The sequence below is a fragment of the Canis lupus genome, chromosome 11, assembly GCF_048164855.1.
Source record: "Canis lupus baileyi chromosome 11, mCanLup2.hap1, whole genome shotgun sequence".
Taxonomy (NCBI): domain Eukaryota; kingdom Metazoa; phylum Chordata; class Mammalia; order Carnivora; family Canidae; genus Canis; species Canis lupus.
Window position 1 is genome coordinate 9,480,438 of NC_132848.1, and position 105,372 is coordinate 9,585,809.

General features: G+C 42.6%; 1 protein-coding gene across 9 annotated transcripts; it reads left to right on the forward strand.

The window, feature by feature from the left end:
- Positions 1–13,135: 13,135 nt before the first annotated feature.
- On the forward strand, positions 13,136–97,446 carry TBC1D30 (TBC1 domain family member 30). 9 transcript variants are annotated; one of them, XM_072843132.1, is made up of 14 exons: positions 13,136–13,292; positions 18,718–18,882; positions 60,778–60,839; positions 61,343–61,408; positions 62,993–63,118; positions 66,398–66,583; positions 71,565–71,733; positions 73,982–74,150; positions 78,381–78,486; positions 85,385–85,497; positions 87,179–87,318; positions 90,115–90,321; positions 90,512–90,571; positions 93,798–97,446. In XM_072843132.1, exons 5-14 carry the CDS (start codon positions 63,053–63,055, stop codon positions 94,580–94,582), a joined length of 2,001 nt encoding a protein of 666 aa, XP_072699233.1. In that variant the 5' UTR covers positions 13,136–13,292; positions 18,718–18,882; positions 60,778–60,839; positions 61,343–61,408; positions 62,993–63,052; the 3' UTR covers positions 94,583–97,446. The 9 variants fall into 9 exon arrangements, with proteins under 9 accessions (XP_072699233.1, XP_072699226.1, XP_072699224.1 ...); XM_072843125.1 differs by lacking the exon at positions 13,136–13,292 and having other exon boundaries at positions 18,390–18,882; positions 93,870–97,446; XM_072843123.1 differs by lacking the exon at positions 13,136–13,292 and having other exon boundaries at positions 18,391–18,882.
- Positions 97,447–105,372: the final 7,926 nt, after the last annotated feature.

A 105,372-nucleotide genomic window follows, 5' to 3' on the forward strand; every position in this document is an offset into this window, starting at 1 on the left:
ATCTTTTTTTTTTTTTTTTTTTTTTTAAGATTTTATTCATTCATTTATGAGAGGGAGAGGGAGAAGCAGGCTCCATGCAGGGAACCCAATGTGGGACTTGATCCCGGGTCCTCAGGATCAGGCCCTGGGCTGAAGGCGGCACTTGAACCACTGAGCCACCCGGGCATCCCCAACATTAAGTAATCTTTAGGGGAAAAACCTTCATGAACGAGGGCTCCAAATATATCTGTGGTAGCTCTAGAACAGAGCTATCGACCCCCTGCTCGCCTCTCCCTCTATGGAAACAGAACGATTCCTGGCGAGGGGAAGGGTCAAGCCTTCTTCCCAACTCAGAGCAACCACCTGTACCTCCTGGCTCCTTACAAAGTGTATTTTCTCTAAACTAGACCATCTGCCATGAAAGGTGTTTTAAGATTCAGGAAAGCACTATACTATGAGGAGGTAAGAATGACTGTGGAAGTACTTTGAAATGTTGTATATACAACTACAAGGCTTATGCAAAAGGAAGTGTTGCTCCCCCCCTCCCCCCCCCCCCCGAAAAAAAGAAATAGGTTCACAGAAGGCAAGAGAATCTTTGCAAAATGAAGTAAAGGTCCACTGCCAGAAGATGCATCCTAGGAATCTGGTTAGAGTAATTCGCAGATGGCCATGGTGCTGGGTTACAGCCTCAGGTGAAGCTCATGTTGCAACTTGGTGGAATAACTCCAAGAAAATCGAGATGTCCAGGAAGACTCCCGGAGCACGGGCACACACATGAACCTGTTGTGGTGCCCCAGACTGTAAGATTGTATCACCATTCTTAGTTCAAGTATGTGATGGAGAGAGGGTGTAATTAAGTGCCAGCTTTATTCCAGATGCTAGACTAACGCTGAAGAGACACCGTTCCTTTTTTCATGGAATTTGCAGTCTGATTGCGAGAGAGATGTACCATCTGATAATCACAGAAGTGTAGGATTACAAAGAGGAAGACCTGCTATGAAGGAAAAGTAAAGAGAGCAGTGAAGGTTTAAGGAGGGGAAGGGGCTGGCCAGATTTAAAGATTCACTGAGGAAGCGAACTTCCAGTGACCATGGAAGGTTTAAATAAGAGGTAATTCGTTAATGGGATAGTGGGGAGATAGAATGTCTCCTAGGCACAGAGTACAGCGTGTGTAAAGGGCTTGTAGGGCATTCAAAGAACAAAAAGATGCCAGTGGAGTTGGAGCAGAGGGAGAGAGGGAGGGGGAAATATAGACAGGGCCCAGATCCTATGTTGAGGATTTTGGTCTTCATCCTAAGGCTAATGGGAAATCACTGGAAGAGTAGGGGAGAAATAAAATGAATTTTTATAAGGTCCTTTATGCTGTGGCGTGGTATACAGATTTGTAGAGGACTAGGATGAGTAAAGGTACATTAGGTGGAGAGGGATGATAATAAGAGAACAAATCCAGATTTTTTAAAAAGATTTTTATTTATTTATTCATGAGAGACACAGAAATACAGAGAGAGTCAGAGATCCAGGCAGAGGGAGAAGCAGGCTCCAAGGAGGGAGCCTGATGTGGGACTTGATCCTGGGTCTCCAGGATCATGCCCGGGCTGAAGGCGGCGCTAAACCGCTGCACCACCAGGGCTGCCCCAAATCCAGATTTTGTGGGTCATGAAGCTTATATATATACAATTTGACAAGGGTGGTGGCTCCTGAAGAAAAAGAGTAATAATTATAAATACAAAATTAAGTGTAAAATGAATAGACTAAGAAGAAATAACCATAGTATAGTATAAATAACCATGGCACTGTACACCATGCCAAAGTTGAAAAATATTATAAATTACAAATGTGAAATTTTAAAATGTAATGTCTTTATTAGTGAACTGCCAGATACACCTGTCCATGCTTCCACCCCCCCCCCACCACATTTTATGGCTATGTGTACTTCAATCGCCTCTTCATGTGACAGTGGCTTTGTAATATGCTCTGTAGGGAGAATAGGAAGATAATTTAGCCTTTTCTGTAGCATAGTTGATCAGTATTCATTTTTTATTATTGATAGTTCATAATTTTTTTTCATCCTCAGTTCATTATTGGTTATACACACACCCATACTTATTGTAATCGTGTATTATGGGTTTATGTCCTCTTCGTTGGTGTCAGTTTGAATTTAAATCAGACACTTTAGTATTTTTTAATGAGTTTATATGATTTACCTTCTTTGCAGATTATCAAACAATTCAAGAGCCTATTTATTCCTTTCTTTTTTTTTTAAAGAAAAAGATCTTTTTATTTATTCATGAGAGACAGAGAGAGGCAGAGATACAGGCAGAGGGAGAAGCAGGCTCCGTGCAGGGAGCACGATGCAGGACTTAATCCCAGGACTCCTGGATCAACAACCTGAGCCACCCAGGTGCCCCTGTTTATCACCTTCATTGGCAATTCATCTCTTCCTTTTAAACAATTACTGTTTTTGTTAAGATGTGAAAAAAAATTATTATTTACTTTTCAATGTTTGGATAATATCTTTTGATTTTTCTCACTCATCTTTATCACTTTGATTTCCCATTTATGAATTTTTTACCTCAATTTTTTCCCATGCCTTAAGCAAAAATGGATTAAACCCAGCTATTAGTTGAAAAATTCCTATGAAATTTCCATTACGGGTACAACACTATTTTTTACTGTGACCTTTAAAGTAAAAATATCGGGATCCCTGGGTGGCACAGCGGTTTGGTGCCTGCCTTTGGCCCAGGGCGCGATCCTGGAGACCCGGGATCGAATCCCACATCAGGCTCCCGGTGCATGGAGCCTGCTTCTCCCTCTGCCTATGTCTCTGCCTCTCTCTCTCTCTGTGTGTGTGTGTGTGTGACTATCATAAATAAATAAAAAATTAAAGTAAAAATATCTTTCACTTAAATATTTAATAATCTTAAGACCTTCATCTCTGACCGTGGTGGAGTATTAGGGCCAGACTAACCTTATTGCTATAAACAACCAGAAAACAGGACAAAATATGTTTCACACAAAAGACAACAGTCAGTGCAGGACTATGATCCATGTGTAAAAAGGCACTAATTGTTGCCACTTTGGCCAGTAGACACATTCTTAACCCAGGAGCCAGAAAGAGGGTCCTATGTGGGGACAGGGAATTAAGGGGACAGAGATTAAGTTCGGGGGAGGCTGAGGTACCTGGAAGTTGTGAGGCAGGTTCCAAAGAGAAGGAAAAGCCCCATAAATCTGCACAGATACCCTTTTGAGATTTTGTTGGACACTGAGATGAGCATAGAGGGTGTAAGCATCATACATACGGTAAGGAATGAATAACCAAAGAGATGTAAGAATTCTCAGAGGAGATATATGAAATCTAACTAGCCAGGAGAGAGTCTTCCTTGATCAGCAGGGGTACTCAGTAGAGAACCCAAAAAGGTCAGACCTTAGTAGTAGGGCTAAATTACCCTGACTGAAAAGTATCATCTACCTACAATGACAAAGTTTATTCATTTTTTTAAAGATTATTATTATTTTAGAGGGAGGTGGAGGGGCAGAGGGACAAAGAATCTGAAGGAGACCCCTCCACTGAGCACAGAGCCCGATGGAGGTCTTGATCTCTGCCCCGGAGATTATGATCTGAGCTAAAATCAAGAGTCAGACACTTAACCAACTGAGGCACCCAGGCGCCCCTGCAAGGACAAAATTTAAATACAAGTCTCAGAATGTCAAGCTCATCTGCAAGAAACTTGCCTGTGAGAACAAGGACCCACTCTCTTCAAAGAAAAACTACAGCATCTAGCTGCTCAACAGTATGAAATTCACAGGAATACCCAGGATATCAAATAGGAAATGTGACCCATCACCAGGGAAAACTCAGGCAATAATAAATGACACAGATGAAGGAATGAACAGGTTATAGTGGGGTTTTTGTTTGTTTGTTTTGTTTTGTTTTCAGATTTATTTATTTATTTACTTGAGAGAGAGAGAGCTCACAAGCAAGGGCAACAGCAGAGGGATAAGCAGGCTCCCTGCCAAGCCAGGAGCCCAGGATGGGGCTTGATCCCAGGACCCTGGGATCACAACCTGCGCAGAAGGGAGACACTCAACCAACTGAGCCACCCAGGCACCCCAACAGGTCAGGGATTTTTAAAACCCCTCTTAGAGATGTCATAGTCTAAACAGGTTTAGACGATCTGGGCACCTGCTGAATTCCTTATCCATCCATTGCATTGGTGACATGCTCATCAGGCAGGATGAACACAGGCAGCTAACATACTGCAACCTTTATATGATACATGCTCTGGAGAATGGGAGGTAGGCCTATGAACATTCGGGGACTTGGCACTTCAGTAAAGGATGGTACGGGCCCAGGAGTTTTACCAGGTCATTGCCTCCAAAGTAAAAACAAATTGTTGCACCTTGCTTTTCTTATTACAAGAAGGAAGCACAGTGTTTATTTGACATTTTTGTGTTCTGTGTGCAACTCATTTGCCCTGGGAATACAGCCGCAGCCTGTGTACTGAGCATGAAAGGCTGCCAGCTTTGAGTGGGGTCTGGAGCAGGAAAGCACACTAGAGCAGACAGGGCTAGCTCCGGGATCTGTGGGGTCTAGTGTAAAATAAAAATGTGGGGGGAAAAGTATCACTAAAGATACTAAAGTATAAATCCTGTTAAAAAATATTTTAATTAAAAAATAAAAAATAAATTAATTAAAACATTGTATTACTGACTAAATGCAATGGAGATGATAGTGATACGTAGGTAACAGTCTATCTTACAAATTGCAACTAGTATTTTTGGTGTTATATATCTAATTAGCATTGATACTTTATTAATGTGGTATTTTGATTGCTAATACATATATATTTTTGACTCGCTTTCCTGCAAATTCATTTCTTAGACCATCAAGATGTATACTTTTAGCAACTTCATTTTCATTTGATATAATGCATACTAATTATAACTTTTTTTGATGGTTTGTCCCCAGGTGTTTATTCACAGGGTAAAGATGGAGAAGAGGAAAGTCTGAAATGAGCCCAATTACTCTCCCATCCTGAGTCCTCTAAGAGGAGTCAGGTGACTGGCAGCTGCAGGTCCTCTGGGTCAGAGGCCTCTGCCACCCAGTCAGCCAGGAGCTCACCCTCTGCTGAGTGCTGGCAAGCAGCTGGCTCTCCCTCCCCCAGGCTAGGGCACAGACTCTCTATCACAGAGTGACTGCCCTACACTTGTGCTCTGTCAACAATGGGATACCCGGTTTCTGATCTTGGTAATGACCACCAGCAACACTCACAACATTTGAGGGGCCTGGGATTTAATCTGACTTGTGGAGCGCACTAACATGCAGAGGTCAGTGCTCCTCTGAGATAACAGGGAAACCAAACCTTCCCAAGAATGGCAATGTGAGATGCCTCCAGGCTTCCAGCAGCCCCAACAGGATCCTATGCTTAAAGTCACAGTTACCTTTACCTCAAGCTTGTAAGATGGTTGCTAACTTTTGAGCTACTTTGGTTATTTAAAAAACAGCCTACACCCACATGCGGTGTCCATGAAGCCACTCAGACTTCCTATGGGAGGGGAGAGGGGGCTCCAGGCCTTCAATGACACCTGATCCCCACAGTGGAGGATCCAAATTTGTTAATTTTTAAGGGGGATCTTTCTTTTTTTATTTTTTACTTTTTTTATTTTTAAAGTTTTTTTTTTTTTTGGTCTTATTAATTCATGAGAGAAAGAGAGAGAGGCAGAGACACAGGCAGAGGGAGAAGCAGGCTCCATGCAGGGAGCCCAATGCAGGACTTGATTCCAGGTCTCCAGGATCACACCCTGGGCTGAAGGCGGCACTAAACCGCTGAGCCACCCAGGGATCCCCAAGGAAGATCTTTCTTCTGGAAAGATCCTATTACTGGAACTAGTAAGTACTTTATGGGATGTATAACAAAAGGATCAATTTTTGATAGATTATTTCCAAATAGAAATGTTAGCACGTGGTGGAACTGATGATTCTTGTGGAATAACTTTTCCGAAAACATGTAAATCTTGGGGTGCCCGAGTGGCTCAGTCTTGATCCTTAGCTCAAGCCTTGATCTCAAGATCATGAGTTCAAGCCCCGCACTGGGCTCCATGCTGGGTGTGGAACCTACTTAAAAATAAAAATAAAAATAAAAATAAAATAAATACATGTAAATCTTCCTATAGATCAGTTTTACTTAGATATCAATTTATTTTTATTTATTTATTTTTTTTAATTTTTGAGAGAGAGAGAGGCAGAGACATAGGCAGAGGGAGAAGCAGGCTCCATGCACCGGGAGCCCGATGCGGGACTCGATCCCGGGTCTCCAGGATGGCGCCCTGGGCCAAAGGCAGGCGCTAAACCGCTGCGCCACCCAGGGATCCCCTTAATTTAATTTTAAATGTAAATCTTAAGTTACTGTAATTTTGCAATTGCAGAGTTGTCACTAGTATTATATTGTGATGTTTCTTTTGACATTTCCTGTAACTTGCACAAGAAATCTCAAGTGGCTTCACGCTTTAATTTATAGTAATTCAAAGTGCCTGTCCATTCTATCACTGCATCTTCAGTTACAAGGAAAATTAATTTTAAATTGTTTTCATCATTAATAATTGGTTGTCTGAAAAAAAAATTGGTTGTCTGGAGTTTCACATGAAAATGGGGGTTATTTTCTATTTATAGGCTTGTGGATATTTGATTTGCCATGTTGCATAAGTTTTCTAAACTCTTTGGAGTATTCTAAATTCTAATAACTCAGAGAATTCTCTGATTTGGTTTATTTCAATGTTCTCATGTGTGCTTTTATTTTGTATTAATTTACTGATGAAGTGTATTGCCTTGAAAGCCAGCACTTCTGATCCTAGCCCTCAAAGACTTGTACAAATATCACAAAGTTGGGATTTGGGGAGCAGATGGGGCCCCCCACAACAGGTCCCTGCACTGGCCTTGTGTAGAGCCCCTTTCCCTTCTGATTCCTGTTGCCACTACTGCTGCTTCTCCAGTGTTCTTTCTGCAATAGCCCAGTCTGGGCTCTGGTCTTTTTCTGACTTCCTTGGGGCCCTGAGACTCCGTGGACTATCCTGAGGCTTGAGCATGTGACAGTTGCTTGGGGCACAGCTGCTGCATTCTGTACTCCTTGTCCTGGTTTATCTCTTCTGCTCGTGCACATGTCCCATTGGACTTTATTGTCAAAACACAAGTTCAAAGATAAAATTGTTAATAATTTCAAGATGGTGACCACAAAAGCATAAGCCGAGAGTGGGGACCTTCTGAGAGTGAGGCTTTGTACAACTACAGGGTTTACATCCTGAAGTCTGTCCTGGTGGCAGGTCCAGCCTATGACACAAGTAACCCTTTTGCCTGGGCCATACACTCTGGCAGACCTATGATATTCAGGTGTCAGTGATGAGAAAAAAATGCAATGTGGAACAAGTCCCAGTAGCAAAGTTAACAATGAGGACCCCTGGGATTTTGGAGTAATGTTATCTACAGCAGGAATTATATATATTCCTGAATATGAGCCCTGATAGAGATGGAACTCGTGATCATGAGACACCAAATGACCGTGCTTCCTGTATTGTCCATCATGAGTGGGGTCCCCTTGGACCTACCAAGTCAAAGTTGGTCAGAATCAACAGTAATTTTACGTGAGATGAACTGTTACATCTGGAACCAAGCATGAGCGAGATCAGAGGGCATGAACAAGTGCATGCATAGGTAGCACAGACTCCCCTATCACTCATCATGGTTACCGGAGTACCCCCTCCCAGTTCACACCTGGGGTATAACCAGCCAAAGGAGGAGGAGAAAGGCCGAGCTTGGTTTACGGACAGAACAGCTTGGTTTATTGGTGGAAGGTGGAAATGGATGGTGGATCGCATTACAGCCCCACTCAGGGCTGGCCTTGAACGACAGTGGTAAGAGAACCATCCTAATGGACAAGGCTTTGGTTGATGTACCTGACCATCCAGTTGTGAGGTAAGGGAAGTGGTCTGAGGTTAGCATAAAAATGCATTCATTGGTAGTGGTGAATGGCCTTGGCTGGCCCTCATGAGCATAGAAGGAAAACAACTAGAAGACTGGAGATAGGGAGGTCTGAGGTAGAGGCGAAAGGATGGACGTACAAGAATAGGCACAAAGCGTGAAGATCATTGTGTGACTTCTTTATGCTCACCAGAAAGCATTCACCATGGAAGGGGCACTAAACAACAGGTTAGACAAATTAGCTTAGTTTAGGTTAGCCACCCTTTGCCAGCGGCTACCAAAATGCTGGCACGGTAGGCACCTCACAAAGAATGTCACGTGAGTACAGGTGGGCTAGCAGAAGTCTGGCTCCCAGCGGATAGGCATTGAGCAATCACAGTTTTTTTCACTATTGCAAAGAAAAGGTTATATTCTGTTACTTGGAAATCTAGTGTAACAACAATTAATTAAGCAGTAGTCAGGTTAGATGTCCAAAATTCCTCTAAGCACTCAAATTTTATGACTTAAATATCATTTATCATTAATAGCCTTTATTTATGGACTGCCTACTATGTTATTGCTATGTATTTCCTAAGGTCTAAGGCTTGATGGTTTTTGAAAGTACTAACATCCCTTTTTTTGCCCAGCATCCCAACTTTCTGCATTGAAAAGTCAATCGGAGAAGGACAAACATTAATGTTCTCATTCATTTGGGGAATATAAATAATAGTGAAAGGGAATAGAAGGGAAGGGAGAAGAAATGTGTGGGAAATATCAGAAAGGGAGACAGAACATACAGACTCCTAACTCTGGGAAACGAACTAGGGGTGGTGGAAGGGGAGGAGGGCGGGGGGTGGGAGTGATTGGGTGACGGGCACTGAGGGGGGCACTTAACGGGATGAGCACTGGGTGTTATTCTGTATGTTGGCAAATTGGACATCAATAAAAATAAATTTATTATAAAAAAAGAGTCGTCTTCATGTATAGTTATTAAGATGAGAATAGAGATTTTATTGTTGTCCAAGCATATAAATAAATTGTAATCAGCAAAAATAAAGAGCAAGCATGAGCTTCTATGAGCAGAAACTGAAACCCAGCAATGACCTTTTGAATTTCTCTTATGCTTAAGAATGAGTAATCCCTGAAGGATTAGAATGAAAGATTGAATGCTAGATTTTAGAAATCAGCCATTCCAAGCATAATCAAAGCTTTCATCAGAGCAGTTCAGTGTTTGTGTGTCTGAACATGCTGAAAAAAACTATCAGATGATCAAAAATGTTGAGAGTCTTGTTAAGGTAGGTTTTTTTGTTGTTGTTGTTTTTACAAGCCTTAATTCATTTTATTTTTTGTTATGTAATTTTAAATGATGGGTATCTGAAGGTTATTGACAAGACCTTGATACCTGTTTGGAAATAATTTAAATGTTAAGAGCCTGTAGCTTGTGCACTAAATTCACATAAATTGCATTCTGTAGATTTTAGTGAATTGTACTCAACTTAGAGATGATGCGCCTTGGCTCCTTATAATGCAGCACTAGAACTTGTATCTGGTATGAAATAATTAGTATGATTATTTAAACATTAAAACTAAGGTTCCAAATAAGTTAAAATACTGATTATTATCAGTAGCATAATTAACCATGGTAAATTTAATTTTAGCTATTACCTTTAGTCACTCTCAGATTGAAATCATATTCTGTGAGACCAATAGTTCTCTCTTATATCCAACTAATGGTTCAGAGCTTCAGGGAACTTGCTTGGGGCCTTCCAGTCACCAAGCAGCAGTAATGTAAAGTCCAAAAATGGGCTGCTCTTTGCTAACACCACTTCTAAGATTCTTTTAATGAGACTCTCTTTTCTTAGGAAAGCAGAGAGTTGGTTGTTCTTTTGTCTAGTTTTAGGGGCATACACCAGTGAACAAAACCGACAAAAATTCCTGCCTTACCGAGCCTACATTTCACTGACAGAAGGCATAATAAATCGGGAGATGGTGTAGTATATTGGAAAGTGGAGTGTATTATGGAAAAAAGAGAACAAGGAAGGGGAATTAGGGAGGATAGGGAACCACAGTTTAAAGTGGGGTGGTTTGGACGGCCCCGGTGGCTCAGCGGTTTAGTGCCGCCTTCAGCCCAAGGCATGATCTTGAAGACCCTGGATGAGTCCAGCATCGGGCTCCCTGCAGGGAGCCTGCTTCTCCCTCTCCTTGTGTCTCTGCCTCTCTCTGTGTGTCTCTTATGAATAAGTAAAATCTTTGAAAAAAGAAAAAAAAATAGGGTGGTTAGACCAACTGAGAAGATGACATTTAAGTGGAGACTTGACCCTGGTGACTAAGAATCATGTGCATATCTGGGAGATGATCATTCCAACAAATGCAAGGATCTTGAATCTGCTTTCCTTGTTATCTTTTACTTTGTCAATTTTGTCTTGTGTGATTTGGTACTGGTAGGAAATGAAAGATAATTTTGAAGTTCTGATTAATTTAAAAATGTTGACTGTCAATGACAGATTGTGTTTACTGGTCTTTTTCACCATCCCCTTCAGCTTACTTTTGAATTTCTTTGTCCATAGGTCCTGATAGAGGTACCCAACATGAGGTGCTGAAGATTAGTAATCACATCTCTTACTGGATGGAGATAAAGGGCCATGAAGTCAAACAAGAAAAGAGATCCAATTTCACTTTTTCCCTTTATGAAAGTGCTGTTTGCTGCAAAGTTTGGCATATGAAAGAAGGCTCCTGAGACTCTATTCAATGTTGGGAACAATGGTTAAAAAAAAAAAAAAAAATTTTTTTCTATTTTGTACATTTTAAAATTAAATGGATATAGTAGGAGTTAATACAGTTTACAAAACCATAAAATAGTATTTCTAGTATAATTTCAAATTCTGGATACCTAAGGAAAAAGTTATTAACATTTTGCTTTTCTTAAAATTAACTCCAGTTTCAAGAAGGGTCCTATTGTTCTCACTCTGTTTACAAGTATTGTGGTGGTGATGCCAAAAGACCTCAGGTTTCTACCTGTCGGGTCAGGCTCCATTATGAAAGTGCCTTGAAAAGTAAAAAGTGTGCTGAACACACACAAAGCACTACCATTGTTCACTAGGTGCATTGTGGTTCCTTTTAGAAATATGGCAAATATTTAATGGCACTAGGAGATAGACAAATACATATTCACCCATAATGGAATATGTAGTCATCCATAATGAAAGCCAGACACTTTAAGAAAAATTCACTTTATTCTTTGTAATGGGCAGTTATTTAGCCTCTCTGTGCCTCAGGTATCTCATCTGAAAAGTGAGGATAAAATAGCGCTTACCTTTGCTACTATGTGTAGTAAAGAATGTTAGACTTATCCAGGTGATCATTTGGAAATAAATATCAAAGTGTTACGTTGCACACCCAAAACAATGATATGTCAATTATACCTCAATAAAAAAAATACTATTTACCTGCTTTATAGGGTAGAAGTGAGAATTAAGTGGGATAATTTGTACAGGGGGATGAAGAACAGTATCTGGTGTACAAAAAGCACTAAAAAATGGAAAATTGTTATTTAATTCACAAAATATGCAGTGGAGGGGCCTCTCAGAGTTCTTCCCTTGAGACCTCCTGTAGGATACATCTCAGGATAGCACGGGAACCTTTGATTTTACTGCCAGAATCAGGCATGTCAGCTTATTGGTTTGGCCATTTCAAGGACATTTACTAAAACCCTCATCTCTGTTAGGTCTTGTGCCTGGGAATTAGGTGATCTTAATCTAGCACTTTATTTTTCACTGAAGGATAAAAGTTCACAGCTTTATTAAGGCTCAAGTATATGCCGGGCCGCCTGGGGCTCAGCGGTTGAGCCTCTGCCAGGGCTGAGGCTGTGAACCCGGAGTCCTGGGATCCGGGATCCAGTCTGCATGGGGCTCCCCGCAGGGAGCCCGCTTCTCCCTCTGCCTCTGCCTCTGCCTCTCTCTCTCCCTGTCTCATGAATAAATAAACAAAATCTTAAAAAAAAAAGTCTCAAGTGTATATATGCCAAGTCTTCGGAAAGGTTATGGTCAGAGGCTAAGAGCACCTTAAAAGGAGCCCAGATCGGGTGGGGGGTGGGGTGGGGAGGAGGTGGGGGGTGGGGAAGTGAGGTGCGGAGGAAGTGGGGGTGGGGAAGTGGGGTTGGGGGTGGGAAGGGGGGATGGGGAGGTGGGGGGTGGGAAGGGGGATGGGGAGGTGGGGAGGTGAGGTGGGAGGGTGGAGGGGTGGGGAGGGGGAGAGGGGGAGTGAGGTGGGGGTGGGGAGGAGGTGGGGCAGTGAGGTGGGGATGGGAGGGGGAAGTGAGGTGAGGGGTGGGAGGAGGGAGGGGGAGATGGGGGTTGGGGAGGTGGGGGGTGGGAAGGGGGGATGGGGAGTGGGGAGGGGAGGGGGGAGAGGGGGAGGGGGAGTGAGGTGGGTGTGGGGAGGTGAGGAGTGGGGGTGGGGAGGTGAGGTGGGGGAGGTGGAGAGGTGAGGTGTGGTGTGGGGGTGGAGAAGTGGGGAGGTGGGGGGGTGGGGGGTGAGGTGGGGTGAGGTGGGAGGTTGGGGTGTGGGGTGGGGGGGGGCTCCAGGCGGCGGCCTCCTGCGCCTCCTGCGGGGCGTCGAGGGCTCCCCGCGGGCGTGGCGGGGGCTGAGCGGGCGCTAGAGTCGCCCGGGGCGTTGGGAAGGCGGCGCGGCCCGGGCGCCCTCCCCCCGGGGCCTCGTCGGGCCGCGCTCTGGCCACGTCCTCCGCCGCGACGCGCTGGCCCGGCGCTGCCGCAGGTGCCGCAGGTGCCGCAGGTGCCCCGGCGCCCCGGTAGGCGGGGGCGTGGCCGTCGGCGGCGCTGCGGGCGCCGCAGGGTGCCGGGGGGGGGCCGGGGAGGCCGCGCCTGCTCCCGGAACTGGGCGGGAGGAGCGGCGGGCGCGGGGCCGCGGGGCCGGGCGGGCATGGAGCGGGTTCCCGCGCGCGGGGCCGGGCGGGGGCGCGGGGAGCCCGGGGCGGGCGGGCAGGGCGCGGCGCAGCGGCCTGGGGGCTCGCGGGGCGCCCGGGGCGCCCGGGGCGCGGGCTTGGGGGCGGGGGCGGGGGCGGCGGAGGAGCGGGGCGCGGAGCCGGGGCCGGGCGGGCTGGCGTCCCTGGTGAGCGGGCTGCTCACCGAGCTGTACCGCTGCGCCGACGACGAGGAGGCGGCGGGCGGGGGCCGCGGGCCGGGGGGGCGCCCGCCGCGCCGCGACAGCCTCGACAGCTCCACCGAGGCTTCGGGCTCCGACGTGTTCCTGGGCGGCCGCGGCGGCGCCGGCGACTCCCGGGTGCTGCAGGAGCTGCAGGAGCGGCCGAGCCAGCGGCACCAGCTGCAGTACCTGCGGCGGAAAGGTGAGCCCCGGGGAGGGGGAGGGGGCTCACCCTGGGCCGCTCACCTGGGCACGCCTGCCGGACCCCGTCGCCCACCTGGGCACACCTGCGGGGGCCGCGGCTCACCCGGGCACACCTGTGGGGGCCGTCGCTCACCTGGGCACCCCTGCCGGGGCCGCCGCTCACCCGGGCACACCTGCGGAGGCCGCCGCTCGCCTGGCCACACCTACAGAAGCCGCCGCTCACCCGGGCATACCTGCCGGGGCCGCCACTCACCCGGGCACACCTACTGGACCCCGCCGCTCACTCGGGCACACCTGCGGGGGCCGCCGCTCACCCGGGCACACCTGTGGGGGCCGTCGCTCACCTGGGCACACCTACAGAAGCCACCTCTCACCCGGGCACACCTGCCGGGGCCGCCGCTCACCCGGGCACACCTACTGGACCCCGCCGCTCACCCGGGCACACCTACGGGGGCCGCCGCTCACCCGGGCACACTGCGGGGGCCACCGCTCACCTGGGCACACCTGCCGGGGGCCGCCAAGCGCTCAGATCTCAGGTTTGGGGCTGAGTCTCCTTTGACCTGCTGCGAGTGCCCACAGTGTCACCGATTGGTGACCACACCTCGTCCTCACTGTACCCCCACCTGCCTGCCCTCCAGAGCGCTGAAGGGGAACCGCAGTTGGCGGCGGCGGCGGCTCCGCACCCCTTACCCCGCCAGGTGTTTGTGGAGGCCCAAAGGGAGACGCAGCCCACCTTCTGATTTCACCTGCACAGCTGTAGGACAGCTTTGGAGTTTCTGATTCGGTTACCCAAGTCGCCTAGAGGGCGCCGGGAGAAGAGAGGCGACTCCTGCGCCTGATTCCCCCCCACCCCCTTCTTCCCCTAATCCGCCCTCGCGGGCCAGGGCGCTAGGATAGTGCTGCACCAGCGGGGCGGAATAATTCGATAATGCAGTTTCTAAGCAGAGCGCATGAATTCCATTTCTGCCAGCCTGTCTGGTTTCAGAAAGCTCACGAGGTGGATTTTTTTTTTAACCCCCTCGGTGGAGGATTAGCGGAGGGCCCTACTGTGTGCGACTACTGCTACCTGCAGTTGCAAGGGTCCATCCGAAAATGGCCTTGTTTTGGGCGGGGAGAGGCTAATGTGGTGTTTTTTTTTGTTATCAGACTCTGATGCTCACGTTCTAATGAATTTTTTTTCCCCTCCCTCAACCGGTCATAATAGTTTGCTTTTCAGGCACTAACACAGTAATTGCAGTTGTCTTTTTTTATAGGTGTATCAAGACTTCAATTTACCAAATGAAGTGGGATGTGGAAACAGACGCTAAGTCACCATAACATTTCTTGAATTATTGTCCTCCTGCTAAATTACCAGGAGAGGGAGGAAGGAGAGAACACTGTCCTATCACTGTCCTATGGCCTCCCATCTCCTCATTGTAATCAGTCTAGCTGGTGTCAGCGGGGAGGAAAACACACACATCAGAAAAGGAATAAATCTGTCTGCCTTCCCAAATCTGTGTAAACAGCTTTCAACTTCCTCTTTTGGCTTCCTAGCAAAAAAAAAAAAAAAAAAAAAAAAAGTCCCCCCCCCCCCCCCAGATGATTGTTACAAATGACTTCCACCTTCCTCCCCCTGCCTGGGACTTTGACTGGAATAGTGCCATTTCATTTAATACAGTTATTTGGCTGTTCTCGGGGTGCCTGTTTATGCCAGGAGTTACATAGGGCAATAATTCTTTCAGAATCCAACAAAGTCAATTTTGAAGAATTATGATTTGGCTTTCTGTTTTTACAAAGCTGTTCACTTTTCATTACTGAGCACATTTTGGGGATTGGTAATTTCCTTTTGGAGGAGGAAATTTGGCAAGCTACAGCGTAAAGAAGAGGTAACAGTACAGCTTTACAAGAGGATTTCAAGCCAGTAACCACTCTATTAATTCCTAAGACCTGTAAGAGTCTATTCTTTCCAGGTCTGCCTTGTTGCATGGCTACTGCCTGCTAACCTTTCTTTCCTTTAAATCAACCCTGTTAGGATGAACGGAAGTGCCATATGCTAGTACTCTTACAGACAGACACCCCTCGCTTTTTTTTTTTTTTTTTTTAATGAACATCATTAGAATACTAAGAATAAAGAAGCTGGTAGAAGCACCTGGAAACAGCTGTCTGCATAAATAATTTTATGGTTTATTAAATTACTTGACTTTTTTTCAGGGTCAAAAACGTCCCTCCTAACATAATGCTTAGTAAGAATCTCATATACTGCAGATAACTCGTGTGTTAATTCACTCTTCTCTCTATTCGGAATTTTGCCGTAGCACCTATTTAGATGTTTAGCATGGATAGGTCCTTCATTTACAGGAGGCATCAAAAATGGTTTCTCAGGAAATCTTGGCTCTCTTCTCAGTGTTTTCCTAAAGGAAGTGGACTTTGAGGTCAGAAGGCAGGAGTTGGTATCCTGCCAGTGTTCATTACTAGCTCTGGGACCTTGGGCAAGCTTTTTTTTATTTTTTTAAGACTTTATTTATTCATGAGAGAGAGAGAGAGACAGAGAGAGGCAGAGACAGAGACACAGACAGAGGGAGAAGCAGACTCCCTGCAGGGAGCCCGATGCGGGACTCAAACCCAGGACCCAGGGATCATGACCTGAGCCGAAGGCAGATGCTCAACTGCTGAGCCCCCCAGGTGTCCCTCAGGCAAGCTTTTTAACCTTTCTGTGTCTCATTTTCCTCGCTTATGGATGCAGATAGTAATAACACCTAACCTGAGAGAGGACTGTGGAGATAATTACTTAAGTTAATGTGTATAAAATGCTCAACAAACATTAGATACTATTTTTGTTATTATCATATATGCCAGAATGCCTCAGAGGGGAGGTTGTCCACTGCTTGTCAGTTGATGATCTCACTTCTGCTCATTTATTTAACCTCATTTAACAGGAAGAGTGGCTGATTCAGTGGGGCACATAAAAATAAAGGAAACCTTACTTCTGTCTTTGAGATGCTTATATACCAGTAGATATTGCTGTAGAAGACATTTTTAAACTCAGCTATGATGATTTTTCCCATATTGGACAATACATATAATTCAGAGAATCACAGAGCTGTAGGTACCTTAAGGGTCACTAAAAAGGACTGTTTGTTGGAAGAAATCTGTAATGTAAATGCAAGATGATGATATTCCTGCCCTTTTTTCTTTCTGAAAGGAAAAATTTTGAACATTCAAAGAAAGAACAGAGGTTCTATGGAAGGAATCTAGGAAAGAAGAGCCCTCTGATCTCCTCTTATAGCTTGTTTCCATACTTAATTGTCCTTAGGGCACAAACATGATCATTTAACCTAAATGCGCTCTTGCTCCCCATTATATATCACCATGTTTTAACTCAAGGTAAGTGGAATAACTGGTCTCTGTTCTCTTCTACATTACTATTATCCCTTATTCTTATTTTAGTGCTACTTATATTGATTTTTTTTTAAATTTTTATTTATTTATGATAGAGAGAGAGAGAGAGAGAGGGGCAGAGACACAGGCAGAGAGAGAAGCAGGCTCCATGCACCGGGAGCCTGATGTGGGATTCGATCCTGGGTCTCCAGGATCCCGCCCTGGGCCAAAGGCAGGCGCCAAACCACTGCGCCACCCAGGGATCCCTTATATTGATGTTAATACAGACCATTCACATTTGTTTCTCAGCATAAACTCATAGGCTAAGCAGAATTTGAGACTCAGAACATTGCCTTGCCTAAGATCACAAAGGTAGTTGGTTGATCCAAAGTGAGTTTTTTTTTTTTTTTAAGATTTTATTTACTTATTTGAGAGAGAGAACATGAGAGAGTGAGCTTGAGCAGAGGGGGAGGGGCAGAGGGAGAAGCAGACTCCCCACTACAAGGCTCCATTCCAGGACCCTGGAGTCATTACCTAAGTCTAAGGCAGATGCTTAACTGACTGAGCCACCCAGGTGTCCAAAGGGAATTCTTCTCGAGGTCAAATGCATTTTCCATGATGTGGTCAAATATGACTCTGTCAAAGGACCCTCCTTTCATTTCTGTTATGCAGAGCCCCAAAGTTCATTTTCTTTGACTCTCTGGAACTTTTTAAAAATTTTTTTTACTTTTGAACACTTCTTTTGTTCTCTTATGGATCCTTGCTAATTTCTCCAAATCTGTTTAAAAATGAATGGATCCAAATCCTACACAAGATCTCTAATGAGGGCCTAGTCAATGCTAAATTGAGTGGAAGCTTCTTCCCTGACTGGCAGGTCACACTCTAGTGACTAATGGTAATATCATGTGACAAATGGGTTCCTGGGTGGCTCAGTCGGTTAAGCCTCTGCATTTGGCTCAGGTCATGTTCCCAGAGTCCTGGGATAGAGCCTCCCAGTTCTGTGAGGAGCCTGCTTCTCCTTCTCCTCCTGCCCCTACCCCCACTTGGGCCCTCTGTCTCTGTCTCTCTCTTTCAAATAAATAAATAAAATCTTAAAATCAGAAAACACAAACCAAGTGTGACAAACAGAACTCCCAGATTGTAATGATTACTTATATAGAGATTGTCCATACTTTTGATTCCTGAATCTTTTTTTGTTTGTAGAAAAACAGCTGTTAGAAATATTAATTTTATGATTGTAGAATTATCCTTCACTTATCTGTTTAAAGGAATGTATTTTCTATCATATCTGAAAATTTGCTGAGTTTCTAAAATGACTACTGTACCTAATAGTCAAGCTATTGGAAGACTATATATTTAAAACAAAATCAATATTGGTATATTCATCTACATCAGAAAATGTGGTTATATTATTTACTTTTAACTGATCATTTACAAAGGTGAGTGCTTTTGAAAACATTTGCCATCAGCTGTTAGGTTTGTCATTGATGGGACAGACTCAAAAGGATTCTTTTCTTGTAAGCTTGCCATCTGAGCACGTTAATCATACAAAATACAAATGCCAGGGATCCCTGGGTGGTGCAGTGGTTTGGCGCCTGCCTTTGGCCCAGGGCACGATCCTGGAGACCCGGGATCGAATCCCACGTCGGGCTCCCGGTGCATGGAGCCTGCTTCTCCCTCTGCCTATATCTCTGCCTCTCTCTCTCTCTCTCTCTCTCTCTCTCTCTGTGACTATCATAAATTAAAAAAAAATACAAATGCCAATTTTCATGCAACCAAAGGTAAATTTGTAACCAGAGCTAAATATTACAAGAGTCTTTGCTTACATGTTGCAAGTGGCCTCACGGATAAAATTTATCTTACAGTATTTGTTTCACAGGCAGGAAATAGATGAGTGACTTATTTGAACAAAATATCTTGGCTGAATTCGTATAGGTACTCCTGAGTGAGAACCCAGAATTACCTGGTTTAAATGGGTGTTCTAGATGTGTATCCCATGATTAGTATTATATTGGTATTTGTATTCCTCTCTGGGTATTTATTTTCTTATTTTTCTTTGCTGATAGACACTAATGAACTGAAGATAATCCTTCAAGAGCTAAAGCACAGAATTGGCATTCAGTCGGCAAAGCTACTTCGGCAGCTGAAGCAAAAAGACAGGCTGCTGCACAAAGTACAGAGAAACTGCGATATTGTGACTGCGTGCTTGCAGGCTGTGTCACAGAAGAGAAGTAAGTACTGGGCTTCGGGGCAGCCCTTTTGCTGCATGTGTCTGAAATGTTAGTGGAGCTGAGCCAGTAGTCAGACTTGAATATATTGCAAAGTTTTAAATAGAAGCTTATAGCGTGGGAACTAAGAACCAGGAACAACCCAGTTTCCTTTTTTTTTTTTTTTGGTTACAATGTATGGTACATGTCTGATGTTACAAAATTTGTTTTTTTCATCCTGGATTTGAAGTGGTACTGCATTTTGACAGTGGTTATTTTTACCTGATGCTAAAGAATGACTAAAATCTTTATTTTTAGAATTGCATCAAATAGGCACAACCTGAAAGGCAACTATCTTTGTCCTCTTATTTGGTGTCACTCTAATAAGTGGATTAAAAATTGACTTAAAAGGACACTTTTGTAACAGGATCGTTCAACTTGCTTTGAAATCTAAGAGGGACAAAATGTTTTAACAAACTAAATCCATCTCATGGGTCATCCATTCACAGCTAAGGGCTGTGTGGTTTGTTACTTGAGTTGAAAATGTTAAATCACTGACCCATGTTAAATTCTAGATATAAAGACTTGTGACTTAATTTTTAAGTTCTCCATGTGATAGTTTTATGTTTTATTCTGCTAACATTTCCTTATTTTTGTTTTGTATTCTTTATTAACATGCAGCATGGCAAAACAGTATGTTCAGGTATGGCAAATAGAGGCACCAATGATGTTTCAATAAAATGCCTGTAAGAACTTTTTAGGTGCATGTGAAAGTTGCCTTACTTTGTTTCTTTACGCTGTCACATTTTATATATAAAGTGATATCTTTTGCAGTTTTTAAAAAAATTCCAAATTAAGATGTTTGTTTTTATAAAATACAATGTTCAGGGCTTGGTTAGTTTCAGATAATAAAATCAATGGCTTACATTGATTCTTATGTTTATTTTCAAAAGTAAATACCACATTTTCTTCCTCCTGTTTTATTATATCTTTGCTTACAATCCTCAAATTATTATTCTTGCTGTTTACTAAAGAAGATTTCAACCTAATATATATATTAAGCAGAATGTTGCTTAATTAAAAAAAAAAAAAAAAAGAATGTTGCTTAATTATCATAATGATACAATAGTCCATACAGAAAGCTGGGGTGTCCTTAAAGAGACTGGTTTTGAATAGGGTTTTCCCCAGAGCCAGGTACTTGTCTGAAATAGCTAGAAAAGGGGAATACAGACATAGGTATACATACACATAGATGTACATTTATGTATGTTTAGCTATCTACAATAAGTTGGCATGTGTTATATTTGATATTTTTCCATGGATTCTGATTGATTTACAAGTAAAAATGCTGTTATTTTCCCATTTTTATTTTGAAATACCGTGATTTTTCTCTTTTCAACTGTGTTTTCAACTACCCATTATTATTGTTTGTACCAGAAGTGAAAAGCACAAAGCGGTAAATGCATGGAGTTTGGATGTGTGGGAAAGTAGAGGGGGGAGGAATCAGTGTAAGGAGACAGAGCAGAATGTCTGGCTGGCACAGGGTCATGGGTTGGTAATTAATTAACAGGGGCTGATAATTATTTAAAGTTTGGATTTATTTGACTGAGAAAAGGACTGGCATTTGTGTCTTTTAAGAAAAACATGTTCACAAGCACCTAATTCAATTTGTGAATTTGTGAATGCAGCTTTCCTATATATTTTAGAGTTTGTCTCTTTAAGTCTAGACAGTTTTGTATTTCAGAGTATGGGGTTAATGCCTCTTAACCTTGGGAATTCAATTATCACTTTGGTAATAAGGCTCAACTAAATGGAACAGAAAGTATTTTGTTGAATTAAGAAAGGATAGTGGATCAAAATTATCATTCTTATGATATTATATTATGATGTAGACATTGTTCGAAATTTGACTAAATTGTTATTTCTCCAGGGGTTAGATGTTTTGTGACTAAATGTCTTATTCCCATAATTGCACATTTTGCCTCTTTCCTGAAAGTCAACTAATAGATACATTTGATTAGAATTCTAAGGAATTTAGATTTCACTATTTTACATTCAATAACTAAGCTTTCATTTTAGTGGTGATTGGCAGTGATGCATTTAAATACAACATGCATGTTGAGTTCTTTGTATTTAACATACAAAAGTTCAGATAACCCCTATTTTCCCCTCTATATATGGATCCAGTGCTGACAATTCTTTTCCTAAGTGATATTCCCCCTTCTATAACATGTTATAATAGAAAACAATTTTAATCTTTGATTAAAATAGGTCATTTCCTGTTGATAAACCAAAGGGGATATAATGATTTCATAAATAAGTATGGATTATGAACCAAAATGACTAGATCATTTTTATTTTGAACACATATGATGTAACTGCCTGGATTTTATGGTTTCCTACACTAAGTCTTACATAGAATCCTTTTATATTTATTTATTTATTTATTTATTTATTTATTTATTTATTTAAAAAAGATTTTATTTATTTATTCATGAGAGACACAGAGAGGCAGAGACACAGGCAGAGGGAGAAGCGGGCTCCCTGCAGGAACCCCAGGACCATGCCCTGGAGCTGAAGGCAGACTCAACCACTGAGCCACCCAAGGTGTCTTTACAATCTTTTTTATTTTAAAACAGAGTTGGGAATAAGAAGAACAGGATCACTATTTGCCTTGTAGAAGAGTATATTTTTCTCCCTATATTTAACTGTGTATCAGACGGTAACCATGGTACAACCAATTTAGTATATGTGCTGCCGAAGCAAGCACGGTACAACCAATTTAGTATTAATAATAAAATTAACGATAGAATGGTAGCAGCTGTCACTATTCATTAGGAACATGGAGGTGAAAAAAAAAAAAAAAAGGGAACATGGAGGTGTGCAGGAAAATCCACCTCAAGGCTTCAAGACAATGAGAAGAATAAGATGAATATTTGGCCAGGAGTTTGATTCTGATGTTAAGATTTTTAAGTGGTTTGTTTATCTTATGATTTAACTGAAAACACTGAAGGCAGAGGGAGGCTCTCTTAATTATCAGCATTTCCTAATTTTATAATTTTCTGCATCAATGTAGTAAATATTTAAGTTATGCTGGTTGAGTTTGTGAAATGATATTATAAATCAAGTGGTAAAATCGAGCTGTCATTGAGAAAATATGGTAAGAAAAAAGGGTGGGAAAAATGTAAACATTCATAGAAATATTGTCTTTATTTTAGCCTTGTCAATGAGTACAGGAATTTTAAATAGCTTATAGTCTCATTTGACTGATGTGTGTACTCTGGCATCTTGATAATAATGTGATTAAAGCTTGCTATCTATTATAAATGCCTGGCAGACACGGGTACTTGTCAAATAGTGAGTGGTCCTTGTTCTTTTCCTACGGTTGTCTTCTCTAAAATAGTAACTTGTTCTCTGTGGCAGGAGAAGGAATCAGTGTGGCTCTGAGTTTGGTGGCACTGACATTCAACATATTCCACTAGGAAATAGTTCTCTGTGTTTTTTAAACAAATTATAAAAGTAAATGCAACAAAAACAAAGTAAATGCACTCAACCAGCCATTCCACTCCTAGAAAACTGAAGATGTATGTCCCCACAAAAACTTGTACATGAATGCTCATAGTGGCATTATTCAAAATAGCCCCAAAATGGAAACAACTCACATGTCTATCAATGGATGAATGGATTAACAGAAGTGGCATATCCATATAGTGGAATAACATTCAGTCATGAACAGGAATGCAGTACTGATTCATGTTAAAACATGGATGATTCTTGAAAACATTATACTAAGTGAAAGAAGCAAGACGCAGAAGTCCACGTGTTGTGTGCTTCTATTTGAGATGTCCAGAAGAGGTAAATCCATAGAAATAGAAAGTTGATTAGTGGTTGTCAGGGGCTCAGGTAGAGAGAATGTGGAGTGACTACTAATACTATAGGTTTTTTTCATTGGGGTGATGAAAATGTTCTGTAATTAGGTAGTGGTGATGGTTACACAATTTTGTGGGCATACTAGATATTGCTAAATGTACAATTTAAAAGGGTGAATTTTATGGTGTGTGAATTGTATCTCAATAAAAGGTGTTAAAAATATAATACACTGCTTATGGAAACTTTCGAAAATGCAAAGTTATAAAAAGAGGAAAAATCATTTTCGAAAGACAATCTTTTTATAATTCTGAATATTTATTCAAGTGTGTTTTTAAATTCATTATTTATTTATTATTTATTTTTTCATGAGAGACACAGAGAGGCAGAGACATAGGCAGAGGGAGAAGCAAGGCTCCCGGTGGGGAGCCTGATGTAGGACTTGATCCCGGGACCCCAGGATCACACCCTGAGCCACAGACAGACGCTCAATTACCAAGCCACCCAGGTGCCCCTAAGTGTGTTTTTTAAAAAAGATTTATTTATTTTATTTTGAGAGAGAGAGAGAGAAGGAGCATGAATGGGAGGGAGGAGAGGGAGACAAGTAGACTTCCTGCTGAGCAGGGAGCCTGATATAGGACTTGATCCCAGGATCCTGAGATCATGACCTGAGCTAAAATCAAAAGTTGGGCACTTTCACTGACTGAGCTACCCAGGTGCCCCACAAGTCATTTTTTACACAAAGTTTTTCCAAAATCAATGTACTATATAACATTTCTGTATCTTGTCTTTTTCATGTAACCTCATATGCCATTGCCGTAAGTTATCTGTAAACATAAGTTCGAAGGATTGATGCACTGCTTTTCAGTCTACCATTTTGTTTTGTTACAACATTGTAATAGTTAAAAATCTTTCAGTCATGAGTACAGAAACACAAAATGATTTAAGTGAAAAGGGAAATTGATTGGCTTACATAATTAGGACGCCAGGGATGTGGCTTCAGGTGCAACTAAATCAGATACCACTGCTCAAATAGCATCTTTAAGGCTATGATTTCATCTCTTATCTGTGCTTTCCTCTGCACTAACACCAAAATGGGCAATATAGCAGCTCCAATTAAGCAATCTTACCTGAAAGAACAGATCTCTTTCTCCATAGTTCCAGAAAGTTCTGTAATTCAGCTGGGTCACCTGCTCACTAAGAATAAGTATTTATGTGTGTAAGGAGGTGGTAAAGTGATAAGTACTGTAGGAAATAAAACAAACTGGTACTGGTGCTGCCAGTCTTTTAAATTTTAACTATTCTAGTGAGTGTTTATTTGCTGTGGATTTTTGTTTTCATCTTTCTGATTACTAATGCGGTTCAGCACCTCTTCATATGTTTATTAGCTATTTATCTCTGAAGAAAAGGATTGTCTACTTTTTCTTATAGCTCTGCAGGAGTTTCTAAAGTGTCCTATATGTGAGGTTTAGTCGGATACGTGCATTGCAAATACCTTCTTCCACCTTTTTGGCTGGCATTTTCACTCTCTTAAGAGTGTCATTTAATGAATGAGAGGTCTTGGGTTTTTTTTTTTTTTTAATTGTTGTTGAGGTAGAAATGATATATGGCATGATACTTGTTACAGGTATACAACATAGTGGTTCAATATTTGCGTATATGGTGAAATGATGACCACAGTTAAGTCTAGTTGAGATCCATCACCGTACAGTTACAGAATTTTTTTTCTTGTGATGAGAACTTTTATAATCTATTTTCTTAGCAACTTCAACCATCAACACAGTATTGTTAACTATAGTCACCTCATGACTAAAGGTTCTTAGTTTTTCATTTTTATTTATTTTTTAGAGGGAGAGAGAGAGCGAGCGAGAGCACACACACATTGGGGAGGGGCAGAGGGAGAGGGAGAGAGACAATCTCAAGCAGAATCCATGCCCAGTGTGAAGTCCAACACCTGGCTCGATCTCATGACCCTGAGATCATGACCTGAGCTGAAAACAAGAGTCGGCACATAATTGACTGAGCCACCCAGGTGCCCCAAGAGTTCTTAGTTTCTAAAAAGTACAATTTATTAGTCTTTTAGCGTTTTGAGGGGCTGGCTTCATGGGCATGTGACCTGTGTAGTCACACAGGGCCCTATGGTCAATAGGGACCCACACCTGGTTTAATGCTTTGCTATTGCAGAGCAAGGGGTTCCACAAATTATGTAGCCAGTCCTGCCTTTATGGCTGGTGCCTTTTCAATTTGCTTAAGAAATCTTTTTTTAATATCAAACTCATGAAGATACTCTCCTGTATTATTTTCTAGAAGCTTTATTATTTTGTTTTTTTGTTTTTTGTTTTTTTTTTTTATATTATTTTGTTTTGATCTCTATATCTAGATCCACCTAGAATGGATTCATTTTGCTTGTGCGATATGAAATAGGAGTCAAATTTCATTTTTGTCCATATGGATGTCTGATTGACTCAGCCCTGTTTATTGAAGAGACCATCCCTTTAATCACTGTTCTGAGGTGATATTTTTGCATAAAATTAGGTGTCTGTATGTGTGTGGATCTGTTTTGGGGCTCTTGAGGGAAGGGAAACAAAAGCAAAAACTGTTTTGTTGTTTTATTTGTCTATTCTTGAACCAATAGAACACAGAGAAAGGCAGAGACACAGGCAGTGTCTCTGTTGTATTGGTTCAAGAATAGACAAATAAAACAACAAAACAGTTCATTTTGCTTCAACAGTGAGAAATTATTGCATTTTATAATAACTCTTACTATGTGATAGTGTAGGTTCTTACACCTCATTCTTCAAGATTATTTTGGTTCTTCTTGGCTCTTTGAGGAGAATGACATCTTTAAAATGTTGGGTCTTTCAATCCATAAAAATAGTATTTTAAAAATTATTTATTTATTTATTTATTTATTTATTTATTTATTTTTTTTTTTTTAAAGATTTTATTTATTTATTCATTATAGTCACAGAGAGAGAGAGAGGCAGAGACACAGGCAGAGGGAGAAGCAGGCTCCATGCACTGGGAGCCCGACGTGGGATTCGATCCCGGGTCTCCAGGATCGCGCCCTGGGCCAAAGGCAGGCGCCAAACCGCTGCGCCACCCAGGGATCCCTTAAAAATTATTTAAATAATATTTTACAGTTTTTTAAAACTTTAAAGTCAAGTTAGTTAACATAGAGTATAGTATTGGTTTCAGGAGTAGAACTTAGTGATTGATCACTTAGGTATAACACCTAGTGCTCATCCCACCAAGTGCCCTCCTTAATGCCATCACCCATTTAGCCCATCCCCTCCCCGCCTCCCTTCCAGCAACTCTCATTGTTCTTTATAGTTAAGAGTCTCTTGGTTTGCCGCCCTCTCTTTTTATCTTATTTTTCCTTCTCTTCTCCTATGTTCGTCTGTTTTGTTTCTTAAATATATGAATGAAATCATATATTTATCTCTCTCTGACTGACTTATTTTGCTTAACATTATAGCTTCTAGTTCCAGACGTGTTGTTGCAAATGACAGGATTTCATTCTTCTTGCTGTCCAAGTAATATTTCATTATCCATATCTATATATCTCACATCCTCTTTATCCATTCATCAGTTGGTGGAAGTTTGAGTTCTTTCCATAATTTGGCTATTGTTGATAGTGCGTCTGTAAACATATAAACATTGGGGTGCATGTGCCCCCTGTGAGTCAGTACCTTTGTATCCTTTGGATAAGTACCTAGTAGTGCAATTGCTGGGTCATAGGGTAGCTCTATTTTTAACTTCTTGAGGAACCTCCACATTGTTTTCCAGAGTGACTGCACCAGTTTGCATTCCTACTAACAATGCAAGAGGGTTCGTTCCCCTTTCTCCACATCTTCACCAATATCTACTGTTTCCTGAGTTGTTGATTTTAGCCATTCTGACAGGTGTGAGGTGGTATCTCATTGTGGTTTTGATTTGTGTTTCCCTGATCATGAGTGATGTGGAACATTTTTTCATGTGTCTGTTAGCCATTTGTACGTCTTCTTTGGAGAAATGTCTGTTCATGTCTTCTGCCCATTTCTTAACTGGATTATTTATTTTTGGGGTGTTGATTTTGATGAGTTCTTTATGGATTCTAGATACTGGCCCTTTATTCGATATGTCATTTGCAAATATCTTCTCCCATTCTGTCACTGGCCTTTTATTTTTTTATATTTTTAATAGATTTTATTTATTTATTCACGAGAGACACACAGAGAAAGGCAGAGACACAGGCAAAGGGAGAAGCAGGCTCCCTGTGGGAAGCCCAGTATGGGACTTAATCCCAGGACCCCAGGATCATTACCTGAGCCAAAGTCAGATGCTCAACCACTGAACCACCCAGATGCCTCTCAGTGACCTTTTAGTTTTGTCCATTGTCTTCTTTGCTGTGCAGAAGCTTTTTATCTTGATGAAGTCCCAATAGTTCATTTTTGCTTTTGTTTCCCTTCCCTCGAGAGACATGTCCAGTAAGAAGTTGCTGTGCTTGAGGTCAAAGAGGTTGCTGCCTGTGTTCTCCTCTAGGATTTTGATGGCTTCCTCTCTCATATTTAGGTCTTTTATCCATCTTGAATTTATTTTTGTGTATGATGTAAGAAAGTAGTCCAGTTTCATCTTCTGCATGTGGCTGTCCAGTTTTCCCAACACCATTTGTTGAAGAGACTTGTCTCTTTTCCATTGGATATTTTTTCCTGCTTTGTTGAAGATGAGTTGACCATAGACAGGTGGGTTAATTTCTGGGTTTTCTAGATCTGTGTGTCTTTTTTTGTGCCAGTACCATACTGAAGTATGGTAAAAAAAGAAGTTCCAGAGTATGGTCACTTTTTCTGTACTTTGGAAGAGGTTATATGAAACTGGAATTATTTCTTTCATGTTTGATATTATTTGCTGGTAAAATATTTGGGTCTGAAGCCTTCTTTGTAGGGAGATTTTATTTTAATTAATTAGGGATCCCTGGGTGGCGTAGCGGTGGCCCAGGGCGCGATCCTGGAGACCCGGGATCGAATCCCACGTCGGGCTCCCGGTGCATGGAGCCTGCTTCTCCCTCTGCCTATGTCTCTGCCTCTCTCTCTCTCTCTCTCTGTGTGACTATCATAAATAAATAAATAAAAATTAAAAAAATATTTTAATTAGTTAATTAAAGATTTTATTTACTTATTCATGAGAGACACAGAGAGAGAGGCAGAGACACAGGCAGAGGGAGAAGCAGGCTCTCTGTGGGGAGCCCGATGAGGGACTCCATCCCAGGACCACAGGATCATGACCTGAGCCAGAGGGAGATGTTCAACCACCGAGCCACCCAGCTGCCCCTGTAGGGAGATTTTATTTATTTTTTATTTTTTTTATTTTTAATTTTTAAATTTTTTTTAAATTTTTAAAAATTTATTTATGATAGTCACACAGAGAGAGAGAGAGGTAGAGACACAGGCAGAGGGAGAGGCAGAGACACAGGCAGAGGGAGAAGCAGGCTCCATGCACCGGGAGCCCGACGTGGGATTCGATCCCGGGTCTCCAGGATCGCGCCCTGGGCCAAAGGCAGGCGCTAAACCGCTGCGCCACCCAGGGATCCCGGGAGATTTTAACTTACAGATTCAACCTAAAAAAATACTTATAAACTTATTTACATTTTCTATTTCTTCTTGCATCAGCTTTGGTACATTATATAGAATTTGCCCATTTCACATAACTTATCCCATTTATAGGCAGAGAATTTTAAAGACTATTTTTAGAGTTCCTTCGGTGTTTCAAGATATTAAAACAATTTCACTGATGTAAACAGGAGTTTACTTAAAATATATTTTATATAGAATGTAACATCATATATGTATTAGAAATATATTAAAAAAATAAAGTTCTATGTAAGTGGATACCTACCTAACCAAGACTTAGTAATAATTACTAGCACATTAGAAGCCCGAGTGCTCCTCCCTGTGAAATTTCCTTTCTTCCCCACATTTGTGTTGATCATTTCCTTACTTTATAGTTTTTCTATCCTCTGCATTCTTTCCTCAACAATGTAAAGTTTTCAGAAACTGAGTAGCAAGCTCAAGCCTAGTTGTACAGGGAAAGGGTAATTAATGTTGCCTCTGTTAGATAAAAGCTCCCCAAAGATAAACCAGTCTCTGGGTCACAGTCTGGTGTTAGGTTCCCCTGAGAATGCACAGGACCCCCTTCTGGGGGATCTAGGGGGCTAGGCTATAAATAAGTCCTGTGGTATCTCTTGCTGAGTGATCCGCAAAGTTGGGGGAGTGGCCTGCTTTTTATTTTTGACGATGGCCTTGCTCTTGCTCTCAGAAGTAGGTCAAAGCAGAACACTTTTGTGAGCATGGAGGGAAGGGAGGAGAGAGTGAGCACTTTGTCAACACATTGTGAGATAAACAACTGCTCTCCTAGGCATTCTGTCCTCGAGTTAGAAAGATTGCCCAGTAGCAGGAAGGATCTTGTGTTGACCTCCATCAACACAACTGTCACTTGAGCCACAGTGCTATGGTCTGGACTAGCGGTGCTCGGTCTGTTAGCTTGGGATTTCCCTTCTGTCTCTTTGGCCCTCTCCAGTGTTGGATCTTTTGTTCTCTTGTCCCATGTTTTCTTCTTTCCTGATTATTCTTTCTATAGCTGTGCCCATATGCCCTTGAGCAAGAGTGCTTGTGAGGTAGAATTTTGGAAATTGTGCAGGAATGCAAATGTCTTTATTAGATCTTCACTTTGACAATTTGTACCTGCTCTGTTGACTTCTCGCTTCCATTTTTGCTCTGGAGAAGTCTGAAGCCTTTCTGATTCCTCATCCTTTGTCCTGGATTTTTTTCTTCTTTTTTTCCTTTCCTTTTTGAAAGCTTGTGGGATCTTCTCTTGGTTCTTGGTGTTCTGAAATCATCATGTTCATGATTATGTTGCTTGGTGTGGGTCTGTTTTCACCCACTGTGCTGGGCCTAGATAGACTCGGTCAGGCAACTTACATCCTTCACTTCTGGAAAATTTATGTGAATATTTCTTTGGTGCTTTTCCTCTCTCCTTTTCTTTTTTTCCTCTTTCTGGAATTCTATTTTTTGGCTGTTGGAACTTCTGGACTAGTTTTGTAATATTTTTTGTTTTTTTTATTTTCCATCTCTCTATTTTTGGTGTTTTTTTTCTTTTGTTTTTTTCTTAAAGATTTATTATTTTGAGAGGGGGGAGAGAGAGAGAGAGAGTGCACACATGCACTAGTGCAAGGGTCAGAGGGAGAGGGAGCGAAAATCCTTTTTTTTTTTAAGATTTTATTTTTTATTTATTCATGATAGACATAGAAAGAGACAGAGAGAGAGAGAGAAAGAGAGAGAGAGAGAGAGGCAGAGACACAGGCAGAGGGAGAAGCAGGCTTCATGCCGGGAGCCCGACGCAGGACTTGATCCCGGGACTCCAGGATGGCGCCCTGGGCCAAAGGCAGGCGCCAAACTGCTGAGCCGCCCAGGGATCCCCGGGAGCAAAAATCTTAAGCAGACTCCGAACTCAGTGTGAAGCCCGATGCGGGGGGGCTCCATTTCACGACCCTGAGATCATGACCTGAGCCAAACCAAGAGTTGGACACTTAACCAACTGCACCACTCAAGCACTCCTTGTTTTTGTGTTGGTTTTTCACTTTACTGTCTTGGAGACTATCTCAACTTTATTTTTCAGTCCTGTTACTGAGACCTCTTTTTGGGGGGTCATTACTTGAATGCTCATTTTCTGTATCCTACTCTTGTTTCACAGATTCATATATTTTCTCATTGTTTCAAAGATATTAATGAGGGACACCTGGGTTGCTCAGTGGTTGAGTGCCTGCCTTTGGCTCAGGGTGTGATCCTGGGGTCCAGGATCGAGTCCCACATCAGGCTCCCCAGAGGGAGCCTGCTTCTCCCTCTGCCTCTCTCTGTGTGTCTCTCATGAATAAATAAAATCTTAAAAAACCCCAAAGATATTAATGATAGACACTAAGACAAATAGAAAACAAGGAATAAAGAACCTTTCAAAACTGTTATTATGGTTATTTATTATACTTTAAAGGCCAAATAGAAATTGTAAATAATAGATATCAAAACTTGAAATAAAAAAAACTATTATTGGGGTAGCCCAGGTGGCTCAGTGGTTTAGCACCTGCCTTCCACCCAGGGCATGATCTTGGAGACCCGGGATCGAGTCCCACATCAGGCTCCCTGCAGGGAGCCTGCTTCTCCCTCTGCCTGTGTCTCTGCCACCCCCCCTCTCTGTTCTCTTTCATGAATAAATAAATAAAATCTTAAAAAATACCTGTTATTATATTTAGAGTCTTTTCTCAGATTTGTGGCAGTCCTTGGCTGTCTGCTCATAATTAAGTGTGGGAGTCTAAAGTAGTGGACTTGAACTCTGAGGTGTTGAGTAAGGCTTACTGATTTTGAGCTTCATTGAGGAGTCACCTGGATGGCCCCCAGGTGCATATGTTCAGGTCTTTCTTTTGGGGCTGCTCAGATTCCTCAGGGAAGAGCTCCTGTTTGGACAGGGAAGGTCTGTGGGGTAAGAGCTGGGGTCCCTGCATTCAGCAGTCAGCCTGTAGGTGGTCACTGAATCCCTCTGTTTTAGGTAAGGCACTCACCCTCAGCTGGCTCTCCAGTGATTCCCTGTTTGAACCCTCTTCAGAAATGAAACCTTCAAACCTTTGTAGGGATGAGAGAGGAGTAATTGCCCAACCTCCTGAAGTAGAGGAGAGGATCTAGGGATGCAATTGTTTCTCAACAGCTTCCTCCACACTCTCCTTATTAAGCTTCCTCAGGAGCTGGCCGCCTATCCTTGAGTGTTTTGTGGAATATGTGGTGTCATAAAGCTTTGTCCTGTCAACTGGGATTTGGCTTCATAGGCTCTGCTAAGTCAATTTCTACTTGTCCTATGTCTTTTCAGCTTCAAAATTCTGTTGTTGTCTCTGTTCTTTTTTTCCCTGTTATGATAGAAATCCCTATACTGTATTTTTAATGTGGTTTTGGTGGGGATCAAAATTATGTGCGATTTTTTCCGGTCTTTCTTCTTTTTTTTTTTTTTTTTTTTTTTTTTTTTCGGTCTTTCTTCTTAACCCAGATGTGCACATTCTTTTTTTTTTTTTTTTTAAAGACTTTATTTATTCATTATTGAGACAGGCAGAGACACAGGCAGAGGGAGAAGCAGGCCCCATGCGGACACGATCCCCGATCCCAGGTCTCCAGGATCACGCCCTGGGCTGAAGGCAGCACTAAATGGCTGAGCCACCCGGGCTGCCCTGCACATTTTTTTGATGAGCTCATTTGTTTTGATAGCTGAAAAGAAATTATTGTGTTTTTTCCCCTAGTTTTACTGAGACATTGAAGGAAGTTAGCATTTAAATTAAGGTAGATTTAAAAAAATAAAATAAATTAAGGTCAATTTGCCTTACATTTGGAACTTTGTGGTGGAATTGTGAATTTTAGCACAATGTTGTTAATATTGATAACAGATTTAGATATGTTTTGATATATAATTAGCAGCTTGATCTGCCTTGAAGTAACTTAGTAAGAATTTGACAAGATGAAAGAAACAGGATTATAACTGCTTATAGTATTTTTAGCACAGCCTCTCATTTTCTTTAAACTCTTTAATGTCTTGCAGCTAAGGATTATTTTTTCTGTTTTGTCCTAATTTGCTTATTCTTACACATACTGCAAGTTTGTATAATATTTGGAACAGTAATAGCTTTTGAACCTCTGACTTTCAAGAGATTCTGGTGGCTTTGAAAAAACAGTAGATGTTTCTTCTGAGCTTTTACAAAGAGAACGGGCTTTTAAAAAAAAAGAAATCTGAATCTCAGAATCATTTAGAGCCAGAAAAGAACTTAAACTTTAATTCTGCCTACTCCCAACCTTATGGTTGAGTTAGATGAGGTGTTGGGGAGTTGAGAGTTTTGCTAAAACTCACTCAGCTGGTTGGTGACTCAGGGCTTCCCCAGTTGGTGTTTTTGTTATCGGTTAGGACAAAAGAAAGATATATATACAGCCAGCAGGGGGTGTTCTTCTCTTTTAAACTTCCTTTCTTTCTCTTTCTTTTTTTTTTTTTTTTAAGGTTTTATTTATTTATTCATGAGAGACACAGGCAGAGGGAAAAACAGGCTTCCTGCCAGGAGCCCAATGCAGGACTCCATCCCAGGGATCACTATCTGAGCCAAAGGCGGATGCTCAACCACTGAGCCACCCAGGCTCCCTCTTTTAAACTTTCTTGAGAGCACCGTTAAATTTGTGTTCTCTGTACAGCAGACCTCCCTTATCCACAAGCAGTAGATGCCTGAAACTGTGGATAGTACTGAACCCTCTGTATACTATATTTTTTATACTATATTTTTTCCTATACATTCATGCTAGGATAAAGTTTAATTTATGAATTAGGCACAGTAAGAGATTAACAACAATAGTAATAAAATTGAACAGTTATAACAATATACTATAATAAAAGTTATGTGAGTGTGGTCTATCTCTTTCTCTCCCAATATATCTGATTGTGTTGTACTCACCCTTCCTGTGAAAAGAGATGATACGATGTCTGTAGGATGAAATGAAGTCGGGATATGATGTGTCAGGAACATTATTTGCTTCTGGACCACGGCTGACAGTGGATGATGGAAAGTGAGACCACAGATAAGGGGGAACTTCTGTGTGGTGGGGGCTTGAATCCAAGTTCTGCCTCTGACTAGATGTGCAATCTCATGCGAGTTTCTTAACCCCCCTGTGCTTCAGTTTTCTCATCAGGAAATAGGGGATGGTGATAATACCTACTTTAGAGGGTCATTATGAGAATTAAGTGAGTTAAAGTATGTAAGATTGTTAGAATAGTGTTGACTATATTATTTACTATTATTTCCATGACTGTGGGAAGGTTTAGAGGCCACCTTTTCCATCAGCGTTTGGATACTTGCCTTTTTTAAGGCAACTGTGAAGGTTGCTAAGGATCCTTATATTTTAAAAGAAACTGATGGGGGTGCACCTGGGTGGCTCAGTCGATTAAGGGCTGCCTTCAGCTCAGGTCATGCCCCTGGGCTCAGGGAGTGATCCTGGGGTTGAGCTTGCTTCTCCCTCTCTCTCTTCCCCTCCCTCACTCATGCCCCCCCCTCAAATAAATAAACAAACAAAGTTTGAAAAAATCCCAATGGGATGGGGTTATTGGAGGAGGAGATATCAAATAGTCATCATTAAAGTTTTGTAAACTTTAAAGCTTTTTGGGAGAGGAGCGCTTTCTCGTTTCCAATAAGATGCAAGAAGATGGCTCCTCTTTTATGTGTTTCAGCTGGTAAGAGAATATATAAACATGTTTTTCGGACACATGTCCTATCTGATTTTAAAGTATTATGCTTGTTTTTTGATTAACTTAATTGGGAATATTTAACCTATTAGTAGGCAACTGCCTGTCTGCAATAGGAGCAAAGATGAGAACCACCAACATCCTCCTTGAAACATCTCAAAGAACTCAGATTAGAAAAATGAGAGACATGTGCCCAGTGGACTCACAGGAGGGCTGGGGAGACATTTCAGGCTGAGATGATGGTGCAGGGGCTGTGAGAGCATCAAGTATTTGGGATGTACTTTTCATACTCTAGTGTTACTGGATTAAAACTGGAGGCTGGAGTTTACATTGTGTCCTGTAGCAACACTGCAGAGGCCAAGAGTGATGTGATTGGATTTTTGTGTCAAGGGTCACTTTGGCATGAGCAAGGAGGACAGGCTTGGAGAGGGTGAGTGGACATGAGGAGTGTGGGGGAGACCGGCGCACTAGAGCAGTAGCACTGGTGGGCCCCGGGAAGGAGCGCGCTGGGAATGGGGAAGAGGCGGTGAGATATTTAGGACTGGGAGGATGGTATGGGAACAGGAGGAATCTGGGGACTTTGGGTTTGGGCAAGGGGTGGGAGGCATTGGTATGGGCTTACAGCTGAGATGCCAGAGGGGCACCATGTGGGGCCGCTGGGGAGGAGTGTGGCATGGCCAGAGCGCAGGACCCGGGATGCAGAAGAGCCCACAGAGGAGAGTGGTGTGGACAGCCCTGTTGGAGGACAGAGTTTCAAGGACATGCAGTTCTAGCTTCTACAGAACAGTTCTCAAGAACTATTATCAAGCACATGTGGCTGTACATATAATTAATACAAAGAAATCAAATAGGAAGGTGATTGGAAAGGGCATTGGATTTTGCCTTTTTAAAATGTCAGAGAGGTGTTTCTATTTCAGTTGAATGGTGGAGACAGAAGCCACATTACACTTGGGAGTATACCAAGGTATGTAACAAGGGTGTTACACTCTTTTTTCTTTTTTTTTAAAGATTATTTATTCATGAGAGACACACAGAGAGAGGCAGAGACATAGGCAGAGGGAGAAGCAGGCTCCCTGTGTGGATCCTGATGCGGGACTCGATCCCAGGACCCCAGGATCATGACCTGAGCCAAAAACAGACACTCAACCAGAGCCACCCAGGTGCCCCTGGTGTTATAATTCTTTCCAAAGTGATGTAATGAGATAGGTTGCGAACTAGACTTGTCCTGACTTCCTTGTATAGAGCCTTTTCCGTGCCCTCATTGGTTATTATTGATTAACCTTTTCCTCCTCTTAACCCCACTATTCCTTATCCTTCGTTCTATTAAACACCAATAACATAGACATATATCTGTATCTATATTTTATGGTGGTAATTTGTTTCTTTATACATTTATTTATTTCCTTTCCCCTATCATTAGACATAGGTCTCCTGGGGGAGAGGCTATTTCATTCACCTTTTTATCCTCAGCATCTGTTCAATGCTTGGCATTACGGCGGAGTTGACTGAAGGTCTGTTGGAAGGCTGGATGGATAGCTAGGGGGGTGTGGATACATTGAAATATTGGATCAGAGTTACTGTACACATGTGAGGCAGGTGACTTGGTGATGGAAGAGAGACAGAGGAGGCTCGGAGATTGTGGACAACAGCGCACATTTGGAGTTGTCACTTTGATAAATGGGAAAGGCACTGATTAGGAAGGAGCAGTATCAGGATGGCCGAGATTGGAACTTTTTAGCTAGTCAATGTGCAGAAATCTTGTGAAATTACGACACATTAGAATTTTGGAGCTACAGAGGACCTCAGAATTAATCAGTGTCACTGTTATTGAACACAGGACATTAGAGTATGTGAACTGTCTTCCTAGCTAGATTGAAAGCTATTTGAGAGTTTGGCTGTTTGGCAAGTACATGTATATTAATTGATGATGTTAATGCAGTCTTAGCTCTGTGTGAGGAAGGAGTAGAGAAAAATTAGGTTCTATCAATCTAGTTAGATAGAAGGTCTGAAAAAGTGTTTGAAAACTCATGTATCAGATGGCAGGACAATAGCAAATACAGATAATTCAGCTATATTGTCTTTATCTCCTTAACAGCATTATAAAAGTTTACTTACCCAATTCTAAATATGCATCTGACTCTATCCCCCTTCTCCGGATGTCAGAGTTTTTCCCTCATCTGCTTTTTGGTGTTTTGGGTATGATTTTAACTTTTGGTGGATTATATAACTTTTTTTAAAAAGATTTTATTCATTTATGCATGAGAGATACAGAGAGAGAGAGGGAGAAGCAGGCACCATGCAGGGGGCCTGATGCAGGACTCGATCCGGGGTCTCCAGGGTCAGGACTTGGACTGAAGACAGACACCAAACTGCTGAGCTACCCAGGCCTCCCGGATTATATAACATTAAATAGTAATGCAACATCATTTTTTTTTTCCTGGTAAGGGCATGAATAGGTGGGTGTTAGCAACAGACTCTGTAGAAATATATATGTATATAAACATACATATATTTTTAAAATTTTATTTATTTTATTTGTATGTGTGAGAGAGAGCAAGAGTAGGAGCGGGAAGAGGGGCAGAGGGAGAAAGAGAGGCAGATTGCCAGTTGAACAGAGAGCCCATAGTTGCAGGGCTCGATCCTAGGACCCTGGCATCATGATCTGAGTTGAAGACAGACACGGAGCTGAAGAAGCCACCCAGGTGCCCCAGAAATATATTTTGATATCTATGTTGGGAAAGAATAGCTTCTAATGAATTAATGAATTAATGAATGCACATCATAGCCCATGCCTAGCCTTTAGACCAGATTTTTTTTTTTAAGATTTTAGTTATTTATTTTATTTGAGAGAGAAAGAGTGCAAGCAGGGGGAGGGGCAGAGGGAGAGGGAGGGGCTCTCAAGAAGACTCCTCGCTGAGTGTCTCTACCCTGAGATCGTGACCTGAGCCCAAACCAAGAGTCGGCCGACTGAGCCACCCAGGCACCTCTAGACAGAGCTGTTTTTTGGTCTCATTTAGCATTACCTTCTCAACACCATTTGCAAAAAGGGGTTCCACTAAGGCAACATCAGAGTTTGCTATTTGGCCTGTGATCCCTCCCATAAGGTTTCTGATATGTATGAAACTTGTAGATGAGCGCTTTGGTTTTTGTGTGTCTGGATCCTCCAGCAGCACAAGTCTCATTGGCAGATCTCGCTGCCACCATGCAGGCTGGCCAGTAGAGGGGAGGCTTGCTCCTTTCCCTGACCTGGGGCTGGGCCCACTCCTCTCCCCACCCTTCCTGCACGTCTTTCTCATATCCAGCAGTTTTCTGATTTGTCAGTTCACACAGTTTCCAGAATTAGCATGTGATATAATTAAAAACGATTGGAAAAAAGACACAAAAGTCAATTCTTTGTTTTCTCCATACATTGTGACTCTTTGGGGGGCAGATCCCTTTCGGCCTGTGTTGGTGGCCTTTGTTGAATTTTTTTCTGCCCTAATTCTCCCAAGATCAGCCACAGAAAGTTTAAGGTACTCAATCTTTGACCCTTACGGGTTTTCAGGTGTTAGATAATGACTTTTAATAGAACATTAAAGAGGCTCTCATGTCTGATTCCCTCACCAAGGGCCTCAATGCTTTGGCAGTCCTACAAAAAAGACCTGGACTTTTATGGACCTAACAGTCTGTATACATCCATATTCTTTTTTTTTTTTTTTTTTTTTTTTTTTTGCTGTTCTTGGAAAGATGTGATAATAATAATCATCCCTTTTAGAGGAGGAGCTCACTTTGAGAACTCTATTGGGCTATGTGTTCAGGAGTCCTGGATCCTGTTTTTGATATTTCTGTGTTTTTTTTTTCGTAGATTATCCAGTTTGCCTTTGTTTACCTGTTTGTAAGCACAGTGTTCTTCCAGGGGCCTTACTGGTGACTCTTCCTCAAGGTGTCTCCTTGAGAAAATATGTTTCTGGTTTCAAAGTTTTACTTGCTGTATTTGGGAGTGGGGGGCATTCACCCTACACCAGAAAACATCACATTTCTTGAGAGTAATGACCTTTTCTCTCTGCCATCCCACCCTGGCCATTTTTTTTTAATCTAGTTGCAATTCTATCTATAAGTTCTATCTATAAGTGAATGTTGAAGGATGAGTAGAAGGCATCTCTCTAGTACAGTCATTGCTAACAATCAACCCCACCTGTGTGTGTGTGGGGGGAGTAGGGCTGTTGATTGTGGACCAATCAACTTCAGTATCCAGCTGTATCTACACCTTCTCTGTAGGTGGCTGGGTGGCTCTCTTAAACCTTCCTATTAAGTACATGCTCCCTGCACTTGAATTTCGGTCTGTGTTTTACTTGAAACCACAACCAGAGTGTGTGTCACTGCTGTGAATATAGTTAGGGAATGTGAGTCTCAGAGTAATTAAATGACCTGAGTTTTTCCCAGGAAGTCAACTCAATTCTCCCCTCGATTCATAGACTGATGAAATTTGAGATCCTTGGGGATCATTTAATCCAATGTACTTATTTTACAAATGATGAAATTGAAGGCTCAGAGGGGGCTAAACAAGATGCTTACAACCATCTTACACCTATTAGGAAGGCTCCTATAACAACAACAACAATAGAAAATAACAAGCATTGGGGCAGCTTGGGTGGCTTAGCGGCTTAGCGCCGCCTTCGGCCCGGGGTAGCATCCTAGAGACCTGGGATCGAGTCTTACGTCAGGCTCCCTGCAGGGAGCCTGCTTCTGTCTCTGCCTGTGTCTCTGCCTCTCTCTCTCTCTCTCTCATGAATAAATAAAATCTTAAAAAAAAAAAACAAGTATTGGCAAGAATGTGGAAAAAATCGAAACCCTTGCACACCTTTGGTGAGAAAGTAAAATGGTGTTGCTGCTGTGGAAAACAGTATGACAGCTCCTTAAAAAATTAAAAATAGAATTATCATATGATCCAGCTATTTCACTTCTGGGTATATACCCCAAAGAATTGAAAGCTGGGTCATTTATACACCCATGTTCATAGCAACATTATTCATAATAGCCAAAAGGTGGAAGCAACTCATGTGGCCATTAATGGAAGAACAGATAAACAAAATGTGCCATATACATACCACATTATGAAACATAATTCAGCCTTTCTGACACAGGTCACAACATGGGTGAACCTTGAGGACGTTATGCTAAATGAAATAATGCAATCACAAAAAGGCAAATCCTATATGATTCCACTGCCATGAGGTACCTAGAATAATCAGAATTATAGAGACATAAGTAGAATGGTGGTTGCCAGGGACTGGGAATAGGGAGATATTATTTAATGGGTATAGAGTTTTAGTTTGGGAAGATAAAAAGAGTTCTGGAGATGGTTGTACAACAGTGTGAGAACTGTAGACTTAAAATGGTTAATATGGTAAATCTGGTATGTATTTTTTTAATGTATTTATTTATTAATGAGAGACACAGAGAGAGGCAGAGACATAGGCAGAGGGAGAAGCAGGCTCCATGCAGGGAGCCCGATGTGGGACTCGATCCCGGGACCCCAGGACCACGACCTGAGCTGAAGACAGACGCTCAACCACCAAGCCATCCAGGTGTCCCTGTTATGTATGTTTTAATGCACAAACACACACACAAAGATGCTTGTGGGCCCATGGGTAGTTGGTGCTGTATCTCCTCTCCCCTCCTATTGTGTGCTTGTCCTAATATGCCATCCATGGCATTTTATTCCCTGCAAAATTACTAATGGATCAGAAGCTAAAGCATCCTTTCTTCAATTGGTTTATCACCATCCAGAAAAATAATGTTCATCGTTGGTGTGTGGATGCTGTTTGGCTCTCTCCCTTCCTCTTCTTCAAATCACTTCCCATTCTGAGCTCCAGGCAGGACAAGTTACAAGGCAGTGCTTAAAACTCACCGTAGTCTCTCCAGCCACAACTCCCTCTCATGCCTGCTACTCTTTTCTCTATTTGGCAACTTCTGTTTTTAGGGTCCAGCGGACCCATCAGCTCTCCTGCAGAGTACTTTTGACTACATAGTCTGAATTAGGTGCTCACTCTTTTCAGGGTCATCCTGGCCACATGGAATTACCACACGTTATTTCTTGGTCTGTGTCTCACATTGGACTTGATGTTTCCAGTATCTAGCGCACTGCTTATATATGGTAGATGCTGGAAAATGTTTGCCAAAGATGACCTGTATCTTGGAAGATGCTGCTGTAAGGGACACATATTCAAAACTGCCTGACACCAAGTGCTGATCTGCAACTCTCTGGTTTTTTTTTTTAAAGGGCATCTCTCATTTTTTTTACTGTGGTAAAATACACATAACGTAAGCTTTACCATCTTAATTGCTTTTAAGGGTTTAGGTCAGTGGTATTAAGTTACCTTTATATTGTACAACCATCACCACCATCTGTCTCCAGATCTCTTTTCATCTTGCAAAACCATGACCACTAAGCAACAACTTCCCATTTCTCCCTCTCCCCAGCCCATGTCAACCAGCATTCAGTATTTGTCTTTTTGTGAACTGGCTTATTTCACTTAATATAATGTTGTCAAGGTTCATCCATGTCGTAGCATTTGTCAGAATTTCCTTCCTTTTATTTCTTTCTTTTTAAATTTTATTTATTTGTGATAGTCACAGAGACAGAGAGAGAGAGGCAGAGACATAGGCAGAGGGAGAAGCAGGCTCCATGTAGGGTGCCTGACGTTGGATTTGATCTCGGGTCTCCAGGATCACGCCCTGAGCCAAAGGCAGGCGCTAAACCGCTGTGCCACCCAGGGATCCCTTTCCTTCCTTTTAAAGGCTGAATAATGTTCCACTGCATGTATATGCCACATTTTGTTTATTCATTCATCTGTCGATGGACACTTGGCTTGTTCTTGCCCCGGGGCTATTGTGAATAATGGTGCTCCAAAGTAGCTCTGACTTGATAAACACAGCAAGTCTGTTCTTGTGCTATTCATACAGCACTACATCAAAAGTACACCTTTCATACCTTGAATTCTCTTTTAATCTTTTTAAAAAAGATTTTATTTATTTACTTATTTTAGAGAGAGAGAGAGAGAGAGAGAGCAAGCACGCCTGAGTGAGTACAGGGGGTAAAGGGTAGGGGAAAAGAAGAGGGAATCCCAAGCGGACTTTGTGCTGAGCGTGGAGCCAACTGGGCTTGATCTCAGGATCCCGAGACCACAACCTGAGCTGAAATCAAGTTTGATGCTTGATGCTGAGCCACCCAGATGCCCCCTACCCTGAATTCTTTATAGCCTTCATCCCAAACCATCTTTCTCCATCCATCTCCTTTCTGTTCCATTCCAGCCTCCCTAGCTTTGATCTTATGACTTGTTTTTCATCACTTAAAATTGCTTCTGCGGCTTCCCTCTGCATCTGTGATTCATACCCACCCACTTGTTTGTGGTTTCGGATCAGTAATGCTACAGGTCCAGTCTGAAAGCTTACTACTATACTATACCACTTGCTTCTATGGGATCTCCTAATAGAATGTCTTCCCCTCCCTCTTCCTCCTGTACTTTCTCCTTCCCTCCACATCTTTACCTTCTGCTTTTCCCAGCTATTCTCATGAAAGAAAGGAGGATTCTCTGGCAACAGCTCTCCCATGACCTGTTCAGCTGTGAAGCACCCCTTCCTTACCCTTCATTCCTGCTGCTTCCCATCCCCACATCTTCCATGATTGCAAAGCCTTGGAGAAAAAAGAACAGTGATCTCCTGGACTAGAGACAACTAATAGCAAAATATAGCCCCTGCTCCCAACAGCACTTGTTGGCGGATCTGGGCAGGTACAGCAGTGTGTTTCACATCTATTCCGATTCAGCGACCTGACTTCTCCATTGCTATGTGCTCCCGCCCCTACAGTGTATCTTTTCTCCTCATTCCTTCACTTTCCTCTCAACCTGTTCCTCCTTTCTCATTCCCCAAAGTACCACTGGCATGAGGCTGGTTGTGAGTAATACACTTACCTGAAGGTTCCAGGCTAATGCAGAAGAAAGCTACAACACACATGAAAGGACCCAAGAAATGGCTGGCTCTTGAATTAAGTCTGAGACAATATTGTTCTTAAGTGTTCTTTGGACTTCGTCCCCTGAAAATTTCTGACAGTCATTTCTGTCAGGCCCTAGTAATCTATTTTAGAGCTCAACTTTCCTTACTGTAAGGAAGCCAGAAGGTTCTAGGAGGTGGAAGGTGAATTCACATCACTGGCCTAATCTAACACCCCCCCCCCCCCCCCCCCCGCCCCCGGAAGAGCCAGTCATAGAGGAATTTTGCTGCCAATAGCATCCCTCTGTGTGGCTCCAACTCACCTGGATGAGGTCAGGTGGGCTGGTGGGAGCATCCTAAACACTTCTCTTTGACATTTTGAATCGAGTTATACATCAAATTTTGTAATGCAAATGTTGGACATATGGCAAGGCAGCATCTGAAGTGTTGACTCACTGCTTCAAAGCTTCAGCATCAGTAAGTAGTTAATGAGATTTTGCTACCGTGTGTGATATTGTGCAAGAGTTTTCAAACACGTTTTTAAAAGTCTGGGCAATTTGGTTTGAATCATCTCAAATGGTATCCTAACTCTGAGATGTAGTAATTACAACAGCTGCTCCTTGCACATGATGGAACGCAACAATGGCCAGAGCATCATTCAAGACTGATTATACCCTGAGTCCGCATCATTTACCATTTGCTCTCTATGGAGAGGGTCTTTGGTTTGTTGCTTTCTCAGCTAATTAAGCCAGCTTCCTGTTTCCTGTTTCACATTTGGCAAGTTATTTTTAGAGATAAATCATATCTGCAGCTTCTTGGGGGAACTTCAAGGTGGCCCAGATTTTCCTTGGATGAGTTATGGGGTGAGTTGATGCAGAAAGGCATGCCCCATGGGGTCTCCACCAAGCCTACTCTCTGAGGGCACTAATTAACTCCTGCATGACCCATCACGTTGTCATAAAAGATACAGCTGGTTTTCTGTAATCCTAGCCTAAGAACTTCCCTCGTTTGCTCTGGCATCATGGGATTTTTTTTTTTTTTTCTCTCTCTTCACTAGCTGGGCTAAGCTGGCCTTGTTGAAAAGCTCCTTTGTTACCTCCAATACTTTGTTTTAGTAGGTTAATAGAATATGGGGAGTTTGGGGAAATGATGCATATTTTATTCACCTTTTGGTAATATAAATGGGGCTGTGAGCAAGTCTTTCAGAGCTGGGATGCCTGGGTGGCTCAGGGCGTGATCCTGGGGTCCCTGGATCCAGTCCCACATCCGGCTTCCTGCAGGGAGCCTGCTTCTCCCTCTGCTTATGTCTCTGTCTCTGTCTCTTTGTGTCTCTCATGAATAAATAAATAAAATCTTAAAAAAAAGTCTTTCAGAACTTCCAAAATGTTTTTGATCCTGCTCTGATAAAAAATATCTGGTTATGTTTTAATGGCTTTAGAGAGAAACAGACCTGGGTTTAAATCCCAGCTCCACTGTTTATTATTTATATGATTAAAAAGTTATTTCCTCTCTTGGTTTGTTTGTTCCATTTTTCTTTCCTTCTTGGTTCCTTCTTAGGGAATAAAAAAAGTCAGAAAAGTAGAAAATATTCCCACCACCCAGAATTAACTGTATTGGATTGTATTTTTGTTTCAGGCATTTGTTTCCTATGCTTAGCAAAAAATTACCCTTATAATATATGCATACACTTCCTTTCTCCTCATTTCTTGGGAGATATTATCTACCTTCTTGGGTTAAAATGAGTTAATTAAGGCACTTAGCTTAGTGCTGACTCATATAAGACAATTGGTACATCGTGGTGGTTGTTACTAGTTGTTCTCCTTTTATCCTTGCTTCTTTCTTTGTGCATCTGCCTTAGAAAATATAGTCCTGGGAAACTGACAGGCTTATAAAAATGATGTGGTTTTTTTTTTTTTTTTTTGGACAAACTATTTCTCCTTCTAGGGTGTCTTTCCTTACCCTCAACTCAAGGAATTAATGTTAATACATGTAAGAATGTGGGCTACACCATAAAATTTACTTATATTGCAAATCAAAATTTACTGAAAGACCAGAAAATTTTAATAAATAATGGCCTCCATTTGGGAAACCCTGTAAAATAAAATGATTGAACCAAATTTTAGAAGCTTGTATGCATTATTTAAAAAATTATAATATTGGTAGAATGGAAAGATTGGGAAGAAAATTGCTTACTTAAACTGTGCTGTGAAAGATTGATTTTCTGCTTGTAGTGATCTTGCAAAGCAAGTGGCTGCTGGGTAATTAATGCTCGGGCTTTATTAATTTATGAAGAGCAGGGAAGGATTAGCTTGTCTGCATTGAAGTGAATTCTCAATACGTTAAAAAAATCAGGATGATGAAAAATGTGAGCAATTTATCAATTTAAATGAATGTTCCTTTTTATGGGCTTCCTAGACTAGTTTTGCACTAAAAATCTATATTCCAAAATGTGTGGTAACATAATTAAAGAGCAAAGAAGCTAGGGTGACCTGGTGGCATCGTTTGTAATCTATAACAATATTGATGTATTAGTTTAAAATGTCTTTCCTTTAAAAGATAGTCTAAGGGCGCCTGGGTGGCTTATTCAATTGAGTAAGTGAGTCTTGATTTTGGCTCAAGTTGTGGTCTCAGGGTGGTGGGACTGAGCCCCCCAGTCAGGCTCCACGCTCAGCACAGAATCTACTTGTCCCTCTTCCTCTCCTCCTCCTCCTGCTCTCTCTCTCTCTCTCAAATAGATAAATAAATAAAATCTTTAAAAAAAGATAGTCTAAGTGCCTCTTATACTATATATTTATATTCATATTTAAATATTTATTTATTTATTTTAGAGCGAGCAAGCACGTGTGCATGAACAGGTGGAAGGGCAGAGAGAGAGGAAGAAGGAAAGAAGTAGATTCCCCTTGAGCAGGAAGCCCAATGTGAGGCTTGATCATACCACCCAGAGATTGTGACCTAAGCCAAAATCAAGAGTCTGAGGCTCAACCGACTGAGCCACCCAGGTGCTCCAATTGTACTATATATTAATGACATAATAGGCTGTACTTACCATGGGCCAGATGGTATAGTAAGTGCTTTACCTGTATCATTGGCTCATTAGAATAACTCCTGTGAAGTACGTACTTTAATTGTTCCATTTTGTGGATGAGGAAACAGACAATTTACCCACGTTACGTAGGTACTGAGTGATAGAGCTGGGTTTCAAATCCAGGCATCTGGTTTTAGAGTCTCTGCTTTTTAGCTATCCTATTATGCTGACTGCCATTCTACCTAGCATTTCAAGAGCATCTTTCACCTAATAAGTAGAGCAAATTTGTGACATTTGAGCGTCACATATTTTGGAAACTTGTCAGGGAGACTAAGAATAGTGTTTGTGGATTTTTTGGTACATTGTATAAATGTCAGTCAAGATAACTGTTTATAAACACATCTGCTTATTTCTCTTGTAATTGAATAAAAAGCTCTTTTTTCAATGAGTGGGAAGGTATGGCTCTCTTCTTAACATGATGAATTTATGATGTTATTTATTTTTAACATTCATGTACCGAGTGTCAAATGTGTACCGAGTTCCATGCTAGCTGTAGGCAGGGGAGGGGAGAGATACAACAATGAATAAGACTTAGTCCCTTTGCTCAAAGGAGTATATGATCTATTGAGAGGAAAAGATCTGCCTATAAATAATTCAGAGGCATAGATGAATCAGCCGTGGGGGTGAGAGAAGTGTGTCACATGGCATATAGGTGTTTAGGGAGGTACCATTTGTAAAAAAATATTTTTATTGAGAAATAATTGACATATAACAATGTATTAGTTTTAGGTGTGCAACATAATGATTTGATATTTGTATGTATTGTGAAGTGATTACCACAATATGCAGGTACCATTTTTATTTTTTTGTTTTATCATTAAAAATTTTTATTTGAGTATAGTTGGCACACAATGTTATATCAGTTTCAGATGTACAACATAGTGATTCAACTTCTCGATACATAATCTATCACCATATAATGCTATTACAATATCATTGACTATATGCCCTATGCTGAGTCTTTTATTTCCATGACTGGAAAAGTGTATCTTTCACTCTCCTTCATCCATTTTGTCCATACCCCCTACCCCCTTCCCTCTGGCAAGCATCAGTTCTCTATGGCTGTTTTGCTTTTTTGTTTGTTCATTTATTTTGAGTTTTAGATTCTACGTATGAGTGAAATCATATGGTGTTTGTCTTTCTCTGCCTGGCTTATCTCATTTGGTGTAATACCCTCTAGGTCCATCCATGTTGTCACAAATGGCAAGATCTCATACTTTTTTATGCCTGTGTAATAGACCAGTGTGTATTTATGCCACATCTTCTTAATTCGTCTACCAATGGCACTTAAATTATTTCCATATCTTGGCTATTATAAATAATGGTGGAGTAAACATAGAGGTGCCTATATCTTTTTGAATTAGTGTTTTTGTTTTCTTTGGGTAAATTCCTAGTAGTAGAATTACTGGATTGTATGGTATTTCTAGTTTTGATTTTTAAAGGAAACTCCATAGTGTTTTCCACAATGGCTCCACCAATTTACATTCCTATCAAAAGTGCATGAGGATTCCCTTTTCTCCACATTCCTGCCAGCGCTTGTGATTTCTTGTCATTTTGATTTTAGCCATTCTGACAGGTGTGTGGTGGTATTTCACTGTGGTTTTGATTTGCATTTCCCTGATGATGAGTGATATAGAGCATCTTTTCATGTGTCTGCTGGCCATCTGATGGCCATCTGGCCATCAAAGAAGGCCATGCCTTCTTTGAAAAAATGTCTATTCAGGTCCTCATGCAGGTACCATTTTTAAAAGTTTAATCCAGGATTACAATCTGACAGTTCTTGTGTGTCATAGAGGCAATTAAAAAAAACCCCACAACATTTACTGAATGGCTCTGGTGTATCAGGCCCTGTGCTGGAAATTTATTTAGAATTTTTATTTTATTTTTTAAAAATGTATTTATTCATGAGAGACAGGGAGAGAGAGGCAGAGGGAGAAGCAGGGTCTCTGCAGGAGGCTGATGTAGGACTCGATCCCGGACCCCGGGACCACACCCTAAGTCAAAGGCAGACACCCAACCGCTGAGCCACCCAGGTGTCCCTAGAATTTTTCCTTTTTCCTTCCTTCCTTTCTTTCTTTCTTTCTTTCTTTCTTTCTTTCTTTCTTTCTTTCTTTCTTTCTTTCTTTCTTTCTTTTTCTTTCTTTTTTCTTTTCTTTTCTTTCTTTTCTTTTCTTTCTATATATCTATCTATTTATTTATTTCCCTAGAATTTTTCTTTTTTTTTTAATTTTTAAAATTTATTTATGATAGAGAGAGAGAGAGAGGCAGAGACATAGGCAGAGGGAGAAGCAGGCTCCATGCACTGGGAGCCCGACGTGGGATTCGATCCTGGGTCTCCAGGATCGTGCCCCGGGCCAAAGGCAGGCGCTAAACCGCTGCGCCACCCAGGGATCCCCCCTAGAATTTTTCTAATGTACATTGTGGTACTTAGTTTTCAAGTATAAGGAAGGTTTAAAATTTAGAAAGACCAGAGGTAAGTTTTCTTTTTTTAGACCTAATCTATTTCCTCTGTAGGGGCTGGTATATCTGATTGATTCTGGCATTAGGCTAGACTGACATACTGCCAAGTGACACTGTGCGGCACGCTGGGACTAAAGACAATTGTAATTAAAGGTGCCAGCACACTGCTCTATCAAGTACATGAGTATAACAGGCCACATTTGTATTGCTTCCAGAGAAGGAACACAGAGAAAATTTATTTATTAAGAGCTGTCTGCTTCGTTAAGAGGCTTTCTGTACTACCAAAACATTAGGTTGACTTTCAAAAGCTAGAACACATATGACCATTTCCAAGGATACACTGGTAGATTCCTAAATCTTTATGAAGATAGAGGTAAAAGTGAATGTAAATCACCAGATATGCTACACTGAAGACTGTGTTGATTGATATACCACAAAATTCTTCTTACTCCTAAGTATCTGTCATCCGTGTAATTCAGGGGATATGCAATTCCTTTTAATGTGATTCCTAATATGATTTTCAATTTCTTTCTAATACTGTCTTGGACTCTTATATAATAATGATCTAAAGATAATGTAAGATTTTAAAAAATAATGATTTTATTTATTTATTTGAGAGAGAGAAAGAGGGAGAAAATGAGCAGTGGGGAGGGGCAGAGGAAGAGGGAGAAGCAGGCTCCCTGCTGAGCCAGGAGCCCTCTGAGCAGGGAGCCCAAGGTGATGTGGGGATCTATCCTAGGACCCTGGGATCATGACCTGAGGTGAAGGCAGAGCCACCCAGTTGCCTGATAATGTAAGATTCTTAATAAATACATAAAAATTCAGTTTGTTCAGAATATTCTTTTTAGGTCAAGAAAGTATAATATATTTTATTTTATTTATTTATTTTATTTTATTTTATTTACTCACGAGAGATATAGAGCGAGAGAGAGAGGCAGAGACACAGAGGGAGAAGCAGGTTCCTCACAGGGAGCCCGATGTGGGACTCGATCCCAGGTCTCCAGGATCACACCATGGGCTGCAGGCGGCGCTAAACCGCTGGGCCACCGGGGCTGCCCCAGTATAATATATTTTAAAAGTATTCTTAGGATTGAAGCCAAAAGAATATTTTTTTTCTTAAATTTCTGGATTCTTGACTTGTTATGCCATTTCATTTTCACAAGGATACAAATAAGTATCATTGATCATAAGGGTGAGGAAACTGAAACCCAGGAATTAAGAAACTTGCCCAAGGACATTGAGCTAGTGAGTCTGGGCATTAGAATTTTTTTCCATGTCTTTTTAAAAAAATTTATTAATTTTTTTATTGGAGTTCAATTTTACAACATATAGCATAACATGCAGTGCTCATCCGCCAAATGCCCCCCTCAGTGCCCGTCACCCAGTCACCCCCACCTCCCACCCACCACCCCTCCCACCACTCCTAGTTCTTTTCCCAGAGTTAGGAGTCTCTCATGTTTTGTCACCCTCTCTGATTTTTCCTACTCATTTTCTCTCCTTTCCCCTTTATTCCCTTTCACTAATTTTTATATTCCCCAAATGAATGAGACCATATAATGTTTGTCCTTCTCCGATTGACTTATTTCACTCAACATAATACCCTCCAGGTCCCTCCACATTGAAGCAAATGGTGGGTATTTGTCGTTTCTAATGGCTGAGGAATATTCCATTGTATACATAAACCACATCTTCTTTATCCATCATCTTTCGATGGACGCCGAGGCTCCTTCCACAGTTTGGCTATTGTGGACATTGCTGCTATAAACATCGGGGTGCAGGTGTCCTGGCGTTTCATTGCATCTGTATCTTTGGGGTAAATCCCTAGTCTGCGCTTTCTGCTGCTTCTCTCTGAGTGATCTGAGGCTCCCAGGCCAGCCAAGCCAAACTTAATGCCATTCTCATCTCTCCTTCTGCTACTTCTCTCTTCTCGCCATCAAAATTTAGTGCATTCTTTTGAAAGTCATGACCCTTCCCTTCTCTATGAACATATATTTCTAAGCTACATTAATTTGCATCAAGAGGTAGCAGAAACCCTCTCCTTTCATATCCCTTGACTGGGCCAAAGGAATCTTAGGCTGGTTTGGCACTAAAGGTTGGGAAGGCTAAGCTAAGTAGTTAGTCATGACTAGGTTGAACAATGATTTCATCTTCTAAAGTAATGGTCTAAGTCTTTGTGTCCACCTTGATGGAGAGACAGAGAGCCAAATACCACAATTGTAAGAGCAGAGATGAACTTTGTCCTTGGCTTCTTGAAACGTAATAGCTCAATGAAATAAAGTCCTGGAAGAGGTAAAGATCATGCTATCCCTCCAAGTACTCACATAGTAGTTTAAATACTCACAGAGTGGGGCACCTGGGTGGCTCAGTCGGTTAAGCATCTGCCTTCGGCTCAGGTCATGATCCCCGGGGGTCCTCCCACGTTGGGCTCCCTACTCAGTGGGGAGCCTGCTTCTCCCTCTCCCTCTGCCTGCCACTTCCCCTGCTTGGGCTCTCTGTGTCAAATAAATAAAATCTTAAATAAATACAGAATATTTTATGAGAGAGAGAGAGAGAGAGAGAGAGAGAGAGAATGCAGGGGAGGGGCAGAGGGAGAGAGAGAATCCCAAGCAGACTCCATGCCTACTCACTTTGTCTCTCCTTCAGTAAACTGTAAGTTCCTTGAGGTTAGGGAATGTACTAAATTCATACTTTTATTTCCCACAGACCATAGCACAATGCCTTTCCAAAAGCAGTTGACAAATAAATGTTTATTTCATGAGTGAATAAATGAACAAAAGAGGGCAGCCTGGGTGGCTCAGCGGTTTAGCACCGCCTTCGGCCCAGAGCATAATCCCGGAGTCCTGGGATCGAGTCCCGCATCAGGCTCCCTGCATGGAGCCTGCTTCTCCCTCTGCCCGTGTCTCTGCCTCTCTCTGTGTCTCTCTCATAAATGAATAAATAAAATCTTTAAAAAAATAAATGAACAAAAGAAATATAAGGTCTTTATATGGTGAAGTAAACCTACCTTAAGTAGTATTAAGTAAGTATCAATTATTTTGAGGCAAGAAATCACTTCACAGAAAATAATAGGCCAAGAGGAATAATAGGAGGATTTCTAAAACTTGGGGTTAGCTGTGTATCTGAGGTTATGTGGACCTGCCTGGCTGTAGGATTTTAAGTACATTTCCAGTCTGGTAACCTGAAATGGGACTTCCACTCTCCTTGTGAATTAAATTATTATATCAGTTTTTAATTTAAAAATTTCTGATCTGTAGATAAAACTGGTTATTCTGAAAATACTTCATTCAAGATATTTGAATGTGTTCAGGACGGGGGGAAATGTTAGGAGTGGTTTTGTTCTTGAAAATATCCAATTAAAAGGAATGGTCCTGGGAAAGCATCGACAGGGACTCTCATGGGGTAGGAGGCAGTGCTGAGTTGACTTGGTATTGGGATTTAGAAGCTTTCTGTTTTGTGTTTGGTGGAATCCTTTGTCTAAAGTAAACAAAATACAAAAGCTACCCCAATGGTCTTCAAGGATGCCTGTATTTATTTATTCATATTTATTTGAGAGAGAGAGAGAGACAGAGAGACAGAGAAAGCATGAGCAGGAGGAGGGACAGAGGCAGAGGGAGAAGCAGACTCTCCATTGAGCAGGGAGCCTGATGTGGGGCTCAATCCCAGGACCCTGGGATCATGACCTGAGCTGAAGGCAGATGCCTAACTGACTGAGCCCCCCAGGCGCCCCAGGATGCCTGTATTTAAATAGAGAAATCAGTTTTTATGACTAAAGGGAGAAAATCATACAAAAGAGAAAATAAAATGTTCCCAGTATGTAAGGTGACGTGTCAGATAATTGTCAGGTTTTTCTTCCCCCTCAGTATCTTCCTGCTGCCCTGCCTCTGTGCCTCTTTCACGAGGGGAAAATGATTATTAAGCCCATCACCATGAGCTCATAGTGTGTGGGCTTCTCGTCCTGGATAATGGGCAGCGGGAACTACTTATTAAGGCCGTACTTTTAGGTAAGTCTGAGCAGAGTATCAGCTTCCTAGAGCTCTGGCCACAGTTACTGTCCCTTTAGGGGAGATGTTATTTTTACTATTCAGGATTTGCTCACAGGCCTCCAAAAGTTGTGGGGAGAGAAGAGTGGCTTGAGGCCACCAGACCCTTACCTTTCTCATTAGCGGGGTTGCAAAGATATACCCCCACCCCCAGGTCTGCGCAGTGGGAGACACACTAGACCTGCTCTCTGGTAAGATCTCTACTGACCCTCAGAGACTTGTACGCTCCTGAACACCTGCCAGCATTCAGGATGAGTTCCAGGGCCATTTCCCCCCTGAGCAAGCCAGCTCCCTGTGGTTCTTCTCTCTCCTCAAAGCAGGCTCCCAGGGCTTTTTCTCTTGGTAATTGTCACTCCTTGTTCTGTTCAGTCCCTGAAGATAAGCACGTAGCCCCTTTTTATTTTAAGATTTTACTGTTAAACAAAAATAGCAGTGTTAGGAAACCACAGAAGTCACAGACCTGATTTCTGTCTGGAAGCCCCTTGGGACAGAGCTTTTATTCCCGAAGTGGGGCTTTTTGTTCCTTCTGACCTTTTCGTCCTTCTCCCATTAAAGGAATAGTTTGCTCTCAAGGAAGCCTCACTCCCAGCTCATAGGCCTGAGGTGTAGAGGTAGCCAAACGACTCCTACTTCTTGGGTCAGCCTGGGAACTTCCATCTCTGGGGATGTCCCACGGGGATCCGACCGTGTGAGGCATGCAGGCTGTTCCTTTGGCAATCCAAGTAAGATTCTCAGCCAGTGTGAGCCTTCCTTTCCCCAAATTCAGCTTAAATTGTAATTTCTCCAGACTGTGCCAAGATACGATGTGCCCAAATGTGAATTCACTGATTTTATATGTTTCATAAAGATCACTCGATTAGAAAAGAGGCATGTGCAGTTGGCCTTGGCTGGAAATATTACCACCTGAGAGCTTCAAGCAAAGTCTATGCTGGCATTGTTTCCACTGCAAGTTGACTTCAGGTGACATCTCTTGCTTCTAGAAAACAATATTCCAGACATGAATAAGAAACTATGAGTCATAATAAGTGTAATACTAGGCTTGTGCCATGACTGCGTTTGGACCATTGTATTTTAGTGCTTGTTTAATTATCTGTTTGCTATAAAAGTTGGCAATCTTGGCTTTCCTCGCCAATGTAAACAGAATTATGTTATTTAATTCCCTTGCTATTTATTGGTATAATAGTAGAACCTTTCAAGCCCCCCCCCCTTTTTTTTCTGTTTTCAATTTCCATGTACTTTAGAATGGGAAGTTTTTATTTTTTTTTAAATTTTTTAATTTATTTATGATAGTCACAGAGAGAGAGAGAGGCAGAGGCAGAGACACAGGCAGAGGGAGAAGCAGGCTCCATGCACCGGAAGCCTGATGTCGGATTCTATCCCGGGTCTCCAGGATCGCGCCCTGGGCCAAAGGCAGGCACCAAACTGCTGCGCCACCCAGGGATCCCTAGAATGGGAAGTTTTTAAGGAAACTTAACTTTTCTTTTCTTTTCTTTTCTTTTCTCTTCTCTTCTCTTCTCTTCTCTTCTCTTCTCTTCTCTTCTCTTCTCTTCTCTTCTCTTCTTTTCTTTTCTCCTTTCTTTTCTTTCTTCCTTTCAAGTAGAGATCAAGACCTAGGCTGGAGATCAAGAGTCAGACACTTAACTGACTGAGCCACTCAGGTGCCCAGAAACTTTTTTTTTTTTTTTTTAAGAGTCAGTTTTTCCTTCGAATAAATCTGAGATGAAATGGAATTTTTATCAACAAGCCCCTGTGACTGATAGCAAAAAAAAAGTATTGCAACTGAAGAAGAGCTTCAAGGAGAGGGCTTTTGGTCAGCCATGACAGATCTAGGTGGCTTGGCAATCTAGGGTCTAGATTCAGTTTTGGCAGTCCAGAAGTTTGATTTTTTTTCAGCTCACTGAGAGTTGAGTGAATTCAGGAGTATTGACTGCAGTGCTAACAGGTCAGTACATTTTCTCCTTTGCAGCAAAATCTATGGGGAAGTCAGATGACACTCACTGTTTGCTTGGTGAGCATGGAGTCTGAGCCAAAGGGAGGGGGGATGATGGTCTGAGTGGCACATGTCCACCAGCTGTGGGAGCTCCATGTCCTTTCTACTTCAGAGGCAGTATCTTAGAGCAGAGTTCATTGCTCCTCCTCTTGGCTGCTGAGGCAGTCTTTCCTGCTGGCCCAGTGCTGGAAACGGAGTGTGAATAGCTTCTCTTGTTGAAAGAGAACACAAAACCCTCTAAGGTTTGAGCAGATGAGAGCTCTGGAAGACGAGATTGTGCATGCAGATACCAGCTTGTTTTCTTGGATTTTCCGTCTCCTTCCAGGTCTCTTCCTTTGACACTGGCCGTTAATCACCATCTTCACCCCCAGGGGCCTGTGGTGCCCTCTAAAAAATTGGCCAGAGCCAAACATCAGTTCTCTTTGTGTTATTGTTCTCAGCAGTAACAGGCTGGAATAGTCAATGGACATCTTGTTAAAATTAAGAGAAAGCTAAAGAAATGAACAAGTACTGAAACTATGAAATCATCAGGCTGATGAAGGATACATTTTTGTACCCGAGCTGGGTATAAAATGTTGGGAAATCTAAACCAAACAGTTAATCATGACCGAGTGAAACAATGACTTCATCTTCTCAAGGGATGAGGCAGGGTCTTGCCTTTTCAAAGCACTTTCCCTCTGGTGGGGCTGGCATACCTGAGTAGCTTGTATGTTGCGTCTGAGCCGGGTTTACTTTCACAGATTAACAATCTCATTTTAACTGATTCTTACACATAAAATGTATACTTCATGCGTAGAGTTGTATTATTTCTGACATCGTCCTCAAATTCTGGGGCTACTTCACAAGGCCCAGGATGTACTGATTCCCAATAAGTATGCCAGAGTCGTAAGAATGACTTCTTTTCCAGCTCTTTCAGAGTATCATTAGGAATGCTTTTTAAAAATACTCAAAACCTTTCGATCAATAGCAGCCATTGTTTTTGATGCTCAAAAATTTCCGTCTTTGACCAACAGTGGCCTATTCATGTGGCTCTTAGGTCCTTTTGACATGACCCCATTAGTCTTGGAGCACTTCCTTAGCTCATCAAAATGGTTCAGGCTCATCTTGTACTTTTTGCTGGCTCAGACCTAGAATCAGTCACACTTCAAAGGAGCCCTGGTTCTTTTTAGTGGGGGATGCTTTTTTAGAGACCACAACCTGGGCACTGCGGGTATTCACTGCTGCTGAGTTGTCCTTAGTTCTAAACCTACTTAGTGGATATATGGTTGACCCTTGAACAACATGGGTTTGAACTACATGGACTGCATGGCTTCTTTTATAAGCAGATTTTTTTGGAGAAGTACTGTAAATGCATTTTCTCTTCTGTATGATTTGCTTAAGATTTTTTTCTCTAACTTACTTTATTCTAAGAATACATATGTAATACACAGACCATGCCAAATATGTGGTTTTTAAGATTTTTTAAAAAAATTTTAAGTAATATCCACATACAATATGGGGCTTGAACTCACAACCCTGAGATCAAGAGTCATATGCTCTCCCAACTGAGCCAGCCAGGTGCCCCATCCAAATATGCAGTAATTGACTGTTTATGTTATTGGTAAGGGTTCTGGTGAATAGCAAGCTGTTAGTAAGGTTTTTGGAAGGTCAAAATTTATTTGCAGATTTTCTCCTATGGGAGGGGAAGGGAGAAGATTTGCACCTCTAACTCTCTCATTGTTCCTTGTTCAAGGATCAACTGTGTATGTATTTTTGAAATAAAAAAAGAGATGAGTTTATACTGATATTTCCAATTTAAATATAATATTGTAGGATTTAAAAAATATTGTAGGATTTAAAAAAACCTTAATTTCTTTGTATACTTATATTTTGTCACTCTGGGGATCCCTGGGTGGCTCAGTAGTTTAGCACCTGCCTTCCGCCCAGGGCGTGATCCTGGAGTCCTGGGATCAAGTCCCACATCAGGCTCCCAGCATGGAGCCTGCTTCTCCCTGTGCCTGCTTCTCCCTCTGCCTGTGTCTCTGACTCTCTCTCTCTGTGTCTCTCATGAATAAATAAATAAAATCTTAAAAAATATTTTGTCACCCTGAAAAGATTTTGGTTCCTTTTGACATTAACATAATTATTTCCTTTATTCTGTAGTGTACGTAGGAATTAAAAAACAGCATCAATATCACAGATTACAGTAATGCTACTTGTTGACAGTTAAGGTGTCTTTGCAGTTTTATTTGCCCTTGGAATATATACCACCATGGATGTACAGTCATAATACTGTATTCTAAAGCAACTTACAAGTTTTTTTTTTTCTGTATTCTTGTGCCATCAACATGCTTTTCAGTTAGGTTCATTTATTTCCACTCATTTTCATTTTTTTAAAAATATGTTATTCCAGAGTCCAAACCGTATACAAGGAACATCCAGAAAACCTCAGTTTTCCATGTCTCTTTCTTCCACACGGTTCCTTCTCATGTAAATACTTTTTGTATCAGTAAACACTTACCCATGTAGTGTTCCTTTTCCAAACATAGCAAATACACATGTCTCTGTATTCCCTTCCATATCCCTTCCTTCCTTATTTCCTCGTCCATTTTTTAATGATTCATATTCCATTAGTTAATATCCTAGCTTAAGAATGACTTTTTGTTTGTTGTTCGGTTTTGAACAGTTAATGATAGTGAATAGTTCTACACTACCGACGTCTCCGGCTGGAGAGACTAGCAAGCCCCCCCGCCCCTTTTTTTTAATTTTTATTTTTCTATTTTTTAGGAAGCCCTTAAAAAAACAAAGAACACTTTTTATATGTGAACACCTGTATAGATTCTTTTGTTGAAGCCTATCCTTCCAAGGGAAACAACCAGTATTTTTGTTTTCCATGCCTTCCACGCCTCTCTGGGCCGCCAGGAAGGGGCCGGGCACGGAGAGGGTGAAGCTCGCGCTTCCCCGAGCGCCGGCCTCCCGCCTCGGGCCGCACCTGCCCTCTCCGCGCTGCTGGGCGAGGTGGGCACTTGCCCCTCCGGGTTGCTGTGCGCCCCCCGCAGCCCGGCCCAGGTCTGGGAAGGCACAGGGACCTGCCCCCTGCTGCTGCTGCCGCCGCTGCTGGCGGCCCGGGGCGCAGGTGCTCAGCCGGCTGCGCTCGGAACCCCGCGGCGCCAGGCCGCCCCGCCCGCGCGCAGTGATGCGGGGCTTGGGGGCGGGCGCGCCGCCTCCGCCCCCGCCCCCTTCCCCGCCCCAGCCGCGCGGGCTCCGCACTGCAGATGCCCGCCCGCCGCCCCGCGCTCCGCTCCTCCGGCGGCGCCCGCGGCTCCCCGCGCCCCCCGCGCCCCGCGCGCCCCTCGCCGGAGCCGACTCGCCGAGGCCGGCGGGACCCCAGGCGGCCCGCGGCCGCGCCCGAGCCCGGGGCGCTCCCGGATGCGGCAGGACAAGCTGAGCGGCTCCCTGAGGCGCGGAGGGAGATGCCTGAAGCGGCAGGGCGGCGGCGGCGTGGGCACCATCCTCAGCAATGTGCTCAAAAAGCGCAGCTGCATTTCCCGGACCGCGCCCCGGCTGCTCTGCACCCTGGAGCCGGGTGAGGACACGGGGCTGCCGACGGGGCGCTGGAGAGTGGCGGGGCGCCCCGGCGCCGCACCCCCCTACCCCTCCACGCCCCGTCCACCCCCGTGCACTCCCTCTCCAGCCCCTCCACCTCCTCTCCATCCTCCACCCCCTCTCCACCCCGCCTCCATCCCGCCCCCCCCCACCTCTCCATCCCCTCCCGGGTGCGGGCTACCGGGGCTCCGCGCCGGCGGGCGGGGTCGGCCTGGGAGGGAAGAGCGCGGACCGAGGCCTGCGCGCGGGCAGCGACCTCCCAAGGCCGGGAGGCCCCGCTGCTCCCGGTCCCGACCCCGCGGCCTGTGCGCGCTCGGGCTCCGGCCCCGGCCCCGGCCCCGGCTGGGGCTGCGCTCGGCCCTGCTCGCCCGGCCGGGGTTGGGGGGCGGCGGCGGCTCCCCGGGCCACCCGAGGCCGCGCAGCCGGCTGTGCTCCGGGCTCGCAGGAAGCCGCGTGGGAGGAGGAGGGAGGCGCCGGTTGGATGCTCGGGGCTGGAGGGGAAGGCAGCGGCCGCGAAGGGAGCACCGGGTGCATTTCCCTGAGGGTGTGCGCGGCGGGAGCGCCCGGAGCGTCTGGTCCGCGGGCCCGCGTGGGGGTGGGTAGGAAACCCTCCTGCAAGTGGAGACCCCCTCTCTTGTAGCCGGAGCCCGGGGCGCGCGGTGCGTGCTAGGCCGGGCCCTTTATGCTGCTCGGCGGGGTTTCCGCGTCCCGGCTCCTCTAGGCTGCGCAGCTCCGCGCCTGCTGCACCGCCCGGCATCCCTCCCTGGGGTCTGATGGGCACAGAGCTTTCTGGCAACGGCGTGGCCGCAGAGGGAGCCGGCTGTTTTCTCCCCGGTGCTCAGCGCTCGCCGGTCCCCAGGGTGACACCCGCAGGGGGTTCCAGGCCTGCCCCCCCACCCCCGACCCCTGCCTCCCTGCGCCATCGGGGACCGGCTCATCCCCAGGCTGCTGGGGAGAACCTGACGAGGCGCGCAACCCCAAAGGGTGGAACGCGTGACTGCCTGGTGGTTTCTTTGTTTTGTTTTTTCTTCTCCGCAAGGAAGTGTCTGATTGCAGAGACTGTAGTATTTTTCCTTTACCCTTAAGAAAAAAAAAAAAAAGAAAAAAGGAAACTCCTTCCTACGTTAAAAGTGTTTTGTGTTTCTGAATCCGGAACAGCCCTTGGCTATCAGATGAAACATAAACCTTCTCCCCCTCCCTTACTCAGTTTAGAAGAAAAGGGGAGAAAATGACCTGATTTCAGTGAGCGCGTGCAGGTGGTGAATGATCAATTCCAGTTAAATCCTGTGACTCATTTTAGATCATGAGAAAATAGTTGTGGTTTAGACTAACCCCAGTCGGTTTTCAGCACCTGATGCCCAGCAGGTGTTCTTAAAAAAAAAAAAAAAAACAGAGGGAGCGTATTTGATCATACATACAGGGAGTTCGGAGCTTTTAGCTTAAGCTTTAATAAAAAAGCTTTAATAAGCTTTTTAGCTTATTTCGGTTGAAATAAGTCAGCGCGGGACTTGTTCTCTTGCCCTTGTTCCAACAGAGCAGAAGTCATGACTATCTGCTCCTCCGTTCAGCACCGGGCATCTGGACAGCAACCGGAGAGCGAGGCGTGTTTCTCCTGGTGCCCTGAATCCTTGGCTCCAGCTGGAGGCACTCTTGTGGTCCTTGTGTCATTGCTGTGCACTGAAGCAGGACTTCATTGAAACCATCTCAGACAGATGAGAATTTGCGGGGGTACTTGATACACCCTTGGAGAAGGAGATCTTATCTATTTAGGCAGAATAAGCTAGTGGCCTGAAGCTTTGAAAAGACCTATCAGGGCATTGATTGGATGCCTGGGGTTCTGTACCACAGCTTGACTTTAGAAATCTTGTATTCACAGTACTCTCCCGGGACTCCCAAGAAGGGATTCTGCGTACTGTGGTGGGCTTGGGCAAATCATATACATCTCTTTCCAGCTTGACACATTCACACACACACACACACACACACACACTCTCTCCCTCTCTCTCTCTCTCTCTATATATATATATATATATGGACAAATCTACTTTATTATTGTAATTTTAAATTCTGAAGATCGTTTCTATCTCCATACCAACTCCTAAGTAGTGGAGGTTGTGGGGAGGCTTTCAGTATGCCTAATCTGCAATCAACATCTTAGAAGCAAAACTATTGTCATGAATGACAATCATAAATTGTAAAACTGAATGCTATTAATGTTTGGTATATCTTGATCTTTGAACTTTTAAGTAATAAGTTTTTTTTAAAAGTGAATTGGGAAAGAAAAAAAAGTGACTTGAAATATGATTTAATTGATTTTGAAATTGTAGGAAAAAACATAAGTTTTTCAGATTTGATTATATTATTCTAAATAAAACTTACATGGGAATAAAAACTGTCATTAATTTCACTTCAAGAACAACAGCACATACTTCTAACATGGAATTCTGAATAAAAGCTCAATATGAATATAGCATATAGTCTTTGTATATTATAAACACATTGTCTTGATATATTCTATTTATTTTCTTCTCCCATACATTTGGGATTGGAATCAAAGAAGTTTATTTAAAGTCATAGATAACTTGGAATTAGAGATCAGTTATATTTTTAGCTTGTAGTCTATGATTAAAAATACCAAATGTTTTTATCACCAATGAGCAAGTGTATCATGACAGAATTTTAAGATACATGAAAATCTCCAAATAAGATTGTTGAGGTGGATTATTCCACAAGTGAGAAGGTGGTGATGTTGTTTTGATAACTTTTAACATTTCACAGAAGTTTCTTTCGTAGACTTAGTCCATGCACATGTCTTAGAAAACAAATTCTGTAAGGAGATATCTCTCTTCCTAAGTTTCATAAATAACAATCTACTGAGAAAGATATTATTACCCACACTTTAAAGATGAATTGAGGGGCACCTGGGTGGCTCGGTCAATTAAGAGACCAACTCTTGGTTTCGGCTCAGGTCTTGATCTCACAGTCCTGAGATCTGGCCCTGCCTGGACACTGCTCTAGGTGTGGAGCCTGCTTAAGATTCTTTCTCATGGGACAGCCTGGGTGGCTCAGTGGTTTAGTGGCGCCTTTGGCCCAGGGCATGATCCTGGAGACCTGGGATCGAGTCCCACGTCGGGCTTCCTGCATGAGCCTGCTTCTTCCTCTGCCGGGGTCTCTACGTCTCTCTCCCTCTCTCTCTCTTTCTATTTCTATTTCTCATGAATAAATAAATAAAATCTTAAAAGATTCTTTCTCTCTCCCTCTCTTTCTGCCCCCACCTCCCATGTACACATGCATGAATGTGTTCTCTTTCTCTCAAAAAAAATTTTTTTTGAGACTGAGACAAATTAAATAATTTGACACTAGGAACCAAAGTGGAGTGGGGATCTGAGTGACTCCAAACCTGTGGTGTCATTTTTTTTTTTTAACACTATTTCAGACAACTGTGGAAGCCACCATCCTAATGGCCATAGGCTATTTTTCTATTTAAAGAATCTATTTAACAAAATGGACTAAAATTTAATAAAAATATGTTTTAAAAATTTTATGACTCAGTAGAATCAGGTTAATTTTTATTTTTATTTTTGATCTAACTTGTTATTTTTTTCCAAAATAACAGTTATGTATTTTTCTTCTAGGAGTTGACACAAAGTTGAAGTTCACTCTTGAGCCATCTTTAGGTCAAAATGGTTTTCAGCAGGTAACTTTATTTTTGGTTTTGAAAATACTCTCATTTGGGGGTATATATACAAGATACACTGAGATACGTCCTCAAAGTAGGAAAATTAGCATGTACTTTGATACATGTTAGGTGAGTCAGTTTTTAAAATTACAGATAAATTATGAGCCTGCAAGTGGCCTGGGTTTATATCTGCAATGAAAAATTTTGTACTTTCTATTAATGGTGCAAGTTGTGAAAAAATTATAAGAACCGAATATCTATGATTTTGAATCCATAATACATGTTTTTGTTTCTGAACTAGCTCCCCAACCCTTGTGTGTGCACATGGGTCATAGGTGTGTTAAGAGTACCTAAGGTGGGGAGTGCGTAGGACTTGGAGCCTGGCTGAAAGAAGCTCTGTTTACCTCCGTGTGCTGTACAAGTTTTATCATACTCTCTGGATGTCGAAATGGGAAAAAGGTTTGAAAGTGCTTATCCAGGTCAATATTCTAACTTTGCCAATGTTTCTTCTGTGTTCCTAGTGGTATGATGCTCTCAAGGCAGTTGCCAGGCTATCAACAGGCATACCAAAGGAATGGAGGAGAAAGGTGAGAAGGATTCCTAGGGCTAAAATACAAAAGATCAGCATTCTGTTCCTCTTTAAAATGTCTGAAATGTCCAAAAGAATATTCTAGATTTAGTAATTCAAAAGCGTCTCTTTTCATTATTTATTCATTTAATAAGCATTTATTGATTATGTATTCTGTGCCAAGGTACTGTTCCAGGTACTGAGGATACAGGAATGGGAGGATAAAACCAAAGTTTTTGTCCTCATGGAGCTTACAATGAATTCAATATAAAGTATGTGAGATGGTGATAAGTGCCATGCATAAAAATAAAGCAGAGAAAGAAATGAGAGCAGAGTGGAGGAATGGAGGTAAGGAGGTGGAATTTTAAATAGCAAGGTGACATTTGAATAGGGCCTAGATGTGGAAGTGAGCCCGGAGGAGGCAGCTACCTGGGGGAAGAGCACCTCAAACAGAGGAAACACCCTCAGGTAAGGGCATCTCAGGGGTATGCAAGCAAAAGCAAGAGGTCAGGGTGGCTCAGTGAACACAGGGGAAAGCTATTGGAGAGAGAGTAGTAGAGGTAAATGTGATGGAGAGAGGGGGATGACAGATCATGGAGACCTTATGGGCCATAGTAGGACCTTTACCCAGTCTGAGATAGGAAGAGAGAGAAGCATTGGTAAGTTTTGAGCTGGGGAGTAACATGATAACACTTATATTTTAAATGGACCTCTCCGGCTTAATAATAGGAGGGACAAGGGCAGAAGCAGAGAGATCAATGGGAGACTTGAGATAATTCAGGCAAGATGTGGATCAGGGTTGCAGTGATGGAGATGGAGAAAAGGGATCAGATTCTCAATTTATTCTGAAGGCTGAGTTGACATGGATTCCTGTTATGAATATAAGGTATATGATTCTGATGCTTGGGATAAAATTCTGGCTGGAGATATTGATCAGTGTTAATCCTGCTGAAGTATGTTCAGATGCTAAAACTTGACGTGCTTCCTTGGTATATTCATTTATGAACCTAGTCTTCATGCCCCTTGTGTTTGAACATTGGCAGTTCTTCAAAATATACATGAAAAATCTTACAGAAACAGCTTTTCAGGATAAAGTAATCAACAGAATAAAAATGCCCAGTGACTCTTTTAAAAAAAGTTAGTCATTATGGGGCCCCACCTGTGTGTTGTGAGAGAGAGATTGAGGGATGATTTAAAGGCACAGGCCACTCCGTGGTGAAAGAAGACCCATTCTCCATGAATGACCAGGTAGCTCTTGTACAAGTACGGAGAGAATTCAAAGTCAACTATAGCAAGCTCAGAAGATGATATAGCTAATCAGTGAACTCAAATAAGAGTTGAAGATTTTTTTTGTTTTCTTAACAGGATTTCTAATGGCTGGATCATTGCTTGGTGCATAGTAGAAGCTCAACAAATGTTAATGGAAAGAATAAATGAAAGGCCTTAAGTGGTGCAATTAGCAAACATGTCAATGAAAGTTGAAATGAATAGTGGGCTATATTTGGTCTAGGATCAGCTCTCATTTTTCATCAGATGCAATAATTATTTTTTAATAAAAGTGAAACTATATATTTTACTTTGGTATTTTTTATTAATATTTCAGGTTTGGTTGACCTTGGCAGATCATTATTTGCACAGTATAGCTATTGACTGGGACAAAACCATGCGCTTCACTTTCAATGAAAGGAGTAATCCTGATGATGACTCAATGGGAATTCAAATAGTCAAGGTAAGGCCCCTGAGTTTGGCCTGTTGTCCTGACTTAGAAGGAGGTTTCTAAGAGCCAGATGTTCCCTGGACAGAGGATCAAAGCTTATGGTCTGAATGTCCATATATTTCCTGCTTTCTTATTCTGTTAGTTAACAGCCTCTTAATGGGAACTTTGACTATGTCTTGTTTTCATAAATTTATATGTTGGCAGTAAGAAGAAAATGTTTCTACTCATCTTCTCCTGTTCACTTGATAGGAGATTGAAATTTCTTTTTCTTTAGCATGGGTCATTGCTCTTAGCTAGATTTTGTTTTAAAAGATTTTATTTATTTATTCATAGAGACACAGCTAGAGAGAGAGAGGCAGAGACACAGTTAGGGGGAGAAGCAGGCTCCATGCAGGGAGCCCGACGTGGGACTCGATCCCGGGTCTCCAGGATCACGCCCTGGGCTGCATGCGGCGCTAAACCGCTGCGCCACCTGGGCTGCCCTCTTAGCTAGATTTTTTTTTTTTCAATAATATATTTTTTAAAGATTTTATTTATTTACTCATAGAGACACAGCTAGAGAGAGAGAGGCAGAGACACAGGCAGAGGGAGAAGCAGGCACCATGCAGGGAGCCTGATGTGGGACTCGATCCCGGATCTCCAGGATCACACCCTGGGCTGCAGGCGGCGCTAAACCGCTGCGCCACCGGGGCTGCCCTTAGCTAGATTTTTACATAAACGTTACAGATTGGGAAATTTAAAGTTAAGTATATATCATATTAGAATAATTGGGTTCTTGTTGGGGTCTCTGATAATTTCTTAACTGCCAATTTATGAAGATAGATTGACTGATGAATCTACTTAAAACCAGATGGTCAGGGGTTCAAGCCAGCTGTGGAGGCAGCTGTGGTTTGCCTACTGGGATTATTACAATTGATTAGGGCCTGTTGCCAACAGCCAAGGTTGCTGATTCAATTCAGTCCCACTATTGTTCTCTTACATAAGTTTCCAGCACATGGGTTTTAATTGATTTGATTTGATTTTTTTAAAGATTTGTTTATTTATTTGAGGGAGAAGAAGAGAGAGCAGGGAAGAAGGGAAGAGGGAGAGGGAGAGTGAGTCCCAAGTGGGCTCTGTGCTTAGCTCGATTCAGGGCTCGATCCCATGACTCTGAGGTCACGACTGGAGCTGACACGAAGAGTCAGTCACTTAACTGGGTGATCCACTCAGGTGCCCACTTTTTTTTTTTTTTTAAGATTGGCTTTTGATTTTATATGAGTTTATTACAACGTAAGGCTAAGCTTTTTTTTTTTAAATTTTTTTATTTATTTATGATAGTCACAGAGAGAGAGAGAGAGAGAGAGGCAGAGACATAGGCAGAGGGAGAAGCAGGCTCCATGCACCGGGAGCCCGACGTGGGATTCGATCCCAGGTATCCAGGATCACGCCCTGGGCCAAAGGCAGGCGCCAAACCGCTGCGCCACCCAGGGATCCCTAAGCTGGGGTTTTAAAAGGAACATTGTCTCCTATAAATTTTGGCCACCAGAGTTTGGCTAAGGTTTTGACAGATTTGAGGATACTTTTTTTTTATGAGGAGTACTAATGGAAAGGAGCTACTTTGTGATCTAACTTGGTCTGTTTCAGACACATGTTAAAAACAATTAGGAAATTTATTTTGTATGTTTTAAAGGCTTGTGCACTATCCATATTTCAACTGTTTATTTGGAATTTCAGGAGTGTTTCTCAGTGATGAAGTAGTCCATGTTTGAAATATTTTCTGTTTAAATTGTGAGTTAAGGTAATATACATTTTATAACAATCATGTTATTAAGAGGATCTTTCATTTTCCTCATTGAAGTGAATGCTGTGTCAGTAAAATGACATTAGCTCCTGAAAATTGTAGTCTCTGCTTAGTTATTAAATTACATGTATTGCCCTAATTAAATATTAAAGCACAACAAATGTTTCTGTATTTTTTATACAAATTTTAAAACAGTTTGGATAGATTCTTCTGTCTTGAACAGAATGATTTTTCTGTCTCTCTGTAGTACAGATTGCATTTTTTGCTATTTTAGTTTTGCTCCTTCATATTATTTTGAGTTTTGATAGCTAAATATTATATTGTGTTTCAGAGAAAGGAGTAATGTTAGCGTCTATCATGTGTTGAAGTCATGTGTTGAAATGTGTTGAAATGTAGTCATGTGTTGAAATGACTTTTGTTTTATCTGAGACATAGTATTAAAAGAAACTGTCAATTTGTATGGAATTATAATGTAATTTTTGTTAATACTGTGTCCCTTTGGTATTAATTCTGGAAACATTTTAAATTTTGGCAGAAAATTATAAAGGTAGGACAAAACTTTTTTTTTCTTTTAAGATTTTTATTTATTCATGAGAGACAGAGAAAGAGAGAGAGAGAGAGAGAGAGAGAGGCAGACACAGGCAGAGGGAGAAGCAGGCTCCATGCTGGAGCCTGACGTGGGACTCGATCCCAGGTCTCCAGGATCACGCCCTGGGCTGCAGGTGGCGCTAAACCACTGTGCCACTGGGGCTGCCCAAAATTATAAAGTTAGAAAATTTGCCTGTCCGAAATTCCTCTTGAAAATGTCCTTTAGTTAACTACATCTCAATAAAACTGGGGGGGGGGAGGGAATGTATCTTAGCAAAATAGAAAACATTAGAAAAAGAAAATTTAAAAAATTGCTTTGGCTCATAAACATTTTTATTTTTATTTATTTATTTATTTATTTATTTTTCTTTTTTTTTTTCTTTTTTTTTTTAAATTTTTATTTATTTATTTATGATAGTCACAGAGAGAGAGAGAGAGAGGCAGAGACACAGGCAGAGGGAGAAGCAGGCTCCATGCACCGGGAGCCCGATGTGGGATTCGATCCCGGGTCTCCGGGATCGCGCCCTGGGCCAAAGGCAGGCGCCAAACCGCTGCGCCACCCAGGGATCCCTATTTTTATTTATTTTTATTTATTTTTTATTTTTTGTTTTTAAAGATTTATTTATTCATTCATTCAGAGAGAGCGAAGAGAGAGGCAGAGACACAGGCGGAGGGAGAAGCAGGCTCCATGCAGGAAGCCCGATGTGGGACTCGATCCCGGGTCTCCAGGATCACACCCCATGCTGCAGGCGGTGATAAACTGCTGTGCCACCGGGTCTGCCCCCATAAACATTTTCAAAAACTACAATTCAGGTTGATAATCTGATTCTATTTAATGCTGAGGCAAAGTTATAACTAAAGGTATTTTTTTTTTGGAGAGAATATGAAGAACCATTTTAAAAACTTTTGTTTGCCTTCTTCAGGATCTTCACCGCACGGGCTGCAGTTCTTACTGTGGCCAGGAGGCTGAGCAGGACAGGGTTGTGTTAAAACGGGTCCTGTTGGCCTACGCCCGGTGGAACAAGAATGTTGGGTACTGCCAAGGCTTTAACATCTTGGCTGCTCTAATTCTGGAAGTAGTGGAAGGCAATGAAGGGGATGCACTGAAAGTGAGTATGAGGCTCTGGAGAGGGCAATTGAAATTCTTCTGAGAGTGAAGTATTGGAACTATAATTCCTCGTCCCTGATGTCCCACCTCCTTCCAGGGTGTTTTCTACACTTTTGTAATGACCCATAATCACCATTTCTTCCATATTAAAGCCAGGTCAAGTGACCAACTCATGTAGCTGCCAGTTGTGAGAAGAATGATTATGTTTTTTGTCCCACTTGTAAAACACATTTTTAAAGCAAGCTGAATACTAATCATATTAATTATTCTTCATAGCTGTGTCACGATTTAGCTGCTTAAAGTAGCAAACATGATTTACCTCACAGTTTCTTTGAGTCAGGAATCTGGGTGTGACTTAGCTGGCTCAAAGTCCTATTGTTGTGGCATCCAAACTGTTGGCTGTGTCTGCAGCCTCATCTGAAGGCTCAGTTGGGGACAGCATTCACTTCCAAGTCCATGTGGTTGTTGGTAACATTTAATCCCTCACAAGCGGCTGGATTGAGGGCCTATGTTCCTGGCTGCCTGTTGGCTGGAGACCTTTTTTAGTCCTTTGCCATGTCTCCATCTCACAACAAGGTGACTGGCATCCCTCAGAGTGAGAAAGAGAGTAAAAGGGAATGAGCAAGGTAGGAGAGATTAAGTTGCAGATGTTGTATTCTGTCATTTTTGCCATATTCTATTCATTAGAAGCCAGTCACTAGGTCCAGCTCTTATTCAAGGGGAAGGGCTTGTATAAGGATATGACTACTAAGAGGCAGAGGTCATGGGGTGTCATGTTAGAAATTGCCTACTACACAAGTTATGTGTAATTCTGGTTGGTTGGATCTTCTTATTGGGTTCCTTTACCATTTCATCTATGGGGCAAGCTATGGAGGAGGTTAGGCTGAGAGTGAGTATATATGATGGAAGGTATTTGCATGGAGATAGGTTATGGAAGCAAATTTTATTATCTTTATTATCTTTTATTATCTTTTAACCTTCAATGCCTGCAACTATTATTAGTAAAAAAAATTCTAGAAACATTTTGAGATGGTTCACAAGCAATTTAAGCTTATAAATTGGAATATGAGTCTGTTAGTCACCGGAAATAATCTTTATGAGAAATGAAGCATTACACATGCACAGGATGGCTATTCCCTTATTAGCTTGGGGCAATATGGGATTGCTAATTCTTATCTGAACCCTCAAACTGCTATTGATTGCAATGCTTTGTGATGGATGGGATGGATACTTAGTCTTTGTATTCAAGAGCCTCCCCAACCCCAGTTTTGTGTTTGATTATGGTCAATACCTTAGTGATATTCCCAGTCACTGACTAATGTCCTATGGAAAAACAAACAAATGTTCTTCCTAGTTGTATATGCATCATGGTGGAATTAACTATAAACCCAGTCTGACCTAATCTCAATCTGTATTCACCCTTTCACTTTTTCTGTCCCTGTATTTAAGGAAAAAGCTCTGAGACTACTTGTTCATCAAATAAGTGGGGGAGTGGAGAGCCAGTGATAAATCAAATATATAAGTTTAAAACATTTTTTATTAAGCCTTTTATTTACTCAGTCTATCAGCTTTAGTTGATTTTTTCTTTTCAGATGTAATTTCTGTGACTATAAAATGAGAACTCTTCTGTTGAAGAGTTGGAATAAATAATTCAGGCTAGGAGGTGAAGTAGAAAGGTCTGGGCGAAGGGATATACATGCCAATCAAATCATAAAAGAAACTCCTTGAGAAACTAAAACTGCACACACAAAATATGGATGAGATAAAGCTGAGGAACTGAATATTTATATTTCTGCCTCTAAGAAAATTATCTCCATGAAATGAAATGACATCATCATCATTTCAGAATCTTGTGGTTAGACATTGAATATGCAGAGGAAGATTGGATTCATGAAGAGTCACTTCAGAGGCAAAGGAAAATATTGGACATCAGTGTTTTTCAGCAGCTATTTTGTCCTCTGCAAATTTTAATTATTAGGCAAATATATAGTTTATTTGAGAAGTAGGTAAACCATTTTGCATGCTTTTCAGCACTTACTGTTTTTGTCTTGGTAACTTTTTAACTACGTAAAACTTTGAAGCTCCTTCATTATTTACTTTTTAAAAAATACATAATTTTTTAGAGCAGTTTGAGGTTCATAGCAAAATTGAGAGGAACATACAGAGATTTTCCGTATGCCCCCTGCCCCCACACATCCCCCACCAGAGGTACATTTGTTACAGCCCATGAACCTATATCGACATGTTGTAATCACCTAAAGTGCATAGTTTACGATTCACCCTTAGTGTTGTACGTTCTGTGGGTTAGACAAATGTTTAATGCCATGTATTCATCATTATAATATTCATAGAGAGTGTGTTCACTGCCCTAATAATCCCCTGTGCTCTGCTTATTCCTCTTCCCTGCCCTTACCCCTGGCAACCACTGATATTTTTACTGTCTCTACAGTCTTGCCTTTTCCAGAATGTCATATAGTTGGAATCATACAATATGTAGCCTTTTCAGATTGGTTTCTTTCACTTAATAAGATGCATTTAGCTTCCTTCATGTCTTTTCATGGCTTGGTGGTTCATTTATTTTTAGTGCTGAATAATGTTCCATTGTCTGCATGTTCATAGTTTGTTTATCCATTCACCTGTTGAAGGACATCTCTGTTGCTTCCAAGTTTTGGCAAATATGAATATAGCTGCTGTAAGCATCTGTGTGCAGGTTTTTGTGTGGACATGAGTTTTCAGCTCCTTTGGGTAAATACCAATGGGTGTGATTGCCGGATCGTATGATAAGAGTATATTTAGTTTTGTAAGAAGCCGCCAATCTGTCTTCCAAAGTGACTATCCAGTTTTGCATTCCTTCCAGCAATGTATAAGAATTCCTATTGCCCCACATCCTTGTCAGCATTTGGTGCTGTGAGCATTCCAGATTTTGACGGTTCTAATAGGTGTGCGGTGTTACCTCGTTTGAATTTGGGTTGCTTTGATGATGGATGATGTGAAGCATCTTTTCATATGCTTATTTGCCACTGAATACATCTTTGGCAAGGCATCTCTTAAAGTTTTTGGTTCATTTTTAGTCATTATTTTGAGTCTTAAGAGTTCTTTGTATATTTTGGATAACAGTCTTTAATCAGATATGTCTTTCGCAAATATTTTCTCCCAGGCTGTGGCTTGTCCTCTTATTCTCTTGACATTGTCTTTCCCAAAACCAAAGTTTTTAATTTTAAAGAAATCTAGCTTGCCAATGATTTCTTTCATGGATCGTGTCCTTGCTGTTGTACCTGAAAGGTCATCATCACCATACCCAAGGGCTCTGGGCTATGCTACCTCCTAAGAGATTTATAGTTTTGCATTTTGCATTTAGGTCTGCCATCGATTTTGAGTCAATTTGTTGTGAAAGGTATAAGGTTTGTGTCTAGATTTATTTTTTGCCATGTGGATATCCATTTGTTCCAGCACCATTTATTGAAGAGACTGTTTTTGCTCTATTGCCATTATTTATCCTTTTTTTTTTTTTTTTTTTTTTTTTTTAAGATCTAATGTGGGGCTTTTGAAATATATTAGTGGGTGGAGTTACATACCTAACATTCCACCCAGCTGTCTCTGATGTCCTGTCAGACTTTGCGATGCCTTTGGACAGAGAATTTCATTGTGTCACAAGAATTACTATGATAATTGAAAATTTGTGTAATTTTGGGAGATCATGATTTCTTCAGAGAAGCTTAAGTATCTCTCTCAGTATTAAATCCTTAGATAAAAAGTGCAATAATAGACTATTACCTTTAAATTGTGCCTGTGTCATCCTGTAAATCCCTCTTCTCCTTACTCATAAAGTACAAGGTCCCCACTAGGGCACCCTGCTCTGCTGGAGATCTGCACTCCCCATCAACTGGCATCAATCTCTCTAGGTCCTTCTTCCCTCCACAGATGGAATATTCTATACTCCCTTCATTGCTAAGCTCCACCTGCCCGCTCTTGTATTAAAGGTCTCAGAGGGACCTTCTCAAGAGTATGGCACAACCCTTATCAACTTAGTCAAAACTCTGACCCTAAAAAAGTAGAAATTGCAAGCCAGGGATGAGGGAGAAATGGGCCTTTGTCTGGTCTGGGAGATAATTTTCTTAGAGTATAGAGTTTTGTGTTAGATTGAAAATTAAACTATGAGACTACCCTATGGGGCTGGCTCTGACTTGATTCTTAATTTTGTTCCCTGTGCTCTGGGGAGTGAGTGGCCTTCTAGGGAGGACAGCATAGCAGGGTATACAGGCTGACAGGGAAAGGGTCAGAGATTGACATATAGAACTCTTGTGTTTTGCTGGATCATTCTAGTGGTTCTTGACATCTTTGCAAAGGTAACACAAATAGAAAAGTAAGAGTGAAAATAGTAATTTGAAGAATTTATGAGACCATCTTATGAAAGAAAGCCAGATTTTCAAAGTACCATTTGTTCAAACAAAGCCTTGTTGTATTCTCCTGGGAGAGGAAAGTGGACCCAAAGCCACTCTTAGTTTTAATAACCAGGTTGAGGCTAAGTGAATCTTTAGACTGGCTTTAGTTGGGGGTGTTTTATGATGGTTCAGCTCTTGGTTTTCATATAAAGGTTGTGAAACTGTGCTCACATCAGGGAGCTAGTATTGAGATTCCTGCTGGCCGCTGGTGGAGCATGTGCTCCATGACTTCTGAGTAAGGCTGAGGGTTGTGCAAGCACAGCTACTTATGGGGTGAACTCAGGTCTAGTGGCTTATCTAGAAACTTTCGAAAGCAGTGGCCTGTGGGTCTGAGTTACTTTAATAATACTTTAATAATTATGCCACTCGCTCCTTGCCCAGCCTGGAGATGAGCCTTGAAAATCCAGAACATTTGATATTGACATGTTTTGAAGGATGGTGTGCTTGGCTAACTGCATTTTTGAATATGTCCCTTCTATTTAGAGCATGTTGGGATCCCAGTCTTTAGGAAGCAATCTTATTTTTTATCTTTTTCTTCAGATCATGATTTACCTTATTGATAAGGTACTTCCTGAAAGCTATTTTGTTAATAATCTCCGGGCTTTGTCTGTGGATATGGCGGTCTTCAGAGATCTCTTGAGACTGAAGCTCCCTGAATTATCTCAGCACCTGGATACTCTTCAGAGAACTGCAAACAAGGAAAGTGGAGGTAGTGATGACTCAGTGCCATTATACCTTTGAAAATATTTTACTTCCTTGATTCCACTGTACATCTGAGCCTAAACCTTGAGCAGAAATACTTGTTTTCAGGTATTTCTGTTAGTGAGCGTTTGGTACAATGAAATAGATTGGTAGAGAACAGAAACAGCTGAAAAAAATCATAGGGCCATGGTCAAATGGCCAAGTCAGTCAAGAACCTAATACTTTACTAGTATCAGATCAACACCTAAAATGATATATTGCCTCTAGAAGAACACTGGTGTCCATGCCTTACCATCTAGTTAAACTGCTCTATGCTGGCATCCATCCATAGGAGTTTTTAAAAACTGAATTCCAGTACAGTTTCACAGACTGTAGTTTTACCTGAACCATGGAGGCTACGTAGAGAGGAACATGTATTTTCATTAAGTTTTAGGCGCTAAATCAAGTCTTTTTGGATTGAAATGTTTAATGCTTCTTTTATCTATCCATCATAAGGGTATTTCAGTGAATGGGCCAGCTCTTTCTGGAGAAGGGCTTCCCGGGACCCCCAGGTAGAATCTGAATGCTGAGGGAAGGCACTGGGTTGAGGTTGGGGTTGGAGACTCTGCTCTGCAAGCAGCTCTGAGTCGCTGCTGTCTGCTGGGCATCACCCAGCTTGCCGAAGCGCCGAGCTAGCGGCTGTGATTATACCCACTGTCTGCACTTCCCAGGAAGAATAATTAGAAGTTTGTTGTGTTTCTTGTAAAACGGTTGCCAGCTCCCCACCCATGCATTTCAATCTGGGAAAATATGAAAGGATTTGAGGACCTAATCTGTGATTATGGTACACTGGAAATTCTAGTGACACCTGGGAGTCTCTCAGCATTTCCTTCTGAGCCATTTGAATAATCTCATGTAATTTGGCTGCAGAGTATAATTATGCACCTGCGTGGATTTCATAATGCTTCCAGATAGACTGCCTTGCCTGTCCCATGTCAGACATCCTTTCCTGGGCTCCATGTTTTCCTCCAAACGTCCTGCACTTGCCTATCAGCACTGCCCACAGATTCTAAGTCTCTGAGCAAAGATGCTCCTTTGTTCTCGGGTAAGAAGAGAGAACGAGTGCAGGAGAATAATAGATCTCTTTTTGCTTATCCATGGGTAAATGCATAGCCTGACAAACTTGGAGGAAGGATCAGTTTAAATATCTCCATTTTTATGTTTCATAGAATACATACTTAATGCCATCATAGGAAGAAGGAGAGAGCTCCGTGTTTACCGTGAATTCGGAAACCTCAGTGTGAGCTGTATATATAGTTTATTTCAAAATATTTTAAAATTTCATGTTGCTTAGTCTCCACATACTTTGGGATTTTCCAGCTCTCTTTCTGTTACTGATGTCTAGTTTAATTCCACTGTGGTCTGAGAGCTGTGCATAATTTAAGAAGCAGACAAGTAATCTCTTAATGAGCAATGTTTTTATCAGCGGCATTTGAATGAAGTAGGCTTTCCGAGGTTTTGAAAATTGAATTCTGCTTTTAAGAGGCTAAAATCCTTTCTTTTTCTCCCTTTTTTGGTGAGAACATTCTCCTTAATTTTCAATACTCCACAATAGGTAGAGCCTAATTAAGTTCTAGGATAAGATTTCTGAAATATCAGGGCACCTGGGTGGCTCAGTCAGTTAAGCGTCTGCTTTTGGGTCAGGTCATGATCCCAGGGACTCCTGGAATGGAGCCTGCTTCTCCCTCTCTCTCTGCCATGTCTGCTGCTTGTGCTCTCTTTGTCTCTCTGTGTGTCAAATAAATAGAATCTTCAAAAAAATTCCTGAAATAACCATAAAGAATTTGTGAAGGTCATCTTATTGAGATCTTATCAAACATACCTTTGTCCTTCCAAAAAGAGGAAGGAGCAAAGGGGTGGGGGGTAGGGGGAAGAACCAGACTTTAAAGATATAAAGAAATAAGTCAGGAAGTGTATTTGGTGGACATGGAAAATTGAACAAGGGTATTTTTTTTTAAATGATTTTTTTAAATTTTTATTTACTTATGATAGTCACAGAGAGAGAGAGAGAGAGAGAGAGAGAGAGAGAAAGAGAGGCAGAAACATAGGCAGAGGGAGAAGCAGGCTCCATGCACTGAGAGCCCGACGTGGGATTTGATCCTGGGTCTCCAAGATCGCGCCCTGGGCCAAAGGCAGGCGCCAAACCGCTGCGCCACCCAGGGATCCCAAGGGTATTTTTATATATTGCAAAGCACAGAGTGTTTGTTTTATTTCAGGTGGATACGAGCCCCCACTTACGAACGTCTTCACGATGCAGTGGTTTCTGACTCTCTTTGCCACCTGCCTCCCTAACCATACAGTCTTAAAGATCTGGGATTCAGTCTTTTTTGAAGGTTCGGAAATCATCTTAAGAGTGTCGCTGGCCATCTGGGCAAAATTGGGAGAGTAAGTGATTTCCCCATTTTTTTCTGTTTTGAGGTATGGGGGGCCTTAAGCCATGTTGTGCTCTAATGTGGAAAGCATCTATATTTAAGCATGAGCAAAAGAGAAAGTTGGGAACTTTGTTGAATTGCTCTAGCTTCCTGAAATCTCAGTTGGCTGATTCTTGATGGCTGGGGGAGGGGGCAATAGAATCTCTGTTGGGGAAGGGGGCCGGCTTTTCCATGGCTGTAGATCTCCTCCCCCGTGCTAGTGTCCTGGCTGGTTTACTCTTTGCAGCCTCTCCCTGGACTCTAATTGGGAAGAGGGGCAGGGAGAGAAACTTAGAAGAGGAAGATTGGGAGAGGGGTAGTTGGGTTTGTTGGTTAACATTCACAATTCGGATGATTTCTGAATCCTTAGTATTTATTTAGTTCTACTCTTCAGGGTCATGATAAAATGAAATGAGATAATATGTATAAGGTATCTCTGTGGTACTTAGTACATAGTCAATAGCAGAACACATAGGGGGCACCCGACTGGCTCAGTCCCTGGAACCTGCGACTTTTGAGGTCAGGGTCGTGAGTTCAAGCCCCTCTTTGGATGTGGAGCCTACTTAAAAAAAAAAAAAAAAAAAAAAGAACACATGGAACTTCTTTCCTTTCACCAAGAATTAATTCTGTGATGAAATCTGTTACCCCCAAACGTATTACCGTATAGATGTTCCTTACGTTTGTTACTGGTAGCAGGACTGTGAAAAGGAGCGTATTTTCACCCATCTCTAATTTATTATGACTGTTATGTTAAAATTCTACGTTCTGGGTAATGGAAGGAATATTAGGATGAAATTGTTAGAGTTGAGACGCAGAGAAGTTTTTAACGTTTCTTTCCTAGAGCTATAAATGACTTGAGTGGGTACTCATAGACAACATGTCAGAAAACCAATAAATCTCTGCCAGTGTTTTGTTTCAAAAACCTTTTAAGTAGCCTTTTTATTTATGATAAGTTGTTTCCTGGGAGATTTGCCACATTTCATACTTTTTTTTTTTTTTTCCAAGATCCACCAACTCTCGATTTAGGGATTTAGAAAGATCATTATTGTGTATAAGTGTTTTTAAACATCACATAGCTGTCTCCTTTGCTTTTGTTTTATGGTACACTGCTTTTCAGCTGGGCAAATAAGTGAGTCCGCTGGGGATTTGGTGCACCGTTTACTTATCTTTTCATTTCTCCCCAATATCTATATCTTTCTGCAGCCCTGTATTTCCAACCTATTCTATGCCTGACGCTCTTTGAACTTTGATAGTTTCTCTGGGTGGGAGAGTCCAGTTACCGGTATAACTAGTTCATGGGATTTAAGTGTAGCACTTTACTGTGGGCTGAGTTAGTTATAGTCACCTTTGTGTTAGTGCTTAGTTACGGGGCAGGAGGAACAGAAGAGATTCTGGTTTTACTCCCACCTATCCAGTATGTGTAGGATCAGGATTTATCCGTCTGGTCTTTTCCGAGATTCCGCACTGTGAACCAGCGTAGCTCTCAGCACTCGAGATGTGAAACTAATTCATTTAGTCCTTATCCGGCATCATGTTATGTCGGTACTGTTCTCATCCCCATTTTACAGATGTGGGAACTGAGCCACAGAGAAGTTAAGTGAATTGCCCAATGTCACTCAGTAAGTATGTGGAGGGGCCTGATTTTGAACCCAGGAATCCTAGCTCTGGAATCTGTACTTTTAATTTTATTTATTTTTATTTTTCAAAAAAGATTTAGTTATTTATTCATGAGAGACACACAGAAAGAGGCACAGACAGAGGCAGAGGGAGAAGCAGGCTCCTCAAAGGGAGCTGGATACAGATCCCAGGATCACACCCTGAGCTGAAGGCAGATGCTCAACTGCTGAGCCACCCAGGCGTCCCTTTTTTTTTTTTTAATTTAAGATTTTTAAGTAATCTCCACAACTAACATGAGGCTTGAACTCACAATCCCGAGATTCAGAGCCACGTGCTCTACAGTCTGAGCCAGCCAGGCGCCCCTAGAATCTGCACTTTTAATAATGTGAATCTCCTGGTACTAAGTATGTATTTATGAAGTTCAGGGGATATAGGAGTCACACTTGGTAGGATTTTAAATGTTTCCGAGTCCTTGCTCAGTGTACTTGTACATTTTGGGGGCATGCCACTTGTTAAGCGAAAGGCAGGTGCCTACAGTGCCGTCATTATGTCAGGCAGCTTAAACACATGGTCTCATTCAGGTCTCTGCATAAGCCTGGGAAGTAGGTAGGATTATTCTCCCTGCCTTTTCAAGTGAGAAAGCTCCCCCAGGAGAGTTAATTAACTAGTTCATGGTCACATAGCTCATTAGTTGCAGAGCTGGGACTTAATCCTGAACTTTGGGACTCCAGTGCCTGTATGCTTCCCCACAAACTTTCCACTGGAAAAATCATAAACCACAGCTCCATGGGACCTCTCCGTTCACCCTTAACTCCTGCAACCTGGCATTTCTTCTTCTCACTCACCCAGGGTGCTTTGGGAGTACGTGAGCCGTGGACTCTCAGCTCAGCTTCACTGGCGTCTCTTAGGTTTCCGTTCCTCTCTGGTGCTGGCCTTTGGCTTGCTCCCTTGTTCCTCATCCTGGTCTCATGCAGTATTTCTTCCCTGGTCTCCCCATCATACCCTGCGCTCCCCACGCTACCCCTGGCCAGCCTTGCCGAGGGCACATCTGTTCCCACGCTCCTTGTTAAGTGCCTTTCGGTGACTCTTGCCCGGAAGAGGCTCAGGTGGCACAGGACCCGTTGGCATCTGTCTGCAGCTCAGCACCCTCAGTGCTCGCTGTTGCCCTTGGCCATGCAGGCCTCCTGGGCAGCTTTGGTTGTGTGGAGCTCCTTGCAGGGCCTGGGAAGGGCCTGCCGTCTCCTGCATCCATGTCTTTGGAAAGCTTTTTCTTCCTTGTCAACCCGGAGAATATTTTTCAGAACTCCTCTGAAGCATTATTTCCCCTCCTCGCCCTCCAGGGTAAACTTAACCACTTTTTCAATTATGCCCGCGTGCTACTCCGTAATTTTGTAATAACACTTCAGCAGTCTATTTCATTTAATGGCACTGGGACTGAAGAGCACTCCAGAACCTGAAGTTTTTCCATCATCGTATTTGTTTTGGATGGCCCTTTGGAAATTCCCCAACATTAGTGTATGTCAAAATGTTGGTCTTATGGTTGGGGAGGCAAATACAATTATCCCACTTTACAAAGACTGTTGTAATAGGTAAAACCAATACACAGCGCTTTTCTTTCTTTCTTTCTTTCTTTCTTTCTTTCTTTCTTTCTTTCTTTCTTTCTTCTCTTCTCTTCTCTTCTCTTCTCTTCTCTTCTCTTCTCTTCTCTTCTCTTCTCTTCTCTTCTCTTTTTTCATTTTTCCGTGCAAAAAACGTTTTATTAAAACACAGGGGCAGGACCTGTGGGCAGAAAGAGCTGCCCACGGTCCTCTTTGCTTTAGATTATTCCCCTTTTTCCCCCCTCTAGAAGAAGGATGAAAGTCTAACCTGCCTTATAGGTTGCCAGGTGACAGATTCTTTATTTACATGCAGAACCAAATGCAAGAAGCAGGGCGTTATCTCCAGCTGGCTGCAGTGCCCCGAGAAGAACTGAAAATTTTCTGCCTGTGAAAACATCCTGTGGATGATGAAATATGCAGAAAAGTTCTTGTTCTTGTATTTTTCATCTTTCACTTCTCCTGTGATTTGGTCCCAGTCTACCAATAAGATCACCATTTGCAGATTAAGAGCCCCAGATTCCCTACAGGGGGTAATTGTTCTTCAGTACCCAATTTTGTGGTTATTAGTTCTGATCAGTGGTGGGCATTCTGATGTGTAGACTGTGTCACATGAAAATAATAAAGATGCTGCAGGTGGAGCTATGAAGCTGGGGGGCAGATGGGAAAGACGAGAACACATCCTGTAATAAGTACCTCTAAGTTGACTTTGGTGTTTTTTTTTTTTTTTTCCAGACTGTGTACCAGGATTGTGGTTTAAAAAAAAAAAAGTTAGCAAGATGGGTTTATTTGGGAATAGTAGAGAGAGAATTGTAAGCCAGGACATGCAAACTATGACAAAGCCATGGGCAAGTCCTAGGATTGTGATTTTTGTTGATTGCTAACTCAATCGATAGGATGGCAAGAGGCAACACATCTGTTGCCCCTGCGGTCTATACCTGATAAACAGCATGGAGGTTGTAAACATTTTCTTCTGTCCTTTCTTTGTCTAGGCAGATAGAATGCTGTGAGACAGCAGATGAATTCTACAGCACCATGGGGCGCCTTACCCAGGAGATGCTAGAGAATGACCTTCTGGAAAGCCATGAACTCATGCAGGTTAGTGGGCAGCTTGGCCTCACTTCAGGGAACCCAGGGAAGTATGTTTGGCCAGCTCTCAGATTTAGTTTTTCACTTGACCAAGAACCTATGTATAATTTGATCAGAATCTCACTATATCACAGGAGGAAAGAAAAAATAAATGGGTAATGGATGTTTGTTATGCTTCCATTCAAGCTGTGTTGCTTTAAAGTCCAACCTCCAAACTCCCCACCCCCCACCCCATGTTACCAGGTACTTCTTCTGAATCTGATTTTTTTTTAAGATTTATTTATTTGAAAAAAAAAAGATTTATTTATTTGAGAGAGAGAAAGAGGAGAGAGAATGAATGAGGAGGCAGAGGAGGGACAGAGGGTGAGAATCCTCAAGTAGATTCCCCGCTGAGCAGGGAGCCCGACTCAGGTCTTCATCCCAGGACCCTGAGATAGAACTTGAGCTGAAATCCAGAGTTGGACCTTCAACCAACTGAGCCACTCAGGCACCACTGAATTTGATTTTTAACCTTTGTCAAGGGATATTTGTGAGGTAACATCATTATTTTGAGGGAGAAATTATTGAGGATTAAAGGAAGTTATTTCAATCAGCATTTGGTTTATTTGTTTTACCCATATTTCCTACTCATGTTATTGTGTATTAATCATAAGTTTCAATATGAAAGACTTGAAGGGTTTTGTCATTTTCTGGCTGGTTATTGTATCTCAATTTCATATTCACAGAGGCATTAAAATTGATAGTGAGTATAGGAAAGATAGCAAATTTGTAAACATTCTTTCTCCCATGAGGTTCTGTAATATGATTTTACCCTTATTTCCCTCTGATGCTTCTCACTACTGCTTCCCTTCCTGGTTGCTCCTCTTGCCCACCAACTAGCTGTAGGTCTTGTCTAAGGTTGGCTTTGGGCCATATGTCTTTCTGTGTGATTTCTCTCCCCTTTTGCCAGTTTCAGCTTTTACCCTTATATTGGGTTCCATGCATGAGGTCATGCTTGGGTCCAGTCAACAGATTGGAAAATGAGAACTCAGACCCTGACATAGGGCTTGAGAAGCCGGGACCCTCTAGTCCTTTGCTCATTTCCTGGAGCCTCCAGCTCCTTCTCAGAATCCCTTATTTTTTAGCAGACAGCTGCCTGACTTACTGAGAATGCTGACCACCTGATAGAACTTCCCTGAACATTTGTAATTTTTAACTTTTCTTTACATTCTCATCTCTTCTTCCTTCTTTCCTGTCTGAGAGGAGGAAGGGTTCGGAGGGAAGTATCTTTAATTGAACATGGCTCTGTGAGCGATGTCCATGCTTGGCATATTCCACGTATGAGATCCTTTACATCCCGCAGAACTGGCAGATTCATATGCCCAAGGCAGGACTCAGGGTCTAGGTATTGACTCTTCTCCCTCCCTCACGAAACTTCAATGGCTACCCACTGTCTACAAAACAAAGCATGGATTCCTCAGTTTAGCATCCAGTGCTCTTGACTGTCTGGTGCTAACCTATCTTTTCAGCCATGGTTGCTTCCTTTTGTACCCTTGACTTAATTCTAGTCAACTCAAGCTGTCTTCAGGGCTCCCAGAAATCCCTAGGCATATGCCTTCTCTGCACCTATGCCTCCTCCGCACCTGTGCCTCTGCTGCACCTGTGCCCCTTCTGTCCCTGTGCCTCCTCCACACCAGTGCCCCCCTCTGCACCTGTGCCTCCGCTGCACCTGTGCCCCTTCTGTCCCTGTGCCTCCTCCACACCAGTGCCCCCTTCACACCTGTGCCCCCTCCACACCTGTGTCCCCTTTGCTCAGTCTTTTCCTTCTTCCTTCACATGTTTACAGCCTGCCACCTCCTGGAAAGTTCCAGTTCAGATGTCATCTTTGTGGAACATAATCTGAGAGTCTCAACTAAAGTCATCTCCCATTTCTCTGAATCACCGGGGCATTGTCTTTGTACATCTCTCGTGAGCCTTCATCACATTCTACTTGACTGAAGACCATCTTATTTCCATAGTGATATTTTTAAGCTCCTTGAGGACAGGGACTGTGCTTTGCTCATACATACTTAGCACTTTGCCTTTTGCTAGAGCTGCTCAATAAATTTATTACTTTATTAAGCAAACACTTGTTGGGAGTCTGCAATTAGTTCCCTATTTCTCTTTTTCAATAAATGTTTGCTGAATTAAATGACACTCACAGATGGTGGCCCTCCTTCTAGATTCCCTCTGGGCTAATGTGATCGGCATTTTGCTGTCAGAGTGATGGTCCACACTGGGTGGGTCATCTCCTTGTTCCTCGGCACGCCTTCAGTGCTTCCTTGTTAATAACTGCACTAACTAAAATGCTTCATCCTAGTTTTCTAAGCCTTATATTAACTTCTCCAAATATTCTTGAGCATTTCTATCTGTCAGAAGGCTTCCTTGAGGAAAATAACATCTGGTTTTACCTTTAAGGGTGGCATTGGTCGGGCTCTGTGTGGGTGTGTGTGATGTGTGTGGATACATGCACATGTGAGATTGTGTATGTTGGAGGCAGTGGTGCAGAGCAGGAAGGGGTTCGTGGTTGAGGGAGTCCATGAGCAAAGGCCCAGCAGTGGAAAACTTTGGGGTGTGTGAAGGAACCTACAAGGAGCTTGGTATCTGGGGTGGGTGGGGAAGACCACAACCCATGGTAAGGATCGTACTTGACCTTTCAGGTTAGTGGTTGGGAAATCGTGCTTGCTGGAATTCTAGGGAGGCTGTGGAGGCTGTGGAGCCTGTGGAAAGGGGAAAAGAAGACCCGAATGGTCCTAAGAAGAGAGGGAAGATGATCTGAGTTGTGGCTGCTGTCAGATACAGGCAGGGGCAGCTCTGTGAAGGGGGCAAGTCTGACAGCAGGAGCCCGGGAGAGGCCGTGAAGGGTAGAAAGGTTGGAACAGAGACGATATTTAGAAGGTGAAATCAATAGGACGTGGGCATGGGAATAGATACGGGGGAAGAAGAAAGGAGAAAGAAATGGGGAGACAAAGGCAACCGACAAGTCTCTGGCTTAGGAAGGAGAGCTGAGTTCACGGCGGGGAGGGAGATGGGTTCGTATGGAGACAGGTTGCATTGGAGATACATTCTGGCCGCCCTGTGTGTCACCTCTCCAAGATGTTCCCCACCACCACACAGCTGGAACCTCCAGCATGGGTCACCCATGGGCTGTCCCTTCCCTCCCCCATCCCCCCCGCAACCTCCTTCGTCTCAGCCCTCAGCGAGGCCTCCTCTGTGTTCCTTCTGCGATCCAGAGTTTCAACAACCGACACAATGCTAATTGTAGACAGTTTTACATTATTTGGTATTTTTTCAAGTATGTTAATCTTAATTGTCTAATGAAGTGGTAAGTTCCCTAATGACAGGGGCCTCATTCTACTCAGCATCCTCATAACACCTAGAGTGCTATGAAGAACACACCTTTGCTCAGTGAATACACGGACTCATAGAATAGGAGAACTCAAGGCAGTGGTTTTCAAACCTGAGGAAACCTCCCAGGAGTGTGGTAGAATGCAGACATTTAGCCCAGGGGTGGTTCAGATGCAGGTGGTTTTTTAAACAACACTTAGGGAAACACTGGCTTAAAAGAAGCTTAAAGGGGCACCTGGGGGGGCTCAGGTAAGGTGTCTGCCTGAGGCTCAGGTCATGATGTCAGGGTCCTAGGTTGAGCCCTGCCTCGGGCTCCCTGCTCAGTGGGGAGTCTGCTTCTCCCTCTCCCTCTGCCCCTCCCCTGCTCGTTCTCTCTCTCTCTCTCAAATAAATAAATAAGATCTTTTTAAAAAAATAAAAGAAGCTTAAAGATCAACCCAATTCTATCACTTGACAGAGGGTGAGTGTGTGGCGTTTCTTCGATTGTCTAGGAGCAGACCCAGGACTGGGAGCCAGTCCGCTACTCCCCTACCGCCCCATACACAGCGTCTACCTTACTCAAAACATGCCTCTCTCAAAGCTGAAATCCCCTTCAGAAAAATAAAGCAACATTTTATTTCACTTAAACGTTGCCAGAACAAATGAGAGATGTTGACACACACCATCTTTGTCCTATAGACATTTCCAGTCTTGGGTATTAGGAGAAAAGAGAACCACCTTGTTTCCCTGCTGTAAGAGAATCCTAGAGGGGAAAACGCAGGCTGCGGTTTGATTGATTAGATGCCATTTCAGTGGCTTTTCTTCTACTGAGGGAAACATCTGGGTGGAGATGAACTAAGCCTAATTTTGTTCAGCTTATGTTTTTTTTTGTAAAGCGTGTCACTAATGAAAAGAGAAATGGAATTTTTTTTTTCCCAGCAGTACCTAAATATAAATGTCTGTCTAAGCGTACGTTGGTAGTTTGGATCGTAAATTGACTTGCCGGTTTTCCTTGGCATCATAGAATGTTATGGAGAGAAATGGTGAATGTCATTTCAAGGCACTCTCTTTCCTGTATTCACTTTAAAAAAAAAAATTAATTCAGTGGCTGGGATCCAATTATGGTGGGCCATAAATCTGTCAGCAAACGTGAAATGGCTCCAGATGAAAAATGTGGGCTGCACGTAAGGTCTTCATCTTTGAGCCTGAAGACGTGGAAGGAGTCTGTCTTCCTGGTGGTCTTCCCCAGTTCTTTCAGTTCTGTGCCACACACAAAATAATCTGCTGGGTTTTTTCCTTCTGTAAATCACATCCCCCCCCTCTTTTTTTTTAAATTAGCAGTGGCTGCTTTAAAAAAATTGAAATGGTCTGGAAGAGTTTGGGAGGTTGCGGGTGAAATCATGTATAGAGATTTCAGTAAGACGTTTGACAGTCTCTCATGACTTCCTTGAGGGCAATAGAAAACTGGGGTGCTGCTATTAGAAGGGTTTGTAGGTGCTGGGGAAACCTACCCTGAAGTGCTCGTCAGTAATGATTGTTACCTGGGTGGGGGTGGGGGGAGAGCGCTCCTGTGCCATGATGTAGGATCTGCCCTTGGACTACTCACCTTTTTTTTTTTTTTTAATTTAAAGATGTATTTATTTATTTATTTGAGAGAGAGAGGGTATGTGGTGGTGGGGAGGGGCAGAGGGAGAGGGAGAGAGAGAATCCCAAGCAAACTGCTTGCTGAGCACAGAGCCTGGCACGGGGCTCGATCCCAGGACCCCTGAGGTCCTGACCTAGCTGAAACCAAGAGTTGGACACTCCACTGACTGAGCCACTCAGGCACCCTTGGACCGTTTTTACTTTTTTCCACCAGTGATGGCGTGGAAATGACAAGGATGTGGATGCTTGTCCAAAAGAAGGATAGTGTTTGATGAATTAGTGCTGTCAGGTGATTCATAATGTACCTTTCTGGGAATCTGTTGTAAATCTCTGATTTATGAAGTTGGAAACCTAGAGTAGAGCTTCTCAGGTGCTCTGAGGACTGCGGTGATGTGTGATGCACATCTTTGGCATTAACTTGCCTTCAGATGTAAGACCTTCGAATAAGTGAGTGAATATATGTGAAAAAGTAGTATAAACACATTGGTTTCAGGAGCACTGATTTCTTCTTTGAAGGACTAACTGAAAGTAAAGGATAAAGGAAGAAAGACCAAAAAAGCACCAATGGGGCCAGTTTTCTTTTCGGTCAGGTGTCTGAAGCTGAGTGGAAGCTTGAAGGAGCTTGCAGAGCTGGGACCAATTACTCTGGGGCAGGATGGGATGAAGTAGGCGCAGGATGTTCTTCCCATTCCTTCACACCCTTCATGAGGCTGGACAAGGAAATATTTTGGTAACTTTTTATAAAAACTGGCAAAAATAAAACACAAATGACTCTTTAGCTGGCTATCCTACTAATTGTCTTCAGTGAGACGTCTTACTTCATTTATAAGGAATTTTGCAATTCCTAGCATTACTAATTTCCTCTTTTAAGCTTGATCCAAATGGTAGGGGTTTCTTTTTTAAAATTATCACGGTATAGTTGACCTATAACATTGTTAGTTTTAGGTTAATGGCTTCCTGGGAGACATGAAATAAAGTCTGATTAATATACATTTTCTGGTGAATGAGTAGTTGAAGCATTGAAGATGTATGTTCGGAGCAGTTACATGTTAGTAAAATTAAGAGAACGCACTGAATTACTTTCCTCCTGCTGATAAGTGATATATAATTTTGAAATTCTGGAGGAAGCACAGGTGCTTTTCCCATTTTTATTTATAGATTTTTAACAGCCTATGCTTTACACCCTGTCACTTTTTTTTTCTTTAAAAATAACAGCTAACAATTTTCACCTAGAACTCATTCACAGACATTTGAAAAGGTGGTATCTTTGGAGAAAGCATGCAGGTGATCATAAGATCATCCACTAGACTTAATTTTGTCCAGAGGCTGACATTAAATGTCTATAAAAATCATCAAAGCTTTGAAACAAATAAGCCCTACATATGAAGATCATGGATGCGTACTTTGTTAAAGAAGTAATAGGGAGGGGGCGCCTGAGTGGCTCAGATGGTTAGATCTCAGATCAAGGCATCTGACTCTTGATCCCAGCTCAGGTCTTGATCTTGGGGTTGTGAGTTCAGGCCCTGTATTGGGCTCCATGCCCAGCTTACAAAACAAAAACAAAAACAAAAACAAAAACAAAAACAAAACAAAACAAGTAATAGGAACTGTGAATTTCTGAATTAACCCACCTGTCACTTGGGCTGGGTGGAAGTCAGACTGCCCCCACCTGCCACCCATGTTCACCACCTGGAATGCCCAGCACAGCTGGATTGATTTGAGGACTCAGCATTGTGTTTATCAATATTCTTTTGTCTTTGTCTAAAGCAGGTATTGAAGTAGAATCTCCACCTGCTGTGTGAGGAGCAGAATCTACCTCTTCAAATCCAAATCATAAAACTTTAATGTTTTTTCAGGATTGATAAAAGCTGCTTAAAGCCACCATTTCAGACTTGGAATTTTTGCTTTTGTTTTTCAGACTGTTTATTCTATGGCTCCATTCCCTTTCCCACAATTGGCAGAGTTGAGGGAAAAATACACCTACAACATTACACCATTCCCAGCCACAGTTAAACCCACCTCAGTTTCTGGGTAAGGTCTTTCCTCCTCGCCCCCTTTCTTGTTTTCATGATAGAAGACTTAGTATTTTAATGTGTTATTGTAACTTCATATTTGTTAAGCCCCAGATCTATATAGTCGAAGTATTTTGGCACTTAAAATCTGAATGTCTCTTTTCCCCCAAATTTTGATTAAGATTCAAGATAGAGATTTTTAAAACTGTTCTTTCCAAAGCAGATTGGGACATAAACTGAAGGAATATTTAGGAACCCTACAACTTATTTAAAAATACCAAATACTAAACATTTTAATAATTAAAATAGTGTAGGACAGGTGCATGAAGAGACAGACGAGCTACTTTAAAATGTAAAGATGGAAGTTGACAAATACATATATATTTAATATATGTAAATATATAAACATTTTATATATATTGGTATATATAATATATATATATATTTGTGTATATACACACACACACACACACACACACACACACACATATACCTATATGTATATATAGGAATTTAGTGTTTGAAAACTTATCAAGTTCTGGGCTCCAGGGACCTGAACTGCAGAAGTACCAAAATATCAAATCAATAGTGAAAAATGTATTTAAGTGGAAAAAAAAGAAATAATAAAATTAGCAGAAGAAAATGTAGAAGAATATTTTTAGTTCTTTGGAACCGGGAAGGCCTTAATAACTGACTCAAAAACACTACGGAAAAAGTTAAGTACTTTAAAAAATAATTTTCTGCATGACTAAGAACAGAACAAAACAAAACCTCCACAAGCAGGCACAAAAATATTCGTGAAAAAATATTTGTAATTGATAATCTCTCATACATAAAGTTCCTAGAAATCAGTAAGAAAATGGCCACCCAACTGAAAAAATGATGAAAGAATGGCAATGGATAGTTTACATAAGAGGCAGCATCACTTATTTCAAGAGAAATGTAGCTTAAAACTAGATGAGACTTTTTTTTTATCTGTCAGATTGATAAAAGTTCAAAAGGTTGACATGCACTCTGTTGATGAAGTTAGAGGGAAACACTCTTGCACGTTGCTGGTTGGAGGTTAATTATTACAATATTTGTGGCAGGCAATTTGGCAGTATTTCCTCAGATTACTAGTCCATATATCCTTTGACCCAGCATTTTACCTTTATGGCTTATCCCACAAATATATTTGTACACTTGCAAAACACAGTATCTATAAGGTTATTTATTGCAGCATTGCTTATAATAGCAGATGAGTGGAAACCACTCAGGTGTACATCATTAGCAGCCTGGTTTCCAACATGGGTTATATGCATACAGTGTAGCACAGCGATAAAAACAGGATGAAGCAGCTCTCTGTGTGAATGTGGAGATTTTTAGGTAAATAGATGCGCAGCGCAGAAGAGTGTATACAGTATGCTACTATTTATCCAATAAAAGAAAAATAAGACTGTATAGTTATATTTGCTTACCTATGCATAAAGAAATTGAAGAACACATCAGAAATTAGTAACAGTGGTCAGCTTTGGGAATTAGATGGGTCAAGGGCAGAAGTTGGACAGGGATAGGAGAGAGGCTTTCTATATATGTTATGTTTACAGTTATACGTAAAAAGTAAGTTTATGTCATTTAAACCATGTGACTATCATTTATGTGTTTAAAAACCACTACTATTTTCTTTGAATATTTCCTTTTCTTCTTTTATGTTTTCCAAGACGACATGGTAGGGTCAGAGACAGTGATGAGGAGAATGACCCAGACGATGAAGACACTGTCGCTAATGCAGTGGGGTGTCTTGGACCTTTCAGTGGGCTCCTGGCACCTGAACTGCAGAAGTACCAAAAGCAAGTTAAAGGTAAAGAGGTGGCTTTCTATTTAGGTGATCTCTGTGCATTGATTCACTCTGGCAAAGGTGTTATTATTTTGTCCCATAAATGCCTATTATTTCCCGACCTGATTACCGGTATTAAACGTCTTTATTAAAAGTGTCTTCTCTGTTACTTTAGCTTTTTAAAAAACTTAATTAAATTCATTATTTTTAGAAAAGATTTTATTTATTTATTTGAGAGAGAGAGAGAGAGAGAGAGAGAGAGAGAGAGATATGGAGATAGCGACCGAGAGAGCACAAGCAAGGAGGAGAGGGAGAAGTAGGTTCCTCACTGAGCAGGGAGCCTGATGTGGGCCTTGATCCCGGACATTGGGATCATGACCTGAGCTGAAGGCAGATGCCTAACTGACTGAGTCACCCAGGCACCCTTTTTTAAAAAACAATTTATTTAATTTATTATTGAGAGAGAGATAGAAAGTGCACGCATATGGGGGCAGAAGGAGAGAGAAAACCAAGCAGACTCCTTGCTGAATGTGGAGCCCAAGGTGGGGCTTGATCTCATGACCCTGAGATCATGACCTGAGCCGAAATCAAAAGTCAGTCACTTAACCAACTGAGCCACCCAGGTGCCCCTCCTTTATCATTTAGTAGGATCTCTCTGTTAGGTGCTGCATACATCATACGTATTTCTTTTTCATTCTGCTATCTTTTGCCCCAGTTTATCTGATTCCATTTTGTATGTTCAGTTCTTTAGCTCAGAACCTGGCATGCAGTGGATGCTTCCTACATTCTGTTGGAGTTGAATTGATATGGACTTGCTTCTTTTCCACTATGGAAATGTCCTCTGAAATATTATGATAGCCTTGACTTGTATTTGAGTGATTAAAAACTCATTATCTCATAAGACATTCGGCTGGGTCCTTCTGCGTAGCCCATGGTTTCTAGTTGTGAAGAGATAATCTCCACCTACCAGTTCTTTTAGTGGTCCATTTGAACAAAGTAGAACAAATCTACTCCCTCTTCTATTGGAAGTCTCTTCCCATCTTTGAGAACAGCCATCATGTCCCCCCAAATCCTTCTCTGTGGTCCAAGTTGAGGATTTTTCAAAAGATGTGACTTCCAGAACTTTGAATATCCTGTATATTCACCTTTTAATGCCTTGTCGTTTGGTAGTGTCCTTCTTAAGGTGTGTGCTTTGAACTGGATGCTATGCTACATTTGTTCTTTTCTTGTGGAGAATGGACTTCCTGTGGTCTGGGCACCATCGATGTAATGAACTCTTTTGAAGCAGTTCATGGTTCTCCCACTATGTTCTTTCCTATCTGGGGTGGCGGTTCCTCCTCTAGGACATCTGCTTTGCTTCTTCTAGTTTGAAGACCATTCTCCTTGGTGAAAGAGGACAAGGACAGAAGATATCAGGTCCTTCTTTGTTCTCTCTGCCCTCCACTAAGTTCATACCACCTTCTCAGAGTCGTGGGGCTATCTTCTCAGTTTTGTTATGTTTAGAAGGTTTATTTTTGCTTGTTTGGCTGTTTCCCTCCCCCACCCCTCCCCACCCCCGCTCAGTTGTGAGTAGTTTTTGGTAGTCTTTTCCTCAAACCTCAGCTTGTTTAAATGGTTTTGGTTCAAACGTGGTTTTGTGTGTATGTCCTTGCTATGTACTCTCCTCTCATCTTTTTAAATGACTTAAAAGATCTAAACTCAGCAAGAGTCCTGTTGATTTTGTAATGCCCTCCACCCCTTCTCTTTGTTGCCAGAATTTCAGCTTTTGGTGTGTAGCCATGAAATCAATACATATTTTAACTCTAAAATTTTTCCGCCTGCATTTCTGGAGTCTAGGTATATGCCCCCTCCTTTTTTTCCTTCTGTTTTCTGTCTGTGTAGTAACGTGCTTCAGGATGATAGGATCACTTTTTCCTAAGTTTTAGAGCTAGTCTTTTTTGTCAGTTTAGAGTAAATAAAGATTAGCAGGTCACGTTTGAAATTTTTTTCTCCTTGAAAAAGGTGTTCAGTAGAAAAGGAAGTAAATTTATCTGATGTTTAGGCTTTATCTGAATAACACTTTTAGTAGATGTTAGGATAGTTAAAATCCCCCATTAAACATTTTTAAAAAGCTTGTTCCCAGGCCACTATTATACACTGTGCTAGAAAAGCCTGTGCAGTATGTGTGTATGCTCTCACACAGTGGCTTATTTCTGGTTCTTAGATGTAAGCTCGATTTTATTTAAGGGACGAATCTCCTAGCTGTAGGTGTCAGAAGCAGAAACTACAGCAGACAAAAACACATGTAGTAGACGTGGGAAATGTTTGTTGGATGAAAAAAAAATTCATTGTTAGAGATGCAGGGATCCCAAGTTCTGATAATTTTATAGAATGTGTTGCTATTTTTAACTTAAGAAAAACTCACTTTTAATCACAGACTAAAATCCTCATGCCGTTATATGCAAACCTCTAAACTGACTTTAGACTTTTGGAGTTCTGTTTTCCTAAGGGAATTTTAGAAAGTGGCAGGGACTTTTATGTGGAAAGAGTTGATCTTCGGTGTCTATAATGAACAAAGTGGTAACAAAATCAAACAGGGAACCCACCTAGCTCATTTCAGACCCACAGTTAGGCTAGTAAGAAAATGCAGAAATTTTTTTCAGGGCCGAAGAAAAACATGTACAAGACAAATTGTAGCTTTTTTTTTTTTTTTTTTTTTTTTTTGTGGTTAGAATTCCAAGGAAATTAAGATACTACCACAGGGCCTGGTGTCATCAGTTCTCATTTAGTGCCTTTCTCCTCCATGACACTGTGTCCTTATGTCTCTCCCCTTGAGTGCAGAACCGAATGAAGAGCAGAGCCTACGGGCTAATAACATCGCGGAGCTGAGTCCAGGAGCAATCAATTCCTGCCGAAGTGAATACCACGCAGCTTTTAACAGCATGATGATGGAACGCATGACCACGGATATCAACGCACTAAAGCGGCAGTATTCTCGGATTAAGAAGAAGCAGCAGCAGCAGGTGCATCAGGTGTATATCAGGGCAGGTAATGTGATTTTTTTTTTTTTCTAGGTAATGTGATTTTTTGAAACAGTTTTAACTCTGTCACCTTGTGAAAAAAAGAATGCGTATTCCTAGGATAGCCTCAGAATCGCAGCTCTCTGTAGCTCAGCATCCACAGACACAGCTGGCATGAGCTCATAGCGTCTTTAGCATCTCATTTTCTATTTTATCAGGCTCTACAGAAGAAAAAGACCATGGGTTCCTTTCAGGTACCAAGAACCAGGCAATCGATGGTATTAAACACATTTTCATTATGTGTGCTTGTGGAGAGGGGTTGGCAGATGATTAAAATGTTGCAAAAGCCATGCAGTCCTTGGACTTGAGACATTTTTGGAGCTATTACCTCCTGCACATATTCATCTGTGTGCCAGTCAAGTAAGCTGTCCACCAGTCATGTAGGTAGTAATACAACTGATAGTTGTGGTCAGAGAAGAAGGAAAAACCCATTCCTGCCTCGCTGATGGTTTAGAAGCGTCTTGGGGGTCTGCTGAGAAGAGCGTAATTGCAACACAGTTGGAAATGCTCTTTTCCAAGGACTGTCAAACCACCTTTTTCTTTTTCTCTTTAAATTCCGAAAATCCCAGTGAACAGTCTGCTTTTATTATTTAATACATGCTGATTTGGGGAGTGGTTTGGCTTGTGCTAAGTGAAATCCTAATGCAAATGATGCCTGCCCGGTATTAATCAAAATATGAAAGTTGACCTGTTTTTAAGAGGCTTGTGAGCATGTGACTGATCTTGCACAAAAACTGAACTTACCTTCCACTTAGAAGGGAGGAGTTGGCAACTTCCAAAGATTCGTACTTCAACCTGAATCACTAAAAAGGAAAACACAAAAGAAACAACTATAGCACTCAAAGTGTTGGCTCCTATGTATCCTCATTTTGTCCTTAAAGCAAATCTGTAAGGAGGGTAAGGATGGATTTTTTTTTTATATCCTTTTAAAAGATGAGGAAATGGTGACTCAGGAAGGCTTATTAGCAGGGTCATGTGGCTGTGGTGGGTGGCTAGGCCAGGGCTAGACCCCTGTGTTCTGATTCTTTGCATAGTCCCTTTTTTTAGCTGCATCATACACATCTGTGGGTGGGATGGTGAACAGGGGTATTGCCAGTGGGTATTAAATGAGCTCAATACCTTGTGCTCTAGTCAGGGGTCAGCAAACTGTGTGCCACAGGCCAAATCCTTCTAGCTGCCTGTTTTTGTAAAGAAAGTTTTATTGGAATCCAGGCATGCCCATTTATTTACATATTGTCTGACTGCTTTTGCACTACAATATCTAAAATATTTATAGTCAGGTATTTTATTTTTTTATTTACTTATTTTTACTTTAAAGATTTTTAAAATTTATTTATTCATGAGAGACACAGAGAGAGAGGCAGAGACATAGGGAGAGGGAGAAGCAGGCTCCATGCAGGGACCCCGATGTGGAACTCGGGACCCCGGGGTCCACGCTGTGAGCTGAAGGCAGATGTTCAACCTCTGAGCCACCCAGGCGTCCCCCAGTCAGGTCCTTTATAGGAAAAGTTTCCTGACTCTTGTCTAGATCACAGTTTATTTGGTTCTTTTTAGGGAGAGATTGCTTGCTCAATGGCAAAGTTCTAAAGCATTGCTTCTGAACTTCAGTGCACATGTAAATCACTTGGGGGATCTGTTAAAATGAAGAATCTGTGTCAGCAGGTTTGGGGTGGGGCTGAGATTATGCATTTCCAGCAAGCTCCCAGGTGATGCCAGTGCTGCTGGGTGGGGATCACACTTTGAGCAGCAAGCTTTTAGAGGTGATGGTAGATGATAGGATTAGCAGTGCTGGTGGGAGAGGTTGCACTTGACCTCAGCTTCTGAGAAGTAAAGGAAGGTGGTGAGGATGGCGGTTGAGGGACCAGCTTCCCAGGGTAGGGAGGACAGGAAGTCCTGGCCTTTTTTCTTTTTTTTTTTTTTTTAAAGATTTTATTTATTTATTCATGAGAGACACACACACACACACACACAGGCAGACAGAGAAACAGGCTCCATGCAAGGAGCCCGATGTGGGACTTGATCCCAGGACTGCAGGATCATGCCCTGGGCCGAAGGCAGATGCTCAACCGCTGAGCCACCCAAGTGTCCCAGTCCGGGCCTTTTGAACCTGATAGCTTCTGTTTTTATGGAGCTATTGGAGGAAAAGTGGTTTGCTTGGGAGTAAGTTAAGGGACTAAGGTGGGAGAGGGGAAACAATAATACAGATTTGAGCAAGTTATTGGATGGAAGAAGGAAAGAAGACGATTGTTCAGTGGCTTTGAGGACCCAACGAAATAGGAGTTAATGAATCTGGAGAGCTTTCTGTTCACATGTCTGTGTGATTTCCACCACCCCCCCCTTTGGGGAAAGATAACACGATTTGTTGTGGGATTTTGCTATGTCTAAAGGCGTAGGGATGTTGAGAATGTGTGGTTATTGCTGAGACAGGAGTCCCCGTGGCCAGCCACGCATGTAGCTTGGTAGGAGCGTCGGTGACCCAGAGATAGACGAGGGCTTACGTGTGGGAAGTTTGAAAGATCGAAGAACCAAAGTCTCTTTGATTTAGTACCACAGGTAGCGATATTGAGAGCCTGAGAGCTAGAAGAGTCAAAGAGAAGGATAGGAGAGTTAAAGATTATTCAGGAAAAGTAGGTCCGAGTGCCGAGGTTTAGGATGGAGTTGGGTCAGTCAGAGAAACAGTAAAGTAACTGGGGGGGGACTAGTAAGATACGGGGTGAAGAGGGGACACTTGCCAATATTTTCAACAAGGATTGGAGTGTGACCAGAGGTAGGTGACAGCAGTCGAGAAGCTGTAGAAGGGAGTTCATCCGGGTGACGCGGACGTCTGGAGGAAGCTCGTTCACACAGAGCTGGTGGGGCCGTCTGCCCGCCGCTGTCATCTCTGGGGCCATGTGTGCTTGAGCCTTCAAAGTCCATTGAGGACGCGGAGCGCTTTTCCCCTCTTAGGACCAGGTGCCAGGGAGCAGTGATTTCACTGCGTTTTTACCACCTTCTTCTCACTTCTCCCATCCTGCTGTCTCTCACTCCATAATGCACCGGGTGTTCTTTTCCTACCTCTCCGAAGCTAACAGCTGATAATCCATATGGTCATGGAGTTTGACTTATTTTTAAAAAAGCCTTCTAAGCATTTCTAGAAACAAGACCTCTGAGGTGGTTTCTCGGAGACCAAAACTCGTGCTAAGGAACAGTAGGGTGTCCGTACTTCAGTGAGCCTGCCCCTTCCGTATCCTTGGCCTCTTTGTCCTCCTCTTTGAAGAGGAGGGACTTAGGTAGTCCAGGCTCCACAATTGAATTCAGTGTTTGTTGCCTTCAGTCACGTGACTCTGTCCAAACTGGGGCAAGACCTGGGTGGGCTTGGGGGGGCCAAGCCCCGCGTGACTCCTGCGCCCCGACGGCCGGGTCCTCTGCGGTGCGTTTCACACAACCTTTCACCATTTCTTCCAGACAAAGGGCCAGTGACCAGCATTCTCCCGTCTCAGGTAAACAACTCTCCAGTTATCAACCACCTTCTTCTAGGAAAGAAGATGAAAATGTCCAACAGGCCGGCCAAGAACGCGGTCATCCACATCCCCGGTCACACGGGAGGCAAGACGTCTCCTGTCCCCTATGAAGACCTCAAGACAAAGCTCAATTCGCCCTGGAGGACCCACATCCGAGTCCACAAAAAGAACATGACGAGGACCAAGAGTCAGCTGGGCTGCGGGGACACCGTCGGGCTGATAGAGGAGCAGAGCGAGGGTGGCAAGACGAGCGGCCCGGGGGCAGCAGAGGGTCCGTCCAGTTGTGCAGCCACAGCTGGAGGAGGAGACGGCGGCTGCTCTGAAGGCAGCGCCGGGAGGACGATCGAAGGACAGTCTCCGGAGCCAGCCTTTGGGGAGGCCGACGCCGACGTGTCTGCGGTCCAGGTGAAGTTAGAGGCCTTGGAGCTGAAGCAGAGGGATGCTGCTGCAGACCCCGAGCCCAAGGCACGCCCGCCCTGCCCGCAGCACTTCCCAGAGCCCGATGCCCCTGGTGAGCACAAAGCCGCAAGCAGACCCCCCCAGGGCGGCCACCCGAAAGCGCCCCTCTTTAGCCCTTTCCCCAGCGTCAAACCACTGCGCAAGTCAGCCACTGCCAGGAATTTGGGGTTATATGGTCCTACGGAAAGAACCCCAACCGTGCACTTTCCCCACATGAGCAGGAGCTTCAGCAAGTCTGGTGGCGGCAACAGCAGCACTAAGAAACGGTGACGGGCCTCAAGCTCCACGTAGATGCACCTTCTCCTGGTGGTGGAGGGGTTCCGGCTGAATGGCTCCGAGACAGTCGTAGCTGTCCAATGGAAACGAGTAGATCGGTTCAGAGATGAACACCAATCTGTAAACATGGGAAATGGGCCTTTCCTAAGGGGAGCCAGAACGGGGTGTGTTTTCCCCGCCCACCCATAACTGATCCAGCAAATTCTTGTGGCCAGAATAAATACCGTAGTTTTAAAGTGTGAAGTTTTCCCAATTTTTCATTGTGAGTTGTTTAGACAACCGTGTCTCTAGGCTATCGACCCCTCCTCTTCCTCCTTCCCATTCTGAGAACCTTCGCGGTCCCTGGGACACCGCTCCCCCAAACCTTCTGGTTCTCTGGGTGTTAACCGATCCTCAAGCATGCACACACTAGCTTGCTAGAACAGAAACTGTGAAAAGGAAGTAAGTGTCTTAGTTGCAAAAACAAAAAACTTCCCAGTTTTCCTCTTCCTGCCCCACTGGGGGAATGTTTGTGTGTGTGAGTTTGTCTTTTAATAGTTCCCTTCAGCCAGTTTCAAGATTTTTTTTTTTTTTAATTCTTATGCTGAAGTGCAAGAGAAAAATGTAGATAGCCTTTCTTTGTATTTCTACCTGCAAAATGAAGAAAACCTCTATCTGTTGAAATTTAGGTTGGCCCACCAACTTGAAGATCTTATGCAGAGAACACACACTGGATATGCATTAAACAATCGCCCTGAGCAGCTTGCTGATTCCACTAAGCTTTTCCCAAGGTTCATTCTCTCCTCTTCAGAAGAGTCATGGTCCTCCGTGGTAGGATGACTTGGTGGCCTCTCCACGGAGCTGGTCCACGCGGCTCATTTACCCACCAGCTCTTCACGGCAGATGCGGTGAGGCCTCTGCTGCTCAAAAGCCAGAACACAGCACCTGCCACTCTGTTACTTGAATTTTGTGCTTCTTTGATTGGAGTACTTTGTGGAGTACTTTGTTACTTGAACACTGCCTTTCTTTGGAGAAGGCGTTAGTGCTTTCTAGCTCTCTCTTACCCACCTCTCCCCCGGTCCCAGCGGGTCAGAGACAGCACCTGTTCTTTCCACTATGCAGATGGGAGCTCTGAGTCACAACGGAGGTGAAGCAGCACTTCAGACACTCAAGGTAAATACTCCTGGTTGTTCAGCGTGACTTAAGTCACGTGTCCCCCGGCGCAATAGGCGGATTGAATGCTCTTTGTGCACAGATGCATTGGCTACATAGGTTCTAAAAACCAAGCCCGGAAAGCCATTCACTACGCTCCCTCCAGACTCAGAGGACCTTTCTCCAGATGTCATAGAGGCCTGAGATGGCATTTCACAAAACCAGCTCTAACCTTTCGACCCAAAAAGGTAGTTCATTTTAAAGATGCTTTGTGCAGCTGTCATTTGTTCGAACAAAGTCTCACTCCTCAGTCCCCTTCTCTTACTATCATTGGAAGCATAGACTCAGCGTCTTTATCCTCATCTCTGAAAGACCGTGGCCACGCTTGCAGGCATATTGTTGATGTAGTCGATGCGAATTTGAGCTAATTGGATTGCCAATCCTGAAACCAAAGCTATAATTTTAGAGAGGGCTTTTACTACGAGACGTATTAATTTTTATAATGGAGAATGCAGTTGTGTGGGCTCTCTTGAACAGAAAACACAAGAATGACATACAGTGAGAAAAGCCATTTAATCCCTTCTGTGGTATTTATACCCCCAAAGGAACTGAAGATGGAAAATATGACTAAAAAGTCATTGCGGTTTCGGTCTGGAATTCTGTGCCATCTGAAGTTAGCATGCCGCTGCTTAAAAAGCAGCCGTGCCCACCACCTCTGTCTTGGGAAGGGCGTAGGTGGAATGTTGGGCTTGCTTTGCATTCCACCCCCAGGGAGTGGGACCCTCTGCTGAGTTTCCAAAGTTAAGCACATGACATGATTTTCTTCCATCTGCTAAAACTTTACAGATAACAATGATGCCACCTTCTATTCTTTCCTCCTCCCCCGTCCACGTGAGTCAGAATAGATTCATCCCTTTGGGGGTTGTCCGCCTCGAATAGACTATTGTTCCTTCTTCTCTTGAGTCAGCTCTCTGCTCCCCCAAGGATCTGGGTTCAGGGAGGTGGGGAGGGAGGTGGAGGCCCCTTGCCACCGTCCTTAGGATGGTGCTGTTGCTGTCTGCGGGGTGTCTTAGCCTCAGCAGCACGTGTCCCCTCTGCCCCATTCCCTGGGGTTGGTCTTTCTGGAGGAGGGATAAAGGAGATGGCACATGCTTTGGAGTAAGTATGGATCCCAAATGAAAGAATGAGGAAATGAAAGGATGCTAGCCCTTTGAGGGGGCACCATGGCCTTGTCAGGATTTTAAAAACCGACGGATTTCCATCAAAGCACTCTATGTACCAATAACGTGCATGCATCCTACCATGTAATCGCAGCGTGAATCGGTTAATTTTGGAACCTTGCCTACTTTAGAAAACGGGGACGTGTGCAGTAGCCGCTAGCACGCAGCATGTGTGAAGACCAGCCTGGACTCATCATCCTCGCCATGCCCTGGACACTGGGTGCAAGCACCAGAAGCACTTGCCAGTGGCCGTTTCTTTATTTTTAGCCCTGTCCCTGGTCGGGCCTTGTGCACGGAGTGGACTCCTTCGACGCTTCTGCACCTCCTGCACCTCCTGCACCTCCATTCTCTTACAAAAGCCTCCAGATGATTTACACCTAGTTGGTAATGCTGACCTCTGGGCTGTCACTGTTTGAAACCGTGTATTCCTTTTTTTCCGGATCTCTATTGTTGTTCCGAGGAATTGTACTGATTACAGACCTGTGCATAAAGATTCTCATTGTTGTAGCTGGTGTGCCGTTTTCTCTCTGAGCGCGTGCAGGGGATACTGTTGTGACATTGGCCTTCCCCTTCCCCTTCGACTCCCCCCACCCCCACCTTGGTCACATGACCCAGGGAACCAGCCCAATAAGCTCCATCTCCTCCGACCTGATGACTGGATGGCTCATGACCTTTGAGGAACTTTGCAGAATAGCAGGTTCGTGAGTATGAATAAACGGAGAGTTTCTTGAAGAACGTGTGTGTAAAATTCACCTTTTGATTTTTAAAAAGATTTTATTCATGAGAGACACAGAGAGGCAGAGACCCAGGCAGAGGGAGAAGCAGGCTCCATGCAGGGAGCCCAACGTGGGACTCGATCCCCGGACCCCAGGATCATGACCAGGGCCAAAGGCAGGTGCTAAGCCGCTGAGCACCTAGGGATCCCCCTTTTAGATTAGTCATTTACCCTTGTTTTAATAAAGTGGAACAGTAAGAATGTAGCCTAGCTCCCTGGTCTTATGGATTTTGGATGAACAGGGAGTTGGGGTCATGTGCACAGCTGCAGTCTGCTCCCCTCATAAAGTCTCCCTTTACCCTTTTTGAGCCACTTTCTTTGCTGCCTACAGCCATCCTTTGAGGCAGCATTTAAAATATGTGTTTTTTTCTAATTGAAAAAGTAGCATGTATTTTTAAAAAGATTTTATTTATTTATTCATGAAAGACACAGAAAGAGAGAGGCAGAGACACAGGCAGAGGGAGAAGCAGGCTCCATGCAGGGAGCCCGACGTGGGACTCGATCCTAGGACTCCAGGATCAGGCCCTGGGCTGAAGGTGGGGCTAAACCGCTGAGCTACCAGGGCTGCCCAAGTAGCATGTATTTTAAGAAAATTTGCAGAAGAGAGCATAAGGAATCATCAGTATTCTGGTATGGGCTTTTCCAGTATGCTCTTGTCTGTGCACACGTGTACACACACACGGAGGTAGACTAAGCTGTCTTTCTAGTCAGTGCTCTCACAACAGCATCACTTTCAGTGCCTTGGGTGCCATCACCTGTTCATGCCAGAATTCACAGAACCAGAGCCTTGTTGTCAAACAGGTGGTTCCTGTGTGCAGGCAGTTCTTGGGGCGCGTCTTAATACCTCTGTCTTCACCAAGAGCCTTACGTGTTTCCTTGGGGTATGTTCATCCAGATGGTGGTACGGGGTCAGAAAGGATGAACACTTCTCGGTCCTGTATGTTGTCAAATTGCCACCCTTAGAGCAGTGATGGCATTTATAGCTCATTCCTGACTTTTAAGGGAACCATTAAGTTTGCTGAGGTTTCTGGTAGGTATCATTTATCAGGTTAAAGAAATTACTTTTCATTCTTTTTTAAAAAATATTTATTCATGAGACACACACACAGAGAGAGAGAGAGAGAGAGAGAGAGAGAGGCAGGCTCCAGGCAGGGAGCCTGATGCGGGACTCGACCCTGGGTCTCCAAGATCATGCCCTGAGCCAAAGGCAGATGCTCAACCGCTGAGCCACCCAGGGATCCCCCTTACTTTTCATTCTTTGCTCGCTAAGAGTTTTTTAAAAAATCATCAACAGGTATAGTTGACCCTTGAACAACAGAGATTTGAACTCTGCAGGTCCACTTTTATGTGGACTCACTTGATGAATACAGTGTAGTACTGTAAATACATTTTTCTTACGATTCCCCCAAGATTTTCTTTTCTCTATTATAAGAATACAGTATATGATGCATATAACATACAAAATATGTGTTAGTTGTGCTATTAGCAAAGCTTCTGGTCAACAGGCTATTAGAGTTAAGTTTTGGGGGAATCAGAAGTTATACGTGGATTTTTGACTGTGCCCCTAACCCTGGAGTTGCTCAATGGTGAACTGTATCAAACGTTATCAGATGATCTCGAATTGCAACCTTTGAGAAGAAAGTAGTGTTTGAGATTTGAACTCAAACTTGAGAAAAATAACCATTACCAGGTTTCTTCGAAAAGTATTAGATACTTTAGAGTTGGAAGTGATAGCAGTAAAAGTTTTGTGGGCAAATTTTCACTGCAGTAAATTTATTAATAGAAATTTGGAAAGAATGTAAACATCTGAGAATAAGGGAAATGGGTGAATTATGGCTCATCCATAAGATGGAAATGCAGTGGCCCATGAGTGTTTGGCCCGTTGACATGACTATTATCTATTGCCCACACAAAGCAGTTTGAAGTCAGCAAAGTCTAGAGTCATAGAGCCCTGGGATACAGCTGTGGATGGGAAGCCCTTCTGGATGGAGGCTAAAAGTAGGCAGACAGAGCCAGGCAGTAGCTCTTTCACAAAGGCGACCTGTGGCCAAACAAATAGGGGACTGGGCAAATGTTGGGTTGGATCAGCTTCCAGGAGGTTCCCAGTGGGGCATCTCCTAAACCTGAGTACATCTTTCCTGGTGCTCAGCTCTGGTCAGACTCATGACCCAAAAAGTCATGCTCCATCCTGTCCTCTTCACCTCTTTCGGCACCCCCACTCCTTATCCATGGCCCCACTCTGCCCCCTGGGGTCTCAAGAATCTTGGAGGTAAAACTAGAGAGTTGACTATTCTTAATATTTGCATTCCTGCTGTAATCCTAGTTCTCCTTTAGGCAATGCTGATTCTTGGGAAGGTGGATCAGTTTCCTTAAGAGACCAACAGGGCTGAGTGGAAACTTGCTGATCCCTCAGCCCAGATGTCTCCCCATCCCTGAGGAGTCCAGAAATCTGCATTAAAACAAAAATCCTAGTAATTTCAACACTGAGCTAGATTCGGCAACCACCGGTCAATCTAAGTATTTTAATAGTCTTCCCTAGACCCCCACTGCTGTAATTACATATTGCTACCAGAGTGATCCTTCTAAAATGAAAAACTAAGAAGGCCATCCCTCTGGTCAAAATCCTTCCATCATTCCCCATTTTCTGGAGGATAAAATCTAAAATCCGTATCTTGGCATGATTGGCCCATGGTTATTTTTTGAGCCTATTTTCCTACCATCTTTCCCATTCATCACCTTCTCCAACCTATCATCAGCACAATACTGTGTGCTAGGTGCTGTCCCCACCCCTTTATTATGTTCTCTGGCTTATTCCTCCCAAGAACCCCATGAAGCATGTATTACAGATGATGAATGTGAGGTGTAAGCAATTATGTCCTTGGCCACCGTCACCTAGCTGGTAAATAAGAGTCCCGATCCCTCTGACACCAGACTGAGCTCTTTGCTGCACCATCTGACAATTTTGCAAACGACTTGAAGTTCCTTGAAAGCTGCTTGCCCTTCCCTTCCAAAGCCCCTTCTGTCTCAGGAGGGTCTCATTGCTGTTGTTGGCATTTCAGATCAGCTGCAGTTTACAACAGTGGACCACGAGCCTAACCCCACTTCCCTCACCACCACCCCCCCCCCGAATATAAGCAGCTTGGAGTGAGGAAGTTTGACTACTAGGTGCTACTGCCCCAGAAGGGAAATGATCTCTTTTGGGCCGTTTCCCAGATAAATGATGGGGACCAAAGTGTTGGTGGGGGTGGGGGCTATGTAAAGCCATTCTGAAATGGTTTGAAGATTCAGATTTTCTCTTGACCAATTCCCAAACATGATGCATCTTCAGGATTAAGTTGTATAAAAATATTTTCCTGGATGGTTCAAAAAAAAAAAAAAAAAAAAAAAGAAAGCTGCTTGCCCTCCAAGCATCCCTGCAACTGTGTCTTCCCAAACCTCTGCCTAGAGCACCCCCCTTGCTCCAGTCTACCCGAGAAGCACCCACTCATCCTTAGCCCACACCTAACTGAGGTTAAATCCAATCCATGCCACTTCCCAGTTCTATGAGTTTTGTGCAAATCACTTAACAGCTGGGGCCTTTGATTTTCTCATGTATACGGTGAGAACAGTAATTCCAACCTCACAAGATTTGTTGCGGACGCTGCTATTTTTGCTGCCCATAATTAACTATCTTCCTTTGCAGCAAAACCCTGATTTTGCTGGGCGAGCTGCCCTTCCCTCCACTTGCATCTGAGTTCTGGTGAGGTGGCTGCCCCGGGAGCACAGGGCCTGAGCTAAGCCACTCGGCATTCTCCTTCCCCCCGGCTATGGTGTCTGACCTCCGGACAAGCTCATGGGTAAAGAAACTCAGTTCCTGGGCTCTTGCTTTGAAGTCTTGTGGCAGCTGACTCGCTCATTTCTAATGGGTTTGCACCTGGAGGGAGGAGCCCATGGTGGCTTCTGGGAATGGTCTTGTAACCACCAGGGCGGGAGGAGAACAGGCAGCACTGAGCCAGCAGAGCTGAGGAACAGAAACCAGGCCCTTTTCATATCAAGTGATCAGGTCATACCTGAAATCTGTCTCCCTACAGCCTTTTAGCACATCAGCAAACATTCCAGTGTTTGCTTTTGGCCCAGTTGGAGCAGGTTTTCCATCATTCCTATGAAACAATTCTCATTTGGCACAGGGGTGGGGATGCTATGAAGGTTGCAGGTTATAAAGGCAAGCCAGTGGCTGTATCATCAGTGAAAAATTGTTAATATTTTTAACCGTCTAGTGCTTCAAGCCTCCCCAGAGCTGCTCTCTGTTATTTTTGGCTTTGTCCTCTTCAGCATAATAATAGTGGAAAGAGGGGACACGGTCAGGGAGCATAATTCTTATTTTATGAAGAGGGTTCTTTCCCCAAGTCCTTGAGTCTTCTTTGGCCTTATATCTCCTTGTCACAGAGGGAGAGGTGACTCTTATTCGAGAGAGAGAGAGAGAGAGAGAGGCAGGGACACAGGCAGAGGGAGAAGCAAACTCCCTGCAGGGAGCCTGATGTGGGACTCGATCCCAGGACCCCGGGATCATGCCCTGAGCCAAGGCAGATGCTCAACCACTGAGCCGCCCAGATGCCCCAGGAGAGGTGATTCTGACTAGAAAACCATCTTTGGCTAGTTTTGCCTACAGTCCCAGCCCCATCTGCGTTCATGGCTGAGTCCTGTGGATAGCAGGGTGACTGTAAGCAAAACACACGCTGTGGGAGCCCAAACAGCATAGTTGTGGAACTCCCCTCCTAGAGTATAATAGAAACAGAAGGCACGTTCCCTCCCCCTTCATCAGGTGGCTGTGCAGCTTTCTCACAGAGAAGGCTCCAGCATGTCCTAGGGAAGCTGCAGGGCTGGACGTGAGCATGGTCCTCATGGGGACCTACAGTGTTTAGCAGAGCCAAGGGGGCACGTGCTGGGACCATGCCTATTTGGGAACACATAAGAGGCACCCCCTGAGGATGTTAAGAAAGCCTTGCCCAGTGTTAAGGGGAAGGAAAGACTTTATAGACACTGTTTCAAAATTTATCTGTGAGAATAGAATTTGAGTCACTGATGTTCTGGGGACCCCATTTGGACCAGAAAGGTGCTGATGTCTGGGAAAAATCAGGTCGTATCTAACTGCTACATGATAAATTCCACAAACGTATATGCAGCCAGACCTAACAAATGGTGAAAAGCTTGAAGATTTTCTTTGTGTGTGGACCCATGGACCAGAATTTCTAGTGCATTCTTCAAGTGGGAAACAAACTGCAGAGCATGGAATTATTTAATAAAAGCGCATTGGAATAATGAAATCACAGAATGTCAGATGGAGAGATCATGTAGCTCAGTAGTTTTCAATGTTTTTTAAGCAACGGAATTTATTAAACGTCTCCTCTAAACAAGGTAGTGTTTGCACAGGGTGAAAATTCAAAGTGTACCCCAAAAGCGTGTAGCAAAAACTAGATCTGTCTCTGCAGCTCGTCCGTGAGCCATCCCATTTCCCTGCCTACAGGAAAGCACCGTTAGCACTGTCATGCAGATCCTTCCAGAAGTATCTTCTGCATATTCATGTCTACATACACACATTTTCATGAATAATAGCATGCTAAGCTTCTGACTCTTTTTTCACTTAATATATCAGGGAGACTTCCGTAACAGTGCGGGTAGACCTCATTTCTTTTACTGCTGCATTCGTTCCCATCCTAGGTCCGTACACAATGAAATCCTCCTCTTGTCCATTATTGGAGAAGTTTTTGGCTTCCGATTCCATACCTGTGGAATGAGCATGTCCTTGCACACATGTTGTTATGTTGCAAATGGGCAAGTTTAGCTACAGGATAGTATCTTAGATATGGGATTACTTGTCGACAATGTACACCTTAGATTTTTAAAAAAGATTTTATTTATTAGAGAGGGTAAGAGAAAGGGAGAGCACACAAGAGCAGAGGGAGTGAAGAGAGAGAAGCAGGGACCAGATCCCAGGATCCCGGGATCATGACCTGAGCCGAAGGCAGATGCTTAACTCACTGAGCCACCCAAGTACCTCTGTATTGTTTTGTTTTATTATTTTATTTTATTTTATTTTATTTTATTTTATTTTATTATTTTATTATTTTTTTATTATTTTACCTCTGTATTTTATTTTTTTATTTTTATTATTATTTTTATTTATTTTTTATTGGTGTTCAATTTACCAACATACAGAATAACCCCCAGTGCCCGTCACCCATTCACCCCCACCCCCCGCCCTCCTCCCCTTCTACCACCCCTAGTTCGTTTCCCAGAGTTAGCAGTCTTTACGTTCTGTCTCCCTTTCTGATATTTCCCACACATTTCTTCTCCCTTCCCTTCTATTCCCTTTCACTATTATTTATATTCCCCAAATGAATGAGAACATATAATGTTTGTCCTTCTCCGACTGACTTACTTCACTCAGCTACCTCTGTATTTTAGATTTTGAAAAATGTTGCTAAGTTTCTCTCCACAGATATTATGTAAATACTTCCCACCCTCGCATGATTCAATATCTTATCAAACTTTTTGATCTTTTCTGATTGGACAGGTATTATTGTCCATTTAAAAACATGCAAGAGGGCAGCCCGGATGGCTCAGCAGTTTAGCACTGCCTTCAGCCTAGGGCGTGATCCTGGAGTCCAGGGATCGAGTCCCACATTGGGCTCCCTGCATGGAGCCTGCTTCTCCCTCTGCCTGTGTCTCTGCCTCTCTCTCTCATGAATAAATAGAATCTTAAAAAAATAAAAACATGCATGAGGCTAACATATGTTTAATCATTTATAGGTCCTTTGTTCATAGCCTTTGCTCATTTTTGGTCTTTTTTCTTACTGATACAAATTCTCTATGCATTAAGAAAAATGTCTATAATATTGCAATATTCTCATTTTTCTGGTTATCTTCTGACTTTATGCTAATTTGTTGACATGTATATAGATTTAAAAACATCTATTCAAATTTATCAGCCTTTTATGGCTTTTGGGTCTCATATGATATTTAGAAAGACCTTTCCCATATCTTTGGAATTATTTGAAAATTCTCTTTTTTTCTTTTTGTGGGTTTCACTTTCCATGCCTAAATCTTTAATCCATCTGGAATTTACTTTTGCATAAGATGTGCACTAAGACTCCATCTTAACGATTTTCTGAATGGTTTCCCAGTGGTCCAAACATGATTTATTTAATAACCCATCTTCTCTTTATTTATCCTGCACTCAATGCCTGTGTGTTTTAGGGTTTATTTCTGGACTTTCAGATCCACAAAAGAACCCTCTCTTCAAACCAAATCTGGGGAATATCAGAGCTGCTCTAGTTGAGATTGGGGTGGAGGGGCTAAAGCCCTCCCCATTTATTCCCTTCTTGTTGCCTGAGGTCACCCACACCACCACCAATCCAACCTATAATGATGTAGAAATAAGTAATGATTCAGTCACATACAACTTTTGGATTTCCAGAATTAAAAAAACAAACAGGGATGCAAACTGTAATAGACTCTTAATTGTAGAGAACAAACTGAGGGGTGCTGGAGGGGAGATGTGGGGGGATGATGGGCTAACTGGGTGATGGGCATTAAGGAGAGCACACGTTGAGAGGAGCACTGAGTGTTACATGTAAGTGACGAATCACTAAATTCTGCTCCTGAAGCTCATATGGCAC

What these genes read in the sequence shown, in the direction of transcription:
- TBC1D30 (XM_072843123.1), top strand. Translation starts at nt 18,624, where the DNA reads ATGGGTGTTCTAGATGTGTATCCCATGATTAGTATTATATTGGTATTT. An exon ending in ATGAAGGGGATGCACTGAAA is followed by an intron (nt 66,584 to 71,564) that starts GTGAGTATGAGG and finishes CTTTTTCTTCAG; the next exon opens with ATCATGATTTACCTTATTGA. An exon ending in TGCAAACAAGGAAAGTGGAG is followed by an intron (nt 71,734 to 73,981) that starts GTAGTGATGACT and finishes GTTTTATTTCAG; the next exon opens with GTGGATACGAGCCCCCACTT.